The 132,561-nt window shown below is 40.4% G+C and overlaps 3 protein-coding genes across 4 annotated transcripts in view; 1 reads left to right on the top strand and 2 right to left on the bottom strand.

The window, feature by feature from the left end:
* Positions 1 to 19,346: 19,346 nt before the first annotated feature.
* PDZD8 (PDZ domain containing 8) lies at positions 19,347 to 72,319 on the top strand. The gene is made up of 5 exons (XM_068198189.1): positions 19,347 to 20,361; positions 36,575 to 36,697; positions 41,008 to 41,110; positions 66,540 to 66,702; positions 67,741 to 72,319. Exons 1-5 carry the CDS (start codon positions 19,475 to 19,477, stop codon positions 69,933 to 69,935), a joined length of 3,471 nt encoding a protein of 1,156 aa, XP_068054290.1. The 5' UTR covers positions 19,347 to 19,474; the 3' UTR covers positions 69,936 to 72,319.
* Positions 70,464 to 101,426, bottom strand: SLC18A2 (solute carrier family 18 member A2). Of its 2 annotated transcripts, XM_068198190.1 has the most exons (15): positions 101,209 to 101,423; positions 99,113 to 99,464; positions 91,753 to 91,811; positions 89,614 to 89,697; positions 86,666 to 86,758; positions 86,172 to 86,261; positions 86,021 to 86,064; positions 85,886 to 85,946; positions 82,450 to 82,545; positions 79,516 to 79,594; positions 79,218 to 79,269; positions 78,741 to 78,804; positions 77,565 to 77,684; positions 76,868 to 77,001; positions 70,464 to 74,988 (listed from the first exon to the last, which is right to left on the bottom strand). In XM_068198190.1, the coding sequence occupies exons 1-15, from the start codon at positions 101,327 to 101,329 to the stop codon at positions 74,878 to 74,880; spliced, it is 1,560 nt and encodes a 519-aa protein (XP_068054291.1). In that variant the 5' UTR covers positions 101,330 to 101,423; the 3' UTR covers positions 70,464 to 74,877. The 2 variants fall into 2 exon arrangements, with proteins under 2 accessions (XP_068054291.1, XP_068054292.1); XM_068198191.1 differs by lacking the exon at positions 82,450 to 82,545 and having other exon boundaries at positions 101,209 to 101,426.
* Positions 101,427 to 129,326: 27,900 nt separating this feature from the next.
* KCNK18 (potassium two pore domain channel subfamily K member 18) overlaps positions 129,327 to 132,561 on the bottom strand; it is a 5,410-nt gene continuing 2,175 nt past the window's right edge. Inside the window, exon 3 of the mRNA XM_068198577.1 lies at positions 129,327 to 130,714. Within this exon, the coding sequence (XP_068054678.1) occupies positions 129,909 to 130,714 (806 nt within the window). The 3' untranslated portion in view covers positions 129,327 to 129,908. The remainder of the gene's footprint in view (positions 130,715 to 132,561) is intronic.

The following is a 132,561-nucleotide window of genomic DNA, read 5'->3' as shown; positions in this document are numbered from 1 at the left end:
GATCCTTGCGTGCCTAAAGGGGACAAATCTTGGAAGAGTCCAATTATTAATCTCTAGAAGTCTCTACTGAATATATGATTTCTCTTTCAATTTTCTTTCTCAGAAATAGATTAATAGTTTAATTCCCTTGTTTTTCAGCTTCAGGCAGAAAAATCTAACAGGAGTTTTCAGCTTGAATGACGAAAGTTTTGTGAGGATATACTGAATGGCAAATAAGACCTTTTCCTGGGAAGTTCTGAGCAACCTCGGCATGAGGTAGGACTCGGGCAGAGCAGGGTGGACTCACAGAATCTTTAGAAGAGCACTCCAGTGGTTGTGCCAGGCTCCCCAGAGCACTGCATTGAGTGGGTAAATGTATATGATCTGCCCAGAGGTCTCAGGGGAGCAAGGCTGATTCCTTGTCTCATTTCTTTGATGTGATTGTTCCAGAATCTCCTTAACCTGCCTTTCATTGCCATAAGACTCTTTATTCTCATCCAAATCTTGATGTCATCTTCTCTCTTTCCTCCCCAGAGCTCCATTTCATCTGCTCCTCTCAGATTGCGTCTCCTCTGGTCTGTGGGGATGCCAGAAGAGCAGAGCAAAGATATCACAGAACAGAATAGTTTTGTCCTCTGATCTCTGCTACCTGCAAGGCTTCAGAAGCAGACCCAGCTCTCACTTGATGTCATGCAAGTGTGCAACACACTGGGGTGGATCTATAGAGAACTGATCTTTAGTGACCTGAAAGGTGCTTTGTCGCTACTGTTTATTAAAATTTATAATACTTGGGATCAGCCTTTTATCTCCAAGAAAATAAATAGATCTGCCCTGTTCCACAGAGGAGGCAGGAAATGAGGGTGGTGCTGAGTTGGCATTTAGCACCAGCTCCAGGAAAGTGTGGAGCAGGGTCCCAGCACCCTCCCCTGCCAGGCTCCTGGCATCCTCCAGCTCATGAGCCCAGGCTGAAGGGAGCTGCTTCTGCTCCAAGCAGCCTTGACATGGCACCATCACTCCGAATCTACAGTTTTCCCCTGGATCCCAAGATCTCTTCCCTGACCAGAAGAAGTTGTCTGGCAATGCAAGGAAACAATCTGTGCCTGTGCTCCTTCACAGTTAGAGACAAAAAAACAGGCGTGCTATGCTGACTTAGGAAAATAGTCTGTCAAGTTCTTATAAACAATAATAAGATGTAAAATAATGTTTCATTTTCTCCAAATTAGGAGGGTATTTGCTTTGCACTCATAAAAATCTGCTAATCCTCTGAAATGGATCAGTAGTGACATCCAGTGGCCACAAACTGAGCCAGCCACAGCAATTTTGGGATATAACAGCTTGGGCTAAATTAACCACTATTTATATGTCTCCTAAAAGTGTTGTGTATCCAAAAAAAAAAAAAAAAAAAAAAAAGTTTGTAGATTGTATAAGTTCCACCATCAAGGGAATGAGGAATAAATATATATATATACACACACACACATATATATATATACACACACACACACACACACATGTATCCACCCAGATCCTGTACTAGGAGCCACTCTGCTGCTCTGACCCACACAACATTGCATCCATAGATACTGGCCTTCAGAAAAAGCTTAATTCACTCAATAAGGTATTTTGGAGTTGAAGGTAAAGTATGGATGAACTTGGGGTGTCTATGTAGGTTGTCAGCTTGTGTAATCAGTTTTTTCCAAGGGCTTTTTGGCTCTCAGATGGTTTCTGTTCATCACCTTGGTTTCTTAGGCAGTTCCTGGCTGATGCTGTCTAAACAAAGGAGCTTTCTGCACTTGGCAGAGTCATACAGATGTCTTGGTTTCAGTATGATGAGTGAAGGATCTGCTATCAATGCTTTTATAAAAGGAAATGTGTATGAAATACAGTGCAGACCCCTATTAAAACTTTCACAGCCCTATTTCCCAAGATTTAGAGGGCCACTAGATCCAGGTAGTCCAAGTCCAACTTGGCAATCCTACATCATGAGTGATTTGTTTCTACATCATGATTGCTTTTTTTTTTCCTTATCATGTTATCATGTTCCAACCCACAATGAGTTAAATACAGCACAGGGAATACTTCAAGCACCCAAATGGCTCCCTGGCCTTGAACAAAAATACAAAGGGACTGTCTAGGATTGTAGCCACTCTGCTTCACTTCTTGCTGAGCCAGGGTTGCAGAGTCACTCCTCATGGGGGATATGAGCCAGGCCACCAAGGAGTGCATCAGCTGGTTTGGACGAGTTGGGGAACTTGAGAACACCTTGATTCTCTTTCTTGGTGTGTTAGAAAAATGTTGACCAGCCCAGTGTGAGCCAGACATAGACTATTTTTTAACAACTGTGCACTAGGAAATGCTCAACTCTCCCTCAGAGACAATAGGCTTTTCTTTAGTGAAGTGCTGATGCTGTGACTCCATAAAGGAAATCCTCAGTAAAACATTGTTCCTTACTTGACCAGACTTGCAATTTAAGGTGTTCAATTTACACCTTCTCTGGCAGCCCTGTGCCTCTTGCCCTGTTCTAGTCTGAAGCCACTGCTGTGGTTCAGTTCAGGGTTGGGGGAGATAATCAAGTTACTGTTGGCTGGAGAGTTACTGTGTGTTCCTCGAGCCTGGGGGTTCCACCACAGGCATTCTTCTAGACTCTCACAAACACTCAGCAAAATGTATCAACTTAAATCTTCTTCTGCTGACATTTAAATGAACACATTTTTCCTCAAATATGAGACAGGCCAAGAACATCTGGCTCCACTGATGCTCAGTAAGTAACTCATTACACTGCAAGAGCTCGCTCATTTTTGAGCCCTGGGCTTTGGTAACGGTCTTGCCTGGTTTATGGCTCTGGTGTACTTAATTTGTGCTTGAGCCAGGGTTTTATATTTAGGCACTTGAGCAACAAGTTTTGCACGGAGATCCAAACCTTTAATTCACAGTTGTGGAAAGGGCTGCAGTAAAACCCTGCTCACTATTCATTGCTTACTTTTAGAATACGGATGCTTCAAGGAATGACAGTTGAGTCTAAAAACACATGTACTGAAACTAAAAAGCAGAGGCACATAAGCCAGCCTTTCAGATTCTGCTGATGCTTTATCTGAGATAGCAACCTGATAAAACATCCTGCTTGTTTGTTCAGGGTGGTTGTTTAAGGACATCATGATGATGACTGACATTTCTGTCATGTCACTTTTTGTTTCGCTCTTGTTTCACTCTTGTCTTATTTCTCTCCTGCTTCCATTTCTTGTAATATTTATTTACCAATGCTTAAAAGATGCTAAGGCTCCTAACGCTGCCCAGATGGCAGCAAGCACCTATTATTCACATACAACTATTTATACTCATCTTGTACTTACAATCATTTGCAGTAACTTCAAATTCTGATCCTTCAAGAAAATTTCGGGATGACTTTCCAAACCAAATCCAAGGAAATTACTAATACTTCAGCAGTGCATTTAGCACCTCTGCTTAACCTTCTGAACAGAACAAGCCCATCATTATCGAGGTTTGATTCCTGCTAAGGAAACAGAAGGAGAAAGCAAGCAGTGCCTGAATCGATAGGAGATCTGAGCTACTCCCTGAGTAACCCCCTGTCATGGGATGTGAAACATCCTCTAAGCTAGGAGAGGGTGAACAGATTACCAGGTATCAGAATCACATCCAAGAAAAATATCAGGCTGCAAGGCAGGAGTTAAAAATGGAAAGCTTTTTGTCATTGGTGCCAGGTAGGTGACAGAGCAGAGTGGTTGTAAAAAAGGAAGAAGTGAGTAAGTGAAAGTATTGGTCTCCAGCAGAGTCTTTATGAGGTAGTGTAAGTCTAGCAGGAGTTAACAGAGTGTAATAGGATTAAACTTGGCTGAATTCAGAGCAAATAGTAAGATTTTCTTCCTCAGAAGTTTGAGATTTGGCAGTTTGGCACTTCAGTAAGAAATGGAACCTTAAAAGGGGTGGTTGGAGTATATTTTGTCACTATTATTATTAATATTTCCAAAAATCCCTGGCAGGCATAATGTTCTTAGGTGACCCACGTGCAGAAGAGGGAATATGTACAGAGGGTGGCTGAAAGGAAAACCAGCTGTGCACTGGTCGTGTAGTGCTGCCCTGTCTTGGAGCGTGGCGTGGGTCTGCTGGGGTGCCCTGGTCTCTCTCCAAGACTTGAGATCACCAGCACTACCACGGCGAGGGGTTCATGACAGCTACCTGCTGCTAGAGATAGTGAGCATAAAGATTTAATCCTTACTATGTGTAGAAGAGGAAGCAGATCCATTTGCACAGACAGCAACTGCTGGCTGTGTCTCCATGTTTCTTTTTTTTTTTTTTTTTAATTCTTGTAGCAAGAAATAAAAGTGGAATTCCTTGAGCTTCCTGGAAAGTAATTTTTGTTGGAGGAAAACTTGAGTTTTATTTTTTTCCTAACTACTTCCCTCACCCCATCCCACTCCCTCTCCTGCCTCCTCAAAATGAAGACTGTTATGGCATTGTCCAAATCCATTAACAAGGACTGTTCTGCTTTTTTTTTCTTTCTTTCCTACAGTATTTCTTCATCCCTGAGCAGGAATGGTCTCTCACTTTACACTGTAGAAATGCAAACAATGTTTGAGGAGCAGATACCTTGTGGAGCAGATTCTGCGCTGACCCTTAGGCTGTCCTGCATCCCCTGGAAAGGGACCAGTGAAGTCATAAGAGAAATACAGAGAAAGATACCAAAATCTTTATTAAATTATGCTCAAAAATACTGTGCATGTGTCCAGAGAAGTCTCAGTATTGAGACAGCCAAGAAGTCAATTACTTCTGTGGCACCACAAAAAAGTGGATCCCCCAAGGGGAGTGGATTCAATGACTGGATTCAAGGCTGGTTTTAAGTGGATCTCCCTCAGGATCTGGATGCACACGATTGTGATGTTTGCTGGCTGTCTTTTATTTTCTCTCAGCTGTTTTCTTTGGACCTCTCTACTAGATTGTGGATTATCTATAGGTGAGGTACCATAATTGCATGGTGAGAAATGTACTCATGGTCTTCAAAATTTGTTAAGGAATGAGGGTTCTGCTCCCTGATGAAGATAGCAGTTTTATCATTAGCCAGAGATGAAAAAAAAAAAAAGCCATCAATGCTGCATATTTTTATGTTTAATTGAGGCCTCAATGGGGGCTCAGTCTGGGGGCAAAAAAGGGAAGAAACTGAAAATCTTCTTCATTGTAATGATTGTTTGAGTATGTCTACACAACTGCAGAGCTCTTCTCTTAACATCAATAAGTAGGACTGACAAGATATAAAGGCATATTATTGCCTGCAAAGGAAGGCTCTGCACTTGGGTTCTCCAGTATTCCTCTGCTGCTGGATTTGGTATCATGTTACAGGAAACCTGACTAGACAAACCTTGGTGAGATCTAATGGCCTCAAACTCTTTGCTGTTCTGTTTTACACACTGATCTGCAGATGCTGATCTGTTTTGGAGAAAGCATAGGCTGGCTCTGCATCTTTTGCTGTTCAAAAAGGTCAAAGTTTCAGAGTCCCATGTCCCAGAAGACCTATGAGGATGAAGCTTTGGACCATATTTTGTCTCTTCAATCCAATAGTATCTTCAGGAGGAATTGCTCAAAGGATAACATATTTTTCTTGTGCTGGTCAGGCTTTTAATGCCACAGGAAATTTGAGGGGTGCAGCCATGAGTCTCTGTGTGGTTAACTCCTGAGGCATTTAATTAATTGAAATATTATATTTCACACTTAGTGAAAAAAAAAAAAAACAAACCCAACCAAATTAACAAAAAAACCCCAAAAATTTTAAAAAGAAAATCATAAACCTCTAGTACCTGCAATATAAGACAGAGGATCCCCTCCTTTCTTTCCTACATGAAGATTTACTTCATTTTATTATGACCATTCTCTATTTGCTTTTCCTTTCTCTATTTACTTTTTCCTAACACAGCTGTGTTAGTCTACAGCACCTCTTTAGCAATCGCCTGTTTGGGTCTATATGTTCAACAAAATTTTGCAAGTTACTCCTTGGCATCTTAATTGCATTTCCAAATAACTTGTTTTTCAAGTTCCCCACCTGCTACCTCATCATAGCACACAGGAACATACACACTGCTTGCCAGACCCATGCAGGACCTGGTTCCCTTGGATGAGCTAGACCAGGAAACAAGTGTAGCTAAAGCAGAATGAACCAAGGCAAACTCAGAAAAGGCACTGGAAGTTTTCTTCACAGATGAAAATAAGGAAAAAGAAATGCATGTGATTTAGTGAGCATGAAATCTTCAGACGAAGAGGATCAGACATTGCAAATTCTCATAATCCATCATGAATTCTGGACTACAGAAGCACTGAGTACATCAGGGGTATTGCTCAAACTATGAGCAGCTGGCTATTGTGTAAAAGAGGTGTGTTTGCATCAAGACAAGCCCTCCTCAGAAAAGCTGTGAACCAGAACTCTTCACAGCTACCAAGAATCATTCTTATACTGTTTACCCAAGCCCAGTTCTCCTAAATGCTTCTGTGTATTGTTGGTAAATGGCAAAATGAGGAAGTGTGAAACATGAGTCACCAAACCACAGAGAGAAAATGTAGTGAGAGCAGCCACAACACCCTCACTGCCCCTTGTTCCTTCCATAGCACCTAAAGCAGTTTCCTGCAGCCCTGGCCTCCAACAAGAGCTAAATTAGCTCGCTAGTGTGGATAATGATGAGGGATATTTATTCCAGCTGCCCCAGATGTTTGTCTACATGTCCAACTTATCTAACCAGCCTGTAATTTTAGTAAGCACATTTATCCTAATATTACACATGTGACTTCAGGTCTTGCAGACCTAAGCTTCATCTCAAAAGATTCAGGTGACTAAATACCTTATGAAAATAATGAAGTAACTTGGCTGATGTCTGTGGTGAGAATTCAGGCAGGAATCCTGGCATTGCTGTCTCACAGGGCTGTTCTTTCCAGCTCTGGTATCCAAATCATTAAAATACCCTCCTTAAATGTTGGAATGGGGCAGAATCATAGCAAAATCACCCTGACAGGTGGGCATATTGAGCCCAGGCACAGAATAATACAGAAACAAAATACTGAGCCAGAATTGTGAACAAGGAGGGAAGACAGGACTGTGCTGATGAATTGTAACTAAAACCTATTTGTAGGTAACATTTGTGTCAAAAAAAACCCTCAAAACAACAATGAAATGAAATACAAAATGCAAAACAACTACAGATTGTTACTGATAACTCTACTAAAATGTAAAAAGTGTAGAAAGCAAAAGGGGGAAATCAATGGTGTGAGAAGGACAGCAATAACATGCTATTAAATCTTCATTGCATCTGTGTGACCTCTTCACCTAAATTTGAACCTGTGCTTGCTCTTAATGGCACCTATCTTGTGTCAAGTGAAAAATTTCCCCCAGTAAATGCACATGAAGAGAAGACACGAAAAAGAAAGTTACTGTGGGAGAGTCATGCTGATGAGGGTAACTGTAGGAATCAAATAAGAACTTGGCCTTGTGGAAAAGCAATATTTTCAATGTTCTGAGAGGTTTTCACAAATAACTTGGCATACACTTTGAAAATGTCCTTGATGGTGCCCTTCTGACAAGGAGAAAGCCAGCGAGCTCAGGTTACAGCATCAGATATGCTGAGCAGCTGGTGTGGAGGAAGTATTGATGCCCACAAATCTCCTGTGTAAAATCAAACACAGTCGATTACCTCGGTTATGAACCATGGTGGTGTAACAGGCTTCAGCCAGCAGCCTGTCCAGCTGCTCCTTGGCACAGATCCTGAACAGACCTTGCAGTTGGTCCTAAATCTTCAGCTACTTCCCAGCCAGGAGCTGTACTGACTGCATGAAGCATTCACAGAGCTGCTGATGCTGCCCTTTTCCTAGAGATATGGGCAGCTCGGCCAAATTGCCATCAACAGGCTCTTTCCCAGGCTTTCCCAGCAAAACAGCATGAGTGGAGGGGGGATATAGTCCTGAAGAAGGAGAACTTCCCAGACAATTGCTATTGGGAACAGAGCTAAATTAACTGAAGAAATCTGTGCTCCCACCCTAATAGAAGAGAGAGGAACACTCAAATAAACCAGCTCTGCCCAGCCCAGGCAACTCTGTTGCACAAATCTGTGAATCCCTGTTAAAGACCTCTGGTGTTCCTCAAAGAGATTTAGAATGGGACAGGATTCAATCCTTTTACCTACCCTTCTGCACACTTTGTTCTTGACAAGGCCTGCTGTTAAACCTCCACTTGTTTTTTTTTTCCTGCCATCCTTCTCAACACACAATTTTTACATGTTTACCTGTGATTCCCTTCCCCTGCCTTTGACATCCTTTGTGCCCAAGCTGCTCTAGAGATGGGCCAGAACCCTGTGTACATAATAGACTGGATAATGGATGACTACACTCCCATGCTCCCTGATTTGTGCTCCCTCCAAAGCAGATCAATTCTGCATGGTACAAACAGTATTTCCAGACTATGTTTTAAGCATTTAAGCTGATGAAGCAAAGATTAGCATCTCAGAAGTCTACTAACAAACTTAGGAGGGTTGCTTTTTTTACCCAGTATGCATATTTATATATAATTAATGAAGTCTAAGGCTTACAGTACATGCCTCTATCACTCCTGTATCACTCCTGAGTACAGCAGTTATAAATTATTGCTATTATTGGTCCTTTCTGGTTCTCTCATAAGCAGCTAATAGTGGAAAGGACGATCATTCTGTTCTTTTCAGAAATGAAGCCCCAGTATCACTCAGCACAGGACTGAGTTCAGCCTTTTTCTACCTGTTTTACCTGCCTGAAATCTACATTCCCCTCTTGAACTGTAGGGCTGAGGAATCAGGGGAAAACAGTAGGATTACTCTGGGATAACAAAGAAAAATGCTGGGTATAAGGAGATCTGGAAATCCATGCTTGTCTTAAATCAGTCTTTATGCTGGAGTTAGTAGGGGGTGAAGCTCTGGTGACACTGGTCCAAAGGAGCAAGAAGATGCAAGAAAAACTCACATGCTGCTTCATTTCTCAGAAAAATATTAACATTCTTCCCGCTCCTCCTCCAGAAACAGCCATTTGGGATCCCTGAGATAAACCCGACTGTTCTCTGTTGTTCTTCCTCTCTTAATCAAGCTCTGCTCCCACAGCAGCTCCCCCGCTGCAGCACCTGACACAGCTTACAGGGCTTTGAGGAGCTTTCCAGCTTCTTCTTCTTCTTCTTCCTCCTCCTCACCACCCTACCTTCTAACTCTGCTTCCCTCAGCCCACCCCCAGGCATGATGAGCCTCCCAGGACTCTTGTTTTCTACCATTTCTGTGGACTGTCTGCCATAACCTGCTCAAATTTTCCTTTTTAAATTCTTTCTATTCCCACAGCTCTTCTGATTCCTCTCAGAGGAGAGAAAGCTCTGACAGGTTGATTTTTTCAGACCAGCTGCCCGGCGATAAATAATGATGCAATATTTAGTGGAAATTAACTGATTGCAGGGGAAAGCAAGCCTGTGGTGATCTGCAGAAAATCAAGGCAGGGATTATCCTTTCAAGCCTGAGCAAAGGAGTTTTGTTGGATGATTAGCTCACAGCAACATCTGCAGAAGCAGTTAACAGCTGTATTAAAAAAAAAAAAAACATGAACATAAAACTGGGAGCATTTAAAAATATCTGTTCTTAATGTTGCTACGGAGACCTTTCTTGTAGCCACTGTATGTGATGTGCATTGATTATGTTCCTCATAGGTAACATTTCTCTCTCAGACTACTAGAAACTGAGAATACTCCCACTTGTATGAGGTGGTGGGAGTACACAGGCTGTGGAACTAAACAGCCCTTGGGAGGAGCTCTACTCAGCTTTTCAACCCTTAAAAAATTGTAGATGTACAGTTTCAGCACTCCATTAAGAGTTTCTTGCCTTTGCAGATAGCCCTTGTTGAATACATTTTGCCTTTTTTAAAGTAGAAGGGCTTAGGATCAGTGCTTAGGATCATTGTAATTGGGGTGATAAATGCAGCAATCCTTTTATAAAAACAAAGGTTATCATTCACATGGCTTGCAGTGCATGCATTTGGAGCTCCCTCAGTAAAATCTGAGTTTTTCAACACATGGCATTCAGATAAAAACTGCATCAGCTGCATTAAAGATTCTATTTGTCTTCAAGCTGAGCTGATCGGGTCACAGTACCAATGGCAGAAAATGCATTGCTGGTACTCATGAAGTTACATGGGCTGCTCTTTTCAAAAGACTTGAGAAAATGTTGCTGATCAAAAGCAGTTAAGTCAAAATCTTGGCAAAAAAACCTCCAAGTTTTTATTGCCATATTCTAAGCTTTACCCATTCCAATAAAAATAACATTATTTGGAAATACAGCCCTCACAGAACTTCAGTTTCATTTTTTAGATGACAGTTTTCATCTTCCTGGCTTTTTTTTTAAATTTGAATGTTGATTTGGATTAAATAAACTTGTGTGGATGACAAATTTTAGCAGAAATTATTCAGGAACCCAAGCTTCTTTAAGGCTTATTTCAGAGAAGTTTTAAATTTCATGTTGAAAATATTTGCTTCAGTTTTTCCATTTGTTAGATGTGGAGCTCAGTAAGTAAATTCAAATAGAAGTGTATAGGCTGCATTTCAGGCAGTTGTGGGTTTAGAGACATGCTTCTTAAATTAGTGAAATAACTGAAAAGTTGTAGGCTGGTAGTGGGAGGAAATGCCAATCTGCCGTGATGCTGAGAACAACAAACAGGTTCCTCACTTGTTTTAGCCTGCAGACTGGAATTTCACCTTCTCACTCAATTCAGCATCCTCAGCATCACTGAGTGCCCAGGAAAAGAGAGTGGAAATCAAACAGATCCAAAACTGTACAAACTTTCATGAGCTTTGCCTTCTGGCCTAATGACACTACAGGAATACAGTTTGTCCAAAAAAGGGGAAATTGTTCTTCAGTTAAGATGGATTTGGAATTTTTGCCTTGTCAGAAGTTTGGAAGTGAACATGAAGATCCTTGTTTTAAACTGCCTTTCTGTCAGAGATTTCCAAATTTTATTACAACCTCCCCAGTCTACTGATTTTCCTTACTATTTTTCTTATTGTTGTCACTTCCTTTGTGTAGGCAGTTCACTTAGCCCATTCCTCTGTAATGTCTTATGCACACACACCAAAAAAAAAGTGTTAAAGAAAGTGTTAAAAACATATGGCCTAGGCTCTGTGTGAAAGGATAAGGCCAGATCTCACTGTTACTACAGGGATAATACAGTTTTCCAACCTGCAAAATATTTGTGACATTACAAATTGCTCCTGTCCTCTCAAATGTATCACTTGAGTGTGAAACGTGAGGTTGTGTTTCTGGGTGAATTTAAATTTGGCTGATGTTTGTCTTGCTCTGAACAGTAGCAGCACAGAAAGAGTAGTATGAAACCAGACTATTAAATAAAGTCTAAAGGGAGAATGGCAGGAATTGTAATGTTATGCTTTCTCAGCTGAAATGTGTTACTAATGGTATTTACAGAGATTTCAATAATATAGCTATTTGTCTTACATAGTTAAACAAACTAACTCATGCTATTACAAATATGTAGCCCAAATTGATATGTATATGTATTAAAATACAAACATATGTACATATATTAGAATTGTAGTTCAGATATAGTTGCAATGATCATAATTTGTCATTAAACATGGCCTTTGGGACATCTTCTGAGAAAATCTACTTGAGTTTGTGCAGAAATATGCTGTGAAGGGAATAAAACTACATGTGTATAGATTAGCCTTGGGAGCCCACATGCATATTTTCATTCTCTGAATACAGAAGCATCAATACAGGCAGGGGAAGACTGTTGTGAAAACCTAGATAGTAGGACAAAACAGAAATAAGAATATGTAAATAAATGTTTCCATTTCCCTTTCCTGAGCTTCTTGCCAGTACAAAAGGTATTTTTCCCCCAGATTTATTTACATCAAAATGCCTGGTCTACTTCTGAGCGCTTGGAACAAGTTATATTCATTTTAGTTTAAACTGCTGGGTTGAGGGGAGGAAGGGCTGACCAAACAGGAGGGGAGATGAAAGGATCTCTTCAGGCATTAGTGACTGGTTCAGCTCCACAAATACATTTACAGATGCTGAGATGGACAGCTTTATGTACAGCCCTGTGAAGGTCCCTCAGAAGTCCCAGGAATGCCAGGGGGACAGGATACAGTCATGCCTGCCCACTGCACTTACATCAAACACAACTTCCCCATAAAGTACAAGAGCTGATCAGTAATTTCCTTTTTTTTGTGTGTGTTTCAATGGCTCAAAACCTTGCATGAAACTTAGCAGCAATCAGAGACACTAAGGTGAATAATGGAAAAATCCCAGAATCTTCCTTTTCTGAGAAAACTTCAATATGAGCTACAATTTCTGAGATACTCCCTCCATCTTCAAGAGCTGGAGCAGGTTCCCTCAAATCTCCTGTTCCCCTACTTCTTTCCTCTTTCCAGCTGAGCCAGCATGAGGATCCACAGGGGGTGTGAGCAGCTATAGGAATCCAAGACCTGCCACAGCATGTCACCCATCCCAGGGCTGGTGCTGCTGGAATTGGATTAACGAGTCTTTGCACAAGTAATCGCTCTTCCCAGGACACGAACTCGGGCTGGGATTGTGGCAATGCCAGGTGGCTCTTTCCCACTGCCCCCAGTGCAGCCCTTCGCCCTCCCTGCTGCGGGACACAGAGGCTGATAAAGGGTCGGACATAGAGGCTGATGAAGGGATGAAGGGTCAGATATGGAGACTGATAAAGGGTCGGACACAGAGGCTGATGAAGAGATGGATATAGAGGCTGATATAGGGATAAAGGTTCAGACATAGAGGCTGATAAAGGGTCAGATAGAGGCTGATGAAAGGTCAGACATACAGGATAATGAAGGGTCAGACATAGAGGCTGATGAAGGGATAAAGGGTCAAATACAGAGGCTGATGAAGGGCCGGACACACAGGCTGATGAAGGGTCGCGCTCTGTGCTGCAGCAGCTGCAGCCTGGCCACGTGTGCACCTCTGACCTTTCCGAAGGGGTGATCACCTCCAGCAGCAGGGAGGGAAGGAGGGAGGGAAGAAGCTTCTCACTGTGGCCTGATTTGGCCGAGCTTATCTGGAGGCTAACAAGACACAGCAGATGCTCCGCGACCGGCGGCTGCCAGACGCGACCAACTACCTGTGGACTGATGCAGAGAATTACACTTTTAATGAAGGGCAAGCGAGGCACAAAGGCTCACAGGGACCCTCATCTCAAACCCCACATTCATCCCTGAAGTGTGTATTAACCCTTTAGCCAGTGAATCCCTGTGCAAACCAAAACTGCTTTTTAATGCAGTTTCCTGAAGCCTCTCCATCAGCCAGAGGCTGCTTTGGACTAATCCAGGAAATGAGCCAAGCATTAAAAAAAAATAATGTGAGGTTATGGAACATCAAAAACATATTGACCACAGTGTAATTATACTTGAAATGGATTAAGGGAAGTAGCTAAAACAATCTCCACTCTGAAAAAGATAATTTGGGAAGTTGCAGGAGGGCCTTGGGGAGGGTGCCTGCAATTCTGAATAGGGTTGTGAATGTGCTTCAGAGCATGTAAGGAAAAAGTACTGGAGTGAGCACTAAATGACAAATGTGATAATCACTGTCCCAAACATATCACTTTCTAAAGCTTAAGCAAGCTGGCATTTACATGAATACCACAAGTCAGCAAAGTAAATGCAGGAAAAAGTGAAATACATGTGACAAGTCTCACCCGCATCTGCGAATTAAGTAACAGTTTCTGGACTTAAGATGTAACAGCAGACAGGGAATAAAGGAAATCTTCAGTTTGCCTTGCATACTGGTAATATTAAAAACCTGAATTTGTTATATTTACAATTAAAATAGCTGTTTTAAATTTTTTTTTAATCTCGGAAAAGTTATCTGAGAGCTACAGTTCCTAAGTGGAGTATTTTCCTTCATGATATAATAAAAACCAGAGTCTGTGTGAGATAGTAAAAGAATCCCTAATTAAGAACCACGATACTTTAAGCTTGAGTATGATGAGCCTCTTGAAGTAAGTATCCAAAGCATCTTTAAATCCAAAATGTGAGACTCTTGATTAAACAAGCAGAACATACTTTAAAAGATAATTAAAGATGAGCTTCAGTGAAAATACTGGGTTTGTATTTGCGCCAAACTAAATCTTGGATGCAAACCCTCACTGTCTTTTTTTTTTTGTTTTGTTTTAACCACTTTGTTCTGATCCAAAGTGGTTGGCCTCTAAACCACTGTTACCAAACAATTCATGTGCTGTACTTGTTGCAGGTAAGATTGATAAATGACAGTATCCCTGTTGTAAAACAGATTATACCAGATCTGCAAATTTTGCCACAGAGTTAAAAACCTCTTCTTTTTCAAAAGTGACAATTTGGGGCATCTTCATCTTTACTCAGCCAATTGAGTTCTTTTGGTTTTTTTTTCCTCCTGCTGCATGCAATATTCACAGGTCCAAAGTAAATTCTCTAGTTTCTTGTTATCTCTGAAAACTGGGGGTAGGGTATCTCAGGTAGGATCCGCCAAAAAGTAATATCTAATAGGCACTCTCATCTTGAAAAAAAATAAGTCTTCCAGTGAGACATTTCTAGGATAGGAATAAAACCTTCCAAAATTCTCAGCTGCCATCCTTAAAAATAACTAGAAGTTGGGGGTTGCATGTGTCATATTTCTTAGCAGGATAAATGGATGCATTAACGCAATAAAGCCAATGATTTATTCTGGCTAACAAAATGCTGGTGGCTCTCTGTAGCACTAACACAGCCTAAATATAATTGAGTTACCCAAACTGTATTTTTTTCCCATAAAATTCTAAGGGGAGGAATTTAGCTTATAATAGTGAAATGTACTTGAGAGATTTGGAAATTAATATGGAGCCCCGAGCAATGGATTCTCCTCTGGACAAGGAATGGGCTCAGAGGGGGCATGAGACAAATTCCTCCAGGTGAATTGAACAAATGTCCCCAGGGACTAACTAGAGATAGGGTGAGCTCTTTCTGCCAGCTCTGGGAGCAGACTCACAGCGCAACCTGCCCCTTCAACGGCAGAATGAAACTGAAAGTAGGAATTTAGATGGCATCAAAGGAAATCCCACCTGAAGTCCCAGTGTTTTTAAAGAGGTTTATACCAATAAAATGCAGAATCACCGATATTACGGTAACGCTGTTCTTGGCAGATTTCACGACTAGAACTGGAAGCAGTACTGATCACTTTTTTTCTACTTTTTTGGGGTTTTAACATATCTTCAGCATTGAAGCAGACCAGCTGCTCTCTGTGAAGCATATCCTGTCTGAATTTGTAGATGCCTGAGGACAGTCAAAAGGAAAAGACACCCTCCAGCTGTCTGTCACAGTGTAACTTCCAGCAATCTTTGCGTTTCATAGCCTTCAATGGATTGGTTTTTACTCATGAATTTACCTAATCACTTTCTAAATCCTGTTTCATGCAGCACCATGAGAATGATAATCTAATTTTGGTCTCTAAGAGATGTAATACAAAAACAATAGGAGGCCCAGGAAAGAATGAAATCATTTTGCCAACAGATATTACAAAAGAAGGCAACAATTCCAGTCCAGTGATGAAGAAAATTACTAAAATCACTCATTACAAAACATCCTGCTTTGAAAAACAATCTATTTAGACAATTTTGCCGTTCTGAAAGAAATAAAACCCACCCCATGTGTAATTGCCTTTCCAAGATTGTGATGTGGATATTTCTTTCTTTGGTGCCACAACATGAACTTTAAAGCGTGCAGCTTTGCCTGGTCCTGCTGCCTGGGGCTACTCAAAATGCTCCTAAAGCCCAGTGATCCTTGGATCAGGCATGAGTGAGATGAATTGAGACAAATGTTCCCAAGGCTCCACCACTCCTTGCTTAGAACAGGACAGTTGCTTCAAATATGTCCCTTCTGTGAATTTATGCTACTTGTTCTGTATTATTAATTATGGAACTCTACATATTTTGCAATCTTTGTGCACTGTCATTGTTGAAATCTCCCACAAAGTGTTGAAATTAATTTTGAAGCTCTATACTTAGTGATTTGCTGCCATCATGTACTAAATTGATTTACAAACTAAAAGAGTATTTTCCCTGTTTAAATACAGGTAAAACATCCCTTTAATAAACTATTTCCTATGACTTTTTAGAAAGATCATTATAAATATAGGCCTTTTTATTTTGCATGTCTTGAGCCCCATTTAATAATTTCCAGCTATTCAAAGAGTAAAAAATTGAGTACATTCTACAAAGTTTTATAAAGCTCTGTGTAACCCAGGTGAAATTGGTGAGACTACATAAACCATTCTATTTATCTAGACTTTCAGAAAATGCAAATAAGACCTTCCAAATGGAAACCAAACTAAAATATGTTCTTAAAGGCCCTTTTTAGATAGTATTAAGATGAGTCTTCATTTTCTCCTCTAGCTGACAAATTTAAATATTTTTTCTTTTATTTCAATCCTATGTTATATAACATTTTTGCACAATCGTTTTGTATTCACGTTAACACATTTGCTATTTCCCTCCATTCTCCCATTCTCATTGAAAATGCTAAAACACGCCCGATTCTTGCTTCATAACGTGTCTTTTAAGATAACACAGCTCCTGTTGAAAATGTTCCCGGGGAAGGAGAAAAGCGATTACTGAGCTGAACATTTCAGAGGCTCTTAAGCTGCCATCAGGTGCACAGAATGTGCCAAATTCCCTATTCTGCTTGTCTAACAGAAGAAAATACTCAATTGAGACATCTGCAACATGATGACTTTTTTTATCCTCCTGCTGTTCCTCCTGACCCAAAAGCAAAGCTGCTATTGCCTTTTTGAATAGATTAGTCCTTATCTGAAAAGCCATTTAGTTGCAAATCCCAAACCTTTCCATTATTACCACGTATGCCTGTGTTAGCCCACGGTGAAGGCCCGTAACAGAGCAGCTCAAATGTTGGACTAATGACCTCTCTGGTATTTCTATAGAAGTGCTCTGTTAAACACCCAGGCATTTCAACTTTCAGTCACAAGACCTATAAAAAATTCATACTCTGAATCTCTAGTTTCAAACCACAGCACTACATCATTAAGAGCTTTTCAATCCTCCCACCCCACACACTTTACGAAGGGGGATGGGGAAGAGAGAGAGCTTTTATCTTCTTGGTAATACAATTTCACATTTTCTTCTCCTCTTGTTTGCATTTTTAAGCAGTTCTGGAGGCTGGGGAAAAGAACAACCAGCAATGTGAGCATGAGTTTTCTTTTATTCTATTGAAGTATAACACAATCCAAGAACTTTTAGCGAAGTATTTAGCTAAACATAAAAAACAGTGTAAAAAGCAAGCTTAATCATTTAAGTAACTTTTGTCTCAATTGTTGCTGCCTTTCAGAAATCATAAAACTTCTATTCCGAGACTGAAAGAGAAGACTACCCCTGACAAAGGGAAGCACCTGGAAAAACAGTGTACAGCTGACATAGTACATCCTCTAGCAGCATATACAGCCTTGATCTGGCCTTTAAATGAATTTGTTGGTTTCTAACAGGAGTTTCTTTCGGATATATGTTTATATTTTCCGGTAACAATATGCTTATTTCCTATGACAATTCTGTAAGCCGAATTTGAATGGCTCTTCCGAGTTAACCTTTCAGAAAGTTCAAAATGACTCTTTCTGAAGAGTCACATTTTTCCCTGCATGCTGTAGCCCTGCCTCATGTCACGTTTCTTCTTTCTGCCCTGGCTCACTGATTTTAAAGCAGTGCTGTGATGTCCATCCTCCCCGGTCCCCAGTTTGATGGGCTGTCACTGGCTGTGCCTCTGCCCAGACCACATCTGTCACCTCCCTGGAAGGGTTCTCAGCGGCCTGGGCAGTGAGATCCCTCCTCCGCTTTCCTCTGTGATCTCATCGCAGCCAGTTTGTCCTAAAAGAAACCTGTCCTTGGTTGTCCTACCCACAGGACAGCAGCGGTCTCACACACATCAGAAGCTGGAATATCATGCAAATCTCTCAGCTTTCTTTCTTCATGCTCCTTTTCTCCACAGGTTTGGTAGGGTTTTTTTACCTCATGTACTCAATGACGACTTTCAAGCACAAGTAGATAGCTGAAGGGGACGGAAACAGATTTATATCTCATCACCAATAATAGCAGAGCTGGATAAAATGTCATCTAGGCATGGTTTTTTGGGTTTCTTCAATGTGCTAAAAGCATCTCTCATCAGCAGGAAACAAGGAGGTTTCTAGGAAGTCACACAACGCCCACCACCAACACAGACTTTATGTCATCGCCCCTCTCCGGAGCAATTTCACCGACACAATCCCCACCCACCCGCCGATTTTTGAAGATGCTCAATGTCCTTTTTCTGTCACCGCCTCTCACTCGCTCCCTGGGCGACCAAGTGCCACCGACACCGGTCACCTTCCCAGGGGCGGTGCGTCCCCGGCCGTGCCCACCCGCCTCCCCTGCCCGGACACCCTGTCCGGACACCCTGCCCGGACACCCTGCCCGGACACCCTGCCCGCACCGCCACACCGGGCACGGCCGCAGGGCCTCGGCCGCCTCGGGAGCGCGCCCCGCAGCGGCTGTCGGGACCGTGCCCGGGGAGCGGTCTCGGGAGCGCGCCCCGGCACAGGGTCTCGGGACCGTGCGCCGGGAGCGGGTACGAGGAGCGCGCCCCGGGAGAGGTGTCCCCGGGAGCGCGCCCGGGGAACGGGTCCCGGGAGCGAGTTTGGGGAGCGCGCCCCGGGAACGGGTCCCGGGAGCGAGTTTGGGGAGCGCGCCCCGGGAACGGGTCCCGGGAGCGAGTTTGGGGAGCGCGCCCCGGGAACGGGTCCCGGGAGCGAGTTTGGGGAGCGCGCCCCGGGCCGGCTCCCGGGAGCGAGTTTGGGGAGCGCGCCCCGGGAACGGGTCCCGGGAGCGAGTTTGGGGAGCGCGCCCCGGGAACGGGTCCCGGGAGCGAGTTTGGGGAGCGCGCCCTGGGAACGGGTTCCGGGAGCGAGTCTGGGGAGCGCGTCCCGGGCCGGCTCCCGGGAGCGAGTTTGGGGAGCGCGCCCCGGGAACGGGTCCCGGGAGCGAGTTTGGGGGGCGCGCCCCGGGAACGGGTCCCGGGAGCGAGTTTGGGGAGCGCGCCCCGGGCCGGCTCCCGGGAGCGCGCGCGCCGCCCCTCACGGCCGCGGGTGACCCCACCGCGCGCCGCCGCCCCGCCCCGCCCCGCCCCGCCCACGCAGCTCCCCCCGCGCGCACGCGCCCGCCGCGCCGCGGCTGCACGGCGACGCCCGGCGCCATGACGTAACCCGCCGGCCTCGCCAATCGGAGCGCGAGGAGGGCGAGGCCGGCGCCGCTGGTTGGCTGCCGCCGCCGCCCCGCCCCGCCCCGCGGCCGGCGCGGGGGGGACCCGGATGAGGCGGCCCCTGGCGGCCGCGGCCGTTAAACGCCGGTGGGGCGCGGGCGCGACCCCCGCGATGGCGGCGGCGCGGTGAGGGCGGCGCGCCCGGGGCAGCGCGGAGGCCCGAGGATGCCGCTGCTGTACGTGATCCTGCTCTCGGCGCTGGCCGGTTGCTGCCTCACGCTCCTGCTCCAGCTCCTGTTCGTCTACAGGAGGAAGCCCGAGCCCCCCAGGGCGGACGGAGCCTACGGCGGCATCGTCTACAGCCGCGTGGCGCCCGAGCACGGCCTCAGGGAATACCTGCAGGGCGCGGAACCGGCCGGCGGCCCGGCGTCCGCGGAGCCAGCCCCCAGCCCGGCCCCGGCCTCTGCGCCCGCCGCCGCCCCGGGCCCCGAGCCCGGCCCCAAGCAGCAGCCGCCGCAGCAGCCGGAGCCCCCTCCAGCCCCCTCCTCCCGCGAGGAGACGTGCCACTTCCTCAATGCCATCTTCCTCTTCCTCTTCAGGGAGCTCAGGGACACTGCCCTGGTCAGGGACTGGGTCATCAAGAAGATCAAGGTGGAGTTCGAGGAGCTGCTCCAGGCCAAGATGACAGGGAAGGTGCTGGAGGGGCTCAGCCTCAGGGAGGTCTCTCTCGGCGATGTCCTGCCTATCTTCAAGTCCGTGAAGCTCATCCGGCCGGTGGCTTGCAATGAGGAGGGTTGTCCCGAGGAGCTGGGCTTTGAGGTAGACCTGGAATACAATGGTGGCTTCCACCTGGCCATCGATGCCGACCTGGTGTTCGGCAAGTCGGCCTACCTCTTCGTGAAGATCTCCCGGGTGATGGGCCGGCTGAAGCTGGTCTTCACGCGCCTGCCCTTCACACACTGGTCCTTCTCTTTTATGGACGACCCCGTGATACTCTTTGAGGTGAAGTCTCAGTTTGAAGGGAGGCCCATGCCCCAGCTCACGTCCATCATAGTGAACCAGTTCAAGAAAGTAATTAAGCGCAAGCACACCTTACCCAATTATAAAATCAGGTGAGTTGTCCTGCGTCCTCAGCGTTACTCTGGGTGGTGTGCAGCAGAATTGCTGTTTTGCTCTTAATGGGTACATTGCTTGTCTGTTGGCAGGAGTTTTCCTGAAAGGAAGGATCATTTTCCATTTATTACAGGTGAAGAAGCCATTGCACAGTGAGGTTGTTACATGCCCTCATCTGGGTGTAACTAAGTGGCAGAATTAATGTGCATGAAAAGTTTGGGGATCTTGTCAGGTGTGTGACAATAAGACCATGATGTCTTTGGAAGAGGCAGGAGGATGGCTCCATGTAGAGTGTGTGTGTGTTTGGGGTGTCCTCCCAAGCTTGTGCTGCTGGTGAGCCACCAGGGCATAACTTGTGGCTGATGCTTACCTCTAGAGGTGAAATGATTATTACTTAATATAAAAAAGGATAGTGTTCACTGTCTGAGGAATATTTTTGAGATCCCGTGATAATAGGCAGTCGGCCTTTTTTCTGGTCTGCTTAATTCCCTCAGTAATTTTGGGGGAAGTGTGAAAGTTGATAAGAGAACTATCACCACTGCTGTGGTAACTGAAATTTTGAAGGACCTCCTGCGGGTTTTTTTTAAATTTTTTTTTGTATTATAGTATGTTTTCTTTTACAAATGCACACTCTGCAGCACAGACTGCATTATATAGTGAATATAATGAAATGTGCACTGATAGTTCTGTAGCAGAAGTAGCAAGACGCATATTTGCTTTGTTTCTATCCTCTGATATTGATACTTAATGTCTTGCCACTGCTCAGGTACTGTCTTTCCTTTCTGTTGTGTCTTACCTCTGTTAGGGTACCGCGTTTCCTTTCTCTTTTGTTTGTTCTTTTTGGCTTTTGTTATGTATTAAGGATTTTAGGTTTGTTTACAACATTCTTCTGCAATAAGCTTTTCCTTGAAATTCATGAGAGATGAGTAACTGAAAATGCCTGTTTGAATTTTGAAGTGTAACTAGCTTTGTAGTGGTGTAATTTTTGAAGACTTTTCAGCTGGTTCCCCTGCAATTGAATTTACAAGTGCTGTCATGAAAGTGGATTTTTAAAATATCCAAGTTTTGGATAGCCCTGACAGGGCAATAAGTAGTTTTTTGAGTAATGTAGTGATTCTTTCAGGTTATGAGGTACTGAACTGCTCTCCAGAAGAGAGCAATCCCTGAACAGCAGGGAAGCTGTCACAGCAGGTTTGCTTCCATTCTCTTACTGTTTTGGAAAGTGTGAAGCTGTAAAGTGGAGAGGAGCCCGAGGGATAGCACAGTCGTGGTGCAGAGTCAGCACTCTCAGCACACCTAGAAAGAACAAGTGAACTTTGCACTCCTAGACAAGTTTTTAGGGTTCCTGTACAGCCAGTGATGGATGATGTGCTCCTCCCACTCGAGCAGATGAAGACAGACATCTTCACTTTGCCTCTGAGAGATGCACATGGACAGTGAGGTGTTCTCATCATTTAGTTGGAGATAGTCAATTTTCTAGGTGTTTCTCCAACTTTCTGCCGCCCTAAAGAATGAATGAGGCATGTGTGAGGGACTGGAAGGGCAAATAAGGTAAGAAGCAGAGTGCAGAGCCTGAAACAGAAATGAGAAGTGTGAGGATAGAAGGTAACTGACACTAAGAATGATATATGAAACATAAATAATTATAAAACTAAGAAGAATTAACAGTTAACTTACAGTGTTCTCTGTGGTTAAAGGAGTTGGGAATCCATGAATGCTTCAGAGGAAAATGCAGTATCATAGCTGACTTTCCCACTGGATAGTGGGCTGGTAGTCCACTGTGCTCAGTGAAAGTGTCCAACTCTGCTGTGGTGCTTTTGACTTTTACATGTTATGCCATGTACTGAACGTATCATTCCAACCCCCCGTGTTGAGGAGGGGACACAGAGGCAGGACACAGCTCAATGCACATTAATGGAATTGTCCTAAGGAAGGAAGATTGGCTCATTGATGTCCCAGCTGTCCATAACATGGAATTTACAGCTTCAGGTGGGAACCTTGAGCTGTCCACAGGGGCCCAGGGTTTTGTGGAACACAGACTAAAACTACAAATGCTTCCCCAGCGTGTCCAAGTTGAGTTTAGGCAGGTGAATCCCCAAACTTGGTAACAGCTGAACAGTAACAGTACGCTCTTAGGTGGTGGCAGAGCTGAGAGTGCAGGTGTTACTGAAAGCTGGTTTGGAAAATCAAGTCCCTTGCTGATAAGATGCAAAAGTGGGGCTTTAAATTGTAAGATTACATTGGATTTGGGATTATGGTATGCTAATGTATTTCTTAGCAAAGAATATCTAGGAGAAAGTCAGGAGTTTCACAACTGCTTAATAACCTCTTACCTTACTTAAAGCTTAGAAGTTTCTCATCTACATGGAATGTGATTATTCTCTCCCAGTTTTTTTCCTATTGCCTGTATGTCCTTAAGTACATGGTATTTGCTTCCATGTGCAGTTCAAAACCTTTTTGTTGTCTCTCCACTCTTGCTCATGTAACTTTGTAAATAAAACTTTGAATAACAGTGATTGCAACTTTGTAAACAAAAGTACTTGTAGTGTGGGGAACTCTCTCTTCGCCTGGTTAAAAGTGGCACTTTGCTATTCTGTTGGCTTCCACATTGAAGCCCTCAGAAGAGTTTTATCTTGTTTCAAGGTGTTAATTAGTATATAAAAACATGCTATTTTCCTTGTCTTTTGTATTAGGTGACTTCTAGAGGTTATTACTGGGTGGTGAATGGCATATGAAGAGAACTTTTGCCAGTAGTTGATTTTGAACATCCTGTAACAAAGTTTGTGTTACAGATCCTGGCCTCCTCTGTTATTTAGTTACAAAAACTGTATTTAAAAAATGTATATTCATATGTGCACTGTCTGTTGCTACAGCCAAATTACTACACAAGTACTTTGTATTCTTTCCAGTTAGGTACAAAATTTATGCTGCACAGCAGTGATGTATAAGATCATATTTTGTATCATCCATTTCTACAGACTTTATGTGATCTGCATAACTGTACCTTTAAAGTAGGAAAGGCATTTTGCATTCCTGCTGCACTCCTAAGTGTCTATAGGGAAAGGCAATGTAGCCTAGTAAGTGCATTTAAAGTTTGTCTAGCATTTTATACACATTTTTCTCCATAAAAGCAATTGTCTACTAATTGAAAAAGAAGGGCTGTGCTTTATGTCTGAACTAGTAAGTAGTAATTTGTGTTTTACTCTAATAGCATGTAATCACTTTTTTCAGTCTCTTTAATAAATGTGTTTGTGTCTGGCAAAACAGCCTATTTTGTAGCTGCTGTGCCATTGAATGGGAATTGCTGTCTTGTGTAGTAGAATTTGAGGAAATCCCTGGATGTAAGTGATAAAATCCAGTGAATGTAGGCTGGATTTTTGTTTTTTTTTTTTTTTTTGTCATCATTGATAAAGGATTTATGCAATTCTGTTGATAATAGCAGTAGTTAAATTTTTGTATTTAATATTAATGTATTTGTTGCTTTATAATAGAAATGCAAACAGCTTTTGTACAAACATTTTGGTATGTCAGAGCAGTGTCTTGTTCAAATGTGGGAAAAACCTAATACAACCTTGTTTTCATGGAGGTTTCTTTTAATAGACCAGGGCAGTGAATGCTATCAGCACAAAGTGAAGTTTATCTTGTGACCCGAGTCCAGACTTTGGTTTTTCATTGTATGCACTCAAACAGTTCTTGAATGCTATAGACACTGTTCATGTTGGTTTTAACTTTATCATGTCCTTTTAACAGTGGCTATTAAAGTGGTTAATAGGATTTAGAGGCACAGAGTAAGGACTATTTCAGGTGTCTGTCTCCTTGCTTGATGGTGCTGTTGCAGTAGTCATGGGCTCATCTGTGTTAGTTCTCTAATGAGCTCTACCTTGCTCATTAACCTTTTATTAAGTTGCTTATGGTGACAGCCTTGCTGTGCCCTCTCTCACCTCAGGCTTATCAGTACACTGATTATGCTGTGTCCAGCATGTTCTTAATAGTTGGGTATATTTTTGTTCTTTTGCACAGCTCTTGATCTTGCTTTTAGATTTTGGAGAGGTTTGGGTTTTGGGTTCCTTCTAGGCAATAAAAATACACTTTGCCATAATGAAGATACAAAGTGTATCTGTAAAGTCCTTCTTCTGCCAGAATTTAACTTCCTGGTATTTCTTAAGCAATGATGTAAAAAAACCTGATAGGTGCCTTTTTTTTTTGTTCTTAAATTAAACACCTCACAAGTTCATCCATTCAGTTTCTAAGCAGACCAGGTGTTGCTTAAGCAGTTGGTCAGTTCTGCATATTTTAGGAACACTTTGTTTCTTGGTTTGTTACATTAAAAAACCCAACTATTTTGTATTGATACTAGTCTGCTTTGAGAAACTCTGCTTTATTTTAATACATGCTACCAACAGAGGGGAATAACCTTATTTTCTTTGTAAGTGTTCTCACAAAGCACTGCTTCTACCGTTTCTGTATTGGGTGTTTAGATGACCTCTTCTGGCCACTTCCAACATGAATTATCCTTAGAACTGATCATTTGCAATATATTTAGTCATGTTAAATAGTTTTATGCTTTATTTGGAAGCTGGAGCTATACTGAATTTCTTTGGGAAGAAAATTAGACAAGCCTATTTTTATTTACCATTATAGAATGCAATTTGAGAGTTACATAGTAGTTTCTTATTTTTGGCAAAACTTAAGCCTAGAAGTAATGTAAATAGCTATTGATTTGAAATGTGTTTTACAATAGAAATTACTTCATAATGAAGAAATGGAGGTATTGGAAAAAGTATAAAATTTAAAAAAGCATATATTATTCATATGATGAGGCAGGAGTACCAGAAATAACCAGATTTTGGGACTGTGATCATGTCTTTATTTCAGAGACCTTTCTCTGTAGCTGCTGCAAAGGGAGGGTTTTCCTTTTTGAGTGTCTTTTCTACAGGAGTTGATAAGAATCTTTCACTAGTTAAATCTGTAAAACATTCCTGTTTGAAGTTCTCATTCCTACTGCTCCTGATAGGAAAGAAGGGTGGTTTTTTTGTTGGTTCTATTTTTTGGGTTTTTTTTAATGCCATGCCTATTTTAGGTACAAAAATTATCTACTGTACAAAAGCATTAAAAAACCCTCCAGGATCTGAGTCCTTTTCTGCTCTGCAAAAATTGATGGTAAAGCAGCACTGTGATTTTCAGACTGTCCCAGAGATACTGCCCTGAATGATGCCAGCACAGACTATTCTGCTCATGGCCAACTGGTGATCATTTCACTCAGTAGATCTGTCTGTAGTCAGTAGTTCCATGCTTGGAAGATTATCTTAATAGTGCAAAAGCAGTTTGTCTTACAGGAATTGGGTCAATGGGTCTGTAGGCAACCTGATACACAAACACAAGCAAACCTCAGAACAGCAAATATTTTCTTTTTTTTTTCCAAGGGTGCTACATGTAGAAGGAAGATATTGGTAGTGCAGAGCTTTTTATTGTTTTTTGTTTTTTTTTTTTTTTTTTTTTTTTTTTTTTTTTTTTTTTTTTTTGAGTGGGCTCCATCTCAGGCATACATAATTTCTGGAGGGTCACTATGTACAAGTTTCTTCAGATTGTATGAAATTATATGGTACAATGGCTGTGTGTAAATCTTATGTAGCTAGCAAGTTCAAATCCATTGGTTCTAAGGGTTTTGAAACATTTTTAGTCATCTTCCCGAGCTCCAGCACTTCATGAGTTTTCACACAGGAAAGATTGAATTCTGAAAGAATGCCAGTTTGAAACTTGTTCATAATAAAGTCAGAAGTAATGAGTGACCAGCTACATACCAGGCATTTCCCAGCATACAGGTGGCATTCTTTTCAGCTTAACAGTGAGCCTTTTTCTGGGGTTAGTCAACAGATTTTATGCTTTCTGTTTTTACCTACATCACTGACTTTAGATGGATCAGTGAAAAAATTGGGAGACCAGAGGTATGGGGCAGAAAGAAAATCTCAGTTGGAGGGAGTGATGGATGACGATACAGGATAAAGGAATACATTTTGGTCATTAGTACCTGCCTTTGCTGCAGATAGAAATCCAATAGGCATAATTGGTCTGACATGAAAATAGGACCTCCTTCAACTTTTCTTCCTTGCACCAGTATATAAAACACTGTACAATAATACTGTAAAGAAAATTTCCTTGTTTAATCCTTTGCTAGTTTGTATTAGAAGTTACTTGATCTTAGTCCTGCAGTGAACTTTCATGTGGATAGTGAATAAAGCCTCTGAAAAATCTGCTAAGATTTATTTAGTACTTGATGGTGTTTTGCATGCACCAGCATTGAGACCACATTTCTGTTCATCTGGACTCTGACCTTGAACTGATCATGCTGCTCAGTGAACACAAATATGGATCTTTTTATTCAGTTGTCCTAATTTGTGTTGCTTTCAATGCATTTAAATAAATATGAAATAAGCAATAGTAGTGTTTATTTTTTAAAGGTAACTTATTTCAAAATATAGATCATATAGGAGTTAATCACTTTACTGAACTGTAGGCACCTAAGAAGTGTGTGGATTCTAAGAAATGTGGGATTTGGTTCTGAGCCTGTCTGCTGGAGCAGGGAGCTGTGTTCAGGCTCTGGAACTGGGCTGTTCTGAACCACCTTCCACAGGCTGTATTGTGATTTTTAGACTCTGTGATAGATAGTGTGGTTAATGTTCCCCACTTGTCACATGGAACTGAACACTGGGTTTTCCTGAAGGAGATTAATTCATGGAAAAGGATACAGAATTTGTGTGTGAAGATGTGTAGTTAATTCAGCTCTCAGTAGCTCATTGGATGTAAAAATCTATGAGGCTTTTTTATCAATCCTATTTATATATATTAAATGCATGAAACAGTTAATCTTTTATTGGCAAATGGCACTTGATCAGAAAACTTTTAAAAGCAGCCTGGGTAAGGACAGTGGGTTTTAGTGGGGTAGAGCAGCTCAGTACTGGTGAAGCTCAGCCTCAAGCTGCTGGATTCACTATTGCAGCTGGTCCTTTCATGTTGTGGCTTTCTGTGGGAAACTGCTTATTCTGCATTCCTGCAGAGATGGCCCAGAGTCACTCCTGTGTTTGCAGTTCATGTTCACACTTGTTTGATTTAAAACAGTTTGAACATTTGAGTGTTCTTGATAATATTTTTTCTTTAGAGTATAGTAAAAGACTTTAAATGTAGCACTTCTTCTAGAATTAATAAGCTTTATTTTCTAAACGGAATATGGAGAGAAATTAGCAACTCACATAGGTAGGTTACATTAATAGATAATTTGTGTCACCCCAGTCTGTTAAAATCCCTGAATTGTGGAACTACAAAAAATTTTGAGTGATGATCTCAAACCGTCCTTTCATCCAGAAAACAAGCAAGGATCCAATGTGATGATGAAGATTCCTACAACTGCCCAAAGCCATTTGGGTACATCTGATTCCCTAAGCACCCTTCTTTCTGGAAGGGCTCCTGCCCTCGTGGAGCCCTGCCTGAGTTAAGTCCTCTCAGGACTGTTTCCTGTAGGACCCAGCTGGAGGCTGGCAGTGGTTTAGTCCTGTCTGTGGCCAAACGCAGCTCTGCAAACTGCCAGGAGATGCCAAGTGTAGCAGAGAATAAAAGAAAGAGAGGGAAAACCTTACATTTTGTGAGGTAAAAAAAACACAGAAATTTCATTCAACCCCGAGTTGGACTCTGGAGAGCTGCTTGGTTTGGTTTTTTTTTATTTTCTCTACTAGCTGCTCTAATTCATTTTAGCCTTAAAGCTATTGGGTACAACTGACCTTTAGAACATCCTAATTCTGCTGTTCAGTGCTGCTGTGAGCAGCAGGCCATTAAAGCTCTCCATTAAAGCTGCTTCATGAGGAATTCTACTGCAACAATACAGTTCACACATTTTTGAAGGCTTCCCAGATGTCATAAAGCTCTGTCTGAAATAGAGTGTATTACAGTGATCAGCCGGTGATAGTTAATGAGACTGTTACACACACTCAAAGGCAGTAATTAATTGCCAGATATGACTAGCATGAAATTAGGATAATCATTTGGGAATTAATTTTTTGGTAGTTTTTTGTTGCTCTGGCTGAAAAACTTATTGGGCCACTTTGAGATGTAAATTCAAAATAATGATTTCTTACTTTCTATCTTTTAAAAATTATCTAATGATATCTAATGGAAATCATAACACTTACATACTTTGTTCCTGACTTTCTTTACTGAGACCTATTGCTAAGCAGGATATTTTCCTGCATCTGTGTCAATGGCAACATTGTTATCAAAAATGAGCACTCAGAAGGAAATGTGTACAGATGTTAAAATATACTTTTGTAATGGCATTAAGTACAAGATTATGTACTTATTATGGTGTTTGCCAGTGAGATGAAGATAGCAATACTGGTAGTAACTACTACCATATATGTAAAATGCTTTAAATTATACTTAAACCTGTGAAAAATATCCTGTCACGTAGGTTTTATATGCAGTAACTTAAAGGAAACCCATTGAGTAGTAAAAATTAAAATGGACTTTTCATGAATGCCACTTGTGTAGTAAATGGTTTAAACTGTTATGAAACCATTATTCCTGTTTGCCTGAGCTCAAATAGGAAGAGTAAAAATGGAAGATCCCAGTCTGGTGGTGGCATGGCGCCGGGCTTCCTGGTGGTGTTTGGATCACCTCTGAAGGATCTGGCTTGGTGAATAGTTCCTAAGTAATTAGCATGGGGAAATGACTCCAGAAACTTCAACAGTTGTGTGGTTTTTTGTTGGTTTGGTTTTTTTGGGGGTTTTTTTGGGTTTTTTTTTTGTTTCTTTTTTAAGAATAACCACATACTTGCTAACAAAATTTGATGCAATATGTTAGAAGAAACAAAACAAGCCTAATGTTTCCAAGCAAAGAGCCCAGGAATTAGAAAGGGAGATGGGGTGGGAACAGCAGTGTTAGGCAGTGGTATTGTTCTAAAACAATTCTGCAAAAACTCAGATGGTTTTTTCTTTTCCTCTGTGCCTCTGAATGAAGGGCAAATTAGAGAAAGTATCCAAATTCATAATTTGAGCAGCTGCTTCTATTAATTTAATCACAAGTCTTAAGTGTAACGTGCCATGAGTGATGCAGGATTTGGAAAGTGCAGGAATCCTTCCTGTTAATTAACCTCACAAACCCTTCCTGTGTTTGATTGTCATCAGTGGTGCCCCAGGTCATGTTCAGACTGAGCTTCTGTGTTACCTGATCCTGTTTACGGTGTGGGTCTATTAATAAAATGCTGTGGCTTGCCTGCGGTGGCATCTTTGCTTGGGGGACAGCTGGCAAGTACACGGCCATGGTGTGTCCCTGGGTCCATTTGTGCCCTCCCCACCACTGCAGCCCTTGAGTTCTCTGCAAACCAGGCCCATGATGACTGCTGCTCACAGCTCCAGGGTGAGCTGTCAGTCATCTCAGCTTTGAAAATGCTATTGCTAAGCCTGGGCTTTCAGGTTGTGAATTTGAGCATCTTCTGTCTTGTCAGAAGTGACTTGATAAATGTAGATTGAGGAGAAGTTTCCACAGTTTGAGCATTTTTAAAACTAACTGGAGGAGTGAGGATAAACCTTGGGAAGCTCTCTTGCCTATAAATCACAGCAGATAGAAATATTTTTTCACTTTTGGTTTACAGCTGTCAGAGACTGGTTTCAGCAGTGAGACAGTTGTTTTCTGTCTAAGCAGCCTAAGAGATGTCACTTCATTTCACATGGATATAGGCTAGGGTTTAGAGCAGAGGATTAAACTCTTCAGCTCAACGAGTGAGTTGTGTTCAGAGCTTAGGTTTCTCATAGAACATCATCTTTTTGCTCTAACCAGGATTGCGGACAGGTGACCAACCTCTAATCCTGCCTGAAGGTTGAGTTTTGGGTGGCTTGGGTTTTATTTGCTTTTTTATGTGTGTGCTTTTTATTTTTTGTTATTTTTTTCCTGCTGCTATTTTCCTTGAATGCCTAAAGGCTTGTTGCTAAACCACACCTACTTCTCTTTCAGCTCTACACGAACATAAGCACATTCTGTATTTTCTGTCCCATTTGGAGCAAAGCCACAACAATCCAGACTTTTTGGTTAGACTGGGAAATTTTGTCTTCATCCTGTCTGAATTACAGGTGGATTTTCATCCCTTAATTTGAATCAACAGAACCTGAAAACTTAGGGATCAAACAGACATTGACTACATTGAGTTAACAAAACTGTTTCGTATTTTTGGAATTTAGAATTTGGGAAGCTAGTGTTCCTGAAAAAAGTATGCACATGGTCAAGTTGATCTTTGTGCTGATAAGAAAGAAGTATTGCTAAGATTTTTTACCTGTGGCTATTCCAATACAGGCAGTAAAACCATATCATTAAGACTGTCCATGTTGTATTTGCAATTTCTGTCATATAAGCAGGAAGAAATCAGATCTTTTTTGAAGAAGCTGCTAGACTGTTTGCATTTCTTATTTTATTTGTTCTTGTGGAAGTCAGGAAAAAATTGATGTTTGAGAAGTGTCTTGTCTCAAATGTATGATTCAAGATATACCTCAGAATTACTGAGAAGAAAGAAGACTATTTTAAGAATCTGGAAATGTGTGAAAGTTCTTTGAAGAAAAAAAAAGGCTAGTAAAATCCTTGCCTTTTTTTCTTTTGAGGTCTTGGTTAAAAAAAAAAAAAGAGACTGTTCATATATTGAGACCTTGTGTGTAAGAGCCTCCTACATGTGTGTGGCAGAATATCCTGTAAGACAGTGGGTGGATTACTAGATCTGATTTGCAGTTTGCCATAAAACTTCCTAGAAAATAAACACCATCTTATTGCAATGGTTTTTTTCAGGCTGCTTGTAAGTCAGATTTTCATAGCTGTGAGTAAAGCTGAATCATTTTAATATCTTCAGTGTGAAGAATGATATAGCTGTTTACATTATAATACCTGACGAGTGTAAATGTTAGCTGATAAGCACTTTAAAATCTTATTAAGGTGATCATGTCTTTTTAGGAGTGGATTGTAATATTTTAGATTTTTTTGTAGAAGTAAAACTTCATCTTAAATTACATGCAGTGTAAGAATAGATTACTTCTTTATGTCTTAAAATATCTGGTCTCAATCCCTCTTTGAAATTTACATGCTTTACTGGTGTCTAACTTGTGTTTCTGTGACTCAGGTGAAAAACACAATCTAAAAATGACTCAATTCTGTTGTGTAGTTAGTTGAACCTTTTGATTAGTCCCCAGACTGAAAATAAATCCAGCAGTTATTCTTTCAACAGTATTTTAGATACAAGAATCTTCACATACCGTAGCACTTGCAAAATTGAAATCTTCTAAACATGGTCTCTCTTTATTATGATAGAATTTTGCTTAACATTCTGGATGAAAATGAAGACTTGCAATGCATTCAAAGTAGCTTTATGGGGAAGATGCTTGCATTTTTGGTTGATTGATTCTTCTGAGGTGTAAAATCCTTTTGCTCTGTATTAAAATGTTTTAAATAAACACTTAATGTTTAAAATAAAATTACTAAAATTCAAATGTTCAGTTAATGTAACTTAAAAATTTCCAAACCTGAAAATGTTTAATCTTTATGTCAAGAGAGTAGTGCTGGGATTCATATCATAAAAGTGTTTAATGTGGTCTTAAACTGATATTCAATCATTTTAAACACTGTTTTAGATACCAAACTTCTTTTATAAAGCCAGAGAATAATTTAAAACTTTTCCTGTAACTTATTCTAGAAAAATATTCTCACTTCTTAGCAAAAGCTCTACAAAATCCCAGCTCCTCCTGCACTTAGAAATGATACTGTAAGACTTTCTACTTCTCCAAATAGGCGATGGAATACTGAGAGCTTTTGAATTGTGTTTCTGGCTCTGTTTAGCTCTGAACAATTGTTGTTTTTTTAATGTGATTCTGGATGGTCTTAACTGATGCAATGAGCAGGCACAGAAGCATATGGTTATAATACCAGATAAATCAGTTTTTTTTAGTGCTCAATACATTTCTTCATACAACTAAAAATATCATTAAGTAGGTACTGAGGTGTGAAGTTAATTCGGGGATCAGGTTAATTAAACTAAGGTATAAAAGATTTCTGTCCTCTTTTCTGTTAAAAGTTGGCTAAAGGACCACAAAACAATCATCACAGAATAGCGAATTTAAATTAAAGGGAATGTGGGTCAGACATCTTTAAAATTAAATCACCAAATCCAGACTTGTTCCAAGTAGATGAGTTCTGCCTCCCAGAGCTGCCAGCTGGAAGGGAGAATTCTCCCCATTCCGGGACTGAAAGCACTCAAAATGAAGGGAAGGAGCTTGATGTGCTTGGCGTTTTTTCTGGATACACTTTTGATCTAGACTTTGAGGAAGGTGGTGGTGAGAGGGAATGAGTCACTGAAGAGCAAATGAGCCCCTGAAGTGACTCTGAAGTCTGGCATGAAGGGAGTGTAGAAGTCCTTCACGTCAAGGAGATATTGCCTGCAGTGGCTGGAAACATTTTTGCTGTGCTTTGTGTGTGGAAGACCTTAGTATTGTGCTATTTTAGTGTCTACCTTTAATCATATATATTAATTCAGTAACTTTATCTTAATTACTTTCAGTATAATCATCTAATTCCTTGTGCGAAGAAGGAATTTTTGCTGTTTGTATCTTGCAATATTTAAGAAACACTCACTATGCTACAGCTTCTTTTAAATATTATTTCTGTAGGGTTGGGTTTTTTTCAGTTGCTAAAATGTCACATGAAGTTTGATTGATGGATATTCCTCTTCATATTAATGCTAAGTTTTAGTTAGCTTTTTCTTAAGAGAGTGCTGTCTGAATTTCAGACCTTTGGACAAGTAAGATGAGTTTGTGGAGGGACTCTGGTAATCCAAAAACAAGTTGAAAAGGCACGATAAGCATTTAATATAAAGAATTTTTAAAGACTTTCTGCAGAGAGAGCATCCATTGCTGGCCTGCTGCAGTCCTGCCAAACAGAAGGAGAGGGATGATGGCTCTGTAAGAATGTGTGCCCCGCTTTTGAAAGGTGGGGAAGTTGACAGGCTTTTCCTACCATGGGGAAAACGATGGGAGAGCCTGTGATGCCTGACCCTGTTGGGAGCATGGATTTCCTCTGTGTGGTTTACAACATGAGGGAATGGTCCCACCTGTTACCAGCAGTCCTCATCTGGGTCTGTATTAGTTCACTCACTCCCAGTGGGAAAGTATTTCCAAATAAATAGGGTTGTCTTGTACTTAAATATTTTGACAACTGTTTAATTCCCTAGTATGTAATTGAAATCTACAGTAAATAGCAAATTTGTCCAATGTTTAATTTTGGAAATGCACAAACTCTCTGTAAATTAAATAGATAAGTGCTGTGATATAAATTTGGAAGGCTTCAGAGCAGCGCTAAAATATTAAAAATGCATTTAATGAGAGATATTCAGCTCTTTGTACACTGCTAGTGCCAATGGAAATAGGTGATGTGTTCCTTTTTTTTGCTAATGATTTTGCAATTTAGTTGTGATAAGAATATGAACATAAGTGCTTGTTGAAAATTAATCATGATGTTGAGACTGCCTTTTAATCCCATGTTTGTAGAAATTTTAAGTAGTGCTGCACAAAGTCCCCCTTGCACTCCTAAGTGTTTTATATATCAATGTATATAACTGTATTGGTATTTTAGAATTAATTCCTCTTTAATTCATTGTTTTATAAAATTTTTTAAAGTATTTTGAAAATAGAAATCAAAATTACATAAACATTGTCTTAATCTAGGAAGGAAAACAGCTTTTTCTGGGGATTGTTTCATTATTCTGTGCTGCAGCAAAGGCTTGCAGTGTGTGTTGTAGTAACACTATTCTGAAGTAACTTGAGGATGATGTTTTTACTTTGAATGTGTAGGTGGATATGTTTGGATCCTTTCTGGGATGTTTCAGTCTGTTATTTTGCTTTTCTATTCTTACTTTTAGCATATAAAATAGATTTGTCCAAGTTTGTGTTCTTGTAAAAGGCTTGCAGGATGTGTGCATAGGTAAGCGAAAGACCTGTGAGATACCAACACTTTTAAGCATGGTATTTGCAGAAATTGGGAGAGCTAATGGTAACCCACTGAATCCTCTTCCTTTGTCTTTTTTCCCTGCCAGAAATCTTGTTTCAGTGAGTCACTGAAGCTCAGAATGGATGTTGTTAGTTTGATGCTCCCATGGAAAACTATAATAGATTTGGGAGTGCACGTATTGCCAGTTGCTGGTACTAACCGAAAAGCAGTTTATTAGTGTTTAAAAATCCTCAAACCTAAAAGTACCTATTCACTCAGAACTTATTATTTTCCAGTGTGCTTGCCTAACTTATCCTTTTCCACCTGACAAAATCCTAAGTCTGTATTTTGAGGGGTAAAATCATTCCTAACAGGAGCAGGGTACCCTTGCTTTGCTTACAGTGAGAAACGTGAGGTGGGTCTGAGTGGGGAGGTGACCAGGCCCTGAAGTGGGACAGAGTCATGCAGAATAGAAGCAGTGGGGTCATCTTGGTGGGTTTTTCCCTACCCTTGTGATGCTTGCTATTACTTTAGAAATTCAAGAAGTATAAAGAAAGATTATGAGTGAAGTACCAGATCAGTCAATACTTGAACAAGGCATATTTTGAGTTAGTTGTTTGTGGTATACTCATAAACCTAAACCTTGGCCAGAGAGATTTAACAGCCTCATATTTTTCATGCACAAGACTTTTAAGAAAAGTATTTAAAACTGACTATTTTTATGCAACATATTTCAAAATGGTTTTCTTTATGAAGGAGTTAATGAGGGAGAAACTTGGAACCAAATTAAAGTTAGAAGTTGAATTGGATTTCAGGAAAATAGCTGGAGTGTTGAGTTGTGTTTATTCACAAAGAGAACAAAAGAAATTACTTTCTCATGGCGCTGTATGAGGCTGTTGCTCGTACAGAACCGAAGTGTCTGGAATCAGAGCATGGAGCTCCCTCCCAAAGTGTGTGCTGACAGTTAAAGGATGCTTAATTATTTATTTGAGTTTCTGAAACTCTTCAGTTCATCTCCATGTGACTGTTTCCTGAACATACTGTGATCTCCGAATGTGACAAGCAGATGCCCCTGATGGTTGAGCAAACAGTGCTTATGAAAGAGTTCTTTCTCATGAAATGGCAGAGCCATCCTGCAGGCTGTGCTGCTCCTCTCCTGCTATTTTGTGAGTCTCCACACAAATAACTGCTGGGAGGCTGCATCAGTGACAGAGGATGGAAACCAAGGCACAAGGCAGTGCTGGGAAATGAGAGCAATAAATAAAGACAGAAAGAAGGAATACCCTGTAAGAGTTTTTTTTTTTTGTTTTTTTTTTTTTTCAAAAATTCAGCACAGATGCTGTGATATCATTCTTTGTGCAGGGTTGTGGCCCTTGCTGTTGGGATTGCCTGTGTGTGTCAGCCATGTGATGGGGCTGCAGCTCTGCAGCCTCTCCTTCTCCTTTCCTCCCTCTGATCAGGCCTGTGTCCAACACCAGAGCACTATCACTTAAAAACCAAATTGGTATTTATAACTCAGCATTTTCTAATCAAAGAGAGAGAATTATGTGGTGAGATAGTTGGTGTTTTGCACACGTTATCTTGAACATGAACTGCTTTTCCTGTGAATCACATGCTGCAGTGAGGGAAATAAAGCTCAATGGCAAATGTTTAAAATACCTGTATCTTTATTCAAGAAAACTGGCTGAGAAGAGCCACTTTAAGTTTTTTACAGAGTGAGAGAAGAATCAATCTGTGTAACTAAAGTGAACTGTTCATTAGGGTGCACTAACAGTACTCTCATAAAGAGTTTAAGCTTTAGGGTCATAGCATATTTTCATCTTTCTATTCTGTGGTGTTTATGCAGTTCTTAAAAGACCTGGTAAGATATTTACTGCAGTAGGGCTCTCATGTTAAATGATGTTTGCAATCATAAAAATACCATGTGATTTTTACCAGCTTCCCACTTCCTAAAAATTATCTGTGATAGTAAATGTGACTCGGTCTACTCCTGTGAAGCAATTTTTGTTAGTATTGTCCAGTCTGCTGCATTCAAAAAGCTTTAGTAGCTACTACTCATTCCTTTTGACCAATGAATGTGTAGGAATGGCAGTATTTCTCTTTTTTTAAAGAGTGTTAGAGATTCATTATTGTCTTGTTGCCTTTTTTATATTTTTTGTGTGTTCATGTTATGTAATGTGAATTAAGAGAAATTTCTTCTATGTTTTTCAGGTTCAAGCCATTTTTTCCCTGTCAAGTATTGCCAGCTGATGAATATGAAGATCGAGACCTCTATATACAGGATTTTCTATTGACAGAAGGTCGACTGAAGGTCACATTAATTGAATGTACAAGGTATATTTTTGTGCACTTTTGCTCATTCTTGACTAAGCAAGGACCTGGGTTTCCTGAGTTTGTAGTAATTATAGCTGTAGGTCAGTTCTGATTTGCAAAGTGGCAGCTTTGGTGTTATGATTGCACTCTAACCACAAAATGTACTTTTCTTGAAGTAAAAATGAACAAATGAAAGTTGCAGTTACTTTCTTGAGGCACTTTGGGTTTGTGTGGGGGCAAGCCTTTGCCTTTCTGAATTTTGCCTGGTTACAAGCTAGTCTGTGCCTCCTCTTATTTGCTGGGTTTGCTTTTCTGCCACACCAAATTATGGGTCTCTTTCCAGGACAGTATAAATGTTGTAATTATATTACTGTGTTTTGTAAGCAAAGAGAAATAATAGTTTCACTCAGACTTACTTAGATAAATCCAAATCACTTTTATAAGGCATTATTTATTGTCTTGGTCTTGAACAAATAATGGAAAGAAATAAAATCTATTTCCTTCATTCATTGAAGACAATATTATTCTCTTCAGAATATTATTCTCTTCAAAGTTGGAGAAAAGGTATGTGGGCTCTTGGTTTGTTGGGGGTTTTTTGTCAGGCCTCTTGGTTTATGTTAGATCTTATCCAAGTAGTGCTAAGGCTTTGATCTAGTCCTGTGCACTTCTACTCTTTATGAACTAAACTGCTTTGCAGAAAGACTTTTTTTAACATGTTCTTTTCATTGCTTTTATTCCCATATCAACTCCTCTTTGCATTTTTTCCTGTAGCACTGTACAACATTTAAGCTGTATTTCCTGTACTAATGTAGTTTATCAGTGGTCAGGATTTCCTGAAGATATTCTTCTGCTTCTAAGGGTTCTGTGGTGGCAGCAATGGTTATATTTTTTGTGATAGAATTCCTGCTTACCTGTCTCCCTATCTTTGTGGCGTTTTCTCTGGATGATCCAAGGATACTAAATAACTGTCTGCATTCCTTTGCTACCAATAGCATTTCCCCTTTGACTGTACTGAGTAAGGGAACTCTGATCTCTCTTCATAGCAATTCTCCAATTTCAGCCCAGTGGTGCATTTGTTTTTATCATGAGGGCCAAAATGACCACCTTGCACTGTGTACAGCTGTTCTCGGTTAGGGAAGTAATCTTTTAAATGTTGTCTTTCCTGAATATGAAACACTGTACAATATCAACTCTTGAGTTTCTTTGCACTGAGAACTCAGACTGCTCAGTCTGACATCATTCTGAACTCTCAGTATTTTCAGCTGTCACAGATGCTTATCAGATGGCTGGAAGAGGATGCAGTTGCTGATTTGTCAGGTCTGACATAATCCAAGTGTTTTATGCAGCTTGGAATTTTTCAACACTTGGAAATTGTCTCAACAGACACTTCTCAGCCAGGATGTCTGACTGTTGGACCCACAGTAATTCCTCAGATCTTCCAGTTGTCCCATTCTTTTTTTGAACTCAACAGCTACAACTGCTGTCCATAGAGTCCCTCAGTGAGTAAATACTCTTGTTTAATTTGCATCTGAAGATATTGATGAGGTAGGAAGAGAAACAGAGAATTTTGGTAGTGAAAGAAGAAACTTATATACACGAAAGTAATGGTGATCAAATTTCCCTTTTTCACCAGCCCTCTGTGAGTGGTGTGAAGGTTGGCTGGGCCAATTCCCAGTGCAGCACTGTGTGCTGACATCCAGGGCTTTTGCACTTACATCTGCCATAGGGACCTGAGCATTTTTCATATTCTCATTCTCATTCCAGAATGAAGGATCACTTTAATTTCTGAGTGGTTTTCAGTTTTGCTCAGTTCCCCAGAAGGTTTTATATTTTCTCACTACAGTAGATGATCTTTGACTTCTCTACAGAATTTGGAAGTAGAATTCTTCCATCTAGTCAGGTAATAGAGTTCTACTGCTTCTCCCATTTAAGTCTGGACATCAGTGGTGAAACCATGGGGGTAAAATGTTTAGCAAACTTTTTCTGTTATAAATGGCTTGTTTAATTAAATTATATTTTTCACATGACCAAATACTTGCACTTTTCACACTTCTTTTCTAATTGTAGGCTTGACCATAGCAATTTTCTGCTGTTATGCTGTTGAAAGAAAAATTAAATTTGCTCATAAATTAATGAAAGGATGGGAACTTTGATGTAAAGAAATAATAAGGAATATATCTGGCAAGTCTTTATCTGACCTGTACAAAAATCTCAAGTTTTCAAAAAGTACAATGCCCTCAAAGAACTTAATTGTTGCAAAAATGCTGTTATCTGTAATTATCTTAAAACTTGTAAGAAAAAGGGAAAAAGAAAGCAACATTCTGTTAAATTTTGACTTAGTTTCTTTTTAACCAAGAAACACTGTGAAAAAAGTAACAAAGGTAAGAAAACTCTGATTTTATTAGGCAAATACACTTCCAAAACTGCCATAAAGTGGGCACTTTTCGATCTGTAGGGTATAGATATCTCTTTCACATATAGTCATATATAATAATGTCAATCTTTATGTGCAGCACCTTTCTTTGCATATTAATGGAGATACTGTTCAAACAAAAATTTTCTTAGTGTAGCAGAAGTTAAAATTTTGCCTTTGTCTTTCTGAAAATGGAAATTGAGCTCCAAACTTCCAGCATGAATGTAAATGTGTAGTTTGGCTGTCCTGTAATGTGTTTGTTCACCTTACTCCAGGTTAGGAGGTGCTGTTAACCTGCTGTAGGGTGAAATCTCAGTATGGCTCTTTGTTTTGCTTGTGGATTTTGTTGCAATTCTGGCCAAAAATTATTTTGTTCCTGTTTTGAGCTATCTCATTTGCTTGTTTTTCTATCCAGTACAGCAAAATAGTTCCTGTGCTGATATTTTAGAGGGGCCATAAATGCCCCTGAAAAATTCCCTAAGAGTGTGTCTAAGTGAGCAGAAGCAAACTTGAGCGCTGTCACAGTCAGAGGTGTTTACCCTTGGGTTGTCTTAATTTTACCAGTTCTGTTTATTGGTGAAAGTTGTCTTCAATAGCTTTACTTCATTTTCAAAGGATGTTTATTACAAATCCCCACATCTGAAAGATGAGACTTTTTTTAGTTATAAATATTTAACCTAGAAACATTATTTAACAATGTCAAGATAAACAGAAAATTGAGATGTTTTTCTGACAGTATCATCTAAAGAGTTGTATAACACATCACAATCATAAATAAGATACTTGGGATGAAAGCTTAGAAACTGTTCTTGTCAAATGTATATAGAAAGTTTGGGGGGGGGAAATTAAAATCTAATCTTACTCTTTTGAATGAGTAAGGTTTGTTTGAAGTTCTTATTCCAAAATATTTATCTGCTTCCAACCACTGTGAGATAAACTGTGAACAACTTGATTGCTGTTCTTTAGCCTAAAGTTTATAGTCCCTTTTCCTTTCCTTTTCCTTTCCTTTTCCTTTCCTTTTCCTTTCCTTTTCCTTTCCCTTTCCTTTCCCTTTCCTTTCCCTTTCCCTTTCCCCTTTCCCCTTTCCCCTTTCCCCTTTCCCCTTTCCCCTTTCCCCTTTCCCCTTTCCCCTTTCCCCTTTCCCCTTTCCCCTTTCCCCTTTCCCCTTTCCCCTTTCCCCTTTCCCCTTTCCCCTTTCCCCTTTCCCCTTTCCCCTTTCCCCTTTCCCCTTTCCCCTTTCCCCTTTCCCCTTTCCCCTTTCCCCTTTCCCCTTTCCCCTTTCCCCTTTCCCCTTTCCCCTTTCCCCTTTTCTTGTACTAATACCTGTCTGAAAAGCGTTGTAGCCTTCTGGAATAGGGTATCATGCATGAAGAACCACTCTTTGTTATAAATGTTACAAAAATCATAGATAACTGGATCCCAGTTAAGTGAAATACAAATATAAAGTCAGTAAATTGACTTTAATCTACACTAGCACTCTGTTAAACCAACAAGAGCTTCACATCGTGATGTTTAGGACTAAAGTGGAAGACTCTGGTAGCTATTGTTGCTCTTCTTCAAATAAAACAAAAGCCCTTTATGGGAAAATGCCAATTTAGCACTTTATTTAAAAACAAACCACCCCCCCCCCCAAAAAAAAAAAAAAAAAAGAACAACACTGTCGGGGAAAAAAGTCAACTAAAAAAAAAACCCTAAGCTAAAAATTCTGTTATATTTTATATTTTTGGCATTCTTCCACTAGAGGGTGGCAGTGTCTTTCCTTTGGTGAAAGGCTGTGCCTGTGTGATCTGGTCTCTCTGGACTTCTATGTATGCACATAGGTAATAATAGTGTATAGATGAAGAACAGGGAGTTTAATGTGTTATCTGGGATATATGTAATGGTATTACAGTTCTTACCATAGGCTTTTCTATTTCAGGTTACTGGTGTTTGGATCCTATGAAAGAGAAGCAAATGTTCATTGCACAATGGAGCTGGGCAGTAATGTTTGGGAAGAAAAATCAAGAAGTTCTATTAAAACGGTAAAAAAAAAGGGTGTCATCTTTGCATATTGCACTTTGTCTTATGCACTTGATACATTGTCTAGAAAGTGTGTCTTTAGGCAATCAAATGGGTGACATAACAGAAAAAAACAAACCACAAACATAGCATACGAGTTATTTACTTTTTAGTCCACTGGCAAATGACCATGTATGGATAACATCACTCAGTTCTCACAACTGTGCTTGAAACTGTCCCTGGTTTGAATATACATCCAGCTGTCCAGCTGCATTAAAACAAATAGTGGAAAATATGCATTTTATAGTCCTGTTATATTTGGGTGGGGCAGTGTTTAGAAAGCAGTGAGTAAGAGTCACCTGTCTTTGCCTGGCCAGTATTGTGAGGTAGTGTTTTACTAATTATTGCACTTGATAACAGGAGTTTAGCAGCATACAGCCTGCAGATTGCCGGCCTATTTTTTGTGTGTGAGGGTGAGAATGACCTTTTTCTATATCTTCAAAGAAAAGGTGTGATGTATGAAAGAGCTTTTCAGTTTTACATTAGAGGGATATTGTGTTAGTAATCAAATTGAATTGGGCTTGTGCTGAGCATTAAGTAGTGTGCTTATTGAAGAAAACCCCCCAAAGCTTTAAAAGGACTTCATCTTAACAGTTGGTTTCATGTAAAGAAATCACTGGAACAAAAATTCCTGTCCTGAATTTGACCCTCTGCTGTGTACCACTAACTTAAGCCTTTGCCTTTGTTACATCTGACTGGAGTTGTGTTTGGAGACCAGCATGGTTTTCCACTGCAGCAGCAAGAATCCAGAATTTCAACATCTCATTCAGTTTTCCACCATTAAATTTCACTTTGCATTGGGTCTAAAATCCTTGTAAGAAATGCTGTGACAATTGTTTTCAGCCTACTGTATATTATGTTTTGCCAAAAAAGGGAGTATGGCTGAGCAACAGCTGTGTATGGAAACATGCACAAATCTGCAGCATTAGTGACCTGGCGGTGAAGGTGGCAGTGCACTGATTTACCAGTGCACTCCTCAAGACAAATTAGCATGTGATTATTTTTAGAGTTTGAGTAGCAGTGCTAGAGCACACTTTTTTACACTCTAACAACCGAAGAGGAAAAAAGACACTGTGGCACTGATGTGTTTGTGACAGCAGATGGCAGTAGGAGTAAAGGAGTGAGGGTGGAATGGCTTCTTTTAAAACTATGGAAAAGTACTCACAGAGATGCTCTCAAAAACTCATTTTCTGTGTCAGTATCTAAAGTGAAATGGTAAGTTTTTAAATGAAATGGCAGTTGTAAAAATATCCTAAGTTTTTGGAAATCTGGCCCTCAATGTTGGGAGGTTTTCTGTGCATCCGTGGTGCAGTCATTCATTCACTGTGTTCAAACACTGCCAGAGCAGAGACTCCTTCCTTTGGGTTGCTGCACCTCGAGCTCAGCTGGCACTGGAGAATTCACTGTACCCAACCACCTTGAACTTGAGGCCCCTGGAAGGGTGGCCTGCTTTCAGGATGATGCTTTTGAAATCTCAATATGGGACAAAATGGAAACTGAAAATTAGCAACTTGCAGAACTACTTTTTGGTTCTCAATTTATATTCAACAGATGTAGCAAAATCATGGAAATCTCTTTTCCTTAGGAAGTCTGGTTAAATTTGCAAGCTAAGTTACAAAACGTTAGGACATCTCACTGAGTACTTTGAAAGGTCCTCCACAGAATAGGAAGTGTTGCTTACACATTTAGCATGGGAACTTTGTTATTTTCAGAACTATTAACTGTGGGAGTAGTTAAATAGTAAGTTATAATGAAAAAAAAAATCTGTTATTTTTCCAAACAAAACTTTACTTCTACCCTTAGTTGTGATTATTAGCCCTAATGCAATATTAACCATGATGCAGCTGATGGCAATACTTAATATCTTTTTAATATTAAATCCTTATTGTTATGCTCACATGTGCAGTACTTACTCAAGATGAAGTTAGAATGAATAACAACTTCAGAAACTACAAAAGAGAAATAGACAAAGTTGAGGTGAAAAGTTACACATTCTGGTTTAACAGGGTCTAATTTATACAAGCCTCACAAAGGCATGACAATACATCCCCTGATTCAGACTATGTTCTACAATGTTCCTGAGGAAAATTCTCATAACTTTCTATACTTCCTGACATTTTCATTCTTTGTACCATGTTAGTAGTAGTGATAAAAGACTAGACAGGTTTAATACTTTGTAATGAATTTTGGCAAGACTTTAATCTGATCCCAGAATTTATGGAACATTAGTAGATGTCACAATTGATTTTGAAAAAAGATGCTGTGTTATTGAATATATCTGGAGCATTATTGAAGTGTCTGTTACAATAAATACAAAGGTGTCTCAGGCTTATGTTTGTCAAATCAAACACGAGTAAGACTTCAGAGAGTGATTTTGCACGTTCCCACGTGAAACATGTAAACATCCTTAAACACCTTAAGCAGTAGTATGTGCTGCTGGAATTGAGGTTAATCAGTGCATTGCTGTGTAAAAATGATGTCTGGCTAGGATGCAGTAATTAGCATTAGCAGCATTGGATTGCCAGACAGGTGTACTGTGGTTAAATAATGAGATGTCTCTAAATAATGAGATACATGCTTATAGAAATTAAGTGGAGGCTGTGTCATAAATGTGGATGGGTGTGCTCTGGACTGCCTGTCAGTAGTACCAGGTTGATTTCTACAACCAAAAAGAATTGTTCTATTTTCCCTTGGAGCACATCTGTTCAGAGTGAACCCTGGGCCCTCTTTACCCTTGGTGAGACTTTTTACCAGTGCCAACATTTCCTGTATAGTGTTGTGAAAGAACAGAATGATTTTTCAGGAAAAATAAAATTTTCTTTATTTATAAAAGGAAAATACAGTCTGCTTTCTGTAGAACTGGCAGAAGAATGGACATGGAGATGAACTTGAAGTATGAGTAGCAGAGACCTGAGGTAGCTTTGTAAGTACCCTGTGCATTGACTGCTCTGTAGATAGTGGTGCTTTTCTCTGGATCCACCTTTGTAGAGAAGAATGACTCAAAAGTGTAGTTGTATTGAAGTGAGAATCTTGTTTCTTATGAACTGCTCTGCAAATCTTTGTAGTCATGTTACTTTTATCTGCATACTGATTTTTCTGATAAAGATTAAGTAGTTTTCTAGAAATTGTAGAAACTATTGCAAGGAGATTGGTATCGTCTGATAATCTTATACATATGTAAACTGTAAATGGTTTGTGCTTTTTATTGGTTGTAAGAATCCAAAGTAATGGGGAGAGGTTCTCTACTGCACACCAAAAATACATCTGTTCCAACTTTTCTCTTAAAGTCTTTTTATAGAAATTCAGGAGCACAAGAGAACCATTACTGATCATGAAATAAGTTACGTAATCCAAGCAAAATTTGAGGGAACACCTTTAAACTCTATTGTCAGCTATGTTGTCTGAGGTGGTACTGTAAGAATAGCCACAGGTTCATATTTCTCCACAATTTCTTATTTCTACATGCAGTAAATCTTGGGGCTTTTTTATTGTTGGTAGGGTTTTTCATTATGATGTCTTGAAATCCCTTCTATAAATATTAACTTTAGCAATACTGAAACTGGATTTCATATTCTGCAAAGTAAAAATTTCCATCTAAAATGCCATGTCTGGTAGCCCATAGGATTCATTCCTGCAGCAGTTGTCTCAGAAGCACACAGATATCTCCTGAAGTAATCTAATAATAGAAAGAATTAAAGAATTAAGACTAGCATCCCAGTGCTTTTTTATGAATACTGCTTGATGTTTCCTCCAGTTCATTCTGAACATTGTGATCAGTGCTGGAGTAACTCAAGGGGAGGACCTATAACACCATCTTTCAATCTTGCACTATTAAAAAAGGTGCCATATTTCTGAGCTTTTCATAAAACTAAATTTCCTTTATCAGGGATTAAGGGAAACTTCAAGGTATTCCAGTACCATAACATAGGAATCTAAAATGAAAAATAATGTAAATCAAATCCAGCACCTTCTAAAATGAGATGCCTGAAGGTACTAAACTATAATGTCAAAATTTAAAGCAACTGTGAAATGTTAATTTGTGAATACATGGAGTTAAATGCCTCACAGTTGGCATTTCACTGTGCTTATTTAACAGCCTGCCATTTCAGCATTTAATCCTATCAAAAGAAAGAAGGAGGATTAAAGCAAGAAAAGCTTTTTGAAAATGTCACTTTTTATGAAAATTCATGATCTTGTAAAACTTGGTAATATTTGTAAATACAATGGGGAATAGTTCTGAGATTTGTGCCTTACATAATATTCTGTAATCTGTCTTTCAAATAAACTTGAAGGCCATCAGGATTTTTTCAGTTTCATCCCAAACATTTAAGCTTTTTGACTTGGGGCTTCAGAAAGCTTTACTGTGATTTAATAAACAACTTTCTGGGAAAATGCACTGTAGTTCTTTATTACTTAGAAACTGTTGAATATGAACATTAAAAAACCCCACTGACAGTGGGGCTCATTTCAGTATATATTCAGGTAGTTCTTTAGAGCCCAATGCCATTATTCCAGTGACAGCCTGACCTGGAACTTCTTACCTGCTTATCAGAAGCTGTCCTGTGCTGCATCCTGGCCATGGACACCATTGCTAGGGCAGGCAGAAAGTAGAGCTTGCTCCACTCTGGCATTTTACAGCAGACAGTACTTAAATGCAGCATGTGCATCCCAGTCTGGGGCTTCCCTTCCCTGCACCTTTTTCTCCCTTTGTCCGGATTTGACATTGTGATTTTCCCTGGAGTGCTACAGACATTGATTGCTTGCAACAAATCTGACTCATTGAGTCTCAAATTTAAAATAGTAGATGAAAAGAAAATGGATAAAATAACTTGAATGAGAAGAAGCTGTGCTGAGCAGTGCTTAGTGCTCTCTGTGTTCTTGCACTTCCCCATCCCCAGCTCTTACTCTGAGAGTTGCTAGCAAGGCTGATTCATGGTCACTGGATTTAGGAGTTCTGCAATCAGATACTTGTATAGTGAAATAAGTTTGATTTGAAACCACCTAATTCCAGTTGAAATCTCCATTAGATTGTGTAGCCAAGTTGTATTGCAGATGCCATTGGTGACACTGTCTATCCAGCTGAGCTTTTCCAAGCTGATATTTTGCAAGGTGTTGACCTCAGAAAACATGGCAGTGACCTCCTATTCATCACAGTGTCATGAAAGAGGCTTTTTTTAGTTGGTTATGCTGGGTGAATTGTCCTTACTAAGACTTTTCTGTATGACTGTTCTAGGACAAAAGCTACATGAAACTTCAGGCTTATTAAGGGTTGGTTCTGTTCTCTTTTTTTACAGAGCTGATCTGAAAAGAAACCTATTTTTGCTGTGTTTTTACTCATGGATTAGTGACCTGTAGTACAGATTCTATGAGTTACCTTTCAGTTGACTATTTTATGTATCATCCTGATAGTACCCAGTTTGACTGTCAGTTTTAAGCTTTTCTTGTCATACTTTTTAATGTACTGGTACATATTTAAAGATATGTAACTATTATTTAAACAGTAAATTATATATTTTCCTTAGAAATGCTTGTAAAAGTGAAGACTGTTTCAAAGTGTCACCAGATGTGGTGCTGGTGACTTTTTTTTTCCCTATTCTTGTCGCCTGTTCTGCAACAGGTCCAAATACTGAATGCAGTAAAGAGCATTAAGTAGGTTTCACAGCAGCTGTTTTTCTCATTTGCAAAGAAATTGATTTACAGTGATAGCTGATCTTGCTAAATAAATAGATGGCTGATGCATGAAAGCTAACTTTGTATAAACAGTATGGCTTATTGTAAGAGAGATAACAGTGCTTTATTGACCAGAGTACACAAAGTGGTTCCTGGGTAATTCAGTATTTCTGGAATGACCTTTTCAATTTTTTTGTTACATCCTATTGCAAAGTTGCATGGCCAGATGAGCTGGCAGCTTGGAGGCTGCCTCACATGTCTGAAGTGGAAGGGGACGCACTTAAACACAGATATCTACAGCCACCTGTGGGAAAATAAGCTGGTTATATTCTCATTGGTTTGTAGCTTGTTTTCCTCTTCAGCCCTCCAGTTTATTTTTAAAATATATTTTCTCTGATAACCTTGTAATAGTTAGCCTTTTCCTAATGTAGGGGGGTTTATTTCAGATTAAGGGGCTGGAATATGTTCTTACTGAGGAGATAGTAAGTGGATGGGAGCTAATTTACTCATGTGTATGGATTTTAGTGATGTTTCAATGTTTCCCTACCAAATCAAGACCTCATCAAGCTGGGCAGGTTGACAGCTGTTTTCCTTCCATTGGTGAGCAGTTATGTCTCCCAAAATAATAAAGCAGTCTGTGCTTGAATGTGTAATTACTGAACAGAAACATTTTCCAGAGAGAAAGCCTGGGAGTGGGTAAAAAGTTGTGGAAAAGGGGCCCGTGGCTGTGGGTAAAAATCTTGTTAAGAAATAGCAAGGTATTGGCTCTTGGTGCTCACAAACTCTCCTAAAAACTGTTATCTCCCAACATCTGTGTGTGAGATGTGTGCAGGTTTGACACGTCAGAGTTGCAGAGTTGTTCTTTTCTGACTGCAAGTTGCTCAATGGGAACTTGTCTGAGCGTTACTGCCACGAGCAGTTCATCATCTGGAAGTTCATCTTGCAGTTAAGGAGGAGAAAATTATGTTGGAGTTTCTGCAGATTGTCAAAGGCTAGGCAAGTGCTTGTAGCTGTCACAGAACAGCTGATGTTTAACTTCTGCCCTTCAGGAATCTGATATTGTCCTTGCTTCCAAGTATAAATATCTCACCTGTTTATAGACTTGGAGTGCATTAATAACTACTCAGAAGACCATACAGGGAATCTCAGCTCCTAAGTTCTGGTTCCTGTTTTTTTTTATTTAGTTAATGTTAGTTGATGTCTAGTCATTTTAAATTTTATGGTTCAAGTGTCAAAATACAGGCATAAAGTGTACTGATTGACTACAAAGAAAGCCTTTAATTTTGTGGGAGGAATTCCTTATTCTGAGTACAGTCTAATGTATTGTGACTATTTTTATGAAGTCAAATGCTTTAAGTAGTTCAGATTCTTGAACTCAAGGTAGTGCAGTGTTGTTACATGTGTCACATCTTGCCTTCCTAGAATGTAATTATTAACTGAACATTATCTCAAATCAACTGTTTATCTTCTTTCTTTCTTTCTCCCTCTTCAGTCACAAGCTGAACCAGAAATTATGTGCTTGTGTCAGTGTTACAAGTCTCTTCTAGGTCTGGTGGAGCTCATTACATGGAGGCCACGCAGAGTGAATGAGAACGGTGATGTATTTATATTGTTATAATTTTCAATGGTTACTGCATTAGCAGTGACTGTGGCTGTTCGATGTCTGTAGAAGAGCAGGAGTGGAATCTCACTTTGTAGGCAAAAGTGAATATTAAGATAATTATCAGTGCAATATAAGTGATTCTTATTGGTGACCAAGCATCTTAAAAATCATTTCCATAACTTAAAAAAAAATTTAGAAGCGAAAATTTCCTCAGACAAGTGCAGTGCACGTTCTCCCAGAGCTCTGTAATGATGGCAGAGAGCAATAAGAGAATAATGTGAGTGGGCAGTGCAGCAATTGTCCTGGAAAAGCCTTGGGGATCAAACCTGGAATTGCCAATTCCTGTCATACAAATGAAATGACTAAAAGGTCACCTGGTGTATTAAGGTTAGAGGGAGCAGAGTGATGCTCTGCAAAGGCCACCTGCAGATCAGAAGTGATCAGGAGTAAATAATCATTAGGAAATTGAGCATTTCCCTTGATGCAATCTGGTAAAAGGCTGTCTTTGTCAGAGTTTGGGTGAGATAAATAGAATTTATGAACTATGAGTGTCTTCACAGATACTTTAGCCAAAAGTCAGCATATTCAGATCTATACTTCTGTCATCTCTTTCCATTTTTAGATGCTTAGTTTGGAACAAATATCATGCCTGTGCACTCTCAGATCCATTTGATATTAATTGAAGTTTTAGATTTTCCTTGGCTGAAGGAAAGAAGAAGAACCTAGTTCCTTAGAAACCTGAGACAGATATGCAGAAATATTTTTCATGTGTTTTGTTTGTTGGGTTTTTTTAAATTATAAAAGCCAAATGAAAGCATTTATGTTACAAATATGCATATGCACTTTTTATGTATAGGTTGTGCATATAAGTACATGCACTTATATATATATATACATGTATGTAATGAAAAACATCAGTTGCTCTACTTCAGTTGAATATATATGGAAGTCTGATGGATAACAAGTTGACCATGCATTAAAAAAATGTAGATTCTTGCAAATACAATACGTGACCCTTGAGAAATTGGAATTGACTTACCTGAAGTTCATTAGCAGGGTCAAGAAACAACGAAGTTTAGAGAGCAATTGCAGAAATCTGTTTCTAGGTTCCACAGCAGTTAAATCACACATCTGTGGGAATATATCAGGAATAGTCTGTGCAGCAGCTTGTAAACTAAAAACAATCACTTTACATAACAATGTGAGCTACATGTGAAGGGAGCATAGGATTATTGTGTTCAGAACTTCTAATGCAAACAAACATGTGGCTCATCTCCACTGTAAATCTCCCCCTTTCAAACCAGTGATTTCCACTGGTTTAAATCAGATGCACATTTACAGTAGGATTTCATTGGACTAGTTAATGTACAACAAGTAACTTGCTTAAGTCACAAACTGCTGTTCAGTCACATGGTATTCCTGTGAAATGTGGAGTCCAATTCTGTTTGAGCTGTACAGTCTGTTCTTGGGGACTGTGAAACACACCAGTATTACAATTAGTCTATTTCTGGATTCAAGACTTGTGTATAGACTGTAGATCAAGTTCTCTCTCTGTGGACATGTACATATAAATAAATGAAAGGAAGGTGAGGAAACAGGTGTGCATTTTGCGAGCAAAGTGGATGGTGGGTGCTCAGGCTGCCCTTTAGAGCCGGTACGGCCTCGGAGCTGAGGGCAATCTTGGAGGCCGTGCTGGGCTCTGCTTCTGGAACACTCACACCAGGATTAGCATTAGCAGCACTGCTGACACTGCTTCCTCTGCAGGGAATGCACTTGGTGTGTTCCAGGAGCGGGAGCACTTCCAAATGCAAATCCAAGCACAGGAGGTGGGGACCATGGGGAGTTCTGCCTCAAGAACACACGGCTGGCCTGAACTAAGAAGCTGTGCCTGTGCACAGCAGTGAGGAAGAGCAAGCAGTGACTGTCAGCTTGGTGCAGGAGACCATGTGCACCAGTTCTGCTGCGTAAACAGAGAGTAGAGGAAGTAGGACAAGAATAACACTACCAGCAAAGCCAGCTCATGGGAGTAGAGTAGCTGTGAATATTTAGCTAGTATGGAATCTTTAAAGTGCCTGATTAATGTATGTTATTTACAGGTTTGAGAAACTCCCAGGAAATTTGTGGTTGAATGACCAAAAACATTCAGCAGAAAAATTGGCTTAATTCCAAGCATTTCTTTATAGATATATATAGTCCAAAAGAAGATTAAAATGGTATCTCAACAAAGTATCTGTCGAGTCAGTAATTTAGAATGGAAGGGACCTCTGGAAGTAATCTGCTTCCAGCTCTAACCACGTCAGTGCCAGGCTGGCTCAGACCCTCTTCCTGAGCACAGCCAGGCAGTGCTCATGGGTAAAAAAGTCTTTTTTTTTCAAACTGTATTTTCACTTTTGGTAAATAGTACGTGACAGATTATGCTGTTACATAGGGAGAGGAGAACAGCAGAGCTATCTCATTTCAAGTAGTTAAAATAATTCACAAAAATACTAATTTAGTCTTCAGACTAGCTTAAGAATGTATCTGTAAGGATGGCTTCAGATGGAATAAACTTTCTTGGTGTAGCAGGCAGTCCAGGCTGGAGGCAGTTTTACCCTAAAAACTCTTATTTAAATTGCATCAAGATTATATCTGAGGTACAGACCTGCTGGAGAGAGAAAGTAATGTTAAACTTCTTCATTTTGGCTACAATAGGTGTATAGCCAAAACATGGGAACATCTGTGATGGATTTTTGCTCCTTACAAAACAATATTTGAGAAAAGAATTCATTTTTTTAAACAAGTTTTTTGCCAATCTTGATAAACATTTGTATTTCCACTGGAGTTCTTGAAGCTTTCGCTATTGGAAGAGAATCTGAAATAGGAAGTATTCTAAAAATGTTTGTAATAACTAGGAGCAAACTCTTGGCTGCTGTTGTGAGCAGAGGCATTCAGATTCTTGCCAACTGATGTGTAGAAGTGGATGAAGAACCAAAAGTCTTGGTTGCATATGATTGAGGTAACCAAGAGTTGTAATTAATTCCCGAGCTTTAAAAATAGCTGCTAGGAGGAACAGATTTTATGATAGGTCATTAAGGCAATATCATATCTAGTAATTGTAACTAAAATAAAAGAGATTTACCAGAAAATTAAGAACCTGATCATCACTAAGAAGAAAAAACTTCTTCAGAGATTTGGTTTGTTTCTGAATTTGTTTTAACAGATGGAAGTAGTAACTTATAAAGGCACTGGAAATGTGTCCTGGACACAATACACACTTTTCTGCACATTCAGAAATAATTTAGTGGAGCAAAGGATTCTTTTTTAATTTTGCCAAATCCTCAACCTGGTGTATAACTCTTCAAATGCTGAGGTAGGTATTTTAAATCTACAATAGAAAAGACTCAAGGAATGCTGTTGTGGCTGCAGGAAGAACAGGATAAGGAAAGATGCTGTGTGGGTCTTGACAGATTTTGTCCTGAGACTCCTTTTCAGCAAAGCAGTGGTAGAATGGGAGAGCTGCAAGCAAATTCCTTTCTCTTTCTTCTCTTTTGTCCATACCAGAAATAAATCTTTGACATTGAAACTTGACACTCTTTCTTATTTTTTATTTTTGCATTTTACTGGGGAGTAACTTTACTAACTTTACCAACCAGCTTCTCAAAGAGGTTCTTCTTCTTCTTTTTGAAAGCTAGGTTCTTTTTTTTTCTTGCAATGTGCTTTCCTGATGATTTCTAGCAGGTCTACAGATTACTAGGTAAGTTTCAAGTGTTCTGTATTGACAAATGCAAAGTACAGGAGTATAAATTTCTACTGTCAATAGAACAGACTGATTTTTTTTTGAAGTGGAATCTCTCTTGAGGCAGCAGCATAAACCCAGAATAGGAGAGCAGTGGTTAATTTGTCATTACTGAGAAGTGAAAATTTTGCAAATAAGTCATGAAGTGTACAGTCACCTCTTAATGAATCTATGGGTATCATGCATTTCTATATAGCATTTATTAAGGAAGGAGCAGCAGTTGAGAGTGCTGAATGAGCAGGCAGCCAGTAACTACCAGTTGGTCAGAAATACTTTGAAGCAATGCCTTCTGTAAGGGAGACAGTGTGGCTGATATGCAAAATGTGCGCTGTAGATGCAGACAAGCTTTTTTTGAGTTTCTATCGTTTCACCTCTTCCCCAGCATATCTTTAGTTCCATTTTTGAGTATCGCTCCCATTTGTCTTGAATACTCTGTAATGTGAATGTTGTCTACGGGTCTTATCTAGTGTATGGATTTTTTAAAATTGGTTATTGTTAGTAGTGCAATTTTTTGTTAAGAATTTTTTAAAAGTCATATTTTAGCCAGGCTGCTTTAAGATTGGTATGTCAGCTGAATGAGTGTCACTGAAATCTGCAGGCATAACTTTGATATCCATTTCAAAGTGTCGCATTGCTCATTGGAAAAGTCTCATCTTTGTATTAATTTAGCTATGTATCCTTTTTTTAAATTTCTGAGTGTCTGTATAGCTGTGCAACGTGGTTTTTTTTTTTTTTTAAGAAAGCACAGTTATTTGTAAAATAGTTTGAACTTCTGTTGGAAGAAAGTTTACCTAGAGAGACTTAAACCAAGAAGGTGGCCTCTAGCTTGGCTCTAGTCCTCGTTAGTGTCCCTCAGAGCTTCACTACTTGTATGAGGTTTTTTTTAAGTTGTATTTATTTCTCATGCATTGTGTGGTGTTGACAAATCCTTTGTTCAGTTTTCAATTAAATGAGTGAGTTGTGAATTCTTTGGGGAAGGTGATTGGCCACAGCCCCACACAAGCTGTGTTTCTGGTGGTGGAGGAGAGAAGCAGGAAAGGGAAGTAAAAAGATGCTGGGTTAGGAAAGCTGGAGAGTGCTTTGCAGAGAGCTGCAGCAAGCCCAGGTGAAAAGCTCAGGCTTTCTGTGGGGTGAGTTGTCTCTCAGGTCCCTCCACTCAGGGACACATCCCCAGCAGGGCAGCCTGGTTGCCAGGGAGGTGCTGCTGCTGTGGATGTCCAAGGTGCTGCTGTGGGACCACCCTGTCCCACTCAGCTCACCTTTGGGCACAGGTGGATGTTGCCACTACTGCCACTTGTCCCCATCAGGGCTGGGTTTACCCCTGTGACCACAGCTCTGGCAGCTGCCGTGGAGGAGGGCCTGCAAATAAAGCAGATATTCTCTGTGGTAGCAAGCACTTCACTCTCTGTGTAATAAAACCATAGCTCTATCAATAATTATTAACTCAATAATTTCAATAATTATTAATGACTCATTAGTTGATGTTATCATTATATTCAGATTATGATCCTTGCGTGCCATTTTTAACCTTGGACTGCTTTCTATGCAAAATACTTTTTCAACTCAGAAATGTGTCCTTGTATGAAAATGGCAAAAAATCAATGATGTTTCTGCTGAAAGCATCTAAATTGCAGTTAATGTTTGTGTTTGTCTGACTTAACAGCATAGATTTACCTGAGGCTTAATTACTTTGCAATGTTCTTGATCAAATGGTATGAAAGTATGTGAGTCACAGGCTGGTTTTGTGAACTTCAGGAGTTCATGAAGAAGAGCAAGCTGTGCATGGTGAGCACACATGTTTATTCATTATGATTTTCTTTTGGTAGAACTCCTAAGTAAAAAAAAAAATTGATAGTTTTGCTTTCTTAGCTCCCAAGTTGTCTTTTTTTTTTCTTTTTCATGCAAAAAAGGCAATTCCCTTCTTAATATATTGTAATATATGCATGGATGTCTCTACCAAAATGTAACACTGTACACAAATAATTGAAAATTATCAATTTTAAGTTAAATCCATTGGTTTTTTGTAGTTAATGTGAATTAATTAAGTTTTATTAATCAGAGGTCATGGGAATGGGAAAATTAGAAGTGTTTTGCCATCATAGTGCAGCTATGGATTTACAAACTGTAACTTATTTTCCAGTCCAGATCTGACTTTTTTTTTTTCCGTCTCCAATCTCCTTTCCCTTCCCATCTCTATATACACAGTCTTTTTATCCCTTTATTTTTTTCCCCCTAAACCCTGACTGAATAGGTTTTTTTAGTGTGTTGTATAGTTTATAAAAAATTCTACTTTATAAAATATTTTAGTTTATAAAAAATTTAGTAGGTTTTTTTAGTATGTTGTATAGTTTATAAAAAATACTGAACTCTACTGGGAGGAAAGCAGCTGTATAATGTTGGGAGCAAGCTGATGATTAAATTTGTAATTTTGTATCCTGAAGCTTTGCTTTTGGGAATTTCTTTGGGTTTACTCTTCTTTTTACTGTGAGGTATTTCATCATTCATCACATTGCGCATTCTTTTTTTCTATAGAGTCCTAATGCCTTAAGCCTGTATGTTTTCAAATGAAATATTTTTACAAGTATCACTTTAAAAGAGAAACCTCGGACTTTTGAATACTTTGTATTGAATGTGCCTGTTATGAGCAATGACTTTTTTGGGCTGTTTCACCAATGCCCTTGCAATGATGATCAGAAAAGTGTAGTACTGTGGTCTGAACCAAGTATTCAAATTACTTCAAAAGTTTTTGTCAACTTCTTGGATGCAATTTTCTTTTTCTTTTATAATAAGGGTCCTTGAAATCATTAAGTAAGATGAATTATTCCTACCTTCTTCAGTATGGCTTTTTGTTAAAGTTCGATTTATTTCTCAAGCCTTGTACGGTATTGACTAATCCTTGGTTCAATTTTCAGTTTAATGAGTGAGTTCTGAATCTTTGGAAGAGGTAATTGGTCACAGTCCCAAGCAAGCTGGGTTTCTGGTGACAGAAGAGAGAAGGGGAAAGGGAAGTAGAAAGACTTTGCTTTATGAAATCCCGTGGGTATTTTTCATATATATTTCACCAACTATCAATAAAATATGTTGCTAATTTAAAAATAATAGAGCATAAAACCAGAGTGTATGAAGTTATAGTGAGTGCTGAAGTAAAAGAAGTTTTTAAGCTTGACATAATTTCCTATTCATTCTTTCACTTAGCTTACAAAAGGGAGATGAGGAAATGGTATCTGTTACTTCCCTGAGCAGAAGATACTGAAAAAAAAAAAAGGTCAAAAGGAATGAACTTTAACTTCCACTATGAGTAGTGTTCTGCTTCTCTTGTAAATTTTTTTGGGTTTACTCCTAATAAGCTATTCCTGAAAGAATATTTCTTTTTAGCTCTTTTGCATGCTTAATGTTAGTGGTTTGAGATCTAAAATCAGTTTCTGGAGAAGACATGTTACACAAATTGACTATAGGGAAAGGAAATCTCACTTTTTTATTAGGCAGTTATGGTCACGTTGCTTGCGTGGAGAGGACGTTGCAGACAAAGATCCCTTCTGTGAAAAGTTCAGATGTTTGGATTTTCATGAAGCATTTCTAGAAGCTCGGTTGCAAAGCTGGCTGGTATGTGGATTCCAATTTACAGCTAACGTTATGTTTCTAAAGCATTCTTTGAATCTGTTGGAACTGATATTTATGTGTATTAAAAAATAATCTGGATTATTTTTCAAGTGCAGAGGAGATAGAGCTGGGTATTGATTTTTTTTTTTTTTTTGCAAAGTGAATTGTCAGTATTTCAGTTGATGTAAAGATATTTTCAGTTTAATAGTTGTGGCAATTTTTATAAGTGATGGTCGTCAGTAACAGAATGAAAATCTGGTTTCTAGGTGTGCTGTTGTCTTGGTGCTAATAATTAGATGTGACATTGAGCTGCTGTTTCACTGCCTGCCAGTGACTTGTGCCCTATAACCATAAATAAATTGATTTGATGTGATGTGTTCAACAAAATAACCAGAAATAGATGTATGGTTGTGGAAACCTTTACTGGTTGTATAGTTGTGTGTTTATACTGCAGTGTTTTGTCCAGAATTTAATTGAAAACAACTCAGTGTGGTTTGGCTGCCTTTCTAGGTGTACAGAAAGATTATTATATACAAAACCTTGGCCTTCTTGCAGCAATTATTTGGAATCAGTTAAATATAAATCCTTATTTCTTCTGGCCATAGTAACATAGAATTTCAGGAAAGTGTTGGTCTGGTTTTACCGGGCAAAGGGTGGGGCTGGGGCTTGTATGCAACAGGAACTTCATTTTGGTACAGATGAATCTTCTATTTAATCTCTGAAGAGCTGTTAAGATCACGAATCATTTTACTACATCTGCTTTAGTTCCTTTGGGCTTAGCTTGTTCAGTGGGAATGTGGGAGTCTGAACACTCAGTGGGTCACACAGGATATTATTCAGGCTTGTGCTTTGCTTTAATAGCCATCTAGCCATTAATGTTGATGAGAAATGTACCAGTTGCCAAAAAAATTGTGTTTCTGCAGTGCAGAAAAACCAGACTGTTCTCTTAAGTTCTATGGTATTTCAAATTGTATGATTATGATTATGGAGCTTCTAGGTGCATGTGAGGTCCCTGTTGCTTTGGCTGTGTTATTGATAAGAGTGTAATTTGTGTTACCTGCAGTCTTAATGCTTTGGTTGTGAGAGTGTAGCTTTGCTATCAGAAAAGTAACTTCTAAGCCCTTTAAAATGTGACTTTTAAGCCCATTATTGAAATCAAAGAGTTACTACTTCTTAGTGCATATAAATTACATTGTATATCTTATTTCCATGGAGGCTAGCATATTATTGTAATCACAGTGGATAATAACTTCTCATATTTTTAGTTTTGATGGCAATATCCATGTCAGTGTTCAGGTATTTAATGCTGCTGAGTCTGATAGTGAAAATGGCCAAGCAGTTTCTCTGTGTGGAGAAAACTCTTCATTCTGTCTGTTAGTTCCATTATAAAGAACTCCAATATTTTGAGTTTATTGCAGGAGATTACTAGTAGCTGTCTTATCACCGTTGATTAGATACTTCCAAGATACATATAAATAATTACTCTTTTAGAGGGTTTACTTTTAATGCATACACTTGATTGTTTTCAGTTGTTTTCCTTCCATCTCAGAGATGAGCAAACCCCTGGGTTGCCCTGTCTTATGTGCATGTATTCACAGTGCATCAACTCACAGGTTCTCATCAATCCCCTTTATTTGTAATTTGCAGTGCAGTGATTCATAACAAGGTAAAGTTTTTATTGGTTTGATGTCACACATGGTATTATTAATGAACTTAGCAACCTCATTTCAGTATTTCTTATTAGACTGAGTTTTGCACAAAATATTTACATGATGACCAAGCAATGCTTAAGCAATATTGAAGGAAGCCTTTTTCCTATCATAACATTAGGAAAAAAAGAACTGATCTTTTCCATTTCTTCAGAGTCAAAGGAAATCATCAAAGTTGGGTTTAATAAAAACTAAAAGGATGTCAGTGAGTAAGAGCACTTAAAGATGAGCTATGTTGGTGTTTGTGCTAAATTGCTGTGCAAAGAGCTCCACCTAAAACTGAAGGCCTTTATTTTACCTGCTTTTGACACTTCAAAGTTAAATGCAGGTTTTCTGCTGCCTTGTCTTTATCTCCTCCATTCAAATCCTGTAATTGCTGTAAGAATGCCTCAGCAATTCATGATAATTGCTAAACAGTTTGCTTTTTACATATCGTGTAACCTGCTTCACCATGCAATGGGAAGGTGCAATTTTTTAGGAGTAGCTTAGCCAAAGAGTACCTGCAATGTGTCAGAAGTATTTGGGAAAATAAGATACAGCTCCTCATTCTGTTCAGTAACAAGCCAGTTCTGGATTTTGCTGATGTCTAAAGTTTTCAGTGCTCATCAGGCAGACATGCAGATGTTTAATTTTCTTATGATGAATTGTCGCATTTCTTTTCAGACAAGTAGTTTATGATGCTGAAGTTAGACATGTGCATAACATTTGCCATATTGTGGTGTTAATGAATTGCTATTTTAAATATGATCTTGGTGCAACATGTAACTCATTTCAGAATGAAATTATCATCATATTTTGTAACTTGTATTTTTTGGGTTTTACAAGTTATCCTGTAGATCATAAAATGAGCCCCACTGGCTTGCTATTTAGGATGACTAGTAAGAAAATATCAAGACCTTTGTCCGTGTAAGTACACTCCTTCCTAAAAGTAAAACAAACCAAACAGGAAAAATGCGGTGTTCATCTGAGATCGTTTTGTCTCCCCGTGCACAAACCATAGTTCAAAAGGCTGCAAAGATTAACAGCAAAAGGTAGAACATCCCACTTCCCTTTTTTCACTATTTTATAGTCGTCTAAAACCCGGTTTTCCTAATATTCCTCAAAATAGTTGGTGCCTGTTCACTCAGTAATGCTCAAGGAGACACCAAGATATATCCAGTCCTATAAAGTTGCTGCAGCTGATGGGGTATGGAATGTAAATATATGTCAAAAATGCAGAAATTACAAACTGAGCAGTGTTGAATCAAAGGAAAGAAGCTGAAGAACTTCTTTTCTGATATTGCACTAGATATTTTCTGAGATATGTACTAGAAAAATTGTGTGTGAATAATTAGTCTCAAGATGATTTTGAGTGTTGGCTGATTCCTTTATTTCACTGATGAAAATTGTTTTTAGGACAGAGCGTGTTGTTCAGAGGTTTTGGAGAGAAAGGTGAGCAGTGTGAAAAGTTGACTTTTTTAGGGGATTAAGCAAGTGGAGGTCTGCTCAGGACAACTGTGAGTACAGAAAAACCCTCCTGACACACAGGGTTTCGGCACACAGTAAAAGCTGCAGGGGAGGAAAGCAGAACACGAGCTTAAGCAAAAAACCAATTAATTAAAATTGTCTAAAATTTGAATATGTCTAAAATTTGATCAGCCTGCTCTGGAAACCCACTACAAACACTCCAGTGAACATTGGGTACAAGTAAGGAATAGTTTAGCTATCAAATAAGTGGCACAGAACAGAAATTATGAAAATGTGGTTGAAATTTTATTTTTATTGGTGATACCTCCTTATGGTAAAAGTCCATTTTAGTAGTTTTTTCAAACTTATTTTGGTTTTGTATGTTAAGTTTTTAATAGTATCATCAAATTTCTTATTTCAGACAAAATAGGCATAAGAATATCTTTTTGGCAGTTGCTAAGTTATGACTGTAAAAGGAGTTGTGCAAAAACAATAATTGGGATTGCTGTTCAACAGGAATTTTTTTATAAGCAGCAGATAGTTCCCTTTTGATTTCTTTTTGGCAGTTTTAGTCACACACACACCTATATATATATAAATTTTGAAATGTATTAATAAATTTAGTTATTTTGGAAAAAAAAAATCACACACACCCCTTTCACCTACCATTCTGTATATCTAGAAGAAATATAGATTAATTCAACATATTTGTCTGATATGTTTTGTGAAAATATTAAAAAAACAGAACCAATAAAAATGTTTGTTGAAATTAACTGAATCAATGTTAACCTGAGACTGGTGGGAAAATACATTTAAATTTCCATTTGAATGATACTAAACTTTGTATAACTTTGGAATGGGGGAAGGATCACATAGGAAGGAAGAGTAAGTTAGTTTTTGTCACAGAAGTCTTGATACAAATTGTGGAACAGTAGCATTTTTAGATTTAGGATTTAGATTCCATTATGGAAAAAAATGAATCAGATTTTTATTCAAGTAGTCTTTTGTTAATTATTTGAAAGAAAAAATCTCCACAAATCAATAAATTAATTTCCAAATTTGTAAATGTGTTTTCTAGTATATTTTGGTTTCTTAGAATGGCATATTGCTTCTAGCTGTAGTGTATAGTGATATTTTAAGTAGCCAATGTATTATCTTTTACATTACTTTACCATCAGTCTTTTTCTAATGAGTGATTTGTAATTAAAGCCTCTTTCTAGTAGGGAGGAAAAGAACTTAAGTCAATTTTCTGTGTAGATTTAATTTGTTTGCAGAGATTATTTCCTTCATTTTCATTGTTTGTTATACTGTATAGTGTAGTTACTCTATAAATATTACTACAGCTTTTTATTTTATTTAAACCTTCTGTCAGTGTGTTTCAAAATTTCTGAACCCTCTAAAGGAAATACAGAGGTTAAATCTGGAGATGGAGGCACACCCACACGTGTGCATCGTTGCACCTGTGCATGTGTAAGACTTAGCAATGAATACAGTTTATAACTCATAATTAGGGCATGCTTTAGTGACTACTGAGCTATTTAATCATCCCAAGATCAGGGGTAGCTCTTGAATGCTCAGAAAACATTTCCCTTTCTGTAATTGGGAGTTTTCTCAATGCCTGAGGAATGAAAGTGTTTCTGTCATCATGGATTCCTTAGTCCAGGTTTACATCAGAACCTGTCTGGGGTTACCGTGGACAGGAGGGCTGGAGAAGAGGTTTGAAAACACTTGTGCTACACTGGTACAAGCTCTCTTCTTAGGCTGCAGGGCTGTGTCACATGCAGAAGAAACCCATCTACTCCTTTCCTAGGCCATAGATTGAAATCCTCCCAGAACTTTACAAGAAAATTATTTTATTTCCTTTGTGTCCAGTGTTTCTAAGGAGAAAATCAAGAGTTTGGTGATAACCATTTCCTTTCACTGCTCCTCTCCCCTGTAAATAATCTCACAGCCTCTTTGCTGTGCAGGTCATATATAATAACTCTATTCAGTAATAGAGTTGAAAAAAAGCAATAATACTAAAGTCAATGCCTTAAGAGTGTTTGCCAAAAATGTTTTTTCAATAATACGAAGAACTGAGTCTTCTGAAGAGAAGAAACTGCTTCCCAGTTTTAGAATTTAATGTTGGGGGGGGGGTGGTATTTGACATGAAATATTCCTTCCTCTCCTCTCGTTGTGCAGGGTTGTCTGGGAGAATGTAATACTTTACAGACATATTCACAGACATTTTCACTTTTTTCCTCAAAAGGCATTAGACTATACCTTGCAAGAACACCTAAGATCCCCTTTGGCAACTCCGATAATTCGGCCAAAAAGAAATATTTTTATCCATAGTACAGCACTGACATGGGTTCAGTTTCTGTTACATAGAGTGTGTTACATACCCCTGATGAGGAATATGAACAATTTGGAAAAGCAGTGTTCTTTCAGTTGATGTAAAGTCAGTAAAAAAAGATTTCTTATTTGTGCTTGGGCGATCAAGCTTTTCTTAGCAATTATTCAAAAGAATGTGACATGCTTACTAAATTCTAGTAAAGATTTATGATGTTAATGCTTACGAATAATAAAGCAAATTTAGACTAATAGAAATTATTTTACAGTGTAAAATTAAAGCTTACGAAAACAACTATTTCCTTTTCAGTTCCTGAAAATAAGCAGTTAAGTTTAAGAGCAAAAGTCGTCTGCTCCAATTACCCTGCTATGGCATAATTTTTTCATTTTCTATTTTTGTATGCACGTAATAATTTTTAAAGTTTAACTGATCAATGTTGCACTGCTGGTAAGACATTGTCATACACACTTTCCTAGATGTCGTAATCTCTGTATTTATTAATGGACATTATTATGTCTTGTCTTAGAAATTCTGAATGGAAGTGCTGTATCTAATGTTAACTTAGATTCTGCTTATGAGACTACAGTATTACTGGTGGCATTCTTACCTCTGAATCAAATAATAATCTAATTTCATATATAGTTTTGGAATAAATAGTAAATGAGATGGGATCTCATTTGTTACCTGTAAAAGGGATGTTTATTTATCATCCCAGTGTATTTGTAAATTATTTCAGACTGATAATTTCATGAAGCATTTGAAGATTAAAACTGTATTGTGTTTTGATATTCATGTAAATATTTGGCCATTTAAATTATACTAGCAAGCTTTAAACTTCTTATTATTCACTGTGCAGCTATGGAGTTCAGTACTGGTATGTTTGAAAAGGTTTGGAAAAATTTCTTTTCACTGACATTCAATTGCTGTGCATTCAGAACAACAAGCTGAGGCAAGGAAAGGTTGTGAGACACAAGATGATTTTCTCCTGCATTGTGTTTCCAGAGCACACATCCAGTATTGAACTGAAAGTGGCAGTGGGTTTGTGCTCTGCAGTGCCTCAAACACTGGTGCATACAAACAAACTAAAGCCTGTGCTGTGGAATCGATGCTTGTGGACTTTGTCCTGTAAAAGCCAAGTGTTCACAGCTCCACATCAAAATGTTCTATTAATTTTAAAGTTAATAGACATCTTGTGTCTTCTTATTTTATTGTTGGGGTTGGATTTTTTAAATAATAAAACTCTAAGGAAAGTACTTTGTTTTTTTTTTTTTCTCTCCAGGCTAGTCATTCCTGTTTTGTTGCATCTTAATCTCAACAAGTATTTGATAAATAGTCATGGGATTGCTTACCTTTTTTAATAAAAGTTACATTTTCTAAGCTCTGTGATACAGTTTAGCTCCAACTATTTCAGTATAAAATACACTGAATGTATGCCTGTCACTGACAATGAAGTACTAATATCTGCTTTGTCTTGCTCCTTATTTAAATAACTACTAAGGTTTGCAGGAACTAGTAAAACAGAGCTATTAATTAAATCAAATTAAAATAAAGTTGCTTTAATATGATATAGCTAATTGGTTACAATTTCCCTTCCTCCTGGGTGCAGCCTTTCTCCCTTGCAGCAAGGTTTCTTGATAATAAATGTTCTTTCATTATTAGCAATTTTCTTCTAAACTCTGTGTCTTTTAGCTGATTTTCATCCTCCTCGTGTTTCATGTTCCAATAGGTCTTTGGCTCTTCACATTTATTATCAAGTCTTAATTTGAGGGGGAGGCAGAAAGGCTTAAAGTAACTGTACTGGGTATACAAAGATGTTTGGGTTTGTGAGTGAACTTGTTGGGGTGAAAGGGGGTATTTGAGAGCTCCAAATGGTCTTCACCTGCATTCCTCTTAGCCTGAGGTAGAGTGGTGTTTCTTGCAGGTGCCAGAAAGAATAATCAAGGAAACTATTCATCTGGTTTGGGTTGATAAATAAAATCACTTTACTTCATGAGAAAGCTTGTGACTGTGCCAAAGTTAATAAAAAGTTGAGATGAACTTTGCTTGTTACGTTCAAAGGCACTCTCCTTCCAAAAACAGCTTTCCATCAGATACTGCTGGGATATGGGAAGTCTCCTTGCCATCAGTGAGTCATACATGTTGTAATCTGCAGGCTGTGTCCCTGCATGGGAGCCAAATGTTCAGAGATACCTACATATCTTGAGTCCCAGCTGTCCCTCATTTCTTTCATGTGGTCTCTCCCTGGAGGAGGAGGGAAGGGTGAAATGCTGGGGATCACCTCAGGAGTTTCCAGTCTTTGCACTACAGAATATTTTCGCTGTTAAGTCATCCACTGTGTAGTTCTGCTTAAAGGAGTCTTTGGATTCAAAGGAAACTCAAGAGCATCAGAGTCTGTACTGACAAGCACTTTAAAAAAGAGCTTTTGGTAACTTTTTTTTTCCTTTTTATTGTTTAATTATACCCTTTCTCCATATCTGCTCATCATGCACTTTGCCATAATTGCCAACAGTGGTTAGAGGTCATTGCTGCCTTTCTTCAAAAAGTCACATGTTGCAACACCAGCTCTTCCTCCTGACATTCTCTTTCAGACAAGACTTGTGACTTTCTGGAGAATTCTTATCACTTTGGGCCGTTTTTTGAATGGGTGAGAAAACACCAACTGTAAAAGGAAGGAGTAGGTTGGCCTGAGGTAGCTCCTGTGACAGGTTTGTGGTGGCCACCTCCCTTCAGTAGTTGGGTGTTTTTCTGCTCTGCTCAGAGACTGAGTGGACAAGAGTTGTCTCGTGTTGAGAAAAAACTCACAGCAATGTCTCTTCTGCTGCCATGCAAAGCTATCAGGGTGTCCACCCTGGACAGGCCTTGACTCTCAAACATCTTGTCTTGCTAATGAAATCCAGTTCTGGGCTTTGAGCTACAGAACTAATGTAGGATTTCAGAAGAAACCATATACAGTCAAAATAGATTACTTCCTAAAGGAGTATAATTAAATGGCCAGAATAACAGGGTGTTAAATGGAAAACCATCTTGAGGTTTTTGTTGGGTTTTTTTTTCCTTTCACTGTTCTAAGCATCCATTTATTTCCTGGAATTCTCTCACTAAACAGCTTTCTACTTCAGTGCACTAACAGAAATTAGGGGGAAAAGTGGTTATAATTTGTTTTTCAGCCCTTTGTAATTTTCATGTTTGTCAGCATTCCTTAAATGCGAGTTTACTTCCTGATCTTCATTATGATAGCTCCTCTTCTATTCAAACATAATGATTTGGAAATATTTTTTTGAGCTTAATCACTTAGAGCGAGACTTACAAAGGAGCCGTCATAGGAAAACTGAGATTTGAGTACTTGGACTCCGAGCAGAGCTCAGAAATAATGGTTTCCTCATTGTTTGATAAGAATGTGCAGTTATATTATTGTGATCTTTGGATGTTGTTTTTGTTGCAGATTTGTCTGCTGCCAAAGCAAATTCATGTCATTTGTGTTTTTGACAGTTAAAATATTCAATTAGTGTTGTTTGAAATTGCAGTAATTGTTCATGTTGTTTCCATACAGCACATTGCAACATTTGTGAATTGCTAGCTTAAAGCTATATTGCATATAAATGAAGGACTAAAGCAGAAGCGCAATTCTTTTCTAAAAAAACAAAGTCTGTCATGTTCCACAGACATTTCTAATACTTCTTTGTATCTTAACACTTAGTAATTTATTGTTTAAATTTTTTGAAATTTAATTATGTAACAGTAGTTTTGGTGTAAATGAGGATGGCATTTAAACAAACAAATGAACAAAAATCAACCTGAAATCTCCATCAGGGTTGTTTCTGTAAGCAACTATTTACTTGTTTCATTCTGGAATAACCTTTAAGTCTTGGAACTGCAATTAAGCTTATATTGCTCGTGTTATTCTTACATAATTTACTGGATATTAACAATGGAAGTCAGAGAAAAAAGAGTAGGTGCCTGTGGGAAGTGCAGAAAATAGTGACAAAGCTTAGAAAGTTAATACGAGTCTGCTTCTTCAAACTCAGTGCTGTTCTATAGCAAACTGCCGAGCAGTTTTTATTTCTATAGCATTTTTATTTCTGTAAAGAAGTGAACTACAATTAGAAAAGAATCAAGATACAGTGCTATTAAGATTATGGGAAAGGAGTGACAGCCACACAGCCAAGGAGAGAGCCATGGACTGAGCTAAGTAATCCACTTCCATCTGTGGAAAGCCATTGCACAGACTGAGTAAATGAGCACATCCTCCAAAGAGGAGGCTCAGCTCCAGACAGTTCAAACATCCACAATTGAATAGCAACAAAGTAAATGCAGAAGGCTGGAGGAGAAGGCTGTCTACCTGAACTCAGTAAATTGAAACCAAATATAAAATTTCCTGTGGAGGTTTCTACACTGTCGGCCTCTCTCTTCTTGGGAATCAAAAAAAACAAATTAAATTTCTATACTTGAAGCTGAAACATATGAGTTCTCCTTTCAAATAGAATATCTGTTGATGGAATGATGGTAGACAGTCATTTGAAATAGTCTAAAAGGAATGTGCTTTAGGGAGAAAAAATTATATTGTTAAATTCATTAAGGGCTGCTTTTATTAGGAAAAACGTTGCCAAAGATCTCAGACACTGAGGTCTGTAAATAATTGATCCCTGCCTAGGTCTGTCATATGAAAGTCAGCTACAGGGATTGCACCTCAGTTATCCTTTTTGGTTTTTTGTTTGTTTGTTTTTAAAAAGGTATTTGAGGTTATTTGAGTTAAAATTTAAATAGTATTTATTTTGCAAGATAAGTATGAGAAAAGGGTTTCCCTCTTTGAAGAAACTTTTTAGGCTGTTGTCAGTTGAGATTTGTTCTAAATATACCTAAGCAATCCGTAAGTACATAAGAGTTCTGTCACTCCAAACATCCTTTTGCACAGACTACTGCAAAGCTGCTCATAGTGTTATGTTTTATAACACAAATGGGCTACATTCAAAGTGATACCTAGGTTGATGGTGCAGTGCTCCTAATAAAATGGATAATGAGGTTGTGTTGAATAGTAGCATTTTATTTAGGCCTGGGAGGTTTTGTGAATATCTCCAAAGGTGTAAAATCAGTTGGCAGACAGTTAATCAATTAGGTGAAGTCCTAATGTATTTTAAAATAATAATTTGCTTTTGATATTAAAATGGTATCATTTTATATAATTTTTATTTAAATTATTGTTATTAGCCATGAATCCTTGTAGTCAGCTTTACTGAGATACTTTTGACTTCTTTCTCTGCAGGCAGAACTTGTGAAAGGGAATCTGCAAAGCGTTGGGCTCACGCTGCGCCTTGTGCAGTCCAAGGAGGAGGATGCAGGGCACGTTGTCATCGAAACTGTGACTCCAAACTCACCTGCTGCAGCTGCTGATCTACAGAGAGGAGACAGACTGCTGGCAATTGGCAGTGAGTGATATGTCAGCTTTCACAATGAGGGTTGTCTTGCCGTATGTGCAGTTCAGCTAATCTCCCTTCCTTAATAGTTCAGTTGTGCTTGGCACTCAAAAGCTAACAGTTATTTATTTATAGTCACTTAAGGCCTTTGTTTGCTTGATTTATTTTCTTGCATATTTATTTACTCCTTCTTAGGTAAAAGGCAAAAGAAGCTTGAATGAACATTTGGCAACAACATTAAAAACAGAACAAACAACAAAACAGAACAATAAAAAATCGAGCCAAAACATTAATGTGACTGGGTTAGCAGTAAGTTTAACCTTTTACAGAGGTTTTACAGACCAGAGCTTAAAGTCTACAATAAGTTCTTTAGCTTAGGTACTGCCTAAATAAATCCCCATTTCAATACTCCAGTAATTTAAAAGGGTTTTCAGTTCCTTTCAATATATAGCTGATGATAGCTTTAGAACAAAGGAAAAGTCATTTTTATGTGATCCCCTGCATGACTGTATTTGGACTGTGTGCTCAATAAGATATTTTGGCTTGCATGTAATTTGGAGATACATCAAATGGCTCTGAAAGTTCTGCTCAGGAAGATGGTTCAGCTCACTCCAGCCACACTGATAATGTAGCACTATGCCCATATTTTGTTAACACATTGGAAGTATTTTCATTTTATCCTGCTTCTGTTATAACTTTATTTAAAGATACCCAACTTTTTTGAGTCCTTTGTTAAAGTTCTACTGCTGAAAAGTCCAAACTTACAGTAAGAGGACGGTTAAAACTGTTTCCATATCAAATCAACATTACTGTGTAAGGTTACAGTATTATTACGAGCAGCAAGCTGGAGTATTTTATGTAATTATTTTTCCCAGCTCCATATTTATATGAGTAAAGTGGAGAGAATCCATCTGTTACATTTCAATTAAGCTCTTATGTCATAACTGACTTCCTTTGTTGCTGAGCAACAATGTGTTTGTTGACTATTTTTGGTCACTTAGATTATTATCATAATTAGAACTTAATAATGTTTGTCTTTTTTTTAAATAGGTGTTAAAATCACATCAACTGTTCAAGTGTTGAAACTTATTAGACAAGCTGGGGACAGAGTTTTAGTCTTTTACGAAAGGCCTGTTGGGTGTAATCAGCATGGCTCAGCACTGCAGGATGGATTTGGACAATTGGAGGACACAACTTTCTTGGCACAGGCAGAAGATGACCAGAATAGTTTAGCAGCTGATACTGATAGCAGAGATTTTGATTCAGAATTTGAAGACTTAGCTTGTGATGCACCTGACCAAAAAGAAGATCTGCCAACATCTCCAAGTCCCAAACGGTCGGTAGTAATTCTTGCTGCTGCTAAACCTCTTGGAACTATATCCCCCATCCTGAATCGAAAACTGCATTTAGGAAATTACCAGGCAGCATCAAAAATGCAACAAAAAGATGGGGCTAAAGTGGCAACACCTAAAACTGTTGAGGTTTCAGATGCACCACAGCCAACGGGTAAACAGTCGCAAGGATCTAGTACTAAGCCTCCTGTGCCACCTAGGCCACAAATTAAGCCTACTTTGTGTACTAGTGATAGCCAAACTGTGTTAGAAACTGCAGGTGTATGTTCTGATAAACCAGAGAGGCCACCTCCACCTGCAAATATCGGAGAAAAATCTACAGAGAAGCTAATTAAAATTAGTGATCAGCTAGAAGACCCAGCAGTATCAAAAGTAGTAACAGCACCAAAGCAAGATACATTAAAAGATGGACTCACAGAAAATGCACGTAGTTGCAAAGATAGCGATGATCATCGAACATGGGAGTCACCAGAAATTCCTTATAAAAACCGTCAGGGCCGGTGGCCAATGATGAGAACATCCTCTTGTCTATTTGAAGTAGAAAAATACCATAAGTACCTTAATGTTGCACTGTGGTGCAGAGACCCTTTCAAAGCAGGTGGTTTTATCTGCTTAGGATATGCAAGCATAAAACTTGAAGAAATTGCTTTAGATTGTCTAGCTACATCCTCAATGGAATTTGTTAGAAAATTTCAACTGCATGCTCCTACACCTAAAGCAGCAGTCACCCGAACAGCGTTGCGGAGTTTGACAACTCATAAAGGTTTCAATGAAAAATTTTGTTACGGTGATGTAACTTTACAATTCAAATATTTAAAAGAAGGTGAAATTGATGATTCAAGCATATTTCTGGAGAAAGAGAGAGAGTGTCACTTAGAAGAGGAAGCTCGTGCCCTTCAGAAAGAGGATCCTTTCATGGGACAAGTTCTCACAGAGAACAAGCATAACTTTCAAGATACTCAGTTTCAGAATCCAACTTGGTGTGATTACTGCAAAAAGAAAGTATGGACTAAAGCAGCTTCGCAGTGCATGTTCTGTGCTTACGTTTGCCATAAGAAATGTCAAGAAAAATGTTTAACAGAGATGCCCTTTTGTGTAGGGGCTGAAAAGCGGCTCGATCGAACTGGGGGCAGCAGCAGAGCTGAGGGACAGGAGGCTCCTGCAGCCGCAGCCCCTCGGGTTGATTCCGAGGCTAAGTCTGCTAACAGAACTACAGGTCTGACCAGGCACATCATCAACACGAGCACCCGGCTGCTGAACCTCCGGCAGGTGCCCAAAAGCCGCCTGGCCGAGCAGGGGCCGGACGTGGCCGAGCCTTCGCCAAAGCACACCCCGAACACGTCTGACAACGAGAGCAGTGACACCGAGCTCAGCGGGCCCAGCAGCCCCTCCAAGCGCGCCGCGGGCACCGGCATCAAGCTGGTCCGCAAGGAGGGCGGCCTCGATGACAGCGTCTTCATTGCTGTGAAGGAAATCGGGCGTGATCTCTACAGAAGTTTACCCACAGAGGAGCGTTTTCAGAAATTGGAGTTTATGTTGGATAAGCTGCAGAATGAAATAGACCAAGAGCTGGAAAACAATAATTCGCTGGTTAAAGAAGAAAAGGAGACGACAGACGTGAGGAAAAAAGCCCTGATTTCTGCTGCGCTGGCTAAGTCGGGTGAGAGACTGCAGGCCCTCACGCTGCTCATGATCCACTACAGGGCAGGCATTGAGGATATAGAGTCCCTGGAGAACATGTTCTTAGAGAGGCAATCCAAAAAAGTGACTAAAGATTTCGAGGAACCCAGTATAGCAGAAGAAGTGGATAGCGAAGATGGCAGTCTGACAGAGGCTCCAACATTGAACATCATATCAGAAGAACCAGTTGATCCACCTCAATCAGTAGACTGATATTTACATATTTAGTCTTTGAAGGAATGGACTAAAAGAATACTTTGCACTTAACTCCAAACACACACAAATTACATTAAAACACTGGTATAATGTGCGTGTCCTGCTTCTCCACAGTTAATTGCTAATAGTGGTTCTTCTCCAGCTACAGCACCGTCATTTTGTTAAACTAGCTGGTTAAAACTACACTTTGGAGTTTATATTGGAAATTTATTTTTAATAACTTATTTTTATTTTTTCTAATTATGTAACCTTACCATTTCACATCAATGTGTGTGGTTTCCATAATGCATTACTTGACCCCACTTCCCCTCTCTGCATTTTTTTTTTGTAACTAGTGTTTTCAATGGGAAACAGGCAGGGTTTTCAAGATGTTTAGTATCCATTGTATGATGAAAACATTAATAAGCTTGTTGCATGCCTAAGCTGATGACTGACTCAGAAGTCACCAAGGGGCCAGGCTTTTAAGTGTTGATCACAGTTTAATTGTATGTCTTCTAGGTAGTTGTATATTTTTTGCCAAACATATCATGAAAGCAAACAAAAGGTCTTTAATTTTCTTTGTTGTTAATACTTATTGAAGTTACCATTGCATATCATTTGTTTTCCATGTTTTTGTTAAATGCAAGAACTTTTTGTAGTTTGTATTTAACATGAAATATAGTAATGCTGTGCTAAAAAAAAGCCTCCTTAGAACTTTGGACTATTGTTAGATATCAAAGTATAAACTGGTATCTCATAATATTTTAATTGGGAATATTTTCAAGGTAAGAGGCTCGTTGCCTTCCAGAATGAAATCATATGTTTGTGATGTTGTATTATCTGATAGCCTGATAAAGGAAAGTTGTTCTTCACAAGAGTTGGAGGTTTCATTGCCTTCTGTGAAAAAGCATGTAATGATGGTGTAAGTAATATAAAGAAATTAATACTTTGCTGCAGACTTATCATTTTGGAAAGCTTAAGGTGCAAAATACAAAGTAACTAATGTTCTTTCAACACTTTTGAGTAATCATAGCATGATATGTTGCATTCAGCTTCTCAGACAGAAGATAGAGTCTGAGCAGAAGGATCACCTTTGTCAGCAAAATGTCCTATAGTGTATATAACATGTTTTATTTGAGTCAATTTGTGAGTCCAGTAGAGATGAGAAAGAAATTCAGCCAGCTGCTTTTGAAAAGAACTGTCTGGTCTTGTGCTATGTGTAAACTGTGGATCTTAGCATCACCTGGCTAAGGCCATCATTCTTATTTATTTCCTGTAGACATTGTTTCATCTTCTATGTATAGAAATTTTGTATAAAATATCATCTTTATTTTAGGTACTGTGCTAGGTACTCGTATCATTATCACTGGTATTGCTGGTAGTATGAAAAAAAAGCCTTTGTGGGAGTGGAGTTAGAGTTGGTAAAAATAACTCCTTCAGGTTTTGAGATCATCTGTAATGTACCTCTCCTTTAAATTTGCTTCTTGGTTTAGTTTATGATGGGCAAAATTGAGAAGCAGTGGTTTTCACCATGGAAGAGCGTGCTTGTGCTTCTAAGCAAAATGGTTACTGCCAGTCATGCAACTACTTGCACTTTTTAGTGAGTTCTGGGCAGTTGATACTACTTAGTTGATGTATGGAAAACTATCCATGCTAAAACAGGCATGTGACACACTTCTGAAATTAAGCTTCAGCAAATAATCGCACAAAATTAGTTTCCCTTCTTGTCTAAAAGTGATTTAACCTATATTTGCTTGAGATGCATATTCAGACTTCCCCACTCCATTTTCTCAGCAGCTTACCATTGGTGGTGATCTGCATTCAATGCCATCAGTGATTGCTCTTACAGACTACTACAGAGGTTTTCAAATATATCCAAGTGCTTCATTTAAGCCCTGGTGCACATGAAGGAGCTGTGAAAACAATGCAAATACTGATTTCAAAAAACACATTCATGGTTTTAAATTGACTGGTGTAACACGGGGGGTAAGAAAAGCTGGATATCATTTTCCTCGCATTGTGTTGCTAATGATGATGATTGTAAGAGGTAAATTAAATGTAGTGCAATATTTTTAAATATACTGAATGGAAAAAGGGCAAAATAGTTGTATTTTAGTGGCAAGAAGGAAAACATGAATTCCTATCTGGCATTATTTACAATAAGCAGTGAATCTCCAGGGGGAAATTGTAATACTACATTCCTGATGTAATCTTTGCTTCATGCTTGACTGTAAATAGCTGAAAATAAAGAATACCACAGAAAACAAGAATATCTTGATTTAATGATATCTGAATAGGTGGCAGCTACACACATTTGCAGAAGACCTGCCTAATATGATTTTGTTGGCTATTATTTTATCATGAAAATAAGCTTTAATAAAATAGTTTTGCTAAATTATCAACTTTCTTGCATTGTGTCAATGTTTTTAAACACTTCTGTTTGCAGTAGCTTATCATCTAAAGCCACCTCTTAAAGGAAGGATCTTCAGGGGAGAAACACATTTTGCATTATATAAAACTACTGATAACTGGATTATTCGGGCTGAGAAATTTGAAACAAAGCATCTGTGGAAATTTACAGCTGCAGAGGAGGAATAAATAGTGGGAGCAAATTAATAAAATGTCTTTATCACACCTGAATTGACACAGATCAAAATACACAAAATACACATTTTTCCAAGACAGAAGGGGTATTTTTTGTGTATTTTCTGAGTAAAATTTCTTCCTGTCACCAAAAAAAGATTTGGTTGCTCATTACTCAAAAAATCTTAAACAACTGCTAAGTTTTTATTTGGCAGTGGGGAGAAAAGTGGCACAGAGGTTACAAACATGAGTTGTCTGTGTGGATTTTAATTGATCTTCCTCTTCTGGTGGAGCAGGAGGGGAGCAAGAGAAGGGGAGCCACTGCACTGCATTGATCTGCTCAGCAAATCCTGGGAAGATGTTGCTCCCTCAGGCCCAGCATAAACCTGGCTCTAGCTGCAGAAAAGGAACGTGATCCATTTCTCTCTCCTTGGTTCTCCTCCTCATACTCATGTTGCAGATTAATGCAAACTCCTTGGTTTTGATGTGCTCAAAAATTCCAAACCAAGCCATGAAGAAAGCTTTTTAAAAAAATGTGTGAGTTGCTATGTTTGAATTATATATTAGTGAATTGAAGAAATACATTGGTTGATCAGCTGGCAAAAGGATGAACACTGTATAATTCAGAATTCTTGCATTGGTATTTCAGTCTCAAATTTGATCAGATTAACAATTTGATGTTGACCAAAAGACTTCAGTGAAATTAAGTAGAATAACATCTCTTGGGGCAAAGTTTCAAGAGTGCAAATCACAGTAAAATCTGAGCCTGATGTAAGTAGTCACTGATCTGCACAATTATTACTTGGTGACAGGGAAGAATTCATCACACAACAGAATCTTGGTTTCTGAAGGAGCTCTGAGAAATGCTTTCCTGACAGCTCTCCCCACACTGGTAAAGCACACTGCATAAGGCAAATCATGATGGGGGGTCGTTCTTTTTGAATCCTTTTTTCACTTTATTACAATAGATCATGAACTTCTGTCAGATAACTTTATTTTGATGCGTTCTGAATGCATAATTATTGACAGAGCAATACTTGAAGTTTGATCCACTATATTTTTCATATTTTTTGACCATAGTATATGCGCTTTACAAAACTATATGTAAACATAGTATCTATGCTGTAGTACATAAAACATCTGCAATTACATGAGAGAAGGCACATAAAGATTTTCATTTTACAAATGAGATTATACACCATGGTTGAAAAGGACATTGGGATTGTTTTTAAAATGCTTTCTTTCCAAGTCTTGTTTTTAATACGTGCAGACAGGGACTGCCTAATACATTGCTTCACCTGTATTGGGCTGTGTCCCCAAAAGTTATGAAAGACTGGCAACAAGCTGGCTGTTTCTTCCATTTTTTTAAGCAAAGAGTGTATTTGAACTCATTTAAAAAAATAAATGTACATTGAATTTTTAGATGTATACATTAATACATGTGAAAGAGTTGTTTGAACTGCTCCAGTTAGCAGCTGACTTTCAGTACATGCTAAGTCTAAATACTGTAATACTGCAGCTTTTCCTAACCAGTCACTGAAGATGCAACTAAAATAAAGTTGAAATATGTTAAAAGATCCAAAAGATAGAAATGAAAAAAAGAATCCTCATGCTGTTACATTCCCTGCTAAGGGACAGGAACAGTGCATGCTCATACCCACTTGTATACCTGTGCTCTGTGTTTGGGGGCTTCATATTGCACAACTGCTTGATTAAAACTTCGTTAAATACCAATAATAGCAATACACTCATCTGTTTAACAACATGTTTTCCTCAACATTGGTGGTTCAGCGAGAACTCAGTATTTAAACTGGCAGAGAAGTTGTGCCTCTTATTTAGTTTTTTGTATATATTATTATGACATGAAGTTGAGGAAAAAAGTGATAGTGCTGTCCACACTCTGAATTCCAGCTCCTCTCAATGCACTTATAAGGGGGTCACTTAAAAGGATGCAAATTGGGTTTTCTTTGAGGGTTGCTTTTTTAAATTTCCAATTAAATAAGAAAGACTCAAGTTTGACAGTAAGCTATGACTGAAAATATGAAATACTCTCAATGAGGTGACTTTAAAAACCAAATAGTTAAAATTCACATTTTATACAGATTTATACTACACATTTAATAAAAAATAGAGTGTAATATTCAATAAAATTAAATACACAAAGAGTAACACTATACAAATGGTCTATAAAAGCTCTTTCCCCCCATAAGGCGGTTTGCAGTCTGCTTTATAGTCACGGGCAATAAATAATATACCTTTGGTTTTTCTGACCATTTCACTATTAAATGTACAGTACAACTAAAACCTATTTCTGGATGAGATGTTTCACATGAACCACAGCATTTTGTACACCTAAATATGTTATATGGCTTTTCTGTTACTCGTCACTTTCATATTCCTCCTCTTCTTCACCTATGGGGTAGGACTGGATGTTGTTCTGGGTGTACATTTTTGTTTTCACGGGACAGTTGTGATCCATGAGTATTGCCTGGAAGAAAACAGAGTGTGAGTATTCCTGCTTGGCATCCAGCTGAGGCTGGGGCTGCATGCTCCACTCAGGGATTCACCTCTCCTCCCTTGAGGCAGAGCCCAAACTGATTGCAGTTAGAGTAAATGGAGTCCACAGGTCCATGTGAGGAGGGATCTTGATGCTAAAGACAGCTCTGGAAAATTTCTGTTTCCAGTATTTCAGCCCAGGTATTATTGAAATACATCTACCTGCTCTCCAGAAACAGTAGTTTACCCCTCCCATAATTCATTTCCATCTGTTAAAACCTGGATGAATGGTCAAGAGCAGTCCTACTGCTTCAAGCCAATTCTCCTTTAATGCTTTTGTCCCCTCTTTCCATGGAGATCCAGAACAGCATAGATGAGGAGTGGTTGGTGCCAGGAGTGGTGGTCCCAATACTGTGCTTTGACACCCTCAGCAAGCTAGAAGTGGTAATCATGGTAAGGGTCAGATAAAATACTAAATTCTCTGGGCTGAAATTTCCCAGGGAGTTTTGGAGCAGCTGTGTAGTGTTCTTCATGATGAGTGTGATTAAGTTTGGGTGTTAATAATTATGCAAAGACCACAATTTTGGGACCCTCCTTTTGACTCTCCTCCAGCCTGAAAGAATTGGTGCATCACTTTACAGCCATGAGCCACTTTGGGAACAGGAGCTATTTTGCATTTAAAGGTATATTAGAGGTGGCAGGTGCTGGAAAGTGTTGGAGCCATGGGGAGAGATCCTGTCCCTTCAGGGCTTGTGATGTTACAAATGAAACTGTCAGGGACCATAGAAGTAAATGATAAATTTTATACTGCCAGGGAACAGCAGCTGATTTTTTTTTCCTTTCTGTTCCTCAGCCTTATTTAATGTACAAAAACCAAAACAAACTAAACCAGTGCATTCAGCAAAGGTCATGACAAGGGATTAACTGGGATTCTGCAGTCCAAATATGAGCCAAACAGAAGGTCTCTGGCCTCACACACACCATTATTTCAGTCAGCAAGATTCAATTTTCCACCTTCTGCCAGTACAAAGTGAGCAGCACAAACATCAGGTGCTGTCCTTACCTTGCAGAGCTGTGCCACTGCTGAGTAAGACCATGACCATGCAAAATCAGTTTCTTTTCACCCAAATAAACAACCAGCAACTACATTTTGGGCCCAGATCAGCCTTTCAGGAAGAGCAAGGATGGAGTGCTGAGTGGGCTAAACCTCCAGATGGTGACATTGTTCTTACACACCCTACAGTGGCTGGGGAGCACTGAGTGCTCCAGATCATTAAGTCTTTGGCAAATTTATATTAAAAAAAAAAAAAAAAATAGAGAGAGAAGCCCTGTGGTACATATTGGACAAGAGAAGACACTAGTTTGTAGGGATAGGTGAACTGTATGAAGGAAGGAGAAGGAGGAAAAAAGATTATTCAAAATATTCTAAATATACTGTGGTATATTTTTTAATATATTTTTCCCAGAGGACCATGGGAAAAAAACAGGTTGGGGCACACCATGGAATAATTTGGTCAATTGGCCAATAGAGTTCTGGCTCCTCAAGGAAAAGAGAAATGAATTCTCTACTGACTCCACCACAGCATCTGCTGATCCAGAGGAACGTCATGAAGGATGTTATGAAGCAGGACCCTGCTTCATAAAAATCAAATTTGTGACTTTCTAACATCTAACTAATAAAGGGATTGCCTTTATACATCTTGTACCTAGAAAGAAGGGGGACCTCATCCCAAAGTTAATGCCTGAGGGTGAAATACACTGTGCTGGTCCTGTTTTGAGGAAGTTAGAGGCAAAGATGCAAATATAAGTTATCATTTGTTTCACTGCAAAAAAACAAAATAAAAAAAAAAAAACCACCAAGTTACACTTACCATTTTCTCCTCTTTGGCAGGTGGACTTCGAAGGAAAAAGCACAGGGGAGCAAAGAGGATATCCACAATTCCTATAATTGTCATGAGCCATGGGAATCCAATGGCCTTGGCAATGGCACCACCAGCAGATGGACCTTGTACAGATAAAAACCCTTTTCTGAGATTGTTCAGACACAAACTTTGCAGCAGACACTTTAAACAACAGTAATTCTGTACACAAACCCCTCATCTTACAAACAGATTTGAGGAATGTAAAGACATGTCTGTAATTATATCATAAAACTGTCCTGGCTCCATAGCTCACATTCCTTGAGAAGATTAGAGATGTTCCTCAGGGCATCTGTGTCATGCTCTCAAGGAGGCAGGGGGTCAGTGGGGAGGGATTCCCCTCACAGACCCTTGGAGCACAGCTGTGGTGTTAGTTTTAAATGCTCCAAGGCCTCTTTCCTCAGCACATCCCATTTGTGTTCAGTGCCTTCCGACACCTTCAAGCTTCTTACAGCTCGTGAAGAGAGCACAAATTGCTGCAGAGCAGGGGAACAGATGCCAAACACAATTCCCCCTGCTCTGACTTCTTGCAGAAAATGAGAACCCCTTCTCATAAAACCTGCAAGTACCACTGGGTTTCACAGCTGGAATTGTAGCAGATCGCCCTTTTCTTAACTGTGTTTTCCAGGCAGGGAAAGGCTGGACTTACCTATGGCAAAACCCATGCAAAAGGCAACGTCAGCTATTGCATACACACTGCCGTAGACTGACACGTGGCGCAGATCCACCAGGTAGCCCATGATTGGCATCATGGAGGAGTCCACCATCCCTGCAAAACACATCCCAGGGAAATGCTGCCTTTTTCTTCCCCTTCTTTTAACATCTTGGTGAAGTATGTGCTAAGAAGGGATGCAAAAGCAGCTAAAAGGGTGCTTGTTAAAAAGTAAAAGATAGTCTGTATTAGCTTTGCTTTTTATGGTCTTTGCTGTGTCTGGGGTCGCACGTGGACATGTATACAGGTGTACATGTGGCACCTGCCAGAGGACTGGAGAGATGTGAATTTAGGGTGTATCCACACTTCCCACCAACTGTCTGAGCAAACCTCCCACCTCCCCATTATCTGCCAAGTAATTACGGGGAAATTACCTGGTGTGAACCTAACCCTGACTGAAGGCCTAAAAGACAGCACTAGCCCCCAGTCAGAATTATTTATGGTGTTTTTATCCTGTCTTTTGATACACACCCTAATTTCTGGCAAGAAACAGCACAAACAGCTCACAAAACTGCTGAGATACTTGGGATCTGAATTGGTGCCTGTAGCTTCTTTCCTCACTACACACCCCTCATGTGGAGATGCCCCAGAACATTGGCTGAGCAGCCAAGCTCTGGAAAGCAAGGCAGGGTCCCCACTGCAGCCTGCCTGCACAGCCCAGTGTAAGGAAAGTTCACACATGTTACTTGAGGAGTACATGTGTGTGAGCTTGGGAATTCCTCTTTATGTACAAAAAATTTAAGCCTTTTTTTTTTCCGGTGGAAATGTCAATATAAATCCTTTTCCTCTACAGGAAAGGCTGTGGGTTTGGGGCAATGCACAGATGCATTTCTAAAAACAAATTTACATTCATGGACAGGTTGAAAGATCTGTTTAGGTTGATGGAGCAGTTCTGGACAGGCTTGGGGGTCCAGCTGGTCTAAAGCAGCCTGGTCCAAACTCCGTAAGCACTGTCCCTTAATCCTTCTTGCTCTGCCTGCCAGTTTGGGCCACAGCTCAGGCTGCAGCACTGTTAAATCAGAATGGCAAAAAACCTGATATTCTGTGTAACTTCATATCAAATAATTTTTACAGAAATAACAGATTGTAAGATCTCATTGCAAATGTTCTTACCTATGGCAAATCCAACTCCAAAAGTTGGTGCTATGAGCCCATAAATGTTTTTAGCAAATGGAACCTATAAAGGAAATTTCAGGCCGTTAATTACATCACACTGCACATGCTAATGAGGTTAGCTTCTTTTTCTGAGATAATTCTCCAAGTAGTTACGGCCCACTTTGTAGAGATCTGAGAGTTTGATCCTTGTTCTGAGCTGTCATTTCAGACAACTGTGCCATTAAACCACTGACACGCTTACTATTATAAACTGCTGAGTGACAGCTCAACAGAGGAGCATGCTCCTCTCAGAGTCATCATTTCTAAAAATAATTGAAGCACTGAAATTGGAAAGCACTCAAAACTCTGATCTGGAACTTATTAACCACGCTTTGTTTAATAACGTGTCATAAAACTCTCATGGGAAAAGCACGTATTTGAAGATGAGCACACAAACATTCACATGATTTAAAAGATGTGTGATTGTCTACTTACACATAAGATACTTATTCCCACGATCAGCATCCCAAGCAAAGCACAAAGCCACCTACCAAAGAAGAAACATCACTCAGAGATGGTGATCATGAGATATTAGAGCTGAACCGGAATGTTTCAAAGCCATGTCTGAAGCTCTGAGTTAAACAGCAAAAGTAGCAATGTGTTCAAAAAAATCAATTTTGCTCCTATAGAACAAGCTTTAATAATTTCCACTATCAATAAACTGCCCTGGGAAACATTGGAAATGGTACATGAAGAGACTGGAAGGTGATTAGTATTTTTAAATTAGGCATACCTTCCAATTTTGTGCGCAAGTATCCCAAAAAGATTCGTCCCAATGAGATAAGAGATGCTGGCTGGAAGAAAAGCAACGCCTGAAAAATATGAATGAGATGTTTTATCAGCAAGGATTTCAGTGAAGTGCTAGAAGAAACTAATAAATGCCAGACACTGCAATTTTGATCTGGACACATCTAATAGAGCCCGAAGAATCAAATATCCGGTTTGTTGCAGCCTTCCCGTGAAATCTAAGGACATCATCTGTGAAATGCAGGAGCAACGTGATGCCTTTGAAAAGAGTTTTTCAGCATTAGATCCAAGAACTGGTCTGGGAGAGGGGACAGAACAACAAAGAGCAAAAAGTTTATATCTGACTGCAATAAGCTTTGGGAGAGGTCAAGGAGAGCAGCTCTCCTGCCGTTCAGGGCTTATGGAGCATATGCTCAGCACATGCAGCCAGCCCAGGGTGCTCAGGGTGGGTGAATCCCCCTGCAGGAGGGGACAGCAGGGCTGCTGTGGCTCTGCAGGTGACAGTCCCCTCTAAGCCTGGGAATGCCCTTAAGCTTCCTGTTACAGGCAAGTCTGTAGTGCTGTGATATGGCCCTTGGTCAAGCACAGACTGAAGTCAAGCATGTATCAATGCAAGGGTAAAAAACCTTTTAGAATTGTATCAAAATTATTTAGCCAATGCATTTTTAATTTTTTTAATCACATATTGGTTTAAATAAAATATTTTTTTTAATAAACTGTAACAGCTTGCAGAGGAAGACACCTGAGTAAATTCTGTCTCATTTCCCACTTCCACTTGCAAAAGCACATTGTTGGCACCAGCAATGTTTTTCTGTCCGTGAAGTTGCCACTGCAGTGGCTGTATCTGGAGTAGATGCTGTTGTCTGGTGACATCTGTGGTTTAAAATCCAGTTTTTACAGTCTGTTCTGGAGGATTCATCCTCTCCTTACACAGAAGTCCCAGGGCAGGACCCAGCCAGGTTCAGAAAGCAGCCATGGTGTCAGGGTACACAATCCAACCTCTGCCTTCGCGTGTGTGTGCTCCTCATCTTTCACCAGGGCAACATAGGTTTTCTCATTTCCTGCCTACCCATCTTCCTTCCCATCTCTCTGATATATTCATAAGAAAAAAATCACGCGGTAATTTTTAGCACAGCAATATCCTGTGATTAAAAACCTTGTGGGTTACAGTGGTGGTGCTGGGGAAAGATTTCATTTTAGCCTGTGTAACCAGAGCTACTTCAGTACTGCTTGGAGCTATCTGGTTATACCAAATGGTCACACAGAGCAGGCCTTGACAGCTGTAAAAGAGAAATTATACTGCAAAGGCTTGCTAAATAAGACTTGCACAGCTTGGTCTGTAAGCTGTGGTACACTGAGGCAAAACCATAATTTTCTAAATAGGCTTTATGCACAGTAATATTCATTGGTCAAATCAAGGTTCTTTATACCTTCTTCAGATCATGCTTCAAACACCTGGCTTCCAATTGCATAAGACAATAATTTGCTTAAAACCCTGCAGTTCAATTTACAATTTAAGAGGCTTAAAATTTTTCATTAATGCTGTCAAATCAGACAAAGTGAAATGGAGTCAATTACTTGTATCATTAAGGGGTTAAATCAGTTTTCATTTAAAATGGATATTTTCCTTCTAGTAACTTGTGTTCAATGAAGAGATTTGTAAATCTCATTTCTATTGCACCAGTAATATGAAACTGGAGAGGGAGGTAGATAGGCGCGGCAGATAGGCAATGTTTATTTTTCCTTTTTGACGTTCAAAATACCTAAGTTTGCATGTTCATTCTGCTGTATTACAGGCTAGAAGTTATTGCCAGGTTCAGCAGTACATTAAGAACTGCATCTGTGGCCACTGTAGATGTCAATTGCATTAATTAGAACAAAGGTTCGTGCTTTTTACAGGGTGCAATATGTACATTAACACAGAGCAGGGATATCACCTGAACATCATTTTCATGAAGGATTTTTGTTTTTCTTTTAAATTATACACTGATATTAAAAAATACCCTCATGCCATCATTAAATTAATCAGAGATAGATGAAGGCTGGGCATCCCCCACTTAAGATTCAGATCAACCTTTCACACACAGTTTGTCACTCACTAGAATTCAATCCACTTTCTGGTGGTTTTTTCCTGCTCTTGCTCACCTCAAAGAGAAAGCAACTGCCCCAGCCTTATCTGGAGTGCAAATGGATACATGAGGCATGCTCCATGTTTATGGACTTGGTTTCCCAAGGCTGTGTCCCTGCTAAAAGTCATAACGAGGTCCAAGGTGGGGCTCCCCATTGCTTTCTGTTGAAAGGGATGCTTAAGTAACCACTAAAGGAAGCCAAATATCTAAATTCCAAGGGAAAGTGCTCCTGCTGACCCTGTGGCCACATTTTAAGCAGCAGTCCATCTTTCTTCCACACGCCAGCATGTGGAGGAGGGTGTGCTGCCACGAGCCTGCTCGCACCAAGCACAGAGCAGCTGCTGCAGATCTCAGTGCCTGCCTGCTCAGGGCAATTCAAACTAGGGACTCAGGAGGGATTCCCCACAGGGAGAACAGAAAACAAAGGTTTTGCTCTGCAAGGCTGGCTCTGTAGCTCAACAGACACTTGCAGCTGCCCTGGCCAACATTCACTGCCAGAGCAGTGCTGGCATTCCCAGTGGAGCTGGATCAACACCAGTCCTGAGACTGCCTACAACTATTTTGCCTTGAAATGTGAGTGTAGCCCATTACAGGAGCCTCTATTGCAATAACATCACCCCGGTGTATTTTTCTTACATACCAGTGTTTCTAATTGTGCAGGTTCAACACTGACACTTCACAGATGGTTAAAAAAAAAAATTACCCCCTGAAGCAAATAATCCTTAACAGGACGAGAAATCAGGCATTCAATAGACAAAATATGGAGATGCAAATAATATACTGTACTTTACCAAGCTGCCATTTTTTTGAGCACATGGTCTCCATCATCCAGATGGGTAAAGCTGGTTCAAGCATAGCAATAGCCATGTTTGCAAAACAGATTGAGCCTTAAAGAAAGAAGGGGAGGGGAAAAAATAGTAGTAATTATTTCTTTTGACTATAAACAAAACACCATGCAAAGAATGGATGCTTTTACATAAAATATTGCAGTTTTAAAGCCCTATTTTTCATGTGTCAGATGGTGATTAACATTAAATAGAACACAATGTAAAATCACCGAAGGCTTGCTTTTTATATGTTTCTATTCTCCTAGAAATTCTACAATAAAGGTTAAGCTATTTCATAATGTGAAAGTTTACAGTGAGCTTGATGACATTTGGAAAGTTCATGAGGTCTGTTGTACAAATGATTAGCTAAAACTACAATCTCTTGGTCTTTACCTGGTCTCCTGGGGCAATACCAGGGCCCTGTTGTGTAAGAGGCTCAGGCTGTGCCCCTGTGCCTCTGTCATCTGAGAGACCAGGCCTACCCCACATGACAGGATGTGGAGGTCTTGATCCTGAAAATACCAAGATACAAGCACAGGGATGTCTGCTCCCCACAAATGGGAATTTTCTCTCGAGATCCTACAGGCAGCAGTGAGCCAGCCTGTGCAGCAAACGTGGGTTTGGCTTTGAGCTTGCACAGCCCTATGAATTTCAAATGCTTACAAATCTCTTTTGAATCCCTGGACCTTTAATAACACAGACACGAAGGATAACAAGTGATGGAAGTGCTGATTCAGACTTGCCTGCCAGCTCAGCCCTGCCCTACACCACTGCCTGCAGACCCAGGCTCCAGTGGGTTTGTGTCATGTTCATCTCTCCTCAGTGCTGCACCTCAGCTTCAGATTATGAAACCCCATGGTATTTCTTGGGATTCAAGATGCCTTTCATGCTTACTCAAAAGACCCTCAGGCACTCAAAGCTTAATGCAGGGCAACAGGACATGTCCCCTCTGCTAATCCCTTAAAAATGGCTTTTGGGAATCACTGCTGGAAGTGACAACTGCAGACTTGTGTTCCTATCTTTCTTCCTAATATTTACATTCTCTGAATTTCAGGAAAATATTCCAGACTCTTCCAGTCATTTACTACACAAATTTTACTTTTTTTTTTTTTTTTTTTTTTTTTTTAAAGCTGAATTTTCAGAGGTCAGAGAAACATTATTTCTCTCGGAGGGAGTTCCTCATCACAAGGTTCAAAACCAAATGAGCACTGATGTCATTCTTTGCTCAAACCTGTCAGAATATATTAGACTGTGTATCCACAATTCCTAAAATGAACTTGCTGGCTCGCTCCCTTCCCCAGGCAAGGAGCAACAGTTCAGCACTTCTTTGCCCTAAAGACAAAAGCCAACCCTTCCACTTGGGTGCAAGCTCCCAGAGTGGGTCTGTAAGGAGCCCCAGTTAAACACCTTAGGGCTCTCCCAAGCCAAAATCAGCCATGCTCAAACAGCTTCCTTGATGCTGGAAAAAACATTTCAGGCAGAGGCAGCAGGACCATTCTGACTGAGACAGCTTAAACAGCAAAGGATTGGTTCTATTCTGAGCAAACCTCACAAAGGAAGGTGAACAAACCTCACAGGTGTGCTTGCACACGGTTGTGGCACCTACTTCTCCTTAGGCCAGGAAGCACCACCAAAGTACTCAAGGATATGAGGATAAAGGTGCTTCAGACCTGTAGAATGTGCCCAAGAGAAAAGTGAGAGCCTGAGCTATACTCTTCAATCTGGGGGCAAAGTCCAAGAGCCTGCTACCTCAGCAAAGCTTCCCCAAAAGAAAATAAATTATTTTTTCCCTCAGTCCTGCATAGAGCTGACCTTTCTTTAAAGTGCCATGTGTCAAGGGCAGGAGTCCTACATCTTTTCTTCACTGAATGAGATTAAATGTGCTGTGTTGGCCAGAAGGTGTGAAATTGCAACCTTCCAGCTGAATCCCATCTCCACAGCCAAGAGCCCCCCCAGCTTTTGGCAGAGTGCCACAGACATCACTGGCATTTTCCTGTGAAAGAGCAGGCACCCAGTGAAAAGCTGTCCTACACCTTCCCAAGGACCTGTGTGCTCATGGTGATATCTGCCTCAGCTCTGGTTTTTGCATCTGATAATTTGAACCAACTTGTCTGTCCATGCCGCTTTGTCAGGCACTAGCACTGTTTTTCCTGTAATCCCTGTCAGTGAGGTTTGGCTTCAGGAATGACACTGATTTCACTCCCTGAGCTCCCACCAGCAGGGACAAAACATGTCAGTGACATTTCCTCTCTAGTCGGTGGCTACTGATGGCACAGACTGTGAAGCATCACCTCTGACACAAACAGGGCATTTGGCATTCAGCTCTGACAAAACCAAATTTGGTCTGCAAGGGAAATAAAGCAAGGAGAAGAGGCTGAGGTTAGAGAACATCAGCATCATGTGTACTGTTAAAGCACTGGGCAGCCTCTGTCCTGGAAGGCAGAGACCCCAGGTGCTCCCCTTAATCCCACTGATAGTCCGTGGGAGGGACTTTCTCATTCTTTATATGATTTTACTGCTGTAGGAGAAGTTACTGAATCAGCTGAATGACAAATCTGATCTCTTCTCACAAGTACTGTCACTGCTATACTTTTCCCTCAAATACTTTTATTCAGTGGTTTTTTCATGCTGCAAGAATTTCTCAAGCAAAAGGATTTGTATAACTTAAGTCACAGCTCAACCAGGTCAGAGTTAAGGTTATGATAATTCCCTAAAATCAGCAAGAAACAGAAAACTTCCAGAAATGCCTGAAGAATTGCTCTGTTAGACAAGCAAGTTAGGATGAAGAAACAGAACTTTGAAAATAATTCTCTGTTTCCAGGTATTTTGTCAACATTAGAAAGGGCCAGGCTTAATTACAGAATTCAGAATAAACATTCAACAATGTGCGATGCAAAAAGACAAACTTCCCTTGAGACAGAAAAGCTTATTAGAAAAAAGATACATATAATACCAAACACCATTCACCATTCCACCAGACCTTTTCTGAAATACAACAATTCACACTCAAGAGACCAAACTCACTCCTTCTTCAAACATAAACAAAGTTCAGTGTTATTCCCTGTGCCTGCCTGTGATGTGCTGGCAATCCCTCACTCTGAAAGCCTTGGCCCAACTCACTTGCCTCACAGGAAGTTTCCTGGCCACATCTCATTGCCCCAGCAGGCACCTGCAAGTCATTAGTGGCCTCTCAGTTGGAAAGACACATTTATTTCAAATTTTCTGCCTATTGTGCTTATGCTGGTACATTCATCCTGTATCACCAACACATTCTTAGATCTTTATGTAAAGTAGACCAGAAAATGACAATGCTGTTAAAGCAGCTCAGCCCAAGACATGCCAAGAGGCCAGGAATGACATCAGCGGCTGGTTTAAAGAAGGAAAAAAAATGGTCTGGTACCTGCTGCAATAATGATATACGGGTCCTTCAAAAGTGTCAGTAAAGGTGTCCCCTTCTGACTCTGCGAAACAAAAACTTGGGATTAGGAAAGACAAAGTGACACCCATTCCTGCAGTGTTTTACCTTAATACTCACTTCTGCCTGTGTTCTGGAGGGCTGCAGAACAAGTAACTGAACAGCTGTGAAAAGAAATCCATGCTGTAACTCTCCTCCAGGAAGGGGGATGGATGGCAGGAACAGGAAAGGGACGTGCCTCAGGGTGATACTGACTCAGGGATCTACTGACCTCCATCAAACAGAGCCAGGGCTGCCAGCACCAGGAAAGGAGAACTCTTCCCCACAAACTCATACATGACACTCCCAAAAGGGGGGCCCACTGCCAAGGAAAGGAAAGGACACACTTGTGAAAACTCTGAACAAAACCCCTGCGAGCGTTCGGGCATCCGGCTACAGGCACACAGCGACCAAAAATCCAGTTTGAAAATCCCCACAAAGACCATTGATCGTGGCAATAACCATATTCTTCATTCCCCAGAACACTGTGCAATGTAAACAAAGCCCAAACATCTCAGAGATGACTGCTTGACATGTGTATGCACACTGGGAATGTCTGCTGTGGGAAAAGCTGCTCTTCACATGCACCATGAATCCAGTCTGGAGACTGCACAATGCCATTACACCCAGTGGGACCCTTCTGCTGCTTTCACAGGTTCCCAAGAACAAGCTTTGGGATGGCTGAGGGAGGGTTTGTTCTGCCAGCAGAGCCCCCAGCTCACTGACCTAATACTCCCATAGCCAGGCCTCCAAGTGCAATCCCCATTGCGTTGCCTCTCTCTTCGTCATCTGTATAAACAGTGGCAAGTAATCCCATCCCTACAATTAAAAATAAATAAATAAGGAGACAAAAGAAAAAAAGCACAGCACAAAATTAGGCACCTGTGTGCTACAGTTAATGGTTATCATTTGCCACACCTACTAAACATTGTACAGAAATTACCAAGGTTGTTGGGATTTTTTTTTGTGTGTATATATATATATATATATATATATATATATATATATATATATACATATATATACTTCATCCCCATAGAATTAACTTCCAAGCAAAAATGCTTTTGGCACCATCCATGGTCACCAAGACCATGTTCTATTGTGCAGTATTAGTCAGGTAATTTAGTGATGCCCTTATTTGTTAGATTCTTTATTCAGCTCTGTGTCACAGAGCTTTTTGCTGATGCTTTCCAATGAGCAGAATCAAAGCTTTTGACAAGCATGCACCATCATTTATTTATACTCAGAGTGCACAAAGGTCTGGTGACCACTTAGCTCCAATTGTGGACAGTGCTCTGGGCATGAGGTATTATGCAGAGCTGATTGCTTTGTAAATTAGTATTTCAAGTTCAGCATCAAAAAATTAAAGGATCCTTTTGACCTTTATCTTCACACGCCTTATATCTGCACTTGATTATGAGCCTTCATTTCACAAAAGGAAACATGAAGCCTAATTTCCTTGTCTTTTTGTGGAGCACTCAGACACTGCAGACGTAAATGCTGCAGAAGAGTCCTTATAGAAATTAATAATTCTGTTTTCAAATCAAGATTGACATAGAACTCAGTAAATAAGTTCTGCAGCTACACAGAGAAGGAAGACAATACATTGCATGGTTGATCATTCAGTAAATACCATCCATCATCAAAAGAGCAGAGGTCCTGTGTGGATTACCACGTTTATTGAAAAGAGTGGATGACATCAAATTGTTTGCATGGACAGCTGGAGAGGTGTTAGAGAGCTGCATTAGAATTCACAATGAATGTGGGATTTGGGGAAATATTCTGGAAAAACAAAGAAAGAGGGGGAAATGCGAAGACAGTAACACTAAGTTCTACACATAGATGAGAAATTGAGTGCTGTGTCCAGTTCTGGGCCCCTCAGTCTGGGAAGGACACTGAGATGCTTGAGTGGGTCCACAGGAGGGCAACAAGGCTGGAGAGGGGCTGGGAACACAAGCCCTGTGAGGAAGGTTTGAAGGAACTGGGGGTGTTTAGCCTGGAGAAGAGGAGGCTCAGAGGTGACCTTATTGCTCTCGACAACTTCCTGAAGGGAGGTTGTAGACAGGTGGGGTTGGTCTCTTTCACCAGACAGCAGCTGACAGAACAAGAGGACACAGCTTCAAGCTACATCAGGGAAGGTACAGGTTGGATATTAGGAAAAACTTTTTCACCGAAAGAATAATAAAGTACTGGAATTGTCTTCCCAGGGAGGTGGTAGAATCACCATCCCTGGGTGTGTTTAAAAAAAGCCTGGACATGGCACTTGGTGCTATAGTCTACATGAGGTGTTAGGGCATAGGTTGGACTTGAGGATCTTAGGTCTCTTCCAACCTCATTATTCTGTGGGGAAAAAAAAAAATGATTGCACACACAAAGGCAGGGGAGTAAATGATTGCCAGCAATGGCACACAAAATTCCCTGTGCTGTGAGATACGTGGTGAGACTCTCACTGCTGGTGGCCCTGTAAGGAGTCAGAGCTTCTCCCCAGAGCTGGGTCTGGCTCTGGCGCGGCACAGGGAGAAATCTGGGGCTGCTTGGAGGCTGTGCAGAGGATGACAACGAGGGTGAGTAAGGGCTCAGAATAATATCTGGGAGGGACAACTGCAGGACTTTCAATTTAAAACCAGAGAGGATAAAACTGATGTGAGAGGTGATAACAGCCTGGCAATACGAAAGAGTCAGGAAGATAAAGGAAACTGTTCTTTGTGTTCTCTGAAGATGGCAAGCAGAAATAAGTTCACATGGCAGTAAAGAGCCTTTAGATGAGACATCAGGGAAAAAAACCTTCCTGACCATAAAAGTACTTAAGCACTGAGCTGGATGCTGAGGGCAGTTCTGGAGGCTTCTGAGGTCAGGCCTGTCAAGTGTGCATGAGGAATGACAGATATTAAATTGATCCTGCCTTCAGGAAGGGGTGGACTAGAAGGTAGCTTGACCTTTTCTGCTCTTTTATGTTCATTGGCTGAGAAATAAAAAAGTCTTGTGTTCACCTAAGAGCCCGTAGCTCAAGGTGCCCCCTTGCACAGGGGCTGAGATGCAGCTGAACAATAATTTTGATTCTGGCATGTCTTCCCTTGGGAAAGCTTGACTTGCAACCCTAACTGATGTCAGTTCCTGCCATTGCAGGAAGTTTTTCCAAGACTGGAATATTCAGCACGAACACAACGTATTTTCTCCAGCCTCAGCCTCAAGAATGCTCAAATAATTTGGGCTGAAAACACATACTCCATTTAACCTACTCATTTCAAAATGAGACACTTCTTTTGGAAATGTGGTATGGATATACTGAACCCAAACTGGCAGCCTGCATGGTAAGCCCTTGAAAACATTTTATAACAGAAATTTCCGTAACAGACAGAGCTGCTGTTCTAACTGTAATAAGTACCAACATAAGTTCCCAGTGACCTTTAAAGCAGCTAAAAATGAATTTAAAATGTTGAAGACACAGGTGCAGAAATCCCAGGGAGAGTGCAGTTCATTTAGTGCTCTACCTTACTGCAACCCAAATACCAAGGAAGTCTTAAAAGACATTTGCTTTTGAGCTACTTTATATGAAAGAGACAGAAAAAAAAAAGATTCAATTGAATATTTTTGTATTAATTACTGAATGTGTTGACAAAATTCAATTAAAAAAAGACTGAAAGTGATCTGCATTTTCCTCTATCATCTCTTACCTGCCACAGAAGAACATGAGGAACCCACTCCTTGAAGGGACCTGGCAATAAATAGTAGTGCATAGCTTCCAGAGAAGGCAAACACTGCAGAAAAAAAAAAAATTAAAACAGAGGTAATTTTTAAAATTAGGTTAACTATAACTAGGTTAAAAAGTTAGATTTCTCAAAACTATCACAAAAACTTCCTACAATTTAGTCAAGTGTTTACAGTGACTTGTGCCACTTTCAATGCTAACTGCATTATTTTCTCTTATTGCATTTAGATGTGTCAGTGTTGAATTGCTCTCAGGTGTCTAAGCCTCCAGGTAACACAGAATGCAAGAGCCCAAGCAGTTTTAACTAATTACTCAGGATTTGATTACATCTGCTCTGGTTCAGCTGCACACAAGGGGAGTAATAAGACTTTTCTTTCCAGCCTCACCTCTCCACGCTGCTTCATTTAAGGCTGCCCAGTCTGGAGCTCGAGGCACCTGGGGAAGGCAGGCTGTAACACACACTCACCAGTGTTTCCTCCAATAATGAGTGGGTGGAGAGAGGTTTTACCCTGGTGCTGCCAGCCCCGTGCCAGATGTGTGGAGCACAGCTGGCTGAAGGTGCAGGGAAGCCAGATCCCCCCATTCAAAACCTTCAGCAAGTTCCTTCTCCTCCCACTAGCAGAGAAAGTGCACCAGAGGATGGGCCACTCCTTCTTTCCCCAGGAGATTTAACCCCAGGTTTCATTCTCAACCTTTTGGGACAGAGCCCCCGGATGCTGCACTCAGCCTGGCTAAATTCCCCACAACACTGGAAAACAGGAGTTTCTGAGAACCCAACCACATCTCTGCTTGGAGAGCCCATGTCACTGTCAATGTCATTAAATCTATGTGAGTTTATAAAGGTTTTTTTTCAGCTCCCATCTCTTGGCCACCAAGGGAATTTTGCTGGGCAGGTTATAACTGCAGGAAGGTGCTCTGCACCAACTAAACATGGGATCCACGTGCACTCCTCCCACCTGCCCTGTGGTTGTGCCTCTTGGGGCTTTTCACCACATTTTGCAAAAATCCCTACTGTGTGGACACTTAAAAATACAAATAAAGGAATAAAGGATTTCAGCAGATCAGCACTTCTCTCCTCTGCCATGAATTAGGCTCCCTACTCTTATCTACATCCCAACCAGAATTTATCTAACATGTTCCTAAAACACAGAGTTGTCAGTGGCTCTAAGACCAAGTCATCTTCTCTAGTACTTCAGTCCCCTTGATGATACAGTTTTAAGATCATAGAATCATAGAATGTTCTGGGTTAGAAAAGACCTTAAAGATCACCTGGCTCAATCCCCTGCCATGGCCAGGGACACTTTCCACCAGACCAGGCTGCTCCAAGCCCTGTCCAACCTGGCCTTGAGCACTTCCAGGGATGTGCCATCCACATCTCCTCTGGGAATCCTCTCATTATTCTTTTTTTAATGTATAGTGGACCTGGCGATCTGTTTGTCCCCTTCCTTTATTGTCACAGGCTCTAATACATCTTACATCTGCCGAGGCAAAAACGGTCCTTTCACTGATCCTCACAGATTTCTAATGAACCTTGATGCTCTCTGTATTCTTTCTGTCTGGGCCACAGCTTTAAATGTCAGGCCAAAACCAAACATAAAACAGCAGCTGAAGCCTTATCAATGCCATTAGAGCAGGCAAATTATCTCAGCTGACACGCAGGCTGTGCTCCTCTTTGCACATCCCACGGCGACGTTCAGTGACTCTGTGATCCTGTTGACTCATACCCTACTCATGAGCCACTGCAGCCTCACAATCTTTCTGATAAACCCCCATGATATCTGCTTGTCCAGGGCCTTGCAAGACAGCTCTCCTGTGGCTGTTTAAAACTGTCTGAGCAGTGCTCCAGATCAGAAAAGCCTGAAAGGTTCAGCTAGGAAGAGACCCGCTGAGGTGGGATGAAGGGTTGTGATTCCTCAGAGCACGTTCCCAAGAGAGCGCTTGTTCAATCTCATCAGTACCACCATCAACGTGGAGCTGACTGCCTTAAATTTTCCTTGGGAACTAGTCCCCAGACATCAACAAGAAGAATTCCTAGTGATAATTATTATGGACCACTTATTTAAAAGTTGTGCCTGGGCCCGACCAAGTAAGATGTGACACTTACTGATTGTTGAAACAAACATGATGCAGAAGCCAGCAAACAGTGGGATCTGGTAGCCTATTCTGGAAAACAAAATGAATATTCGTATTTCTGAGGTTGTCCCTCTAAGGTTTTGAGTTAGTCTTACACGAGTTCACACATCACACAAACCCAACCTGTAGTTTCTTGGCAGGCTTTGAACTATTTATCATGGACCACATGGCCATATTTGTCCACATTACAAATTTCTTTTCATCTGACACAGCAGACTTTTTCTCTGAAATGCCTAGAAAAAATCCTTCTCATGATTGCCCTGATTGCCCTGTTCTCATTCTGCCTTAATTTTTCCCAATAAAACCCCTCCATGAGGTTGCCAAAGATATGCCAAGGGAAGATATCCTTGAGCGTGCTGAATTTTGAAATACCCCAGTCGTGTTTCAGTGCTCATCTGTTTCCATCCTCATCAGACAATGATTATAATGAGACAGAGTCAAGCCAATGGCTTTTTTACTGGAAAAATTTGTCATCAGCTTTTCTGGGAGTTTTGCCTCAGGAGCACTGGAAGAGACCCAAAGAGCCTGAGAATAATACTTTTGCTTTCCATGGGTTTAGAAGTAGAAATGGAGCTGATCAAAGCTTTCTTCATCAGCCCATTTCTTCATTAGGACTCTAAACAGCCTGTAGAAATGCCTGGTTGCTCCAAGTATTTTCAAGTTTCCAGGAAATAAAGAACTTCCTGGCTGGGAAGCAATTACATTTTTTGAGCAGATAAAACTGAAAATTCAACCACAAAAAAAAATCACAATATATTATTTTTCACACCAATAAAAATCTACCCTAGAGTCAAAACCTAGGTAGCTCTGAAGACAGTGTGCATATTCTGTCCAGCACACCTTGTTCACAGCTTCATTTTTTGTAGGATTGTGCATCTCAAATGTATGTGCCAGGACAGTATTTAATGGCCAAATTCTTCAACAATGGATCCTGCTTTTCAGAGGAGTACTTTCAAAGGATTTCAGTTTCCAATGATTTGACAGTGTTGTGCATTTAAATGGGCAGCATCAGCTAAAGCAGGTCAATCAAACAATGGAAGTAACGGAATAACTTTTAATAACAGTAGTCATGACACAGACAAACCAAAATAATTATTCCAAGCTTTGGTTTTGTATTAATGTTTTTATACAATCAAGGACCTTTGATAATGGAAAACTCCCTAGCATGCAGAGCTCAATGTTCATTGTTTGTCTCATTCTTGTGAATGAAATAAATTGAGATTTCACATGGTATTTTGCCTTAAATCACCACTCCATTAAAATATGGTAAAAACATAGTGCACAGATTCTCCTAGCTGAAATCTGTAAGTGGGTGTTGTAAATATCCAGCAGAGATTGGTCACTCATGCACAACTTACCTGAACTGGTGTCTCCAAAGCAAATTAAATCCTTATCACAAACTTCCCCTGTGGCCTTAGGATAATAACTTTAATCTCCCAGCACCTTCACACATGATATAAAAAAGAGCAATACTTTTTTTGTCTGCTTTATTTAAAGTGAATGATTTTTTCTAAGGCAGCCTTTCTCTTGCTGTGTGTGTAATAGGTATCACATGATGGGATGCTGGTCTCCCCTGGTGTTTCTGTGTGCATGAGGAAATAAAAAATTGCCTCTTGCCAACTTCTTAGCTGCCTCAGAGCTGAAGTGAACACTTCCCTTTCCAGTGGGTCCAGGTAGAACAGGCCACAGAGAGTTTGATCACAATTGCTCTGATTTTGAGTTTTTCAATTAAAGAAAGCACTGTTAGGGGTGCAGACAAAAAAAAAAAAAAAACACACAAAAAAAAAACCCTGCAGGTATGGATACTGATGATGGTGGACATCATCAGATTTTTCTGGGGTGTGAAAGCAGAAGGTGAATGTCCTTATGCCTTTTCCCCTTTTCCCACTGCAAAGTAAAGTAGGGCTGGGTCTTTCAAGGCCGTCCCAGACGTATCTAGGATGGGCACTGTGAGAGAGAATTCTGATTTCAGTACAGGAATCAAGCAATTCGTAGACTTGACACAGGGCCTGTGAGATAGCAATTTGCTTCTGCTACAAGTACATTGAAATAATATTCAGTTATTTGCATGAAGAGCAATGCCATCCAAATTGGCTCCCACATTCACATTTCCATCGCTACATCAGAGACATGAGCTGTGAGATCTTCCACAAACATACACAAATTAAACACAGAGCACTGCTATCATGCTAAATAAAGGAGATTTCAACTCTTCCAATGGGCTTCCTACACCAGGGAACTTTCTGGTGGTTGAGGGCAGGAAAAAAACAGGCATTTTGGAAGTCACTTCTAATGCTCAGTGTAATACTGTTCAAGCATTTTTCTTAATTTTTGCAGTTGCAGATGATATTCTTCCTTTTCCTTGGACAAACAGGGCCACAGCAAGGTGGAAAGTGACACATAGGAGAGGGTGGGAGCTAAACAAGTCCTTATAATACTCTGGAAGGATAATATTGCCCAGAGCATCCCCCAAAATGTGGAGATGCACAGTTCTGGAGTGCTGCCCCTGCATGGAATTGCTGAACCCCTAGAAGCCGTGCTTGGGCTTTCTCAGGGGACAGTCCTGCCCACATCCAGCTGACATTTCCTTAGATATGCAGATTGTCCTTTCCTGGGCAATCTCAACACGCCCTGCCTCTCAGCAAGCCCTGCTCCTCCTGAAATAGCAGCACTAATTAGTTGGCAGCTGTGCCACCACAAATGTCTAACCTGCAGCTGTATTCCCTGGGCTGTTCTACAAGTGTTGAGAGCACAGACTGGGAGGTTTTGCTGAACAAGTGCACTATACAACATAAATAATCATAAAAAGGAGAGGCACTACCTGTAGCAGCCATTTCAGTGATTTTCCCCTTGGTCCTGGGCCGTTCATGTTCTTGCCAGGTGAAAAGTGAATGTGCAGTTTTTCCTCAGCCATGACATAGCACCCTCCATCACAATTACCTCTGCATTTTGTTCCTCTGCATGTATGCAGCACCAAAGAATATTACAGCCTGTCTTCTCTCTTATCTTTTCTTGTTACTATGGCTAAACATATAATTTCCTTGGGTACTCCTTTCAAAACCCTCCAGGCAATTCTGAAGCAGAGTCCAGCATGTCTCATCAAGGCTGCTTGCAGCTAAAAGTGCTTATTACAAGTATTTCTGATCTCTGGAAAAGTCTGAGTCACTAGTTGAAGGAGGGAAAGGAAAGGCTGCCACTGATGGAGAATGCCCAAACTAACTCCATTTCAGTCACTGTGGCTGCAGATTGTAGGGCTCTCAGGAAATGATTTATACCCCTTAACAAGATTACTTTAGACTAAGACAACAGATTGTTGGTCCTGTGCAACAGCACAATAAAGGTTACATTGACCAGGTGAGCAGCTGTGGATTATTAGAGCCTAATTATCAATTAGAGTGCTGCAAATCCTCTGATTCCAACCTTGCTGTTACACAGCTCCATGTGAGCAGCCCTTGCTAGCTCTGTCCTGGCTGGAACTCTGGCTCTCTTCTTCACTGGCAGTGAGGACCGGGGAGGATTTATGGCAAGAATATGTTCCTTGAGGTTCTGAACCAACGAACCACTGAATATGTGTGGAGTTCAAAAAGCACACGTAGGGTCAGCAGGGACAGGGTGTGTGTTGTGTGGTCCCTGCACTCCCACCCCCATGCTGGAGCACAGGAGGGCAGAGGGACAGAGTGACCTGGACAGACAGAACAGGTCACTTCAACCTCCTGCCAAAACCTGAAAGGAAAGCTCACACGGGAACTGAACTGTAAATATGTAGTTACAAATGTTATTTGTTCCTCTGCTTCCTTCTTTGTGCGTGTCTTGGGCACAAACACATTGTGGTCCTAGCTTTGTGGTCCTCTTTCTCTCTCGTGCAAAGGAGTTCAAAGCTGTAGCCAGGATGGTGATGATGAAAATGGCTAATAATTTGTAATGTTTTGTGAGGCTGATATGAATAAGGACAAAGTTAAAACTACAAATTTTTTTCAGACTAATGAAAAAAAAGAAGGGGATACACATGGCAGAGGCATTGATTGGCTCTGCTGGTTGAGGGGCTGGCACAGCTGGGCTCACATCCTGGTGCACAGAGCTTGGTGAAAGATTGATAAAAGCAGTGGGGTCAATCAGAGAACCACAGAATGGTTTGGGTTGGAAGGAGATGGGATCTAAGTTCCCTTCCAACCCCCTGCCATGGGCAGGGACAATTTCCACTGGACCAGGGTGCTCAGAGCCCCCTCCAATCTGGCCCTGGGCACTTCCAGGGATGGGGCAGCCACAGCTTCTCTGGCACCTGTGCCAGTGCAGTTGATAAAGCAGTTGGTTACGAGGGGCAGCCTTTTGGCAACTCTCTTCACAGGACAGCTTTAGGCAGAGCCTTCACTCTCCCCATGCCAGTGCATCCTTCTCACAAAGAGCTCTGTGTCAGATGCTGTGCTTTGTGGACAGTTTGTTACAAATTTCACCACCAGGAAAAACATAATGTGTTTCTGACCCACAAAATCTTATCAGCTTTGCCCTGAAACCGTGCCAGGGTGGGAAGTGTGTTGTTGAGTTCCTATGGCAAAGCCATCACCGGCGTTTGCTCCGCCAGGGCTTTGTTAGGGCAGAGGGAACTTGCATTGTTTCAGGAACTGCAAACCTGTTCTCTGAGCCAGGTGTGTCTGGTGTTCCACAAAAAGAGCTGGGCTTTAAATAAGAAATGTTTTTTGCAGACCATACTCCTTGAATGAAACCAAATCTGGGATTTGTTTCTGAAAATCGATACTTTCAGTAATTGTAAAAGAAGGGAAAACCGGCCTCTAAAACTTTCAGAACCTTAAAAATAGTGATTATTTGCAGAGACTCATATGAGTAGAACATCCTGTTGCTGGCTGTACAAACTCAAAGCCAGTTCCTGGTGAAAACCAGTATTTGACTAAAACTCTAAACCCCTCTTGAACAGCTATATTTGATTGAAAAATAAAAACCACTTTACACAGTGTGCTACTCATTTGAAAAAGAAACTTACTGGGCATCTTAACCAACTGTGCACACTGATCTTGAAACATGCAATCATTTCTACGTAAGCTTTGGTATTTTGCTGGAATTCTGTAGAAGTACTAAAGGCAAAAAGCTCAACAGTAACCAAAAAGCTTATCAGTGGTAAGGAAGAGTCTTTCTACTGATAACCCAGATATTTTCTGTTTGATTTATACAATCACAAATTTTAGCTGGTCATTGTTATTAGAAATTGTCAGCTTATGAGGGGGAGAGTATCTAATAACTTCTACTGTTAATTGATAAAAGTGTTAACTGATATTTCCCACTAAGCATTTCTCAGAAGAAAGGCAGATAACAGTACCAAGATACAAATAACGCATGAAAGAAAACCAGTGAACCCTAAATTTAATTTAGGGCCACTTTGCCATTAAGGCACTCACTTCAGCTGTATGAGGGAAGAGTTTGTCATGTGGGATGATGGGATGACGTGCTCCTTGGTTTTCCTTCTCGCACTCATGTGAGCAAACCTGTCCCTGTGCCTGCAGTCACACACCCTGAAACCTCAGCTCCCAGCACTAAAGTTCACACTGGTGTGGTGCCAACCCTGCCTCTAACAGGAACTGGGGATGCTACAGAAACATCTGCTGCCTCACTGCCAAACCAGGGATGCATCACACACGTCCCAGGAGCTGGCTCCAGGGGAGAGATGTGACCACGCACCTTTCTCCTGTTTTGGCAGGCTCTGGAAATGGTGGTGCTAACACAAAAGGAGCAAATATCAATAGGGCAACCATTTAGGCAGTGAGGGAAACCTGGAAGCACATCCAAAGAACTATTATAAAAACATTATTTGATGTTATGTTACTTTACCTGCAGAGGAGCTATGGCATCCTCACTAAACAATGCAGGTAAGAAAAATCCTTCTCATCTTGCAGCAATATTTGTGCAAAAGTAATTTTGTGATGGTGTACTTATATCTGTGGAGGTGATATGTATTGGTGATAAGGGGAAATGAGAGAGAAATGAAACTGTCTCTCTCATTTACAGCTCTTGTGTTTAGATCAGTTCCACAGATCAAGCACAGGTTTTGAATACATAACACTGTGAGTCGAAATACTTTTTATTAGATTGAAAGGAAGCACTCAGACTTTATATATCTAGTATATATATTATGGTTTATAGTATAGATATACACTATAAAAAAAATATATATATACACTGTGAAACCTAAACATGGTAGTTTTGGCTTCAAAACCTGAAATATCTGGCATATTGTTGGTAGCGTGTTGGTTGTTTAAAACATTGTCACCTATGATGGACATTGAGTGCTTGAACAAAAGTGTTCTACAAGAACAAATTTCTGCTGCATGTTATTTTGTGAAAGGAATAACTCTCTTTAAAACAGCTTACATAAGAAATATGCAGATCAGTGACCTGACTAAATACAGTTTGGAGTTTATTTCCTGCAGAGATTGATCTCATAGTCTGTTTGGGAGGACTGAAGGTGCTTCTGTAGGGAGCAGTTACACAAAATTCTAACAGTGAAATAAAATTTATTATTAACATCAAACATTTAAATGATATTATATTTACTTTTTAATCTTCATGCAACTATTATCAGTACTTGGATTTGGAGAGGGGCTTTAAGTCATTGATATTGGTGTTTATAAGCTTGATCTTGGCCCAAATAAATTTTCTGTGAAGTCCCATTTAAACATATTTGATTCAAGACATCATATATTTGCAAAAATTTAGAGGGAGCAATTAGAAGGCTGGGCAGAGTCATGTAGTGATGGGAATGTGGGACCCACTGAACCTGGTGATGAACATGGCATCCGCAAAGTTGGACATTTGTTCACTTTTCCCTGAAGTCCAAACAATTTTCCCACTGATTCTCTCTTCAGACAACTCCAAACCACCACACACCAAGAGCTGCTCATCTCAGTGACAGCAGGGAATGGATCTGAACCCTGCCTACAGCTTCAAATCCTCTTTGCCTAATGTGGATGTCACAGGAATATTGGCAATTCACAATCTTTGTGAATACTACATTGCAGTGTTTTTTGGCCTTCTAAACTATATGGGAGATATTTCAACACCATCTCAGCAAAGGTCTCTATACAAACCCAAGGTATCAGGAGCTGGAGGAAAAGTGTGTGATGGTGATGTGCAGATATTTTGGAAAGGGTATAAGTGTTTAAAACTGTCCACCAAATGTATTTCACTAGAATATTCCTCCAGAAAAAGCAAGAAGGCAGCAATCCAGGGCCAAAAGAGAATTAAGAAAAATCTGTTTGAAACACTAATCTGGGCTAAAAGATCAGTGTGAAACCTTCAGTGCTGGTGCAGCAGCAATGACATACCTGTTTGTCAGAGGCCCTATGAAGGGGTTGGTCATCAGCTGCACTGTTGCTTTTGAAGCAAACAAGAGACCGACCCGGACGTTTTCATTCAGCAGCTCCTTGTCATCCTTGGGGCAGTCAGAGGGGGAAGGAGTGACACTGACAACCATTTGTTCTGTCTGGGTCTGATGCAGCTCTCCGGGCTGTGTCTTGTCAGATTCGTTTCCAGTGACCATCGTGGAATTGTCATAGTAGGAAAAGATGCTCTGGAAATTGTCCATGGTGGCTGAGGGTAGGTTTGGTTTAGTAGTCTGGATTTCTGTGGCATTTTTCTCATGTTCGATGCTGTAAAGGTAACTGGGAATTATTGGCACTGGAAAAATAAACAGAATACATTGACATCTTACTATCAGGTTATTTGTAAATGGAATCACCAAGTTGTTGCTTTGCCATTGATCAGGAAATACAAGGCTTTCCTACAAAGCACGTTCAGAAACACAGAACTGAAGGAGAAATTTGCTCATGGGAAAAACACATACCCGTATCTCAGAAGTGCGGTTTAAAACAAAAAATTAATTTACATTATTCTTTATTTTTTGCCAGTTTCATAAGATTCTCATAAGGTTTTCTATACATACATCATTAAGTAAAATATTAGAAGTATCAAAACCCATGGCTCAAGCCTCTTTGTTGCATGTGGCTGCACAAGTCCTTTTATTAGGCTGTGAAATCATGAATAATGAGAAGAGCATTGGAATGATTATTAAACCAAAATATAAAAAATACAATATAAAACATTTCTAAAATAAACCACCAAAATATTGATAGGTACCAGCCATAAGAAGGAAAAAAGATAACAGGCCTATATCAAGGAATCAGAAATAATATTTGCATGTATCATTATTTTAAAATTTACATTGAAAAGATCATCCAAAAGGAACCATGTTTACATGTTTCAGGATCTTGGCTGCAATTTAATTGCATCAATATGTATCTCAGACATTAGGATTTCAGAGTTTGTAAGAACAGATGTCAGGTTCATTCATTTTAATATAAGTGACAGAATCACCCTTCCCATCTTGCATTTCATCCTGAAAAAGCCCAGCCTCTCAAATCTACAAACTATAACAATTTCTAGGGCCTCTAGCATATATATTACTAAACAAGAAATCAAATATTACTAATCCTATAGGAAGTATATGAATGTAAAAAAATTTCCAAAATCAAATAGCTAAAAACAGATTTTTTTTTTAAACTGAGGTCTACCTTGAGGCATCAACTTTTGAGCTGAAACCTCTTCAAGAAATTCAGGAATCTGATTCAGCAACTGAGTCTGAAGCACCAGCTGAGAGCTGGCTCTGCACAGACCGAGTCACTTCCAGGAGAACCATGTGCATTCATGTGTGTTTGTGTGCACATCCACGAGCCACTGGTTTCTCTGGACCATCTTCTTTCAATTCATATGAACATTTGAATATGAGGAGTTCTAAGTCTGCCAGTGAAAAATATTCAATTGTTTCATCTGAGTAGATTTCTGAATCTTGACACTGTGCCACTGAAGCCATTAAAAGTTGGATCTTAGACTTTGATCAAAACTTTTATTATTTTATTAAACTAACTCATGGAAGTGCTTTTCTTAAAAGTGACTTAGATAGTTTTCTTATTAACCTATCATTTTAAGACCAATGTGGGGGAAACAGGAACTATCACAAGGAAACAGGCATCTCCAATGTTATCTAGCCTGTTGTTTCAGTTGCATGACCACAGGAGAAAAAACGATGATGAGCTAAAAATACTGTTATCAGTCGTTCTATGAAGTATTAGTGGCGTTTAGCAGGAAAAAGAAAAGAAAAAGAGAAAAAAAAGGAGTTATTAAGACCTTTTTATACCATTCCTTATCTTGCAATTAACATGGAAATAAAGCAAGACTTTGATGTCCACTGCGGCGCGTTTGCAATGCCTGGGATATAATTCATGGTTAAAATCAAAATTAATCAGTGTTTGAAAATGCTGGGTTTGAGAGCATTAATCAGGCATTCAGGGAGCACATCTGCTGCCGGAGATCACTCCTGGCAGAAGCCGGGGGAGGGAAAGAAGCCCAAGCCCATTTGACCTACCGACCACGGTGAGCAGCATGTTGTCCAGCAGCAGCGCGATGAAGACGATGAGCAGGATGAGTTTGCGGGACTGGCGGCTCTCCCGCAGCCAGCGGAGCAGCCCGAGCTCGCCCCAAGCCATGCTCCGGCCCGGCTGCGGACACACGGAGGCCGGGGGGGCCGGGGACCGGCGGGGACACGGGCGGGGACCCGGGCGGGGACCCGGCGGCAGCCGCGCTCCTGCAGCCCCGCTCCGCGCTGCGCTCCCGGCGCGTCCCCGGCCGGCCTCGCTGCACGGCAGGAGCGGGAGAGGAGGAGCGGCAGGAGGAGGAGGAGGAGGAGAGGAGAGGAGAGGGGCGGCACCTCTGGTCCCCTGGGAGCCCGGGGAGCGCTGGCCGGCGGTGCGGGGCACGGCGGGGACTCCCCTCTCTGCCCTCCTCTGCCTGTCCCCCCACCCCGGGCAGGGATGCTCCGGGACAGCCGGGGCGGGTCTGCGGGGCCGCGCCAGAAGCTCTGTGTGCCCAGGGGGATGTGCCAGAAGCTCTGTGTGCCCAGGGAACCTCTGTGTGCCCAGGGAACCTCTGTGTGCCCAGGGGGATGTGCCAGATCCTCTGTGTGCCCAGCGAACCTCTGTGTGCCCAGGGAACCTCTGTGTGCCCAGCGGGATGTGCCAGATCCTCTGTGTGCCCAGGGAACCTCTGTGTGCCCAGCGGGATGTGCCAGAAGCTCTGTGTGCCCAGGGGGATGTGCCAGATCCTCTGTGTGCCCAGGGAACCGCTGTGTGCCCAGCGGGATGTGCCAGATCCTCTGTGTGCCCAGGGAACCGCTGTGTGCCCAGCGAACCGCTGTGTGCCCAGCGGGATGTGCCAGATCCTCTGTGTGCCCAGGGAACCTCTGTGTGCCCAGCGGGATGTGCCAGATCCTCTGTGTGCCCAGGGAACCGCTGTGTGCCCAGCGGGATGTGCCAGATCCTCTGTGTGCCCAGGGAACCTCTGTGTGCCCAGCGGGATGTGCCAGATCCTCTGTGTGCCCAGGGAACCTCTGTGTGCCCAGCGGGATGTGCCAGATCCTCTGTGTGCCCAGGGAACCGCTGTGTGCCCAGCGGGATGTGCCAGATCCTCTGTGTGCCCAGGGAACCGCTGTGTGCCCAGCGGGATGTGCCAGATTCTCTGTGTGCCCAGGAGGATGTGCCAGATCCTCTGTGTGCCCAGGGAACCGCTGTGTGCCCAGCGGGATGTGCCAGATCCTCTGTGTGCCCAGGGAACCTCTGTGTGCCCAGGGAACCGCTGTGTACCCAGCGGGATGTGCCAGATTCTCTGTGTGCCCAGGGATCCTCTGTGTGCCCAGCGGGATGTGCCAGATCCTCTGTGTGCCCAGGGATCCTCTGTGTGCCCAGCGGGATGTGCCAGATCCTCTGTGTGCCCAGGGAACCGCTGTGTGCCCAGCGGGATGTGCCAGATCCTCTGTGTGCCCAGGGAACCGCTGTGTGCCCAGGGGGATGTGCCAGAAGCTCTGTGTGCCCAGGGGGATGTGCCAGAAGCTCTGTGTGCCCAGCGAACCTCTGTGTGCCCAGCAAAGTCGCTGCTCAGACACCGGAGCACATCAGTGCTGCCTTCGGCGAGCCACACGGAACAGCTGCCTAAAATTAGGAATCTCATGCAATCATAGAATATCGGAAGGGACCCATGAGGATCATCGAGTCCAACTCCCAGCCCTGTGCAGGACACCCCAAGAATCCCACTGGGACTGAGAGCATTGTCCAAATGCCCAGGCAGCCTTGGTGCTGTGCCCGTTGTCCTGTGGAGCCTGAGTGCCCAACTGCTGCAGTAAGGTAGAAAAATCATAAAGAAAGGCTTCATTAAATCAAGCCTGCTCTCCTGGAATCAGTGGCTGGCCTTGTCAAAGCTAGCATTTTGCAAATTCCCATGAGAAAGCAATCCTGTTGTGAGCAATTCGTTAACAAAACAAGCTATTAAAAGCTTGTTAAAAAATAACAAGCACCCTGCATAAAATAAATAAAATTTAAAATAACTTGTTAAAAAATAACTTGCACCTGCATAAACTCTTTTTATATCATTAGATAGAAAAATGAAAACTATCTTTCACAATCAACTGTCCCTACATGTATACACCAAGGGTTTGAGTGACCAATCAATGCAGAATAACAACTTGTTACTAAGCAATAAAAGTAATTGGCAAGAAAGCTACTAACCAGTTAGAGTCCCACACGAGGTCTGTATAACTGTGTAAAAAGGGGTTATGTGAATAAAGAATGGCCTTTTTCCACCATGAAGAAAATGGAGTCCCATGTGATTTGCTCCCATACCCAACCACTGGACAAAAATTTTCTCTTAATATCCAACCTAACTCTCCCCTAACTCAGCTTTATGCCTTTCCTTGAGTCCTGTGACTGATGATGAGAGGGAAGAGATCAGTATTTGCCCCTCATGAGGTTGTTAAAGACCACAATGAGGTCTCCTGTCAATTTTTTTGTCTTCTCTTCATGGCATTCCAAGTGTTTGACTCAGCCTTATCAATTTCTTCTCAATTTGTATTAAAAAAGAGGTTAACCACGTTGAACTGGCCAAGAAACACATTCTAACAAAGGTTTCCACTTTTGTAAAACTCTTGTCTTTCATATCACATAGCATACTACTTTCTTTTAGTCACCACATACTGAACTTTTCTTTGAAGTGTTCTTTGCTTCACAGAGCTTCACTTTTGGAAAAACCCACTGAACGGGAGGGAAGTCTCTTCAGGAGCTCAGTAGCCCCAGATCCAAATGTCACGCTGAAGATAATGACATCCTCACTACGCAGGTCATTTATTTCTGTAGCTACCTTGCCTGCAGTGCATTTTAATCTGTTTAGTGGTTTCCATCTTTGGTGTGATGTGATTTCACTGCTGATACAGGTTTCTTAGGAAAGTGCTCAAACTTCTGCTGCTGCCTCTGTGGCAGCAGCCTTTTCATGCTGTAAACATCCAGACTGAGAACAAAAGACATTTACACTGGAATTTTGCCAATGTCAGTTATACTAGGAGATAAATGTTTATTGTCTAAATTGCTCTTTTGGGTCTTAACCCAACTCTGGATGAAGTTTAACAGGTCTTGGGAATGGGAATACATTTTCAGGACAGTGGGTTATTTGTTATACACAGATTTTTCAAAAAAGAATGAAAAGTGGGAGAGGATCTACTGACAGGTCAGCACTCTCTTGTTTGCATGCAGGTAGCTTTGATTTTATTTGACATGTCCACCATGTATTATTTCTATACACCATTATCCAGCACATGACAAATATCTCCCAAAGCTAGTAATAGGTTACTGATTCTTGAATGATGGCTTATAACTGGTTTGAGGTTGTTAAACTTTTTTAACCAGCAGCTTCAGGAGTTGGACACATTCACATTTGAAGTTGAATTTCCAAAACTTCTGTATTCAGAGGAAGTAGAAATATACAATCGACTTGACTGAAGTGAGGAGAAATGTTTCATCTTTTGAGTGTCAGATACTGAAGGCACTTAGTCAAAAAATGACATTATTTAGGTGACAGCTTGCAAGGATAGCAGTAGGAGGAGGGCAGCACCAGCTCTGGTCAGCAGCAGAAGCAGCAGTAATATGGAATGCATGTCAGTGGAATGTCAACAGCAATATTCTACCAGGAAAACATGGGCCTGGGTATTCATTTTTCCCAACAGTTCACAGGAGAGCGAATTGACAGCAGTGCTGTTGCTTTGTCACCTGTCAAAAAGCAGATGTGGAGAGAAATGAGATGTTTGTCTAACCATTCCTAAAGAGGGACATGACTGTAGAAGCAATTTGTTTCTATCTCTCGGCACCAATGACATGACAGGGGGGACCATCCCTTCCTCCTGCCTCCTCTCAGCCCCTTCTTGTGGCATATTTCTCCTCCTCATCCCTCTCTTGCTGTGGTGCTACAACACACTGACAATATCTGCTCACTTTGCTGGAGTTTTACATCCACCCCCCTTTCCTACTCTCCTGGTTCCTCTTGCCTTCAGCTAATTGATTGTTTGATAAAATATGCTGAAATATAAATGCAGAATCATGCCTGTGCCATTAGCATGGGTAGACAGAAGAGCACTCAGAAACATCCATTTGCATGTGAAGATGCCCGTTGGTACAGGGATACTTTTGCTTTACCAAGGCAGCTGATGGAACTGTGGTTCCCCCAGGCAGGGAGCAGGGCAGAGCCTGCCAGGTTTGCTGCTCTGCAGTTGTGAACCGCATCCAGGCAAATAATGATCCCTTCACTAATACTCACTTGTCTTTATCAGTCATCTCTGTATCTACTGGAGAACGAGCAGAAAAGGAATAGGACTACAGCCAAATCGGCTGTTGATGACTTTAAGTTTTTACTATTCTGTATTTCAATTAAGATTGGTCAAAAAAAAGAGAGAAGAAAAGCCAGGGAGTTGTTTCTTAAAGTTGTTATTTTAGCTTTCAACAGAACAGTGGAGCAAAAATGCTCAAAGTGCTTTCATACTTTGAAAAATGTTGGTCAGCTACATTTTATTTGCTTTGACTTCTTTAATTATACACATGCTTATTAGACCCATATTTAATAATGTGATCACTTCATTAATTTTAATAAGAAATTAATATGAAATAAACTTCTAATAAGAAAATTTTAAAGTAAATAACTCTGAAATTAGTTCCAAAAGCATATATTTATTTAGCAATAAAAATTTTCAGGACTTAAAAATACTTCCCATCCCTGGGAGTGTTCAAGGCTGGGTTGGATATGGGCTTGGAGCAATCTGGTCAAGTAGAAGGTGTCCCTGTCCATGGCAGGGACTTTGGAATGAGATGATCTTTAAGACCCTTTCCAACTGAGAGCATTCTATGATTCCATTGCAAGCACCAAGGAGAAGTGGAATTTTGCTCATTTGCCTACAGGTTCCTTAAATGTTGAAATTTAGGAAAAAACCCTCCTGCTTCTCACAATCCAGTCTGAGAAATGCACTACCTTGCTGGCTTCTTTGGAAAAAGTAATCCCTTTTAAAGCTGTCTCTTTTTAAGATTTACATTTATTTTTAGTGCTTGGAGTTTTAATTTGCAATACTTCATAATTAACTTAGCTTTCTGTATGAATTAATCATTTGCAGCTATTGCTGCTGGGGGAAAATTCCTGCTATAAATAATTCTTACAATTTAAGTTGGAAGCCATACCTGGCAGCTTATGTTTTACTAATAGCAAGAGATACACTTAGCCAGCTTTTTTTATCCTTTGCAACTCTTTCCAGAATTTTTTCCCCCTCTGTGCCCGAGAGTCATGCTGCTAATTACTCTGCAGTGAGACTGTGTGGTAGTTAGTTCCACTGAATAATGCATCTCCTCTTCTCCAGGCACACAGGGTGTGCATTGTATTTTAATCTGCAGAAATTATAACCCACAGAAAGTGTATGTGTGAATGTGTATTTCTATATATGCAACTACTCACTATGGCATGCAATGTTCAGAGGAGAGAGAAAAGAAGCAGAAATTTTGCTTTTAAGTGAATCACTGACCAATTCATCAACAATGCTAAACATTTATTTGGCTGAACAGCTGTGTGTGTGATAACCAGGTCTGACATGCTCTGAGGGGGTGATTTTTAAAGCTGGAAAGGCTCAGGGTGGAGAAAGGGGGTGTGGGAGAAGAAAAGAGATTGAACAGCTCCGGTGCCTCTGCTAAAAAGGAGTAAAATATCACTTGTTCCCCTTTGAATAGAAACAACACCATTAATTGTAATGTCAGAATACAGGACAGACACTTCCCCATCCACCAAGAAACTATGCAGGAGGTTCTTACAGATATGGGAAAGCTGTGGTGGAAGAGTAGATGAAAATATGAACAGAAATAGGTGATTCTTCATTGTGATGCTTTTGGAGGACCATACATGTATATATGCATCATGGACAAAATCCTGGACTTGTGTACATAATGGCATAGGCTATCTATACACATGAAATAATTTAACTTCTTCAAAAGTAAAGTTTTTCAAGTTAGGGCACTTATTCTAAAATATTGTTCATACATATTCTTGACCCAAAATAGCAGTAGTAGTCTGAGATGGTGTTCCTTCAGGATTGCTTTGTAAAATTCACACTGAAAACAAGTCAAAAAATACAATATTGTGAGGGTTTCAATGAAGTTCTGAAATTTTCAATGCATTTCAAATTTAGGAAATTGTATTCTATGGTAAAACGTCTCTTAAATTTATTTTTTAATGTATTTTGCTAACCACATTAGAAAAAAGCATTTTACAGTTCTGCACTTGGGGAACTGCTTGAGTAGAAAAACACCACTTAACCCTGCTCCCTGTCTAAACCCCCGAAGAAAACACTTCACCTGGGATACTTAAATGAGTTACAGCATGAAAAGTGCGTTTAGCTATAGATGGGAAAATATTTGTCTACGTATATACATGGTAGCTAAAGTAATGACAGAATAAACACCATGAATGTTTCATCATGGCTGTGGCATGGCAGGGGCAATGGCTCCCTGGTATGCCAGGTATATCCTCATCTTTTGGACTGGCTTGAGAATTTAACCTCAAGGACCAGGAGACAGGAGAGGAAGGAGAGGCAGTGCCTGTCCATCCACACCCCACAACATCATCATTTCTCTGCTGGCTTCTTGCACCCAGAATATTTTTCATTTCTGAGAGCAAACATTACCAAGAGCTGGATGGGGCAGAGGATTTGATGTGTCTGTCCTCATGAGCAGTCCAGGAGAACCATCACCCTGCAAGATGGCCAGGGAAGCTATTTTTAGCATTTCCATGGCAGGCTTTGTCTGAGTACTCTGGTATTACTGACCACAGGTTAGTGATGGAGAGATCTGGCTCTGACATGTCTCATCTGACAAGAGGCTCTGCCAAGCACATTAAAAGCTGGAAAATAACTAGGCTAAATAACACCTTGTTGTTTCTGTTCTTTCCAAGCTGGTTTTCCCTTTGGAGTGAACGCAGCCCTGAGGCCGCTCTTAGCTCTGTGATCAATGGGAAGAAATGCTGGTCTCAGTTTTACAAATCTAATTATTTTCTTCAGAAATCTGCCTGGAACTAAAAAGCCTCTGACAAAAAAAAAAAAAAAAAAAAAAAAAAAGTCCTTCTTATCCCTGGAGCTCAGAGGAATTCAGTCATTGCATGTGAATTGTGTTTATATTGACTGCTTACATGTCTTTTGAAGCTAGTATCTTCTAGGTGGCTCTGCAAGAAAACAGAGTCCCCTCCAGGCACAAACTGTGAACTCCTTTTATGAAGAAAAATGTTTAGCAATAAGAATGCAGAATGAGTTTGTGTTTACAGACACATGTACATAAAGGGGTGTGTGTGCTTAAGATCAGTAATTCAGGTAATAGTGCACAGCCCACCCACCCTGGGAATTCTTGTGGAGCTGTTCCTTGTTCTTTAACACAGTTTCAGTGCAGCTGGCTTTAAAAATGTTAAACCAAGCTGCAACTTTGTCTTTTTAAAGGGCAAGTTAAGTGTGAATAAAAAAAAATAAAATAAAATAATAAAATATAAAATAAAATAAAATAAAATAAAATAAAATAAAATAAAATAAAATAAAATAAAATAAAATAAATAAGGTTCATCTGCCATTTTAAAGAATTGTGATGTCACAGTAGAATCCCTCAAATACACAGTCGTCAGTGAAAGGGGCTTCAAAAAGTTGCCTTACTTAATTAACATTTAAGTGCAAATCCCATCCACCAGGAAAAGTGAATCCACTCTAAAATCCTTGAATTGCCTGCCAGACCTACATCTAAATGTATTATCCTGGAATAAACCCTGTGGAAAATTCATAATGAAAAACAAGCCAACCACCCTGAGCAGGTGTGACCTGCAGGCTGTTGAATACTGTGATTGCTTCCCATAGATTATAATTTTAGCAACACCTGGGCTGAATGTGCTGTGCTGATGCAGCAGCCTCATGGGTCCTAATGAAATAATTATGGGATAAGAGCACAAAGAAACATTCAGAGCTTGCAAGAAAACAAACAACTGTAATGCAGGAACAAAGATACTAGATCAGCTGGGGGACAAAAAGCTTTTGTATGGCCTTATTTATATTGCTGGCATAAATGAAATCTCTTCAGAGCTTTATGCAATATGTTAGGTATAAGTGCAGTCAATGAGAAATGTTAACTGCCTGGTCTGGAGAAAATCACATTAGTTTTACAGGACAAGGCCTTACATGAAATATCCTGGTCTTACAGGAAAGAGGGGAAGGCAGAAGTGTTTTCTGCCACCCACCTACATCTGCAAGGAGGAGCAATTCCAGACAAACCTAAGTCAATGGGCTTTTCTTTTGGTAGGTGAGAGAGGTCAAGTTAATTGGTAAAATGTATCAAGGAATAAATATATTCAAAATAAAAATGCACAAGAGTCTCTAAAATATCTGAAGGTTAAAAATTGACATTGAACAGCTCTGAATCCTTGCAAAATACAGTTCTGAGACTGTTCTGAACAATGCAGTGGAAAGTCAGTGAAATGTGGGGTGCATGAGCTGCCCCTCTCAGCCATGTGTGACTCACTCAGGATCTCCTTAGACACCCAGAACCATCCATGGACTTGCTCCCTCACCCACTGCTAATGGATGAAATTCAAAGAAGATTTTTGCTCTAGTACTCTGACAGACCTAACAGTTACCCACATGTTTAATCCCTGACTTTGAGATATGACTTTGCAGGACTGGATCTAAAATGTCTTAGCAATAATTATAAATATTTATTAAAAAAAAACCCACAACTTTTTAACAGTTCTCTTTTGTGTAACTTTTAACTAGAAATTCTATTTCTCTGAAATATCTGTTCTAGAGTCAATGAAGAGACAAATGCTAAGTTTATACCTTACATGAGCTTGTTGAAATCTTAACACAGAAGAACATTACTTACAATCTAAAATGACTGAGACTCTTTGCTTCAACAAACCAGTCATATTCTCTTAGATACCAGCATACACAACTGAAAATGCTGCAGTAAAATTTCTTCAGCCAAATTCCTTTCTAAAGATCTTAATTTATTTTCTTCCACCAATACTGCTTGTGGTTTTACACTGGTTTCCAACAGGAGATTTTTTGGTCCCTTGGACTGTACAATCTTCACATGAGTCTAAACACACTTGGAAAAATAGGAAGCCCTGCCTGGGAGTATAAATTGCACTGCTGTGCTTAGTCACAAATGGCTGAGCACAATGAGATTTTACAATAAACCAGAAATGTCTGTGTTTTGTTGTGTCAATAAATGTTCCAGTGATGCTCTTAAAAACAATAAATTACTGGTAATGGAACACTATCCTCAGCATGTAGAAGTCATTTTCCACTTCCAGACATTCTCAGATTAGGTTTAAATTGCTATTAGAAAATCCTAAATGTGTTTGGTTGAAGAAAATCTTTTTAAAGCCTAGAAATAATCTGGCAGTGGCTGGTTAGAGCAGAGTTAGCAGAAGTATTCCTGGGGAGAACAGTTTGCACATATGGAAGGGAACTTGGCTCCAGCAGATCCCCACCACTCACACAGGGAACAATACACAGAGGTTTCAGAGCCTGTAATTTTTTGCAGCTGCTCAGCTGAAGGGGAAGCTTGTCAGTGCTAAGGAAATTGTGAGGGACTGAGTTTACAACAGGGCTGGAACTCCAGGTCTGGGCTGCCCTTGGCAGAAATGTCTTCATAGTGGTTGTTCTCCAAAAGCCTTGAGGCGGCGGAAGCAACGATGGACATGGGAAGCAGGGCAGGATAGAAGGGGAAGAATCATAAGTGGAGGAAACAGCAGAAAACTGGTGTACAACCATTTGCTTTTTTGTGAGTACAGCTGTTGGTTTCCCTGGGCATCCACTGAAATCCATGGTGTATTTATCACCAATGATCATGTGCTGGTGGTGCCTGCAGACCAGGCCTGAAGGTGCAAATTCTGGGGTTCTTACACACCCTCTTTTCTCCAGCATTGGCTTTAGCAACAGAAAATCCAAGCAGAACAACCCTCCCTCCCTTTTTTTTTTCCCTTATTAATGGCTGCAATACTAAAGCCCAGAAAAGTGTGTGTATTTATCAGTGTAACAACTGTGAACAACCTTCAAGACTGCCACACTTGTCCTGGTCCTGCACTGAAAAATAAAGAGTTAACTAGAGATGCATAGCATTAAGAGAAACTTTTGTATTGACTTTCTGAGGTTTTCCAGAAAGAAATCCACAAGGGATTGAGAAGGAATTTTCAGAGGGACTAATTAGCTTCATGCTCTATGAGAAATATCACTGCTAAACTTAGACTCTGCTGGACTGCACTGCACTATCTCCCACACTAATGACCCCAAAACATGGGGCAAGTTATTCATTCCTGATCAATGAATTCAAATTCAAAAATTACATTTCCCTTAGCATAAAGCCTGATTTATTTCATATTTTATTTTGCTTTGTAGAACCCTGAAATGAAAGGAGAATAAATTGATGTTGTTAATGGATATATCTTCATTAGCTATAGCAGGGATTGCCCATAGATGTGATGTATGGCCTGTGCTATGTAAGTGAAAAATAAAGATTACTATTTATTGTCAGAAGCCATCAAAACTGGCTGTGCTCCCTTCTGTTTTCTGTCTGTTTTTCAGGCTTTTGTGAGTCTTGTGTAGTCTTAATGTGATAGATAATTTTGTGTAGTATGTGCAGGGGTCCATGAGCACAGACATGTAATGTCACACTGATGTATAAACACATGTATTTATGTGTAGGTGTGGATACAATATATTAATAAGCTGAGCTCTGCATTTTTGTTTTCAATCTTACTTAAAAAAACCCTATATAATGTATGCATTGCAAGTGGACATTTATATTGCAGCATATTTGACTCAGCTTTTCCTGGTGTCTTTATGGACATTTTCCTGGTGTCTTTATGGACATTTTCCCGGTGTCTTTATGGACATTTTCCAAGGGAACACAACAAATAAAAGCACGAAGCTGTGTCAAACGCATTCAGAAAAAGAGGAAGCAAATATAAGCCAGAGATCTCCAAGCAGTGAAGAAAGTTCTGGCCATTGGTGAACTTGCTGCATATTTTCATGTGGGATTCCACCTTTAAGGCTCAAAACTTCCTTGGTGTGTTAGTGACAGCTTCTCAGAGCCACGGGAGTCCTAGAAGAGCCCTCAATGGTACAGGGGCTAGAGGATTTCCATGGATCTTCCAGGGGAAAGCAGTTCAACAGAATACCTCTTTACACCTGTACTTTCTCAGATGCCTTCATTTTTGCCATTTCATCCAAGGAACGCAACAGGGAAGCAAAGTTGGCCTGGTGTCAGATGGTTAAAAGCCAGGCATTAACAGCTACAATGGCAAGGAACCTCGACTGGTGGTGTCTGGCATGTGAAAAGGGAGGTGTGTAGGTGTGAAGCACGTGGTCTCAGTGAGCAAAATGCCATCAGCCTTCCCACAGGTGAGGAAAGAGATCAGCAAGGGCTCTCCTGGAGAGGGGAGTTTGGAGCAGCTCTCAGGTGAGACTCTCCTTGGTCACTGGGAGCACCAATCTTCCTCACAGGGTCCTGGGAGGGAGAGATTCAGGACTTTGGTGTTGAAAAGTTAGCTACAAATAATGGAGCCACTGCTGAATCTAAAGATGCATTTTTTCAGAATGAGAAACCACGAACTGTAAAAACTAAGCTTAAGCCAGAGCTTCCCCTGACAGCATTAAAAAGGCTTAGTTTGGCAACAAGAGATTTTTTTCTTTAACACAGCAGAATGCAACACAATGGATAAGAGCACGGAAGCCATGAAATCGAAAAATGTGATTTGCTGAACATGGCATTTTAAAACCTTCAGTACATCCATCTTTATCCAGGGAGCAGCCCATGAGCAGAAGAGTATTTCTGCAAAGGGAGGGAAGGGATTCCTCTCTGCATGACATCAAAGGTATTAAATCTTCACTCTATAACATTTTTGCCTTTCTGAAAAGGAAAGAGAACTTACGTAAAATTAGGATTCTGTGACATGGAGTATCTTCTTTGTCATACAATCCTGGTTTTATATAACTTCTTTTAAAGTTATATGAAGTTTTTATAGTTTATAAGTTATATAGTTATATACTATAGTTAATAGTATATAGTTTATACATAGTTTAAAGTTTTACATAGTTTTATACCATTTTTCCTTCCATTTTCCTGTGTAAACAAAGCCAATCACACACAAAATATTTGGGAACAGCTTTCTCACAGTCATAAACCCTTCTAGCTCCTCTGCTTTACACAGCAGCTCACCACAACCGGTGTTTTGATGCAGGGCAGGTTAGCTAATCCTTGTGAAGTTTAAACATTCTAGGGGAGGGAAGTTCCACGGTTAGATATTCAGATCTGACAAATGTTTAGCATCCCACGTGTGAGATTTGAGTGGAGGTGTCCATCCTGCAGGTGTTGGGTGGAGGGGCTCGACCTGCACCCGCCGTGTGACGCTGCCTGGGCTCTCTATTAGATTAAACATTTCCAGTCACCCGATTTCCCCTGCAGGAAGAGTCAGTCATTGTCAATATTTATAAAGCCTGATGAGGCCTCCTCACCGTAGGGTGAAAAGTGTTTCACCATTATGAGTTTCCAGCTCTTCAGTGACATTTGATGAAATCATATTAAAAGTAATTATATTTGAGGGGCGCACGTCTAAGTTTTAATGAGCCTTTATCGTTATTCATTATCTGATTTCCTCATTTTCATTTTCCAAAGGTTTGTTTGCTTCATTCAGTTAAATTAAGGGAGAACCATGTTCATAGCCTCTTCCCTCCAACTTTCAGGTCCCTTACTGTGTTTTATGACTCTGTGCTGGTGAATATTTGCACACAGTTTCTTGATTTTTTAGCTTCTAGGGACTCCCATCCTATGTGAGAATTTATGGACAAGAATAGCTTTATGAATAATAAACAGTCCCAGTTACAGGCTACGATTTTTTTGGTTTTTATTAAAGGAAATTCTTAAATAAAGAAAGAGGGTTTTGCATTTTCAGAAATGACTGAAGTTAGTGGGAAGAAATCCAGGCATTACAGATGCTTCCCACAAGAATTACATGCAGATTTAAAGCAGAAATCCTATTTTGACCACATATTCTGGATTGAAAGGGAAACAGAGTGAGCATCACATTGACTTGTACTAAAGATGAATATCTTCTCTGGCTTAGTTCATTATTGAAAGCCCTGACATGGGAAAAAGGCTCAGGTTTTAACAGGAGAGCATATCTTCATTCAGTTTTTCCTTCTCTTTCTGTGCCTTTTCCATGAGGAATCCAGGTAAGGTATATCCACTAAAAGCTGCAAATTATATCCACAACCATAATTATAATTAACTATCTAGATTGCCTGCAGTAAAGAAGGTGAAGAAGTGATGCCAGTTGACTTCTGTGTAATGATGTGCTTCCCAATAATTTTTCCTGATTTCTGATTAAAGATCATTTTTAAGGGGAAATTAAGTATGTTTTTGAAATTCTACACTGTGAAAAATCACAAGGAAAAGCTTCTGATAAGAAATATGAAGCACCAAAATATTAATGACCTTTTTCACCTCCTGAGAAGTTTTTCAGCATTGCATATATGTAACTGATTAATTTTTTGAAATAAATATTTTTAATTTCCTAAATTAAATAATGATTTTTAAAATGAAAAACCTTTCTCTTGTTTTTGCTTAGATTGTCATGTAAGTATATAGCAGCAGATCCCTCATAACTTCAAGATACAAAGGCAAACCAAGGAACTGAGGATCAAGCTCCTGTAATCTTCAAGTGTTCTGGAAATTCAAAGTTCAAATCTTGATATTTCTAAATAGCCTTTTTTTTTATAAGCTGGACATCTGAATTCTGGGCTCTTCACAGTCTCAGTTTGAATCGAATTGTATCTTGAGCACCTCTAGAATTTCACTTGCAATTAAATACTATGTTTTTCTTTCCATATGATTTCTCTTTGTCAAAAATAATCAGGTACTCCCACTTCTTTGCAAAAAAAAATTACCTCTGATTTAGCTCTGCTAGAGCCTGCATCTACATGAAAGGAGATTTCAATAGGCTGCCTCCATTGCCTCTATTTTCAAATCACAATATTTGCACAGACTGTCTCTTCACAAGAATAAATAAAAGAGAGAAAGCAAAGCAATAAAAGGAAAATTTGGGGATAAAAGAAATAATTTGCAATCCTAGTGAAGGCAAAGCATCGTGCTGCATCTTTGTTTTTCAAATAACCCAAACCAACTTCAAAGTTAGACTCTAAAGGCAGGATCAATATCCATAGCAACTAATTGCATTTACTGCACCTGCTGGAAAGTGCAGTGGCTGTGTCCACGAATACCAGAGTAACCAGGCTGCTACAAATAACAGAGAGCCCGGCTGAAGATGTGCCCTGGGGCACCTCTCTGCCAACTTCAGGATACTCCCCTGCTGATGCTCAGACTTGTTATGTTTTTAATAAATATATTGTCCTTCCTCTTCTGCTGTTCTTGACACCAAAAACGTTCTCCAAAGATTTAAAGAAACTCTGTCATCTTCCCTCAGCCCATGAGTACAAAAATCGTGGCATGTAGAAATTGCTGCCTGCTTGACCTTAGTGCCACTTCCCCCTTGTACTCCTGCATGCAGCCCTCCCTGTGCTGTTTGGAGTAATTAGATGTTGCTCAGGGCAGAATTGCCTTCCCATTATTTAGTTATGCAGTGCATAACATAAAGGACTTCCAGTCCCGGGCTGGGACTACAGGCTCCCTCCACATCAGAACCAGCACTTCCTTAGGGGTTCATCAATGCTCTCGGCAGCAGCCCTCGACCAGACAGCACTGAGCTGAGCAGTTTGTTACGTTGCAGCTGAGCATGACCACCTAAGCACAAAGAGCACTTCCATCAACCATCCAGCAGCGCTGCCTTTGAAATGTTTACCAAAGCACAACAATATCCTGTAGCTGGGACTGCTCCGTGTGGATATTGCACAAGCAGAACACTCCTTCTTGGTGTTTATCAAATATTGTAATCCAGCTGAATTTCTTTGTGAGACAATAATCCATTCAGCGTAAAAGGCTGATAATATTAGAAACCCTTTTGTGTGTGGTTCAGTCCTATTTGATTGCACAGATAACGTGTTTCTGTTTCTATTTGTCAGTTTTATATACACAACTTGTAGAGTCAGAAAGAGAGCAGGGTCTGAAATGTATAGCAAAGATCATTAAACAGCAACAAAGACATCTTTTAAATGTTAACATTTCCTTTCTGGATCCTGTAAGCTTCGCCAAGAATTGCCTATGGATATATGATCTTATTTAAAGCACACTGCTTTTGTGATAGGTGCTTCAAAGGTAACTCTATGAAACAGATCTGGCTCCTTTTAAAATTTGTTTGTCCCAAAAAAATTAATTGATAAATGTTACTTAATACTCACCAAAATAATTTGCTTGCTCTGATATAACGCTTGAGCCTTTTTTTACAGCTTTCCAGCCAGTCTTTTCTAATAAGAGAAGCAACATTCATTGGGCAGACAGCAAAATGAATGTTTGGGCTCATTTTGTGTCCATGTCCAGTCCCCCTCTCCCTCCGTGTGTGAGCAGCTCTTGTAGTTTGTCTTATTCTTATCTAACAACCACAGCCTGGGAAGCAGGGGCTGCTGCAGCCCCAAGTCACAGCAATGTGAAATCATTGCACAAACGTGAATGAGAGCACTGACGAAGCCCAGAGTAATAAATGTGTGTCGGGAAGATGGATTTGGGTCAGTTTTCATCCCTCTGTGCAGCCCTGGACCTGCAGAGCAGCCCCAGGGGCTCAGCGCTGATGCTGCCCCGGTCCCTCTCAGAAGCCCTCGTTGTAAATCCATGCTGCTCCGTGCAAAACTGATTTCTGGCCCGATTTCTGTCTGAAATGAGGTGGGAATTGCCCTGGAGGAGGCAGGGGGAGCGGGAAGAGGGCAGACAGGGAGGACAGGGGAAGGACAGCTGTGTTTGCTCTGCATCCTCAGCCCCTGCCCTGTCTTCTCCTAAAGCAAACACGGAGAAAGCCCTGCAAGGTGCAGCACTGGGGGACAGCAAAAGGGGACAGCAAAAGGGGCAGCACGGGGCCATCAGCAGGGACCTGCACCCATTCTCCCTCCTCCCTCAGGAAGGTACCCCAAGGTCACAGGGTCCCCTCCATGGCCCGGGAATGACACTTAGGAGATGTCACCACCGGTTAGCATCTCCTTTTCCTTCGCAGCTCCACCAGCGATGCCCGATGTGCTGACTGCCATTGCTGGCAGCCATTCTCTTTCCCTGTGCATTGTATTTCCTCCTGCACTCAGGGCAGGGAAAGTTCAGCATCCAGGCAGCATTTAGAGGGGTGGTGAGGTCGGTGTTATTCTGGGATGGGGCTGACATTTTGTGTGTTTGCATCAGATCTGCCTCGTGCAGTTATAATCAGCCATGCCAGCAGGACCACAGGCTGGAATGATTCGAGTCCCGTGGCCTCTACCACTGGAACTTAAATTCCTCTAAAAATAACAATAAGGGAAACTGGAGACATTTAAGCAGAAGTCTGGGCTGAGTATAAGCAAGGATGGAAGAGAACAAATAAAAGATTATCTGTCCTTTGAAACACCCCATCTTCCTGCCAATTCAAATATTGACTGGCTGCAGAATAGGAAAAATCACTGCTTGCAGTGAGATGGAAATGGCAGAGTTTGCTTCAGAGATAACTCAGGAAGCAAAAATGATGTTTGGAGGCTTCCAATAAAGACCAGGGCTCCAAAGCAGGAGAAAAGGCACCTGAGGGGGATATCTCAGGGATGTTTTTTTCAGTCTGAAATCTAAGTGGAGACATAAGTTTCACATCCAGGATGCATTGTGGCATTTCATATTCATTGATTAGAATATCATCAGTTGGAAAGGACTCACGAGGGTCACCAAGTCCAACTCCTGGCACTGCTCAGTGGTGACACCAGCTTTAACGAGTGGTTGTGAAAACATCCTCCTTGCTGGTGGTTTCCATGGGCATGGTGGGAAATGCAGGGGGAACTGATCTGCCTGAAGAGAAAACTTGTGCATTCAGGGTATCCTTCAACCAGATCCATTTTCTTTCTCTATTCCTAACCCTGAAATTCTAAAAAACACCTTCCCACTGAGTTCCTGAAGTGATTACCCGTCTCACACCACCAGCTGTACATGGGCTGTGCTTGGTGATATGACTTCCAAGAACCCCCTGTCTTCCAACACACCCTGAAGTCAGCATTGTTCCGGCTGTGTTGGGGTTTGGTTTGACCATTATTTTAATTGTAGTGTGATGGATGGTGGTTTGGTTTGACTTCTTAAAATTTTGTGTGGGTATCCAGTGATTTCTTTGTCAGTAAAAGACAATAAACTTCAAAATAAGTCCTTCTGTCTGAGATGTTCATTTTTCTAATGCTAGAAAGGCCTGTAGAGATCAATTATGGGAACAAAGAATTTGAATCCAGCTCCTCCTCTGGTATTAATTAAATCTTTTATCCTATGGTGAGCAAACAGCATATTAGGCTTTGCCACAGTCCTCAAAGGTATTATTACCACACTTCAATGGATGAGGGCAAATAAAGCCAAGGGAAGCTGTAATTTCCTTTAGGTCATTTTTCCAAATTGATGCAAAATAAAAAACAGAGCATAAAATGCCCTGTTCTACATCAGTTTCTCTTGCCAGCAGCCAGTGCTTCTCCCACTGGCATGCAGAGCAATGTGGGCAGTGCTTTTACCCTTCCTGGCCCTCCTTGCACATCAGCAAGGATTGCAAAGGTCTCAGTTCTCACTGCCATGAGTTCTCACACTCCCATGTGGGTTTGGGTGGGCCTGGCTTGGGAACTGACACTTTGCCACCTCCTCTGTCCCTGCTTTGGGCAGTGATCTCCAGGTTCCACTGCAGGAAACAACTTCCACCTCCTGAGGAACAGAAGAGCAACTGGAGAGAGGCAGGGGGAACAGCACCACTGTGGGGTCAGCAGACCCAGCTGCTCTGTGGCTCTAAGTCTTCTGTGCCTCTGTTTGCCCATTCATATGGCCATGGTTAAGAAATTTGAGATTTTGCAATATTTTTAATATATTTTTCTCTAAAAGGAATGTTAAAATAAGAACTGATCAAGGAGCATCTTAAAATCTATGCTTTCCCCGTGACAATAAATGTAGGGCATCGCATCAAATGATCTTTGCGGCCCCTTTTTGCTTTAAAATCAATTACAGATCGACTATTCTGTGTAAAGTGTTTTGTTATTGCTTCCTTCCTAAACTTCCTTCAGACTCTCCTCCTTTTAAAGTCCCCAGCTAACAATCCCACTGCTCCTAATAGAATTTTCTCTGGTTTCCGAGGCAGAGGAACGCTGAAGAACCAACGGGAAGGTTTGACTCCATCTCAGCCGTGCCATCTGCTGGCACTGGGCCTCCCGGAGGAACGAGGTCTGCTTGCACCATCTAGTGGCTTCAGGCAACCCAGCCGGAGGGATTTTCCATCGCCAGCACACATCCCCGACAAGCCTGAGTAATAAAAATACAGACGAGGCGTTTGCAATTTCAGGTAGCTCTAAGTGAACACAGGGAATGCAAAAAGTACACTTACCTCCAGGAAGAAAATGAGAATTTTCTCTTAATCAATTCTTTCCCCCCCATACACGATTTTTATTTACCATTAGTACCGTTCAAAGCACAGAAAAGCAGAATCCTTAAGAAATTAAATAAGAAAGAACGTTCTTCCACAACACCACAAAAGAAGGCATCTGTCCAATCTCACTGCCAGGATGGATATGATGGAGGTCAGACTGTGATCATTATCACACATCCTTCCTTTTGCAGCTGCTAAAGAACAGTTTTGCTTTCCTCCAGAGAGAAGTAGAGCTGTGAAAGCAAAGCTACAGAGAGAGTATCTCATCACTCTTATTGAGTGAATGGAAAGAAAGGCATCTGCAAAGACTTCAGAAGTACAACTGGAATGACAGGAGCTGCATTATTCAGGGATAGAGTCGCATCAAAGGTTTTCCATTGAAGAAAATGGGAGTTTTGCAATTGTTGTCAGTCACTCTGAGTGTGGGAATTTACCTGAGCTAAGCAAACAGCACCTTGTTCTCTCACCATGGAGATTCATGGTCATGCCAGATGGAAAGCCTCTGGGAAGAGAGAGGCACTTGGCTGTGAAGCTCCAGGTTATGTTTAATGGATGCCTAAAGACTTCTTCAAATACAAATGATTCATTCCTCAAGAGAGTATAATATACATAGAAAGTAGAACACATCCACCACGAAACACACAACCTACCAAACCACCTGCACAGAATTCTTTGTAAATCATATCCTTCACTCAGAGTAGCCTTTGAGTCATGGCTGTGCAGAGGTACACCATGACTTGGAAAGCCTTTCTAGGAATTTCAGCACTTGCTACTTGCCATAAAGTGTTTGTTTTTTGGGTCCTCCTGAAGAGTGCCCTACAGCTTGCAGAGCCCACAGGAGCCTGTTTGGTTTAACAGGCTCTGGGACTTTAAGAGAACGTGAGTTCGAGTGGACAATTTTTAATGCATATTGCTTTCCTCTTGCAAATACAAATTTAACATCCCTTCACTCACTATGTTCTCTGTGGCTCAAAATTAAATTTATAAAGGCAAATAGTCCAGAGAGGTTATGCCTATGTTAATCTTGCAAGAAGGAGCAGGGGTGTATTCTACAGACTGCAGGGACCCAGAGACCTCTCCGTAAAGCTAAAGGGATGAAAGGAAGCTTTGCTTTGCTGTCTCCAGAGAGCCATCTAGGCCTGCAGAAGTGAAGGGAGGGCCATCCAGGAGTTCATGTCCCTCCCAGATTTGACAGTTAAAACCTATCAGACCATTTGTGCATTTCCCAGCTCTCTCTCAGACATTATAATCTGCTTTGCTTTGATTTTCTTTCTTTTTCATTAAATCATGCTGTTTTGAGCCCTTCTTGCTATGAAGCTCTCTTCCAGCTAAGCATCTTTCTGTACACTTCTGACAAATATTTCAGGGAGTGAGCCAGGAGGGCTCTGAATTGAAACCTCTCCTGTAAGGGTCTATTAGTGTCTCAGACTCTTCTCAACAATAACAAGCATTCAAGTGTGGTTGCTTTTCTGACTGATCTCTTTTCTGCACCTCTTTCATCTTAGTCCTAAGGCAACTCTTGCCTGTGAAGAAGTGATGCTCATGGACCCCTGAGTGCAGATAATTTTACTATAAATCACTTAATCTGGGCAATATATTAATATGACTATAAACACTCCTATGCAAGAACTTCTCTGACACACATGCCTTCTAGTCCAGTCTCATAAAATGTGATGATGATTTGAAATTTTGCAAGTTTATCACATTTTTCTTTCTCCACTCTAGAGAGGGGGAAAGTGATTTCCTCTATCTGTGCTTGTCAAATTATTGCTGTGCTGGATTACATCACTTTTCCAGCTTTCCAGGCAGCTTCAAGCACCTTGAATGAGAGCTATCCATCATCATGAAAACTAAATTAATATATGAAGGCTGACAGACTCGTGTTTCCTCAATATTCAGAGTTATCCAAGAGATTAATGTAGAAATCAGTAAAGATATTTATAAATACTAACACCCAGAGCCAGTGCATTGGTCGGGCATTCACGGATTGATTGGCCAGGCCAAGTGTCCACGAGCTGGAGCACAGCTGGTGGGGTGAAGTGGCACAGCTGGAGCAGGACAGATGGGCAATGCAGACACTTCCTGTGTCATGAAATCTCATGGTGTTGCAGGAGGCTTCTGCATTCACGGCTCCTATTTCACTGAGTTTCTTCTTTTTTGAAATACACCGCAGCTGCTTCGCAGATCTACTCAATCACCCAGTGACACATATTTGTGCACGTGCCATAAGGAGTTTCTCTTTCTTGCTCAGCCAGGACAGGCAGGAAGTGATAAGGGCTGCTTCAGTTACAGAGATGCACTCTGCAGCAGGCATGCAGCTCGAAACTCTCAGATAAATGAGGATTTAAAGTCCTCATCTAAGATGCTCCAAGGAACTGCCATAATAAAAATAATAAACTCCGGAAATAATAATTATTAACAGAATTCAAGAAGCCTGACTTAAATACCATGTTGGGTTTATAATTTCATTATTTTTTCTGACTTTGACAGAGCTGCTTCCCTCTGAAACTGCTGGAAGAGTAATCAGAGTCAGGGACCAAATCTTTTGGTCTCCTTATTTATAACTGAGCTGCTCTGAAAGGTTGTATAGCCCCATGGTGATGCTATTCAGACTAAAAATCAGGTGGGATTTTTAGATCAAAGCAGCATTTGCCAAAGTCAACCACTTCAAATCCTTCTGTGTGAAGTGGCAGGCTGGAGAATTTTACAGGAGCAGGCTCCCTAATGTTTTTTATGACACATTTTTCCAAACACTGAAATGCTGAGAACAGTTTCTAGCATGATTTCCTGCTCCCATCAGTAAAAGCTATAATTGAACAAATAAAATACCTGGCTCTCAAAACACTGGACTTCAATTAAGCTCAAGTCAAAGTGTTTATTGGAACATCATCCCTAAAATCTATTTTAAAGTCACCTGGTGACTGAGTTTAATGACTACCTTAGTTGCTGTGTTTATTGTGTTGTTATTGTTGATGCTGCAGCTTCCCTTTTAATGGAAAACAAGGCCAAGAGAGGGAATATATCCATGCTTCTCCAAGGAAGAAGTAAATCTCTGACCCATGGCAGGGTGAGCTTTGTCCCAGGGAATATGTCACACCCAGGCTCTTCCTGAGGATCCAGGGACATGCAGGGCCATTGATGGGAACTCTAAGACAGGGAGCTCTGTTCAAAGCCAAGGGCAAACATAGCCACCAAAAAAAAAAAATTAATAACCACATGACTGCTTAATGTGGGTATAAGACACATCTTAATGTTTGTCTGGCTTTGATCAAGAAGAATTTGGATTTATTGGGAAATTTCCTTTTCTCCAGAGTCTGTAGCCATGTCTTGATTTCAGATCAGTGCTGCTGACCTGGAAAAATATCTACTTCTTTCAAGAGAAAAAAAAAAGAAAAATAATTAGTAATTTAGGCAGTTTTTGTAGGGAAAAAAAACCTTCCCATGCGAGGGCAGTTTAGGCATGAAATGGCGCTTCTAAAACCAGGATCAAAGTGATTAATGGCAGAACATATTCTATTTGTCACTTCTCTCCAAACCTGATTTTTCTAAAGCACTGTGAGCTTTGCCATGGATATCAAGATCAGAATTCAGCCCTCTCCTTCTTAAATACCATTTATAAGTGGTTTTTTTTTAGAAGGCAACCCATGTACCTATGCCAGTCCTTAATCTCTTTAAGCACAAAATGTGTTCATTTCCTTGGAGGAGAAAATTGCTGTAAAAACCCATTTCTTGCAGGGGAGATAGAAAAGAGGTGCTGTTGGCTGTCAAATGTCAGTCCAAGCATTCACTATTTAGAGACCCATTCAGAAAATCAGACTTCCTAGTGCAGCAAATTATGTGCTGCTCTTAAACTCTGAGGAAAATTCATGACCCTCCATTTGCTCTCTTATTTCCTCTTCCCAGGAAGTACAGGGCTGTCTTGTCACAAGGCTATTTAAACTGTTTGAGAAATATTTTTTTTTTTTAATCAAGAATGCCATATATTGCTTTGTCTGAAGTAGGTCATACCATTGTTTGGTGTTCTCCTGGGAGATGTGGAAAAGCTTGGAATGAGCCTTGGAGAAAGCCAGCCTTCTTCCTTCAGCAGTGTGGCCTGACATGCCTCTGTGTCAAAAGTTACAGTGACAGCATGGGAGGATCACAAAGAGCTTTATCCTTCAGGTCCCTCCCTTCTTACCAGCATGAATGGCTCATCTCTCAGAGTCATTCAAAGGCGGAAATGTTAAAGCCTTTCCAAAAGCCCTCTCTTCACCATCAACATTTTGTGGTTCAGCCAAAAATACCACCCTACACTCAGATTTGCTTTGAAAACACTTGCAACTTTTGGCTTCAGTGAAATCCAGGCAGTCAGTGCTCTCCTGAGAGTTTGGATGGTTGTGTGAGAGATAAACAGCCTAAAATCATGTGCATTATCAAGCTGCTGAGCAGAAGATTTAATACATTACTGAATTCCCCAAACTCCCGAATTCCTTTGGCAGCAACATCTCCTATTACTTTCCACAAGAGAAGTATAAAGTGGGGAAAATATTAGAAAGTGAGTGTCTTGTCCCCACAGTCAGAACCCCCGCCTCCAGCTCTGGTACTGTTTCTCAAATCTTTTTGCCACGTGTGACAGAAGACAGCACACGGGTGGCTCTCCCCCACAGGGCACAGATCAGAGAGCACGATGACAGTCTGCAGTGCACAGCAGATCAAGGAGCTTTCTTCCAGCAGCACATCAACTACGTTGGCAAATTTATCTCCTGATTTTGTGGTGTTCTCTCACTCCATTTTCCTGTTCACACAGGAATTTGTGGAAGCAGATAATGTAATGAATCAATGTTAGCATCATTACCCTGATTTCTCATCAGTAGATGCTTAACATAGAAATCCATTTTTCACTCTTGAATTTCTACTCTCTTCTTCTTGCTTTCCTTTCCCTTCTTGCCCATTGCTTTCCTTTTCTTCTGTACTTTGGTGCATCCTGAAAATGCACAGACATAAAGTTTTATGCACAAGACCAGTGTTGGAAGGATTCTGTCTCCAGCCAGACAGAGAGCTTCATCAGTTTGAAAAAGCCTGAACTAACCTCCAAAGAACTACATTTTGTCTACTCAGAGACTGAATTTTAACTCAAAAAAAAAAAAAAAAAAGAAAAAAGCTCAGATTCACATGCAAACCCATAAGCACACAAGCCAACTAACATTTGTTCAAACACTTCCTAAAATTCTCTAATGAAAACCATGTGCAGACAATCAGTTATTGGCACGGACAAGCAATACATTCATGGACTTCATTGCTCATGAAGGTTTGCACTTTGACCTCAGACTGCTATCCTAAAAATATTGGCTTCATACATGAGAGATCTGCTGTCTTCATGTAGCTATGATTTGCTGTATGAGTGATGGAGAAAATTCCTTGTATTTCTGCTGCTATCTGTGCCTGTGTACTTTAACAGAGACAACTGAAATTTATCCTAAGCACCCTCATCTCCCTTGCTCTGTGTGTAAATGAAGGCTGCCGTGTTGGATGGCTTGAAAAATATTTTTCTACTTATAAGTGGTGCATAAGGTGAGGAAGAAATGGAAAGATAGCCCAGTTAAATACTTAGTCTTAGAACATAGCATGTCCTGGCAGAACATGCTGAATACAGCCTGTGGAGTTGCTTAGTAATAGTAATGATAACAACAACAACAACAAATTGTTATTTATATATAAGAATAATGAATTTTCAAAGAGTGTTTCATTTATGAAAGCCAGGTTAAGCCATCCTTCTGGGTTCACAGAACACTCACATTGCATGCAACAGCCACACATGCTACATTTGATGCTCCCTGTGGCCTGGAAATTAGGATCACAAGGTATGCTGGGAACCTGGAAGCCAAGAGAGCTGCAGGGACTGCTCCCAGCTGGAGTCCCAGCCTTTGCCTCTGCTGAGCCTGCCACCACACATGCAATTAGCATTCATTATATGGCAGTGTTTTTATGATGTGGGTGCATCTCCACCTGGAACAAGTTGAAAAAGCATAAAAGCCATCAAAGTGTTATCAGATGTTATTAACATGGAGCCCACTAAAATCTGGACTACATCTGAACTACTGGCACACAGATGACAAGTCCTACATCCCATTTAGAATTTCCTGAGTCCTCAAACGTACTGCTCATGCAAAAGGTGCTTGTGAACAAAATGTCATTCTTTGAACGACAAAGCAGAGCATAAGAGGAATGTTTCTGATGGTTTCATTAATGGCTTTCCAGTCCAGACCCTGTATCTTCTTTCTGACACTGTTTTATCTCTCAGGAGGATCCCTTGCACAGGCTTTCTGCCCTGCTGTGGCTGCTGCTGGTGAGACCTGTGCTGGAGCCCATAACCCATAACCACTGTGCTGGTTTAAGAAGGGCTCTCCAACCAAGCTGGCTGCACAAACCTTCCCAAGCCAGAGGAACCAGCCCCCACTGTATTTTCAGTCTCAAGCGTCTCTTCACCATATTTATGTCTACACAGAAAATGGCTTTTTCCTCCGCCGCTGCTGTCATTTTCTCCTTCCAACCCTTCTGCCCAAAGATTATTTTCTGCTCCTTCCACTCATTCCCATGGTTTCCCTGTGATTCCCACACCAGGGATACCCTGCCCTCTGCTCCTAAGTGCTCGTGACAGCTGCCATCTTGGCCCAATCAAGGGTGATTGATCCAGCATCCTTCAGCGTCAAGTGCATTTGATCTGTAAAGCTCTCCAGCTGCGGCTGTAATAACTCATATCCGCTGTGGGTTGCACATCAAGCAGCTCTTTCCCCATCAGTCACGTCTTTCCTGATAGGAGAGTTCTTCAATGAAGCCCCTCACATCTAATCCACAGTCTCATGCAGATTGTGATGGGGAAAATTTATGAAAAGCTATATTTTGTACTGCTTTGAAGCAAACAAAGCTGATCTCCATGACAATTTTGTTGAATAAAAACTTCTGTGGCAGAGATTGTGAATTCTTCCAGGATTTAGTCCATGATAAGAGTAGTCAAATCATAAATATTTATGCACTAAGTGAGCCATTACTCACTTTTTTATTTCATTTTCATTAGTTCTGTGACTATATTTACTGTATTTACATTCAGATCCTGCTCTGCAGTGTGAACTGCTGCTGTCACTGACAGCCCAAGGCTGCTGCACACTGCTCTGCCATCTGGAAACTGGCTCCCAACTCTGAGAGTAAGAGAATCAGGCCCAGATATTCCTGTTTGTGTGGGATCACTGTTTCAGTGCACCTGAACAGAAGACATAAATACATTTTTATAAGTGACATTGCAATGTGTGTCCAACTCTCCACCCTCCTTTAGGTTCATGACACAAGCCAAATGACCACACTACTTTTACTGCAGACTGGTTGTGTTGTGTTGCCTAAATCACAATTTTTGGTGATATGTTTTGCACAATCAGACTGGACTGGTTTGTCTACCTGGGACACAAATATGAAATTAATTATCTATTCAGGCATTAGATTTTAGCTCTATAGCAATGTGTTTCTATGCATAACAGGCATGGAAATAAGGCCAGAATAGGATGGACAGAATACTTTCTGTCTCTGAGGGATAGCAGATTGCAAAGGAATAAAACAAGGACAGTAAAATCTGTAGAGAGGGTTCTTCTCATCTCCCAACTTAGATCTCGGTGATTATCAAGCCAGAATTGTTATCTTTGGATTTAATTGTTTTAAAATTTTTTTTTCATGGTTTTGTCCCATCTCTCATTGATCTAATGGGAAATTTTAATTGCCACATCCTCCCATGACAAGGAATAGCTACGGCTTAATTATATCTTGTGTGAAGCACCATTTTCTCTTCTTTCTCTTTCTTTTATTAAGCCTGTCACATGTGGGATTCATTTGTCAACCCCAGCTCTCATAATGAGAGATGTTTGAAAATTATTCCATCATTCCATGTTTCCCTTCTCTGAGCCCTTGTAATGTTGCACATCTCTCCATCAGTCTCTCACCTCTTTCCAGACTAGAGAGATACTGCACATGTCCTGTATGGAAGTTGTTCCCTACCTTTGTTCATCCTTTACCCTGGCCTATAGACATTTTATCCAAATTTACATATCCTTTGGGAGGTGAGGGACCAGAGCTGTGCACAATATTCAACAGTCAGGTGCAGTATTGGTTTATAGAGGGTAATGGTTATGTGATTTGTTCCCTCTCCTTCTACCAAATCAATTTTTATCCCCCTTAACTGACAGATTCTATAGGAAAGAAAGCTGTTTACTGCCATCCCTTGGCCATAACTAGAATGATTTGGTGCAGAATCTCTATTGTTAATCCAGCCAAAATTCCTTAAATCCATAAAGTAAATGGGAAGGTATTAATGTATCATGCCAATGAGAAATATATAGAAATATTCAGGATTAACTGCTCTCTGTAAATGAGATCCCACTGATATGACAGAAACAAATTAAATTACATACAGAGCAGTTATTAAAAATGTTGACAGGTTTAGAATATCAAAAGGAAAATCTTGAGGGGCAGGAAGTGCAGTTATCTGATTCCATGATATCGTGCAAGACCTTTCATTAATTTCTGAAAACTCTGACAGGGTACCAAAGCTCTACACTGATTTTAATTTGAAGACACAAAATTAAGTTATATGAGAATAGTAATATGAATGGAGGGACTTTCTACATAAAGCCAAAATCACAGCAAACATGACAGAGTTAACTGGAGTTTCTTCCAGCTTCTGTAGTTTTTATTTTTATTCTTATAAAACACTTTTTTATTTACTATCAGTCATTATATATCTTGCATATCATCAATGCTTAATTGCATCTAATTATTAATAAGGACTGAATACATACTGCCACATACATGGAGTGCAACTGACACTGATATATTTGAATGTATAAATATTCTGAAAATCTCAGCTCCAACTGGTAAATTTCCTAAAGGAGAATATTCTGTACACTCTGTCATAATCAAGCATTTTTTATTATCTAGAGTTGTTCACATTCAGTGGACATGCATATCATCTACAAGTTAAAAGGTGGTTAATTAAAGTTAGTGGGTTCTTTTATATCAATTATATATTTTGATTCTAAATTATTGGTTTTAATGAAAAGCTATTATTGACAATTCAATTTATTAATAATATAAGCAAAATCTTGAAGAAACAATTATATTCTCATCTTAATGTGCTCCACAATTCTATAATTACAGGATCCTCCCTACATCCCAGTGAAACAAGTGAGCTTTTCCTTCCACAGGTGGGTCAAGGAGCTCCCAGAAGTGGAGCAGTCTGTGCAGAATGAAATGTGGGTGAGGAGTGGGGACTGCTGGGGTCGGTGATCAGCACACGCTCCTGTAACAGCAAGGACATGGAGCATCACTCCAGGGCTGCAGCCACTCCAGGATTGCTGTGTGCCTTCCCCAGACACCACCAAGCAGCAGAACCTGCCCTGAGCACCTCGGGAGATGGACACCGTGGGACACACATTGACTCCAGGCTGAGCACAGACACCACGAGTCATGATGGGACAGGCGTGGTTCCAGCCCTGAACAGACGAGCAATTCTCTGAGTGGTTTCTGAGAGATGGGAAAATGTGGTGTCCTTCCTTTCCATGGAACATTTCCCTGAGCTGTGCGAGGTGTGATGTGTGCCATGCACAGCAGCTGGGTCCGCACCTCTCCTCCCCAGCTCTCTCTGATGATGAGCAGATGGCAGCAGCAGGGTGTCACAGCTCAAGACAGCCACAGCCAAGCTGGCCCTGGCTGCAGAGAAGCTGGCAGGACAGGACCTTCCAGGAGACCTGGGCCTTGCTTGGACAAGAACTGAGAACAAAACTCCTGAATTGGCTTGCAGTGGGAGAGGGGACAGAAAGGCTGCAGAAAGTCAGAGCTTTGCAAAATATGTCAGGGAGAACTGGCAGGGAGAGCCTTCAGCTTCTTCATCATGCAGCAACTGTGATTATTTTAGGAGAAGGGACCCCTTTGGAAAGTACTCCCTGGAGATGCCTTCACCAAGTGCTTCCAGAGGTGTTCAGCCATTTCACAGTCATTTCTCAGAGGAAATCAGATTAAAATATGGCATCTGCCAGCCCAAGGCAGAAATGCACAGAAACAATTTCATCTCATTGCAGTGGCCAGTGCTGACAAGTGAAGGAGAAATGACTGCTCTTATTTTGGATATATCTTCTTTGATGTCATATTTTTCTCTGCACAAAATGAAATCACCTTTTTATACAGAACAATTAAGCGGTCTTGGCCCAGCTTAAAAGCAATGAAGACAATTTCCATGCCAATTATAATGTAGAGGGAAAAGAACAAGAAAAACTTGGGATGTTCTAGTTTTGTATCTCCAAATCCAATAGTGGTCAAAGTGATAAAGCAGAAATAAAAGGCTTCCTGAAAATCCATTTTTTTTTCCCAGTTTGGAAGAATAGCAGCTGCACAGGAGATGTACACAAAGATAACGAGCACCATCAATACAATGGGCACATCTAATTTTTCTAACTCTTTTCCTATTTTGTCAAAATTCTCGATTACTCTGGACACCGTCTTTTCCCTGGCTAGTTCAGGACATGAACTCCATCTCTCCATGCTTTTATTTCTTTCTGGTTGTATGTTTTCATTCTCCCTGGCAATTAACATTTCAAAAAGTTCCACATTGCGATATTTGACTGGTTTCATACCTGACTGACTTCTCAGCACTTCCATAATGGTCAGGGGCTCGTTGATGACTATTTTAGACTGTGCCCTGGATTTCAGTTCATTCCTTTTGCTACATTTGGATCCAGAGCAGAGTTCAGAGGCAAGAATTTTTGACTGTAGTTTCCTGAACTCGTTGTAGGACTTGGATAAGACAGTTGCAAGGATGTCTCCCATGTCTGTCAGGACCAAGAACATCAGAGGGATCCCAAATAAAGCATACAACATACAGAGATACTTCCCACTCCGTGTCACAGGATAGGTATTACCATAACCTTGAACAAGAACAAGAAGGGGAAGAGAAGGGAAAGAGAGAGATGTGATTCATAAAATGGTAGCAGAAGATAGGCCCTTTCCCTAAATCAAATTTGGGTATTAATATTTCCTTCCTCTAACATATTGGATATGAAACTCAAGTTGTAAATCAGTGCTTTTCCATTGTAGTGGGAGAAAACATTGTTATTGTAGTAACTGTATTAAATTTTAACCACAATTTTTCTCTTCATCCTTCAGAAGACATTGAGTATTCCTTCTCTCCCTTCAAAAACTCTGCTTTTTCCTTGATGAGCTTCTAGACCAAGTACTTAGCCTGTCAGATTATTAGCTCATATGCTGAGGTATGGTTTCCCTCATTTTCTTCATCCATGCATCTTTTCACTTCTGGCTGCCACAGACTTTGGTCTGAACCCAGCCTCAGTCCTGCTTTGCTTTGAGGCACTGAAATACTATTTATTCCTGGTCACTCTCTTCCCCACAGGCTAGCTGGGAAAGCTAATCTTTACTATCAAAGCACTTGGGGAAGATTATTGTCATTATTGCACAAGGTGATCCTATTTATTGTTTTTTTTAATTGTTTTCTGTGTATTAAAAATACCTTGTGAATTTTCCAGGCTTAAAACTTACCCTGAGCTTAAATTTAGCTATCCAGAAATCTATCCTAGCTGAACCACTAGGCATCCTCACCAGGCAGTGAAGAGATGGCAGTTCAGACCATCAAACTTCAGACCAGATGCCTCAACTCTCCCAGAAAATTCAAGGTAGATAATTTGATTCTATCCCAGGATGATTTATCAGTTCCTGACACTGCAAATAACAAACACACTGCAATGGAAATAGCCACCTATTCCATCTATTAGCAGCAAATATTCCAGGCTTTCTACTGATTCCAAAACTCAGGTCAAAACTGATGAAGATGCATTAATACTCACTGCTGTGAAGGCAAAAAGTACTGGCAAAAAGTTTAGAAATAAATACGTTGGGTCGGTGTGCATGGGGACATTTGTCAAGTCCCATGTTAATGGAGGTGGGTAAATATACCCAGGGAAGACATTTCCAACAATATTCCTTTTCATCAGTTTGCTGAAGTCAAAACTTTCTGATAAAACATCCCCTTTCAAAAGTTCTTATCTGCTGTGTTTGTTCCAGGAAATATTCACAGGGCTGAGGATTTTGGTCGCATCCCCAGTGTGTCTCTGACCACCCAGACTTCTGCCTTTAAACTGCAAGAAGCTGAGTTTGAACAGTCACCTGAGAGATGAGAGTGTGAGGTCTGAGCTGTGACACAGCACACAAGAGCTCTGGGTGAGTACATCACCTCTCACACTGTTCCTTGTGTAGGATAAGCTCTTTTTTAAGGTTCAGTTTTTCTTTTACAGTAGGATGCCTCCCCATGCTGGGATCTTGAGCATATCCTACTGCAGTGGAGAAATGTCTTTGCAATTTGATACAATGCTGTGGGAATATTTCCCATTCAGCTTTGATTATGAAAAAATTGGATAGACAGTGCCTGTACTTGCCAGCATTTGAGAAAGATTAACAAAGGGATAAAAGTAGCTTTGGGAATGAGCATGAGGAGTCGTATTTAGCAATGCAGAGGGAGCCAAAATCAGAGCAGATGTTTCTATTTGATCTAGGTCCTCCTTTGAAATATGAAGTCGGACTGAAAGATTTCAAAGGTGTGACTTAAACACTATCATGTGCTGTTAACCTAGAAAAATGTGAACATGGTGGTTAATTACAGAACCACAGATTAACAAAGCTGAATTAGACATAAATAACTAAGAAGCAATTAAAAACCAATATATGCATTATGATTTACCTTTTCCAGAGAAGAAATCATTAC

Source organism: Anomalospiza imberbis, chromosome 8 (genome assembly GCF_031753505.1).
Source record: "Anomalospiza imberbis isolate Cuckoo-Finch-1a 21T00152 chromosome 8, ASM3175350v1, whole genome shotgun sequence".
Taxonomy (NCBI): Eukaryota; Metazoa; Chordata; class Aves; order Passeriformes; family Viduidae; genus Anomalospiza; species Anomalospiza imberbis.
This window is presented reverse-complemented; position numbering and strand designations above follow the sequence as displayed.

What these genes read in the sequence shown, in the direction of transcription:
- SLC18A2 (XM_068198190.1), bottom strand. Translation starts at nt 101,329, where the DNA reads ATGGCTTGGGGCGAGCTCGGGCTGCTCCGCTGGCTGCGGGAGAGCCGC. An exon ending in CATGTTTGTTTCAACAATCA is followed by an intron (nt 89,698 to 91,752) that starts GTAAGTGTCACA and finishes TTTTTTCTGCAG; the next exon opens with TGTTTGCCTTCTCTGGAAGC. An exon ending in TGGGAATAAGTATCTTATGT is followed by an intron (nt 78,805 to 79,217) that starts GTAAGTAGACAA and finishes TTTCCTTTATAG; the next exon opens with GTTCCATTTGCTAAAAACAT.
- PDZD8 (XM_068198189.1), top strand. Translation starts at nt 19,475, where the DNA reads ATGCCGCTGCTGTACGTGATCCTGCTCTCGGCGCTGGCCGGTTGCTGC. An exon ending in ACATTAATTGAATGTACAAG is followed by an intron (nt 36,698 to 41,007) that starts GTATATTTTTGT and finishes TTTCTATTTCAG; the next exon opens with GTTACTGGTGTTTGGATCCT. An exon ending in CAGACTGCTGGCAATTGGCA is followed by an intron (nt 66,703 to 67,740) that starts GTGAGTGATATG and finishes TTTTTTAAATAG; the next exon opens with GTGTTAAAATCACATCAACT.